The 104,486-nt window shown below is 41.9% G+C and overlaps 1 protein-coding gene and 1 long non-coding RNA gene across 3 annotated transcripts; one reads left to right on the forward strand and one right to left on the reverse strand.

Moving 5' to 3' along the window:
- Positions 1–4,323: 4,323 nt before the first annotated feature.
- On the reverse strand, positions 4,324–5,731 carry LOC115366784 (uncharacterized). The gene is made up of 3 exons (XR_003928863.1): positions 5,544–5,731; positions 4,585–4,740; positions 4,324–4,447 (listed from the first exon to the last, which is right to left on the reverse strand). It is a non-coding gene; the product is annotated as an uncharacterized LOC115366784 (long non-coding RNA).
- A 758-nt stretch (positions 5,732–6,489) lies between these two features.
- On the forward strand, positions 6,490–78,446 carry LOC115366774 (N-acylneuraminate cytidylyltransferase-like). Of its 2 annotated transcripts, XM_030062394.1 has the most exons (9): positions 6,491–6,738; positions 6,843–7,073; positions 30,592–30,734; positions 35,906–36,061; positions 51,089–51,225; positions 58,215–58,309; positions 59,478–59,649; positions 77,394–77,559; positions 77,937–78,446. In XM_030062394.1, the coding sequence occupies exons 2-9, from the start codon at positions 6,850–6,852 to the stop codon at positions 78,149–78,151; spliced, it is 1,308 nt and encodes a 435-aa protein (XP_029918254.1). In that variant the 5' UTR covers positions 6,491–6,738; positions 6,843–6,849; the 3' UTR covers positions 78,152–78,446. The 2 variants fall into 2 exon arrangements, with proteins under 2 accessions (XP_029918255.1, XP_029918254.1); XM_030062395.1 differs by having other exon boundaries at positions 6,490–7,073.
- The last annotated feature ends 26,040 nt before the right edge of the window (positions 78,447–104,486 follow it).

Raw genomic sequence — 104,486 nt, forward strand, 5'->3', positions numbered from 1 at the left:
CCTCCAATGGGGTAAACTCCAGGTGCATGTACAAGAAATTTCAAATAAACCTTTAACCTGCTGCATCAATTTATAACCTTTTATCCTAAGAAAAACCTAACCTTTAATCTAAGAAAGACATGTAATCAGATGCCATAGGATAAAGGCATAACAGATACCACATACTGTCAACCTGGAGTCCCTCTGAAGACTAGTTACATGAAAACATAAATCTATGCACATTTGTTCAGAGACTTAACAGCTCATGTGTAACATTTATTCAAGTGCCTTATTTTTCAAATTTCTATTGCATTAAATGTCTTCAATGATACACTGTACACCTGAAGATCTTAAGAATGTTGGCGCCAATCAGATTTTCAATTATGCTTAAATATAAAATTGTCAGCATTTAGGGAGAGGGAAAGATAAAATTGCAGTCATTTTCTTGAAATGCACTAAGTCACCTGTGACCTTCATGGTATAACTTAAGTAAATAAATTAATATCTCATAACTACATATATTTATATACAAAATGAAAATATAATACAATTAAAGCAATAAGGAAAACAGGATAAAAGGACACCAAATCACTCGCTTCTATTCAGCCTTTTATTAAACATTGTTAGCCTTAAATCCAATATCTCAACCCATCTTTATTAGCCTACTCCTTCATTTCACATTCAGTGTAGGTCATGTTGTCAGCAATCTCCTCACAAAAGACCCATATCTTCAGTTTTTTTCGAATTTAAATTTGAAATGATCAAGGATTGCTTCTGTCTCCTGGTCATCGAGATGGCAACGTTCTTTTTCATCCCAAAGCCTTCTGTACTGCCTCACAGCCTCTTCCAGTTCTTCCTCTCCCACAGTGAGGACACAGGGAAACCTTGGCCAACAACAAGTGTTGGTTTGCTTCGTCCCACTCTGCGGCCTTTTTGCAGTGATGAAGTACCCTGTCCCCCACTTCGTCCTATGAAAAAGACAGAGAAAAAAGTGTTAAATAAAAACTTGGGGTGATTAATGGTTTTTGTGTTAATTTTAAGAGCAGTTTAACAGACCGGTCAAATTTGAATGGGGACACTAAAGTAAGGGGCAAGAGGTGAACATGACAGGAGGGTTAATATAAACAGCTGTGGACTAACTGTGATGTTAGATACTGCATGTGATGTTAACTTTGGAGAGCGAAAAGTGTCGTCTCAGTAACACCGCAGCACAAACACGCCTCGTAAAACGTAGGCCATTACCTCGTTTGGACAGATAACACTACACAAATACAAAAATCGTAACACTTATAGGATAATCTACCCACTATTTGATTTATCAATGGCTAGATATAATGTACGACCAGGAGTGGGGTCCGCAAAACAGCGGAGAACTGACCCGGGACTTGTAGATGCTAAATGCAATTTATTTTATTATTTAATTTAGCAATTTCAAGTCAATAAAAGTTTGATCAACGTTAGGCTATGTCTCAAATAAATTATTTCAAACAAATTGTCGCTACCGCCCAACTTCCGACCCTAAGTTAACACAGTTAACATATTTAATTGTAAACATGCAATAAAATATATGTAATGTATTCGGTAGTTTGAGTGCAGATGACCGCTAGTACAACTGCAAACATAACTCGACTATCGTCATTTTTTGGACTTTCACTTACTGTCACAACTGTCAGTCGTACACGTAAATGTCGGAGTCTCCTTCTTTTTGGTATTTGGCCAAAATGCCGGAGTCCCTCAGCAGGTGTGAAAAATGTTTCCGGTTATTTGTGGTCTCACGCATAGACATAGAAAGAGGCTAGATTGGCCACTCCCCCTTTTTTCACGGCAGACTTGGCGGCCATCTTGAAGCGGTCGACCACCCAAACACAGAGTGGGATTCGGTGACAATAATAAAGCATGTCGATGGAAAATGCCTCAACATTGTGCAGCCTACGATTGTAAAAACCGACGTACTGCACAATCCAGACAACAGGGAATCACCTTTCACATGTAAGACACATGTTTAGTTTAATTTGGTCATTATAACTTACCCATCATTACTTATCAGGGACCACCTGAGTCCCCCCAAAAGCTAGGGAAAACCCTGTACTCAGTGTGCATTTTAAACAAAGTCCCTCAAGCCATTCCCACAGCATAGACTGTTTAATGTATATTTTAGGTCTAATGTTAATGCTTGACTTTCTACTGAGCCATTGCACTCATTATTATTTAGCTCTTGTTTTTTTACGGACTAGTTATATAGATTATATTTTAATTATTTAAACTGCCCCACAATTTCATCTCTTTTGTAATCCGGAAGCCAAGCAACTACATTTTGTTGCAAAAAACTCACTGCTGTTTTTTTTTTTTTTTTTTTTTTTTTTTTGTGCAATGACAATAAAGAAAGTCTAAGTCTATTTGAATACTAATGTGTGTGTGATCCTTGGTGGTCTGGCAGAGTGCTCACAGGTACAATAACGACATGAGAATCTCAGATGAAGAACCATATTTTTTCACATTTTAGATCACATTTCACATTAATGTGTATATATTTACCTTGAATTTGATTATATCAGAAAGAAAATGATCAAATGAGGCCCTCTGACAAAGAACCATATATGCATGCTTTCACATTTTAGATAATCATCAATATTTCCACATTTTAGATAATCATCAACATTACACTATTTAGACTAATATGCCTATCACATTAATGTGCATATATTTAACTTGAAAATTGATAATGTGTCCTTATTCTACTGACAAAATATATTTCTTCCATAGGCCTAATCTTTTAATATATGGCCATGAGAAACCGAAATTGATAACAAATGGACTGACAGGCATCTTAAAATTCGCTATGTCTAATGATAAAGTATGCTTTCTGATGGGCATCTGAGGGGAAAAAAACATGCTTCTAGCGAGAATTTAACCCGAGTCTATAAATAATAAGTCTTGTGTGATAACAACTATACCATTACAACTTCAAAATATTCAAGGGGAATAGATATTTATTTCCGAAAGCTTGTATTGGTAATGCACAGTGAATCGTGGGGTTGACCGCAGCAAGATGGCGCTGCCGTCGGACGTTAGTCTACTGGGATTCCAGCGTAAAGGCTGAATTATGCTTCCGCGTTGGAAGAGCGTACGGGGGTTGTGCGAAGCACGCATTTCCTACGCAGCGCGTGTGTGTCCAACATACCCCTGCGAAACACACTGAGCAATTCTCCTCCCACCAATGTAGACCCTGTGACGTATGATCGCTGCTCTTGGCGAGAGGACGAGTCGTATAGGTGCGGGTACTTGCGCACCTCCTCGGCCAGGCGTTCTTCCGCGAGATCCAGCACTCTCCAAAGTTTTCAAACACAACCGACGAGTCGAGACACAACAGTTGTTTTAAAAACGGCGCTGTTGGCCGGCACAACAACAGGATGTGATACCGGTTGCAACGAAATGCCGGAAATGATGTACTTCGGCGGACCAATCACAGCTCTTGTGGGGCTGCGGAGGGTCCGCGTAGTTACAATTTTTGGGAGGCGCGCGGCAAGGCTCTGCGGTGGTCGCACAACCCCCGTAAGCTTCGCACAACCTCCGTACGCTCTTCCAACGCGGAAGCATAATTCAGCCTTAAGGCGTCCAGTCTACCTATATACAATATATACATATATACATCAAACACCTGATGTGAATTTTGCCATTAAACTCCTTGTTAGAGAACAGCAATTTGTGCAAAAAGAACTGAAACACTGAACAGTTGGACATGTGCATTCAAAAGTTTACAGAAGCATTAAGTTCACCTGTAAAGGTTATAATGCATTTTAGGTTCATCCTGAAATTTCACCCGAAAGCCGAATATCCCTAACTTTTTGTGAGTAGTGTATGTCTGTGGTCTCACGCTGGAGACCACAGACATACACTTTATACTTTATACTTTATACTTTATACCCCTGAGAAGGTGTGCAAGATCAACCTGGCATGCTGTGTCCTCCACAATCTTGCAATGACCCATGGCATTCCTGTAAGACCCAGCGCAGAGCCACAAAACTATGCGCAAGAGGACACACAGCCACATGTGGAACCTCCTGCCAGGGCTGCAATTCAGGCTCGTCATGAATTGATGCAGCGTCTTTAATGATGGTAAGTTACAATGCGTAATTTCAAAATGCAAACTGAATAAGTTCCGATTCTTCCTTCGGCTTTGTCTACATTTTCATGAAGTAAATTAAACACACAGCACTTCAATACACATATACATATTTATTGGCGTGGACATTCAATAATTGTTTCAGTGATTCGTTTATGTTATTTATGCCTGTCGCCATTTCCTTCACTGCATCCAGAAGAGCCAGCTGATTTTGGACAACTTCATCAGTCAGGACGTGGGCATGCCGACGAGACTCCTGAGGCGTGCTTTGAGGCGCTGACTGTGGGGCTGGGAGCTGAGAGTGAGAGGTCGAGGGCACTGGTTCATCCACTGCATCGTCTGGGCCTACGATTCATAGTAAGTTGTTAAACTCTTGCAAACGGATTTGCCATTGCCATTTTCATTTGAATAAAATGTTTTCGGACTGACTTATGCCTGTTAATTAGGAACACACATAATTGCAAATATAACAGTACAGTTACCTTGGGGTTTTCCTTGGATGTCAACACTTTCACCTTCATTTCGTGGACATATTCCATGAATGGATGTTTGTCCAATTATTGCTGCTAGTCTCTCATCCTGTGGCGTTAGATCAGGTGGACCTTGTACTCCACCAGTCTCCTTCTTTTTCTTCTGGTCTGTAATGTGTTTTTTGGCATCAACTTTTATGTCGAACCACTTTTTTTTCACCTGGGCCACAGTGCAGTTCTCCAGGGATACTACGTTGACAGCCTCAGTTATTGCAGTCCAAGCATCATTTTTTTTTTTTTTTTACCATGGTCACCCCCGAGGAAATACTCTGGAAAAGTATTCCTTTTTTGGCTTCCACCTTGGACACAATTGTTCAAATTTCTGTGGTTGTAAAGTTCTTTTGTTTTTTGCCTCTTGGCACCATCGCTTCTAACAAACTGAAATTTACTACTTCTTTTCTCACGTAACCGCTTCCTTCATTCATGAATCAACTCTAGGCAAGCGGTTTCCTTATATGGAGAAACGGGGGCGTGGTGGTATGCTAATCACAAATTGCAAGCATGTGCCTGTCAGTTTAGAATGATTGTGATTCACAAACATACGCAAGGTGGTGAGAACAAAATTGGTCGGTACGCAGGTGTCATGAATCCCACAGTCATTTTGCGTACGCACTTATTTTGTGCGCAAAGTACGAACATTTCCACGCACATATTAGTGAATGTGGCCCACGAAGTTAACAAAATCATCATTACAACTTTTTGAATGAATGAGGCCCACGAAGTTAACAAAATCATCATTACAACTTTTTGTGACAGCAAAAGTAAGTTGATCAATACTTCTCCATAATATTTTTGTATGCCCTTTCTTAACACATCTTGGAAATGGTCTGTAAGCACAAACAAGAAAATAAGATTTAATATGATGGCTGTACATATCTGTGTGTGTTTTCTGTGTGTGTAGTGATACTAACCAGAGAAGTTGGCCATATGTGTACATTCATCCATCACACCCTTCATGAAGCTTAGTGATTCTCTCTGCAATGATGGTCGACAACCCTTCACTGAATTTGCATTCTTATCGTGTAGTATATTGTTAGCCTGGAAGTGTCTAGGAGTAAACAAATTATAAGATTAGATGAAACTTAAATAATGACTGTGGGAAACTGGGTCATTATGTGTCTCATAAATACAGTCATAAACACGTACTGTATACAATGGACATTTCACAACTACAACATTCTAAGTAGGAATGTTTTACGGCTTGAAAGGCATTAAATAAATAAAACATTGCAGCATTGTGACAGTGTACAAAACCAACAGCAGTAGCAGTAAAATGTTTTAAAGGGATAGCTCGCATTTTTGGACATGGAAATTGTATAAAATCCTCTCCAGCAGTGTACTGCATGAAAAGGGATTTTTTTTTTTAACTTCAGGTTCCCCTGGGCAAAGTTCTGGTCCCCTGAAGTATTGAAATAGGTACTTTCTGGCTAGTTCGCTGGGGTCACAAAAATAAAAAACAAACAAAAAAACCTTTCACAAAGTGAAAGCTGCAGTAGCCTCCTCCTCAATGTGCTCATTAACTATAGCACAACAAAAATGAAAGAGCAGCGAAGGCTTAAAACCTTTCAAAATCACTTTTCATCAAATGTCCTTTGCCAGAGTGATTTCCTTTTACCTTATTGATAACAAATTGTAGGTGGAAATCCAAACATGAAATACCTGACCAACTTTACATTTTGGCCACTAACTGCAGACCCTTAAGGCTGAATTATGCTTCCGCGTTGGAAGAGCGTACGGGGGTTGTGCGGGGTTGAACGGGAGCCTGCACCGGAAGACGCCTCACGCTGGAGGTCTGCAGCTAGGCCCACTCCATATAGTTGTGACAGTTCTCTTTTCCCACGGACGGTGGCAGCAGTGCGCTTAGTATCGTGTAATCTGCCGAAAATGAACACAGACGAAGACGAGGAAGAGGAAGTACATCACTCACTGTATTATAGTACATATTTAACTTTAGCCACGCAGAGTCGAATCGAGGTCAGCTGGCCTGTTTTTAGATTCTTGAAGACGTTTCTCTTCTCATACAAGAAGCCTCTACTATTCTGACAGACGGGTGTGGAGATCCAGTTATTTGATTTGTGTGGGAACGTTATCCAGGACGATATCCAGGTCACTGATACCACTGGCTCGTTACAGCTCCTCGCTGTTGTATTTAATTTTAGCTTTTGAATTGACCAGCCACTTAAAATTGTAAACCTTGTGCCTTTTATCAGCACCGTTATGGCTGCACGGAAGAGAAGTCACCCTGGTCCTGACGATGTGCAGGATGGATCCCTCCACACCTGCAAGCAAGGCAGGGCTGGAACAAAGCGACACATCGCTGCCCTGGTTCTGGCGAGGGGAGGAAGCAAAGGAATTCCTCTGAAAAACATCAAAATGTTAGCTGGTGTTCCCCTCATTGGATGGGTATTGAGAGCTGCTGTGGATTCTAGCATGTTTGACAGGTAACTTGAACTTTCTTGACTCGCGAACTACGTTTCGCTTTTAACAGTATAAAAAAGGGTTTTCAAAGTGGGGTCCGGTGTTCCATGTCAGCTGGTTTTCCTGTTAACAGGCTACCTTTGTAAACTTGGACGGTTTCTCGTGGCGACAGCAGATTTTGCAATCACGAATAGGAAACGTAGTTGACTTCGTGAATACCTTATGGATTATACTTCAGTCTCCTGGGTCACTCGTGGTTCTCTAAACCATCTGGTTAAGCTTATTGATGGTTACGCAGTGGGGCTGAACGATTTTAGGAAAAGATCTAATTGCGATTTTTCTGGCAGTTATTGCGATTTCGATTTTATTCGTGATATTTCTTCAAATCAAGCTTCAGTGCAATATTCACATGTACAGTAACAAACAAAACATGACAGAAAATTACATCATGCCATCAAAACATTAAAGGCCCCATGCAGTACACTTTTCCAGGGTTTTATTTTAATTGTTGATATCCCCAGCAAGATGTATTTGTGATCTGTGGTCTGCTAAATATAAACTAGGCAAAAAAGGTTCTGCACCGCTTTTTCAGTCTATAATTTCTCCCCTTTATTTATACCCAATAGTGTTGTATCCTGTACCATTGTAAAGCCTGATTCGTCCTCTTTCCAGTGAGATACAACTTGTAAGGATCGTGCATTTCTGGAATGAGTGACACCGGTAATTGTGTGGGAAGAGACCAATTTTTTTTTTTTTTTTTTTGTTTTTTGTTTTGTTTTGTTTTGTTTTGTTTTGAGAAACTCCCCTGCAATATTTTTTCAGTTGATCATTTCTCCCTTTTAACAATACCGATTGGTGTTGTCTTTTATACCGTTTTACCGTCCTTTCAGTCAATCAAAATTCCCTTCAGTGTTTTTCTGTTGGCAATTTAAACTGCACTCACAGGTGTACCTAACTGGCACTTAATTGACAGCATATGGCAAAATGAGAAAATGAATAAAATATTGTGCTTCCCACCTGTTTAACTGTGCTGCCTCATCTTTACAGTTATACCCTATTGTAAAGGGGACTGGCATTCCAACAGTATAACTCACAAATCCAATTGGTCTTATCACAGGGGAGAAATGATCAACTAAAAACACATTGGATGGGATTTTGCTTCCCTCAAAAAGGGGGGCAGGGGACATGTTTAGCCATGTTGGTCATACCAATCAATTGACAATCCTTCCAACTTATTTCTCATTGAAAAGGGGACTAATCAGGCTTTCTAACGGTATATAAGACAACACCAATCGGTATTGTTAAATGGGAGAAATGATCAACTGAAAAAATATTGCAGGGGATTTTCTCAAAAAAAAAAAAAAAAATTGGTCGCTTCCCACACAATTACCGGTGTCACTCATTCCAGAAATGCAGGATCCTTACAAGTTGTATCTCAATGGAAAGAGGATGAATCAGGCGTTACAACAGTATAAGATACAACACTATTGGGTATAAATAAAAGAGAGAAATTATAGACTGAAAAAGCGGTGCAGAACTTTTTTTGCCTAGTTTAGTTTCACAGCTCCTCTCTCTTGGTTTCTCCCGGAGCTCTGGCAGCACAGTTCGTTTAGCCAATCAGAAGAGAGAATCAGCATCTCTCCACTGATTGGCTGACTGTTTTCTGACTGACATAGCGGAGGTGGGCTGGCTAGCTTCTTCCGCCTCTTTATGACATGCATTTTTCATGCCATGGGGCCTTTAAATGCTATTTACTCTAATGCAAGGATGAATACTAAAAGGTAAGACTTGCTTCCAACGTGTATTTATTGCCAAGAAACATGTACATTCTTTTAAGTCCTTGACCAACGGCAGTTATTACAACTGAAGAACTAAAAGAGCCATCTTTGACTGTCTTAATTATAAAAAGTAGTGCAAAGAATCCTTAATCGTGTTAAGTTAAAAAAGCTAAATAAAATACAAAACAATTTAAAAAACAATGTTAAATAAGAAAAACAAAATACAACAATTCCAATAAAGGAAAAAAGGATCTTGTCCTTATAACAGTTACAACTGTTACAACTTTTTCCTCACACTCCGCGTACAGCTGTGGGATGGCAGCCTGGTTGAAGTAGGTGTGGTAGGGAATCATATATCTTCTGTCCAGCGCGCAGAGGAAGTTTTGAAATCCGTTTCTGGTGACTGTGTTAACAGACATGCCTTTAGCAATGTAGTGTAGAGCTTAAAGTACTCCGGCGTGGTGCTGGATTTCCGGCTTGACGGACATTCAGGTATTTTTTTTTTTTTTTTCCTGTGGCAACAATTTGGCCTAAGTTAGCATTTAACAAATCATCTTCTGAATTTTAGCGAAGCACATGGGTAGCCTAGATCCACCAATAGTATAGTGTTATCAAACTCAGCTGGCCAATAAGAGCTGAGTGAGGAGGGTCTAAAAACAGCATGCCGTGTGCGTTTTGTGAAACAGGTGGATGCGGCAGTCTACTGTCCGGTAGAGTAGATAGAGAGAGCTAAGCAGCGTTGAAGTAGAGTAGAGCAGGGCAGAGAGATGGAAGCAAAATACATTGCACAGCAGCCATCTTTGACAAAATTATGAACGGACCTCTTCCGAGGATGATTGGCAAAGATTGCTACTGTGCAAAAGATGTCCGCTTCTGGTTCAGCTGAAGCCATTTCAAACCACATTTAGGGACACCAGCTTGTTGGTACTGAGTGTGTATGCTGTTGTCTGGACAATGGTGTTTCAAAGAATGGGCGGTGTGGTGAGCGTGGCTTGCACAAGGATCAGGCTATTACTGATTGGTTAGCGAGACCTGTCCATGCGTAGCATGCTGCTTCTGATTGGTGAGCTTGACAGGGCATGATGGCAGGATGGTAGGGAGATGGCATGAATGTGTAAAATAGTTGACACAACAGATCCTGGGTCAGTCAGGAGTGCTGCAAAAAAACGCAGCTTTTGCGATCACATGATCGCATTGTCTGAAATCGCAATTTCGATCAGAAAATGATACATTTTTCAGCCCTGTTACACAGTTTAGTGAAACTGTGGAATCGGAAATCGTTTTATCTTCTTTAAAATAAAAACTTCACCCGGGGTTCGATACCAGGTGAAAAACATAAAGGAAAAAATCAAGAAGTATTCAGTACCCCTGAACCTGTACAAGTACCGACGCGATTAACTGCTAACACACAGCCTACTGCCAAAGAGAGGCAAAAACATGTTATTGTGCTGGTTTAAAATAACTGCTAGATTAACTTGTCACCGTTGTTATAGGAATGATAGCAGCCACACAAGCCCACTTTGCTGGCCCTCTTAAATTCAACATGTTTTGACTGTCAGAGGTTGCAGTGTTTGCTTAAGTTTATGCAGAAAAATTACATCGTGGGATTGGGCGACAAAATTGTTACACAGTGGATGCACTGGAATTAAGCACAGAGGGCAAAGTGCTTGACAGCATCTATGTGGCAGTGGTTCATTCATTACACCTTGCACCGTTTCCTTTATATTTTGCTGATTTGGTGAATGCATCGATTAGTGCTGGGCGGTATGACCAAAAATATATATCACGGTATTTTTCAAAATTATATCGGTTTCACAGTATATGACGGTATTTTCTTTTTTCATGCACGACTGGGTGTTAACCACATTTTCTAATAATTTAGAGAAGAATTACTGCAGTAAATTAACTTAGAATGACCTATTTTACTATCATGAGGAATGAATACTGGACATTAATGTCCAAGTTGTCCACCCTAGTATTAATACAGGTTTACATGGCAACACAAAATGATGCAAAGAGGTGGCACTCATGATTTTAATGAAGTGAAGGAATCAGAATGCATGACAGTTGCAGTCAAAATACAGAACCTTTTTATTATGCAAATTTAAGGCCACTTGCATTAATATGCAGTCTGATTTGACTAATTTAACAATATCTTAAAATATTATTATTTTAAAAATGTGAATTACTTATCAAATAGACCTAACAATTCAGCTACCAGTGAATGAGCAGCAGTATGCATGTGATAACATAGATTGAAAAATAAGCCGAAGTGATACTGCTTCTCTGAATATACAAGCTAAGCCAGTGTGCTGCTGTTAGCCAGTGCAAATAGACTGGAGTGGCAACTCTTCGCTTTGTTACACAATCTGTCAGTGCGCTGCTGTAGCTTGAAAAGTTTCTTTGCCTTTGCCAGACGGATTTTTTGAAGCCGAAGAACTTCCAAACAGCCGACACAGCTCCTCTTTTTGGTAAAAGTTTTCAGCTTCATTTTCTGAGTCCCCACTGCTTAGTGAGTGCAACTGCAAAAACAGTACCCCCCTCCAACAATGTCCTGCGGCGCTACGTTCTGAGTGCTGTTCCCAACGTTATACACCGGTATTGGGGTATCTGAAAAATTCATGTCATAAAAAAAAAAAAACACTGGTATTTGGTATGAACTGGTATACCGCCCAGCACTAGCATCGATAATTGTTGGCTTTTGGTGGCTGGTGTCGGTGCTGGTGGCCGCTTCCTTACCAGCTGATACAAAGTCAAGTTCAGTAAACTGTGTTGGGTGATGTACTTGGAGGTGAGACAGCAAATTTGTAGTGCTGCCGTGCTCAGTCATTACTTGCTTCTAGCAAAGACGACATATGGCTTCATTTAAATTCTTGGGCTCGCCATTTCCTCCAAATTTAAAAACAAAATACTGCCAAATTGGCGAGCTAGCATTCTTCTTTGAAAGTAAGTCCTCCATGAGAGGGAGTCAATTCAGGCCAATTCAGTAGTCTGTACATTAACGAGCCACTGACTTAGCTACAACTGCTGCTCTCCTCAGTGTCTGTATATTAAAGTGGTGCATTCATGCCTACATCATGCTGCCACCACAACAGTTCCGTATTCAGTTTCTTTCATAATAAAAGTCTTAAGATTCCATAACAGCTGTTTATTTATTGTTTATTTGGGAGGGACAGCATACATTAATGAACAAAGCATTCCAATTAAGTACAAGCAAGTACAGGTTGGACAAAATGTAAATGTACAGGAGTTAGCAAGAATGCTAATTTACATCCTTTGTCCCTGACATACAACAGAGACGGAACACTGCAGAGATGTAGTGTGAAATTCAGAATGGGTATTTTACTGTGGAAATTTGGAAGCGAAAAACCCAAACTGTATGAATGTGGAGCTTAAGAGATAATGTAAAAAGTTCATGAAAATGTTGATGTTTTAACAAATAAATGCATTTCTGGTGCAATGGTCAATGTATTTTAGGTTAATAATGAACAAATAACAAACACTATATGAATATAAGACAAAAACGCAAGCTACAATGGTCTAATATTGAGGAATTTCAATATTCGCAAGTGGTGAAATAGCCTCATGTTTGGGATAACAAAAACAAAAAATTAAGAACTTGCATAAAGAAAAAAGTTTTAAATCCCAAGAAAGAGCAAGCTTTGAACTTTAAATTAAAACAAAAATCAGATTTTTTTAAGACATTCCCACATGCAGTTATGGGCCAATGAAAATGTGACATGAAAACTTTTTTTTTGGATTTGGAGAAGCTAGACAGTGAGAAAAAGCCACCGCTCATCCGTAAGCTATACACTTAGAAAAGGTGTTGGAGCTGAACTTAAGGACTAAGGAAAACAACAAAACAGCAACCGCACACTAAAACACTGTGCATATCTAAATTTATTGCAAGCTTTCGGTCATAGACCTTCTTCAGGCATACACAGGCATACAAAAGGTGCTTCATATTTTGCTATCCACTTTTCTGCTGTAATGCTTGAAATATCCCCTACTAATAAAGGACTAATAAAGGAATATCTTATCTTAGAACAAGTGAATACAGCATGATGGTTCAAGTAGTCACATCACTTGATTGCAAAATACCAGACACCTGTGTCAAGCATGGCAATGGCTAGAAAGGCATCATGGGAATTGTAGTCCCAAAGATAGTAGACTACAGAGGCCATATTTAGACCTAATAACTCAAAATGTCTACCAAGACAGAAAACACCATTGAAATAATTTACAAATCAAATACAAAGAACAGGACGCAATAGAGCAAAGCTATACAGTCTATGCATACATCAGGTAGTGGCCATCATAAAGCATAGTAGAGCCTAGCATCTTTATGTTTAAAGTACAACACTCATGTCAAACTCCTCATTTAGACCTAGTGGTTGTAGACTATGTAGGGTGTAGATCCAATAAAGCTCTCTCTGGCATAGTCGCCTGTTAACATCACCTCCTCTCTGAAGAGTAATCTGTTCTATTCCCTGGTACCTAAGGGAGGGGATAAGATGAGAGTGATTATTAAAATGACAGGCTACAGGGTAATTAACATCATTTCATCTTATTGAACTTGTGTTCACTGATTCTTTGTTTGAGAGGGCGAATGGTTTTACCAATATAGATTTTATCACATGGACATGGATTTGGAGAAGCTGCCATCCAGAAACCAATGCATATATCTGACTAACCATTACTGCTTTGAACAGTCCATGTATGTATCTCAAAGCTCTGAAAAAATCAAGAAGCTGGGGCAAAAACTAAGTTGTTTTCTGAAGGCCCAAACATGGTCGACCACAAAACCTGTGTAATTTTTTTTCCATTTTTGACGGGCTGGCATGCCTACCAGTTATGATGTATGACAGATATATTTTGAGAGAGTAGGTGGAGGTGTATTATCGTACCAAATTTCAGTTTCCTATGTGGTGTAGTTCCTGAGATATTGACACCTGAAAATGGAGGAAAAATAAGGACTCGTGAAAATCGCACCAAAATCGACACATACTCCCCTCACTAAATTGGCCGTATTTCAAAAAGTATCCATCTGAGCAAACTAAAATTTTACAGTGTGCATATTGGATACGCAAGGAACAACTGGTGAAATTTTCAGAATTTTTTTGAGACGCAAGTGTGTGGGCCATTTGGTGAAATGACGTGGAATGGCCCCTCTAGTAACTGACCTTGTGCCAATCCCTCTCTCCGGCTTCCTCTTTATGAAGTCCCTTAGGGAAGGGGGACCAATTTCATGTAATGTTTTATAAATTACACCAGCCTGTGTAAAAGTCTTAAAATGTTCAAGACTCAAGAAACTTTATTTTTGGAGAATACTGCAGTGGTGGTATCAATGGGGTTTCCTGTTAAATATCTTAAGAGCTCTCTTATATAGTTGATCAATAGGCTTAAGGATTGTCAAACCTGTACAGGACCATGTGGTGAAGCAGTAGTCAATGTGTGAGAGAATCATACAGTGGAGGTAGGCTCATCTGGCACTAACTGTCAAGAATGGCCTTATCTGTTTGAAGTTCTGTAGATTAAAATTTACTGTGTTTCTTACCTTCTTGACATGTTTTTTAACAGTAACGTTTTTTTTAACTTAATTTTTTTCACAGCTGCACATAATCTTAACATTTATCAAGAATCGTGTAAGAGAGCAGTATAAATACATACTATAGATTTTAAGATATACATATATATATATACACACACACACACACACATATATATATATATATATATATATACATACATACAAATATACACATACATACATGACAAGATAAAATAATAAATAGAACATAGAATCAGTTAAATTACACAAATTTAGAATGAGAGAAAGACAAGAAAATAAAGAATATACAATTAAGTAAAATAATAACAGTAGTAACAATAATAATAAAAAGAGAAAAGAAAAATAAATCCACTCTAGGTATCAAAAGACATGGTGTGCAAATGTACTCAGTACTAGGCCAGGAGTCTTAAGCCACAGACTTATTGTATTAGCAGAGCTATGACAGGTTTCCATCGCTTAATAAAGATAGGTTTTTGGAGTCTTAATGAGTATGTGATTTGCTCCATCTGGTAAATGTCCCATATTTTCTGAATCCATTCATTATCAGAAGGAGTATCTGGCTTTAACCATCTGATAGTTATGCATTTTAATGCCGCTGTGAGCAATATGTTTAAAAGGTATTTCACATCTCTTCCGTCCATACCCTCAGGAATTGCTCCCAATAATGATATTACAGGGGTTTGAGGAATATCCCATTTAAAAACCACTCTGAGAGCATCAAAAACATCTTTCCAGAATAGGTTCAGTTTAGGACACAGACAGAATATATGGGTGTGATGGGCAATCTCAATACCACAATTTCTCCAGCATGAGCTACCATGTGTTGATCCCATCTTGGCTGTTATTACTGGTGTTCTGAAAAACCTGGTAACTACTTTCCACTTAAACTCCTTCCATGTGTTAGAGTTTGTGGCAAGGTGTGCATCGGTGCATATCTCCCTCCAAGTGTCTATTAATATATTCTTGTTCGTCTCCGCCTCCCATCTCTGTCTTATCTGTTCGGAGTTATGTACATTTGTTGATAAAAGTATATAACATAGTTTACCAATTATTTTCTTATCTCTGTTACTCATTTGTGTTTGAGAAACTTTTCTATTGGGGTAGGTCTTATAAGTTTTCCCCACTCTTTGTGTGTTGTCAAAAAGGATCTCAGCTGTAAATATCTAAAAAAAAAGTCTGTCCTGGGGAGGTCAAATTCATTTTTCAACTGTTCGAATGTTTTCAAATTGTCATCCTTGATCAGCTGGTGTAAGTAGCTTAGACTATGGTCTGACCACTTCCTAAAACCAGTATCTAAATTGTTAGGGGTGAAGGACCTCATAAGTCCAACGTTTGCTAATGATGAAAGTATCTTTGGTAGCCTGAAAGCTGGCTGTATTTTATTCCAAATTTTTAAAGTGTTTTTTGTCCAGACTGCCATTTCTTTTACAGGAGTGTCTAGAAAAGCCAAGTTGTCTGAAGGCTCTGGGCACATACTTTTCTCGATATTAAGCCATCGTGTGGAAGTATCATTCTGAATCCATACTATCAGTGGCTTCATCTGTGCAGCCCAAAAATAATATCTTAGGTTTGGAAGTTTAAGACCTCCATCTAATTTAAGTGACTGTTGAGTTTTAAGTCTAATTCTTGGGCGCTTTTTTTTGCCATGGATACTTTCCACATGACCCAGTAGAGAGCGTGGGAGCGAGGACCATCGTTCTAAATCATTACTAATGTGCCGGATTATTTTATTGTAATTTGTATCATACAAATTATGTAGAGATTGGGGTATATAAATGCCAAGGTATTTGATGCCTTCTTTAGGCCACTTGAAACCACTTTGCAGCTTAACACTTTCTGACACAAGACCGTTCACATCCATAGCCTCTGTTTTATCTACATTAACCTTATATCCAGAGTAATACCCATATCTGGAGATGAGCTCCTTTAAACATGGTATGGTGGATGTTGGTTCTCTTAAATACAGTAAAACATCATCTGCATACATTGATATTTTGTGTTATTCTCTATTTATTATAATCCCTTTTATGTTATTATCATCTCTAATAAGCTGGGCTAGTGGCTCAAAGCTAATAACAAACAAAGCAAAGGTGACAGAGAGCAGCCTTGTCTGCATCCTCGTTCTAGTGTGAATCTCTCTGATCTGTACCTATTAACCCTGACAGCCGCTTGTGGGGATGAGCAGAGTGTTTGTATCCAATCTACGAAATTAGGACCAAATCTAAAACATTTTAATGTTTGGAGTAGGTATTGCCAGGACACGCGATCAAACGACTTTTGTGCATCTAAGGATATGATGGTTGACTCTAATTTCTTGTCTTTTTGATGGGATATTATGTTTAGTAAACGTCTTTTGTTATCTCCATAATACCTTCCTGTGATAAACCCTGTTTGGTCAGGATGTATGATTTGGGTAATTATCTTATTAACATGTCTAGCTAAAATTGCTGTAAGTATACGCAAGTCCCCATTCAGCAAAGATATTGGCCTATAAGATTGACATTCAGTGGGATCTTTGCCCTCTTTATGAATTACTACTATGGTTGCCTCAGTCCAAGATGGTTCCATAGTTTTGGACTCTAGGGCATGTCTATATGCCTTTAGTAATAGTGGTGCTAGCAGGTCTTTAAAGGTTTTATAAAATTCATTGACAAATCCGTCTAGTCCTGGACTTTTGCTAGTCTTGAGTGATGAGATCACCTGTTTAATCTCCAATTCTTCAATCGGCTTATCCAATTCCTCAGCTGTTGAGCTTGTTAATTCAGTTAATTTTATATGTTTTAAGCACTCTGAGAGTTCAGCATCATCACAACATGTATCTGTATTCTTATATAATGAGTTGTAGAACTTTGCAAAGACCCCTGCTATTTCATCCGGTTTTATGGCCATATTTGCTTGTGATTTTATTTTCTGTACAACATTTGAAGATCGCTGCTTTCTCAGTCTAAAAGCTAATAGTTTGCTTGCCCTGTTTCCATATTCATAGTATTTTTGATTTGTGAATCTTAAGCTTCCCTCAATCTTGTCTGACAAAAGGCTATTAAGTTGTCTGCGAATTGCATTTAAGTCATTTGTGACTCTAGTTGTTGCAGATTGTTTATGTTTATGCTCTAAATTTTTTATTTTATCTTCAAATTCTCGCTGTCTGACCTCCCTCTCTCTTTTCCTTGCAGACGTGAACGAGATAATACAGCCCCTGATATATGCTTTAGCGCAATCCCACAAAATTAGGGGGTTCGTTTCTGGTGAGGTATTGGTATCTAAATATGTCTTAAACTCTTCTGAAATGAAGGAGATAAATCCTTTATCATTAAGGAGAGATGTGTTAAGCCTCCATTGTTTAGTTGTTGGTCTATGTCCTATATCCCATTTCAATAAAACAGGTGCATGGTTAGAAATAGTGATAGGCAATATCTCAATGTCTGTTATTTTATGCAAATCTGCCCTTAGGGTGAACAAATAATCTATCCTAGAATAGGATGCATGCCTGCTTGAATAAAAGGTGAAGTCCTTACCTCTTGGGAACTTACTTCTCCATATATCCACCAGGCCTACTTCTTTAGTTTGATATTTAAGCATTTTACTCATTCTGGGTAGAGGGGCTTTAGAAGGCGGTCGTCGCACACACAGTTACACAGTTAAAATCCTCTCCCATCAGCAGTAGACCGGTGCTAAAAAGTAAGGTTTGAGTCAAAAACAGCTCCAAGGTACTTGAAATCAGGCACAAGGTCTAGTTCTTCACCTCCCAGAAACACATTAGATGATTGTTATGCAAACTGGTCTTTTTGAGAAGGCCATACACACAGTTTTCTTTGTGTTCAGGAGTAGGCATGAATCTATAAGCCATTCCTGAATACTAGTCAAAACCGACGTTAAGGTCCTTGACACCTACAAGGATACAAGGAACTTTATTGGTCATTATACAACAGGTTGTATAATGAAATTAAAATGTGGTTCCCTCTTGATTGATTAATTGATGGTATAAAAAATAAAATTATTAAAAACATGGAGGAGTGCAGATGGTGCATTTAGTAGTCTCACAGCCTGAGGGTCACTCGTTGCAGAGTCTTCCTGTCCTGGGCCGTGCACATCCTATCCTGTTATGCTGATTCCCAGGAACTTAAAACTGCTCACTTTCTCCACCTCAGCTCCATTGATGTAAACAGGGTTGTGTGTCTTTGATTTCCAGACGATGATGATGGTGTCATCTGCAAACTTCACAATAGAATTCTTTCCATGTCGGGGGTTGCAGTAGTGGGTGTACAGTGTGAACAGGAGGGGGCTGAGCACACAGCCCTGGGGGGGCTCTGGTGTTGAGCACTAGAGTGGAGGAGGAGAGACTGCCAATCCGAACTGACTGGGATCTGTTTGTGAGGAAGTCCAGTATCCAGTTGCAGAGAGTGGTACTGATTAGCTGATTACCTAATCAGGGCGGTTTGCCTCAATGGTAAGTTTATAACTAGTTTGTGAATTAAACAATAACTCAGTAAGTTTCCTATTCCCCATGGCGTGCCTCGTTGTGTTTGTCACACTTGACTGATACGTTAGCAAGCTAAAGTTAGGATAACCTAGCTTAAATATTACCTTGCTAAGCACTTTGCATGCTAGCACACTAGATAAGACCGGAGCACATTAGGATAACGCGTCGTCGCCGTGCAAAACCCTCGTGGGCTGCATTTATTTACAGCAGCGCACCAACTGTGTTTTTTAACTTATGGCGTTGAGGAAGAAAAAAGCGTTTCTGGTCCAAGTTATAACTTCATGGAGGAAAGAAAATGTGAACGCACGTTTAGAGGACATCAGAGAGGGGCATTTCAAATCATGTTTTACCAGAGACTTTTATGACGCTGTTTATCCACCTACCTATTACCTACAGATAATAATTTATTAATAATTTGTAATTTATTACACTCACTGACCACTTCATTAGACACTGTGCAATGTAATGCACACCAATAACAGCCCTACAATGAATTCTACTTTAATAAATGTATTACTTTGTAAATGTTGACACTGTCAGAGAGATTTCTTTATGTTTTCTGAGATGATAGTGGGTGTTGCTGTTGGTGTGGAGAGCAGTATATTGAGAGGGGTTCAGAGTATTTTGACCCTCTGGTGCATGTAAGTGGGGTTGACAAAATATCAGACACCTCAATATGATGCTCCTCACACCAACACCCACTACCATCTCAATAATAACCATAAAGAAGAATTATCAGCTTTCTTACAGTCAACAACATTTTAAAAGTAATAGGTTTGGTCTAGTGAAGTGGCCAGGAGTGTACACGCCATATTCATGTGAACACAAGTAAGACAAATGCTTAATGTCTGAGTTTCAAAATGGCCCACGTAACTAGACAGATTTGTAACGTTATTTTTTAACTAATGCTTATTATGTCTTGCTTTTTTTTTTACAGATGGCAAAAGAAGGTGGACGTAGTACTTCACCAAGGATGTCACTGGTGAAACTGTCTGTAATATTTGTGCAGCTTCTGTAAGCCAGGGATCAAGCAAGCAAAAAGCAAAAAACACAACCAACCTATGGCAGCACCTTAAAGCTAAACATGATGACATGATGATACTGCCTTTTTGCACATCATATTTTTGATTTGTTTTATGTTCAAATTGTTCATATGCTGCTTGTTCCACACAATTTCTGCTAATAAAAGTATTTGAAAATAGTAAAATGTTCTCCCTTCAATTAATATCTTTGTAACAAGTGTTTAGAACTATATTTAAGCGATCCAATGCAGGTATTTTGTCTTTTTTTTTTTAAATTGAAAAATTGAAAAATTTAATCGGCCGATATATCGGTTATTGGATTTTTTTAATTCCCTAATATCGGAATCGGCATCGGCCCCAAAAAATCCATATCGGTCGGGCCCTAGTGCTGATGCCCAGAGTGTCCAGTTTTCCAATCAGCTTCATGGGGGAGATTGTGTTGAAAGCAGCGCTGAAATCAACAAACAGCATTCTGATGTAGGTGTTGCTTTTCTCAAGGTGAGTGAAGACTGAGTGGAGAGCAGTGGAGATGGCATCCTCTGTGGATCTGTTGGTTCTGAATGCAAACTGCTGTGGGTCAAGACTGGTAGGAATGTTGTTCTTTATGTGCTGGAGAACCAGTTTCTCAAAGCACTTCATCAGGATGGGGGTGAGTGCCACAGGGTGGTAGTCATTTAGATCAGACACTGCAGATCTTTTAGGCACAGGGATGATGGTGGCTGTCTTGAAGGAGGTGGGAACACTCTCCTGTGACAGCGATATGTTGAAAATGTCAATAATGACATCTACTAGCTGGTTGGCACATGTTTTTAGTACACAGCCAGGTATGTTATCAGGCCCAGCAGCTTTACTCATATTCACTTTCATATTCACTTTCAGCAGGACTTTCCTCACATCCACTGTGGATACTGACAGTGGCCGGTCCTCTGGAGGCGGGGTAGACTTTACAGCTGACTCTCTGTTGAGGAGATCAAAGTGAGCATAAAATGTGTTTAGCTCGTCTGGTAACGTGGCCTCACACATGATGGGAGCGCTCCTGCTTTTGTAGCCTGTCACACTTTTGTCCGCCTGCCACAAGTCTTTGCTGTTGTTGGTGTTGAGGTCTCTCTCCAGTCTCTGCTGATGCCTTCGCTTTAGATTCACCCAGGCTTTCTCATTAGGGAATGATTTAACTGTCCTTATTTTTACCACATCATCAGCACATTTGCTGATGTATGATGTCACTGATGATGTGTATTCTTCAAGGTCAATATGGTTCTCCTGTGTAGCAGCAGCTTTGAACATCTGCCAGTCTGTGTATTCAAAATAGTCCTGTAGAGCTGCTGCAGCCTCATCTGTCCACACCCTAACTGTTGTTAAAGTTGGTTTGACCCTTTTTGTCAGCTGGAGCTGAAGCAAGGAGATGTGGTCTTACTGGCCAAAATGAGGACGAGGGAGGGCTCTGTAGCTGCCAGGAACATTGGTGTAGACATGGTCCAGTGTGTTGTTTCCTCTGGTGGAGATGTTGACATGCTGATGGAATCTAGGCAAAACAGTTCTGAGGTCCGTTTGATTAAAATCCCCAGCAACAATACTAAATTGATCAGTATACAATACACCGATTCAAGAAGGTGGAAGGCTGGAGCCTGGAGCAGATCCTTGCCGAGTTGGCAAAGCAAGATCTTCAATTTTCCACATAATCCTCGGTTAATAACACTGCACAGCTGATCCATTAACATCCCGGTGTGTGCTGCTTTACCGTGCCTTACATGCCTACGTCTCCGCTGTGCGTCGTGCCTTAGAACGCCCCTCAGCTGTTGTAAAATCACTGTATCCCACGGCTTCTCGGTAGGGTTGGGAACGAAAAACCGATACGACCGGATAACCGATTTTACAGGCGAGAGATACGGCTGTATCGGTAGCAGACTCCTCAATCGATACGAATCAGCCATGAATCCTTAGATGAATAGATTGTAGAGTTGTGGATCGGATATCGCGAGACTATGAATCGGTTGCCTGAGGCTTGACAGTTTTAATCTCTAAACAACGCGAGAGCTCACGAAAGGGACTCTCCCGCATGGTCCGTAACATTAAGGGGCTTTCACATAGCGCATGCTCGGCGCAGACCTCGGCCACCACAGCCATGCATTGTGTATGTGATCGCAGGACGCGAGGGCGCACCGGTCTGCGCCGAGAAGGGCGCAGCGCGAAGCTGGTTGGCGCCCTGTGAGGTCAAATCTGGGTGGCACAACCCCTCCAGTCGTTTCACCTGCACCTGCACCACCAAGAAAAAAATTACAACTGCACCGGCACCGTACGAGTCCAAAAGGCAGAGAAACTTTCCAGCTACAGCAGTGCACTGACATAGATTGTGTAACAAAGCGAAGAGTTGCCACTCCGATCTATTTTCCCTGGCTAACAGGAGCACACTGTCTTAGCTTGTCTATTCAGAGAAGAGGTATCACTTTGGCTTGTTTTTCATATTCAATCTATGTTATCACAGGCATACTCCTGCTCATTCATTGGTAGTTGAATTGTCAGGTCTGTTTGATAATAATAATTTAACATATTGTTAAATTATTGGAGTCAAACTTACTGGTAAACATCTACTCCTTCAAGATAATTTATTATGTTCTACAACTCATAAACATACACTATCACTAAATACCGAGTGTTTGAGAAGCATATCCACCATTTGATGATGCCCGGTCTACATCAACAAATGTTGACTATCGTATTGTTTTTACACTGTATCGAATCGTATTGTTCTTAAACCGCATCGAATCGTATCGTTCTTAAACCGTATCGAATCGTATCGAATCGTATCGTTCTTAAACTGTATCGAATCGCATCGAATCGTTCTGTATTAAAAATATATCGTTTTTTAATCGAATCGTAACACGTGTATCTAGATATGTATCGAATCGGCCTCATGCCAGAGATTCCCAACCCTCTCGGGGCTTATCGCTTAATTAATTTTATCAGTATGAATCGGTTGTTTAAGTGTGTACTTCTGTTATCATACACATTGTTATCAGGCGCGGGGGTGGGGTGGGGTGGGGGATCTTTCCTCAAAATCGGATCTTTTTTGATCTTTATTTTTTTCTTTTTATCATTATTTTATTATGCTATACGAACAATGTGCATCTTGTGGAGAAGAAGCGGTGTGTCAATTTTCAAACCGATTGGACTTTGCATTTTTTCATAACTTATCAACATGAATGGACCATGAGCCCAAATTAATAAAAAGTAAACAAGCCCTGATAGCTAAGCGGTTAGAGTTTCTGCCTGCCGTGCATAATACCGAGGGTTCGATTCCCGACCCGTCAAAGAGGATATCCGTACCTTATTACATAGTTTTGTTGTTGACTATGACAATAACGTGATTCTTATTATTCTGCCTGTCATTGGCTAGATGAAACACACAGTAGCATTTAAGGTTTCTGTAATGTTCATTTCTTTGCTGTTTTTGTGAATTTGTATTGTAGCCCAGGACTTGGGCCCCAGGTGCAAACGGCAGCCTGTTGCCTGGTTTCAGGAAGTAGCTTTGCGGCTGCCGAGCTGTGGTTGTGACATACACACACACACACACACACACACACACACAAACATATATACAGTACAGGCCAAAAGTTTGGACACACCTTCTCATTCAATGCGTTTTCTTTATTTTCATGACTATTTACATTGTAGATTCTAACTGAAGGAATCAAAACTATGAATGAACACATGTGGAGTTATGTACTTAACAAAAAAAGGCGAAATAACTGAAAACATGTTTTATATTCTAGTTTCTTCAAAATAGCCACCCTTTGCTCTGATTACTGCTTTGCACACTCTTGGCATTCTTTCGATGAGCTTCAAGAGGTAGTCACCTGAAATGGTTTTCCAACAGTCTTGAAGGAGTTCCCAGAGGTGTTTAGCACTTGTTGGCCCCTTTGCCTTCACTCTGCGGTCCAGCTCACCCCAAACCATCTGGATTGGGTTCAGGTCCGGTGACTGTGGAGGCCAGGTCATCTGCCGCAGCACTCCATCACTCTCCTTCTTGGTCAAATAGCCCTTACACAGCCTGGAGGTGTGTTTGGGGTCATTGTCCTGTTGAAAAATAAATGATAGTTCAACTAAACACAGGATGCTGTGGTAGCCATGCTGGTTCAGTGTGCCTTCAATTTTGAATAAATCCCCAACAGTGTCACCAGCAAAACACCATCACACCTCCTCTTCCATGCTTCACAGTGGGAACCAGGTATGTGGAATCCATCCATTCACCTTTTCTGCGTCTCACAAAGACACGGCGGTTGGAACCAAAGATCTCAAATTTGGACTCATCAGACCAAACACAGATTTCCACTGGTCTAATGTCCTTTCCTTGTGTTTCTTGGCCCAAACAAATCTCTTCTGCTTGTTGCCTCTCCTTAGCAGTGGTTTCCTAGCAGCTATTTGACCATGAAGGCCTGATTGGCGCAGTCACCTCTTAACAGTTGTTCTAGAGATGGGTCTGCTGCTAGAACTCTGTGTGGCATTTATCTGGTCTCTTATCTGAGCTGCTGTTAACTTGCGATTTCTGAGGCTGGTGACTCGGATGAACTTGTCCTCAGAAGCAGAGGTGACTCTTGGTCTTCCTTTCCTGGGTCTGTCCTCATGTGAGCCAGTTTCGTTGTAGCACTTGATGGTTTTTGCGACTCCACTTGGGGACAAGTTTTTGCAATTTTCTGGACTGACTGACCTTCATTTCTTAAAGTAATGATGGCCACTCGTTTTTCTTTAGTTAGCTGATAGGTTCTTGCCATAATACGAATTTTAACAGTTGTCCAATAGGGCTGTCGGCTGTGTAGTAACCTGACTTCTGCACAACACAACTGATGGTCCCAACCCCATTGATAAAGCAATAAATTCCACTAATTAACCCTGATAAGGCACACCTGTGAAGTGAAAACCATTTCAGGTGACTACCTCTTGAAGCTCATCGAGAGAATTGTGTATATTGTATTTATCGTGTATATTGTATACTGTGTCCATTGTTTTTGAATCATCTTTCCTTATGCTGCTGCCTGTAACACCTAAATTTGGGGGATAAATAAAGTTTTATCTTATCTTAATTTGCTGACTCAGTGGAGTGGAATGCTCAAAAACTGAACTGCATGGGATGCAGTGGGGTGTGGCCTTTGTCTAGGAGTTTAGTGATGAGTTCAACCATCCATTTTTCAACAATTTTGGATATTGCTGGTAGGATACTTATAGGCCTTTAATTAGACATGCCTGTTTTGGAGCCAGATTTAAATATTGGTGTATACCATGGCGACCTTCCACTGAGACGGTACAATGCGTTGTCTGATGGACAAGTTAACCAGGTGTGTGATTGGAGCCAGAAGAGAGTCTACATTTGATTTAATGAAGTTTGTGTCAAGTCCATAAGCATCCTTGGCTTTAGAGCCTTTCAGGGAACCGATGAGTTTTAGGAGCTTGTCTTCAGTAACTTCCTCCAGGTTAAATATGAGGAGGTTACTCTGAGCTGGGCTTGGCACAGACTTGGGTGGTTTGAACAACTGTGTGATGGCAGTAACAGAGTCTAGAAAAAAAGGTGTTCAAATGACAAGCAATATGGCTCTTTCACCAAGACATTGTTTATTTTGGAGTTCTAAGTTGTTATTCTGTTTGTAGAACTTCCCTGTCAGTTTGTTAATGCACTCCCATACTTATTTGCTGTTTCCTTTGGCACTCTCAATGATGTTAGTATAGAACCTTACCTTGGCCTCTCTAAGTGTGTGTGTGACTAGATTTCGGTCGTGGGCAAATTTCTGCCTGTCTGTTGTTGATCCAGATTTCAGAGCTTGTTTAAGTAGATGGTCTCTTTGTTTCATTAGTCCTCTGCAGTGTTTATCTGTCCAAGGCAGGTTAGCTCTTTGCCCTTTGTTATGGCTCCCTCTTCTGGTGAAAGATTCCATTACTTTATTGAGTTTTGACTGAAAGACATGGCACCCTGAGTCAATATCAGCACATGCAAAGATGTCATTCCACTCAACCCCTTTTAAGGCGGCCGCAAGGGTATGCTGTAGACTCTTTGGGATGTTGTTGACTAGTGATTGGGGCCAAGGTTCTTTACAGAAGTGTTGTTTTGAGAGTTTTCTAGTAAAAAAGTATCATATTATGGTCAGAGAGACCAGTTATGAAATTGTAAGTTTTGGTGATTCTATCTACTTTAGTTGTGAACAGGACACCTATTCTGGTTTCCAAGTGGCTAGTAATTCTCGTGGGCTGTTCTATTATCTGAGAGAGATTAAATTGATCTGTTATTTGTTTCAGATTTTTTCTTGCCTTTTTGTTATTCCAGTCTACATTTTCATCTCCCATTAAAATTACTTCTTCACTGAAATCGCATACACTGAGGATGGTTTTTAGCTGATCGTAAAAGCCTACTTTGGCTGACGGTTGACAGTACAGACAGATCAGAGTGAAAGACATCTGGGTGGATAATGAAATTTCAACACCTACACACTCAGCCTAGATCTCATTTGGCCATACAATCGGCTTGCAGTCCCAAGGTGTTCTTGGCATATAGCAAAGCCTCCCCACCCTTTCCCACAGCTCTGTCCCTTCTGAAGACATTGTATCCCAGCATGTTTACTAGAGCATCAGGAGAAGACTTTGATAGATATATCGAATTTATTGTCTGACCCAGAAGGTGCCAGAAATTTTCCTTTGACAAGGCTCAAAAAAAGGCTTACATGTATACACCCACACACACACACACACACACAGTAGGCATTAAAAACGACAGAAACAGCAACTACAGTACTCATAATAAAACACACACACACACACACACACACACACACACACACACACACAAAAACCACTATTCCTTAAGAAAGGGGAGAAGGGAAAGGACCGGCTCTATGTTAAGCTTTTGAGCTGTTGAGGGCTGTGACTGCAGATGGAATGAATGATTTTTTGTAGATTGTTTTCCTGGCCCGTGGAACTTTGTATCTTCTGCCTAATGGGAGGAGGGTGAATGAGTGATGGAGAGGATGGGAGGGTTCCTCTGTGATCAGGATGGCTTTCCTGATCACAGAGCGCTCATACAGTGGGGTTTGTGGTGAACCAATTATTTTGCTGGCTTGGTCAGTGATGCGTGAGAGTTTCATTTTCTGTTTGCTGGTGAGGAAGTTGTACCAAGATATGATATTGAAGGTGAGAATGGATTCTATGAGTGACCGGTAAACCATATAGAGTCTTTTTGCTGATGTTGAAGTGCCTCAGCTTCCGGAGAAGACGGAGACGCTGGAGGGCTTTGCTGTAGATGATGTCGGAGTGTGTTTGGAATGACAGGCGGGTATCCATCTGTGTACCCAGATACTTAAAACAGTCCACTTGTTCAACCTCTTCTCCCTAGACAGTCAGAGGTTTAAAAAGCTGAGGGGTAATTGCTGGCCTGTCCTTGCCCACACAGCAGCACAGTTCCTTGGTCTTTTGTATGTTTAGTTCCAGTGATTTCTCACTCAAAGTTGCGACCAGATCGTTTCTGCCAGTTGGTACTGGATGGGAGCCACCATACTGTCCATGTGGGCCACCAGGGCCGTGTCATCAGCATATTTAAAAAGACTCATTCCCTCCCTGCTGCAGGTGATGTCATTCGTGTATGCAGAGAACAGAATGGAGGATAAAACACAACCTTGTGGGAGCCCTGTGTTTAAAACCAGTTTACTGGATTTAAAACCGTTTAAAAGCACCTGCTGTGGACTTGCCATTAAAAAGTCTTTTATCCATAAAATCAAAGTTGGGTGGATCTGTAGGTTCAGGAGGCAGTGCAGCAGTGTGTCAGTGTTTACGGTGTTAAAAACAGAGGAAAAGTCCGGCTTGCATCCTCTACACCGCGTTTTGCTCTGTAAGCAAATTGGAGAGGATCCAGTTTGTCAGACAGCATGTGTGACATTAAGTCACACACCACTCTCTCCATGCATTTACAAAGGACTGATGTTAGGGCCACAGGCCTGAAGTCTATTGTATCCTTAGCCCGTGCCTTTTTTGGGATGGGGATGATTACAGACTCCTTCCACAGGTTGGGAGCACAGCCGAGGTCCAGAAGATGCTGGAACAGTCTGGTAATGACTGGCCCCAACTGTACAGCACAGCACATTTTGAGTTATTAAGAGATTTGGTTTTGGTTATAGATGTATTTCATAGATTCAGTTATTATATAGTGCCGCTACTGCTAGTGTCACTGCCAACTTTACTTGACCTAAATTTTTCCCTTAAACACATAGCTGTCACCAAGGCTGTCCCTTGTCGTCAATGCTATTCGTTGTAGTAATTGAACTGTTTTCCATTTCTCTATAGAGTTCACCGCTTTTTACTGGTATTTATAGAAGTGGGATTGAGCACAGAGTCTCACTCTATGCTGATGACTTGTTGCTCTACCCCAGGGGTCCCCAAACTTTTTCCTGTGAGGGCCACATAACTTTTCCCTTCTCTGATGGGGGGCCGGGGTCAGTTTATAACAGAAAAAGTGTGACGATCGCAGGGGTGCCTAAATGTAAACATTTATTGTTTTCCAGAAAGCCACACATACCCTTTCCGGGATCTTCACAGAAAAAAAACTCAGGAAATAAATAATAACACTATTAATGAAATAAATAATAACCAAATAACCCTCTCTGGGTTCTTCACAGAAAAAATAAAGTCAGGAAATATATAATAACACTATTTATGAAATAAATAATAACCAAATAACCCTCTCTGGGTTCTTCACAGAAAAAAAAAGTCCATGGAACATTAACTTTCTGTTGTGCCGTGCACAGGTCGGCCAGGTAAAAGTTCAGCTTAGTTGTCAGAGCAGAATCTCTTACATAAATGCGGGGACGGTTTTTGCTATGGGCAGTGTGGGCAACCGCCCAGGGCGCAATCTACTTGGGGGCGCACGAGAAAAAAAAAATCGCCAGTTTTCTAGACTACCGTATTGACCTGCACATGTCATCAGTACCATCAGTCAGCATCAGGTGGGTTGGCAGGCCGGCCGCGGCACCGGCCGGTACTGCGCCCACCCGGTCTGGTCTGCCGGATCTGACAGGTGAGTGGCTTAAAGCCGGCCAGTGCCGGTTCGCCTGATGCCGACTGATGCTGCCCCGGTTGGAGTAGTAACATGAAAGGGCGCAAGCCAGTAATTTCGCCTAGAGCGGCAACAGGCAGAACCACCACTGCTTAAATGACTCATATGAGCAGTCTCTCAAAGTTTTTGTGTTCCTTCCTTATAATTCTTTTGTAGGTTCCAGTAGGCTTGTCACGTTCTATGTGTGTATTAGTCTCGATCGCGTGGCCAGACTGAAAAAAAAAAAATCATAATGCGTCTCTGGTATTGTTCAGGGGGCCGGGCCTAATGTGGAGGCGGGCCATATCCGGCCCGCGGGCCGTAGTTTGGGGACCACTGCTCTACCCTTTCAAAAGTCCTCAATAGACATACACTACTCACAAAAAGTTAAGGGTATTTGGCTTTTGGGTGAAATTTATGGAAAACGTAAAAAGTTCACGCTACAGTGATATTATATCATGAAAGTAGGGCATTTAAGTAGAAGCATGCACTGGTGATTTCCTCATCTCAAACAATTTCTTGAAACAAAAGCCAACAACAGTGGTGGATATACCACAACAAAAAATGTCAGTGTCTCAATAACTTGTCATGTGCCCTTGAGCATCAATTACAACGATGTCTCATGCTGTTCACAAGTCGAGTTATTGTCTGCTGAGGCATGGCATCCCACTCTTCTTGAAGGGTGGCCTTCAGGACATTGAGGTCTTGGGGTACAGAGCTCTGAGCCTCTACACGGCTACTCAGCTGATCCCATAGGTTTTCTATGGGATGCAGGTCTGAAGCAAGTGCAGGCCACTCCATTTGAGGTACCGCAGTCTACAGCAGCCGTTCCCTAATGATACGACCTCGATGAGCTGGCGCATTGTCGTCCATGAAGATGAAATTAGGCCTGTGTTGTTCATGCAGGGGCACAATGACTGGATTCATGATGTTATTCAGGTAGCATGGGCTACCTGTCACTGTACCATTCACAAAGTGTAGGGCAGTTCTGTACTGACGTGTCGTCTTGGTCTCATGATGTCAAGATGTGAACAGCATGATGAGGAGGACTGTTTAAATGCCAATTCTAATTGAACCAGGAAATTTATTGGTTGATTCATGGATCCAACACCTGATGTGAGAGAACAGCAACTTGTGCAAAAAGTACTGAAACATTGAACAGTTGGACATGTGCGTTCAAAAGTTTACAGAAGGTCACATTAAGTTCACCTGTAAAGGTTATAATGCATTTTAGGTTCATCCTGAAATTTCACCTGAAAGCCGAATATCCCTAACTTTTTGTGAGTAGTTTATGTCTCCTAGCCCTTTGATTTCTGTTTTTGGTGTCCATGGGGAATTTGCCTGTCTCACTGTCAAGGAGAAAAATATTATTGCATTTGCCTCTCTTGTAGCCCGTAGACGTACTAAGTACTGGGTATGAAGAATGACAGCCTAGGAGGAGTTCGAAAATGTTGGTAGCACAAATTTCGTGATTTTTGCGGGGAAAAAATTGTGCGCTGTGTCCCAGGCTGTTCTTTTGTTTTCCCGTCTTACATTTACTGAAGAATACTGTTGGCCTCAACAATATTTGGTACACGCTAAAAGACACACTCTAAAATAAATATAATTTTTCTTTATAATACTAGTGTGTGGGTGTCAACCGACCATGATGAGATAGAGAAGGTAGCAAAGGCTTGGGGGGCCAAGGTGCACCGCAGGAGCCCTGAAGTCTCCAGAGACTCTTCTTCTTCAGTGGAGACTATTCAAGAATTTGTCAGGCTCAACACAGGTATGCAAACACACACACACACACACTACGCACACCACACACACACACAGACAAATATGCACAAATACTGTGCTACATAGTACTACATTGTAATACTGTGCTACAAAGGCTTTGTATCATTTTAGTTTCGTGATGCTTTATCAAAACATAGGATGTCATAAAACTGTCCCAGACAATTCAGTTTCGGTGCATCACTTTTAGTAGCTCATTGGGATAATAGGCTGCCAAGTAGGGATGGGAATCACCAGTGATTTCACAGTTAGATTTAATCATGATTCTTGAATCATAATTTGATTTAATCATGATTCTACGATTAATCTGTTCTCAAAAGGCACAGTGTTAATCATATACTGTTTGTCTGATGAAATGTTTTTTTGGTAGTTGGCATTTTATCTGTGTATTATCCTGCATTAAAGACAACCCAAGAATAATTCCCATCAGTGCCGTTAGTTTCACATCACCTCTGCCCCAACTTTGTGGTTGCTGTTGCCATGTCACCAGTGCTTTTGTTTGCCCAGACACAGTCTTAAACATTTTATTAGTTGACCTTGTTACTCTACACTCCCTTCCAAAAGTATTGGAACAATGAGGCCAATTCCTTTATTTTTGCTATAGACTGAAACACATTTGCATTTGGCATCAAAAGGTGAATATGAGATAAGAGACCAACATTTCAGCTATTATTTCCAGGTATTTACATCTGGATCTGATACACAACTTAGAAGATAGCGTTATTTGTAACGGAACACCGAATTTTTAGGTTAGCAAAAGTATTGGAACAGATAGACTTAAAATGGATTAAAGTGAGTAAGACTTAATATTTAGTTGCAAATCCTTTGCTTGCAATATCTGCATCGAGCCTGTGACCAACTTTTGCATTCATCTTTTGTGATGCTTTTCCAGGCTTTCACCACAGCCTCTTTCAGTTGTTGTTTGTTTTGGGGGGTTACTCCCTTCAGTCTCTTCTTTATCAGGTAAAATGCATGCTCCATTGGGTTTAAGTCTGGAGATTGACTTGGCCAGTCTAAAACTTTCTACTTCTTGTCCTTGATGAACTCCTTTGTCGTTTTGGCAGTGTGTTTTGAGTCATTATCTTGCTGCATGATGAAGGATCTCCCAATCAGTTTGGTTGCATCTTTCTTTAAATTGGTAGACAAACTTTTTCTGTAGACTTGAGTTCATTTTGCTGCTGCCATCATGGTTACATCATTAATGAAGAAGAAGCCATGCAAGCCCAAGCCATGACATTACCTCCACTATGTTTTATAGATGAGCTTATATGTTTGGGATCATGAGCAGATCCTTTCTTTCTCCAAACCTTAGCCTTTCCATCACTTTGGTAAAGGTTAGTCTTTGTCTCATCAGTCCATAAAACTTTGTCCCAGAATTTTTCAGGCTCATCTCTGTACTTTTTGGCAAATTCCAGCATGGCCTTCCTATTCTTCTTGCTAATGAGTGGCTTGCATCTTTTGGTGTACCCTCTGTATTTTTGTTCATGAAGTCTTCTGTGAACAGTAGATTGTGATACCTTCACTCCTGCCATCTTAAGATTGTTGCTGATTTCACTAACAGTTGTTTTAGGGTCTTTCTTTACAGCTCTCACAGTGTTTCTGTCATCAACTGCTGCCGTTTTCCTTGGTCTACCTGTTCAACATCTGTTACTTAGTACACCAGTGGTTTCTTTCTTCTTCAGGACATTTTAAATGGTTATACTGGCTATGGCCAATGTTTGTGCAATGGCTCTGATTGATTTTCCATCTTCTCTCAGCTTCATAATTGCTTGTTTTTCACCCATAGACAGCTCTCTGGTTTTCATGTTGGTTACACCTCTAACTATAAATGCAGTCTGCACAGGCAAAACCCAAATCTGAAACTGAGAGTAGACATTCAGTGCTATTTATTGTTTGAATAATCAATGTAATGGGACACCCCTGGGCAACAAAACACACCTGTCAGTCACATGTTCCAGTACTTTTGCTCACATGAAAAATGGGTGGGTTCAAACAAAAGGTGCTATCTTCTAAGTTGTGTCTCAGATCCAGATGTAAATACCTGGAAATAAAAGCTGAAATGTTGATCTCTTGTCTCATATTCATCGTTTGATGTCAAACCCAAATGTTTTCAGTTTATAGCAAAAATAAAGGAATTGGCCAATACTTTTGGAGGGGAGTGTAGATTATTGGACAAGGGAGGTGTTATTCAACACCATGTTACTTTAGATTATTTTAATATGTCATTAACACCAAATGCAGCTCACCTGCCTGTTGTGAAAATGGAGTCATGCATGAAAAAATCCAAAACGCAAGCAAGCTGAGCAGGGTAAAATTGAGTAAATACACCGAACACTAGGATTAACTAGAATTAATATTATTTGAGAGTTTCTGTGCCACTACAGGAAGCAGAGAGCAAACTACAGAGTATGAAGAACTAAAGGAAGATGATATCCCAGTATGGAGCCAGGGTGGGCAGGAGTCTGGAGAGTCACAGTTGGCCCAGTAAAGGAGTTTATTAATGTTACAGGCCCAAAAGTAGTGGTGGAAATTTGGTGGCGCTAAGCATCCTTCTGACTTAGGGAGCTGGAGAACTGATTGATGCATTTATCTAATAATGGCTGAAAATTTTTTAGAAACAAATCTTTAAAGGAGCTAGTAATAAACAACCCTAAATATTTGAATCCCTCTAAGGCCACATTAAAGGGGAATGTGGATGGGGGAAGTGTTTTCTCCAATTGGTTTACAAAATATAACTCGTTTTTTTTTTTTGAAGATTTAATTTGTAATCTGATAAATGACCAAATTCACCCAAAACTGGGGGAAGGGAGGATAAAGGGATGGAAGCACATAATAGAAAGTTACTCGCGTAAAGACAGTGTATGGGCCAGTTAGCTAGGGCTCGATTGCTATATTGAACAGCCTGTGCTGAACTGAGAACGCCGGTGACTAAATACCATTGGTGTACACAGATGCAAATGGAGAAGCTATAAATTTAATAGATTTAGACTAAAAGCCAATTTTTCCTTAAATAAAAACCAGACAGCCCCACTGCGACCTGTCAAAGGCTTTTTCCGCATCATGTGTTTTCTGCAAAATTGCAAGTTGTCCCAATTTTTTTCTGCAATCTGGAAAAACTTTCTGCAAATATCCAAGCTGTTATTCCTGCCCTACTATAACCTGCCTAGCCTGACAAAGCTAACAACAGCATCATACATGGCTTTGTACATCTTAAGAATGTAGTTTACATTGTGTGAATTAAAGACTGATTATTTCAAATCTCAAAGCATATTCTGATCATTCTGTGTTCTAAATAAACATTGATGCTATGAAAACAATATTGGTCTGCTACTGACTAAATCAACATATGTTAACTGAAACAAAAACAGAATTAGGCTGTATGCACAGGGCTTTATTGCTCACCCTTTGAAACAAAGATTTGAGATTTGGGAGTTTCATTATCTTGTAGACAGAAAGGCTGTTTGCATTTGGCCATGTTGTTGTTTGCTGGAAAGTTTTCCAGGCCGCACTGGCTTCTGGGAATTCAGAACTTTTTTTTCTTGCCGCGAGTTTCCGCAGGGCTCTGATGTTCGCCGACTTCAATGCATTTACATTGAGTTTAGCGGCTTCTTCCATATTTGGTGTGCTGACTACGCAAGTGTAACATGACTCATCAGCATACTGGGATAATAATATACACTATATTACCAAAAGTATTCGCTCACCCATTCAAATGATCAGAATCAGGTGTCCTAATCACTTGGCCTGGCCACAGGTGTATAAAATCAAGCACTCAGGCATGCAGACTGTGAAACAAGACATTTGTGAAAGAATGGGCCGCTCTCAGGAGCTCAGTGAATTCCAGCGTGGAACTGTCATAGGATGCCACCTGTGCAACAAATCCAGTCGTGAAATTTCCTCGCTCCTAAATATTCCACAGTCAACTGTCAGCTCTATTATAACAAAATGGAAGCGTTTGGGAACAACAGCAACTCAGCCACGAAGTGGTAGGCCACGTAAGTGACGGAGAGGGGTCAGCGGATGCTGAAGCGCATAGTGCAAAGAGGTCGCCGACTTTCTGCACAGTCAATTGCTACAGAGCTACAAACTTCATGTGACCTTCAGATTAGCCCAAGTACAGTATGCAGAGAGCTTCATGGAATGGGTTTCCATGGCCGAGCAGCTGCAGCCAAGCCACACATCACCAAGTGCAATGCAAAGCGTCGGATGCAATGGTGTAAAGCACGCCGCCACTGGCCTCTAGAGCAGTGGAGATGCGTTCTCTGGAGTGATGAATCACGCTTTTCCATCTGGCAATCTGATGGACGAGTCTGGGTTTGGAGGTTGCCAGGAGAACGGTACATTTCAGACTGCATTGTGCCGACTGTGAAATTTGGTGGAGGAGGAATTATGGTGTGGGGTTGTTTTTCAGGAGCTGGGCTTGGCCCCTTAGTTCCAGTGAAAGGAACTTTGAATGCTTCAGGATACCAAAACATTTTGGACAATTCCATGCTCCCAACCTTGTGGGAACAGTTTGGAGCGGGCCCCTTCCTCTTCCAACATGACTGTGCACCAGTGCACAAAGCAAGGTCCATAAAGACATGGATGACAGAGTCTGGTGTGGATGAACTTGACTGGCCTGCACAGAGTCCTGACCTGAACCCGATAGAACACCTTTGGGATGAATTAGAGCGGAGACTGAGAGCCAGGCCTTCTCGACCAACATCAGTGTGTGACCTCACCAATGCGCTTTTGGAAGAATGGTCAAAAATTCCTATAAACACTCTCCTCAACCTTGTGGACAGTCTTCCCAGAAGAGTTGAAGCTGTAATAGCTGCAAAAGGTGGACCGACATCATATTGAACTCTATGGGTTAGGAATGGGATGGCACTTCAGTTCATAGTATGAGTAAAGGCAGGTGAGCGAATACTTTTGGTAATATAGTGTAATAACATAAGTCATTTTGTGTAATGTGATTCATTTTGGGTATAATTTTGTGCTCATAGAAATAGGTGATGGAACTGGTGTTACTAGTGTCAACTTGAAAATGGCAATATTTTGATGGGATGATATTGTGATACTACATTTTGGTTTTCTGTTTGTTTCTTCACAGCAACAAAACACCACCTTGCCATAGAATACAGTCACTGTTTAAATCATTCCTTTTCTTTGTTTTGGCAGATGTCGATGTGATCTGTAACATCCAGGCTACGTCCCCATGCCTCCATCCATTTCATTTGAAGGAAGCCCTAGAGATGATCACTCTGCATGACTTTGATTCTGTCTTTGCGGTGGTCAGAAGGCACCAGTTCCGCTGGCAGGAAGTCAAGAAAGAATGTAAGTTGGCACTGATTGATTGTCAGTAGTTTGAATATTCCAGTGGATGCTGCTGTTGATTTATTTTGAACATATAACCAAAATAAACAAAACAAAAATGTTTGAAAAGGAAGAAGTAAAGCTTTTTTAATCTTACTTTTTATACCACACAATTACCTAAGCAGACTTTACTGCTATATGCTTTTAATGTTTCTAATGAGCACGTACAACTAAGCAATAAACAAAAAGCATTTCATTATGAAATACAAGGATACAAGGATACAAGGAAGTTTATTTGTCATTATACAACAGGTTGAATAATGAAATTAAAGTGTGGTTCCCTCTTGACTGATTAATTGATTGTATAGAAAATAAAATTATTAAACATGGACATGTTCATAAAAATGAACTAACTCCTGACATAATCTTAATGTACAAACATAATGCATAAAATTACTTATCTGAAGTTACAGCTCCCATGCTAGTTGTTTTTATTCTGCTGATGACAGGGGCATAAAATAATAGTTCCACATCTTTTATGGACAAGACTTTTACTCTGGTATAAACCAGTAGTTCTTCCCATTGCACAGAATCAGATGTTGTTTGTTTTGCAGCCATAAGGCACAAGGTTAATATAAAACCCAAGTTCATTCCAAGTGATTTTTTGTAATTTTAGCTTTTGTGCTTCCCAAAGGCTCTTTTTTTTTTTTTTTTTTTTTTTTTTTTTTTTTACTGCAGTATGTAGGTGCTTTATACCTATGGAATCAGCACAATTATAGCTACAAGTACAATAAGAGCAGTCACTAAAAAAACACTACACTAACACACACACAAAAAAAAAACACTTCCATATTGCTGCCAAACACTGGGTAAATTGCACAAACCCCATTATCCCCGCACTTGAATTCTTTTAACATGCATCAAACCTGTGGGACACAAGTGGAGGAGGGTCGTGCTTGTTTTTGTCTGTGCCTCCATATGGAAGTTTCCATGTTATTATATTTTAAGAGGTGGAGGTAAAAATAGATTCATGTAAGAATCCTTGTTTCTCTAAGATTTTGAATTGATTCACTAATTTAAAAAATGAGTTCATTCATTTTCAGTCACATCATGAGTTTCAGTTTTCCCATAGCTAAATACACAGTGTACAACTCTGCCCACAGTGCAGTCAGAGTGTGACTTGCCAATTTTGAACAGGCGAAGAAAATAACTTGGTCTGTATCCTACTTCATTTCAAAACACCTCCATCCCTGTAGAATTGTAGATAACAAAGGCTTTCCATCAGAGATCCAAAGTAAAATTGGCTTGGCCTTTGATATTTGCTGGATATTCACAGATTAACCTTAAAGCTCTGCTGCGGGAGGAGTACTGCACCGAGTGTCCATAGTAAGTGTCCATAATAATACAAGGAATACAAGGAAGTTTATTCGTCATTATGCAACAGGTTGTATAACGAAATTAAAATGTGGTTCCCTCTTAATTGATTCATTAAACATGGCATTTCTCACATCATTAGCACATTTGTGTAGTCTACAAGGTCGATGTGGTTCTCCTGGGTAGCAGCATCTTTGAACATCTGCCAGTCTGTGCATTCAAAAACAGTCCTGTAGAGCTGCTGCAACTTCATCTGTCCACACCCTAACTGTTTTTACAGTTGGTTTGACCCTTTTTGTCAACTGGATGTAAGTAGGCAGGAGAAGCAAGGAGATGTGGTCTGACTGGCAAAAATGAGGACGAGGGAGGGCTCTGTAGCTGCCAGGAACATTGGTGTAGACATGGTCCAGTGTGTTGTTTCCTCTGGTGGGGATGTGGACGTGCTGGTGGAATCTAGGTAGAACAGTTCTGAGATCCGTTTGATTAAAATCCCCAGCAACAATAATAACAGCATCTGGCTGTTTTGCCATTTGACTGCTGATGACCTCATACAATTCCTGGAGTGCATTTTTTGAATTTGCATCCGGTGGAATGTAAACAGCAGTAACAAACACACTGGTGAATTCTCAAGGCAGGTAATATGGCCAACATCTCAGCAGTAAAAACACTCAACGTCAGGTGAACATCCTCCATCCACTCTGGCTGCACCTGTGCACCAAGCACCATTGATGTACATACAGAGTCCGCCCCCTCTTGTCTCACTGGAGTCCTGTGCTCTGCCAGCCTGGAACAGGCTCTGCCCGTCCAGTGCCAAAGCCTCATCCGGCATGCCATGAAGCCACGTCTCCCGGCTCACTTCCCTCTCCTCCCGGGTCAACCACACCGCTTGCGGTGACGTCTGGTCTGAATGTTTTTAAATGTCGGAACCTGAGATGCCGAGGTGCCAAGATGCCGAGAGCAGAGATCATCTCAAGGTCCGCTGCACTCAATCCATTCACTGCACCTCTCCCTCTGATTCCGACGAGCGTGTCACCATCGCAAGCAGCACGGTTCCCAGCAATAAAAGCACAAGAATCGCTCCATTTTCGCCTTGCCATTTTATAAGTGGAGGGAGCCACCAGCTGCTGCATCCATATGCGCTGCCGTGCATATGGATGCATTATTATATCATAATAATGATAATAATGATGATAATAATAATAATAATAATAATAATAATAATAATAACTAGAATTGGCTTTTTAGAATTGGCCACATTTCTGAAGAAACCTTAATAAATGTGGTTGCCCTCTTTGGCAACCATGTGGCCATGTGGTAAACTGCCATCCCTATGCCGTTTGTAGGTTGTGTTTGTTTTGTAGGTTTTTTTTTTTTTTTTTTTTTTTTTTTTTTTTTTTTTTTTTGCTAAATTGTTGCTGTTGCAAGAGGATTTTCAGGCAGTTATGGTCTGGATGGTTGCTAGGCATTTACTGTGGTCTTTAGAGTGGTCACTGTGGTGCTTTTAGGTGGTTTCTGAGAAATGGTAAAGTCGGATTGCTCAGAAAAGTCATAGCATACTTATCCTTATCACGCTGCGAGTTTTGTGTTCGATGTATAGTGGTAACGCAAAACCTGTGGGAGGAGTAGCGAACCAAAATTTGTACAGAAGAATTAAGTTAAATAATAATAACTAGAAAAATTCAGAAGAAATTTTTAATGTGCCTGCTGCCCTATGTATACAGTGGTTTGTGTAGTTTCCAGAGTCTTGCTCACAAAAACCACTTACACACCGTGTAGGAGACAGGGATCAAACCAGGAACCTTTGATTACAAGGCCACTGAGCCAAACCAGCCCCCTGCTCCTGATGGCTGAAACTTCCCAAGTGGTATTGAGGGGGTGATGTCACAGATATTCATTCTGTTGGCTGAAATGATCTTCAGATTAAACTGTGGTTTCTTCCAAAGTACAACAGATATTAAGATGATATTTTCCACACGTGGGTAAGAATGATGGCGGCGTGGTTGCATGCAGCGACCCTGAGCTCCTCAAGTCTCAGTTATATTGCCCTTTTCTTTCTGTGTCTGTATGGATGTAATTGTGTGGAAGTGGTAAACACATATGGCCCTTTTCCATTAGTATCTACTCGGCTCGACTCTACTCGTCTCGACACGGTTTAGGTGGTTTTCCATTACAGTTGAGTAGCACCTCGCCGTGGGTGGAGTCGTCATAGCAAGGCGGCGCACCGTCCAGCTCCCTCTGGATTCTTTGGGCCGCCACCAAGCTCAGAAAAGTCTCCACGTCTTTATTTGACCGCGGTAGCGGTGTGCTTGCCATTTTCCGACTTTGACAACTTCACTGACAATCAATGTGCACGGCCGCTGTTGCCGTTTTTTTTTTTTTTTTAAATGTCGGGTTTTGTTTTCGTGTGGGAGTCGCTCTCGTCACTCCCTGTCCAATCAGTTGCCTGCACGGCGTTAACGTCACATTTTCAGCTCGACTCAGCTCGCTTGGAACCCCGGCTGAGTAGGTGCTAAAATGGGACCTGCTAGCAGGTACTACGACCTAATGGAAAAGCTCTTAAACCGAGTAGAGTCGAGCCGAGTCGAGCTGAGTCGAGCTGAGTAGGTACTAGTGGAAAAGGGGCAATATGTGCAATACAGCAACTCAACTCAACTCAACTTTATTTATAAAGCCCTTTAAAACAACCACAGCTGCAACAAAGTGCTGTACAAAAATAGGCAATAACAGGAAAATAAATATTAGAATAATTGTTTATTGTTTTGATTGTTTTTAAAACAATATAAAACAATAAAACAATTTAATAAAGAGAATAAAACAATTAAAAGTAAATTAAAACAAACACAAACAAATAAAAACAATAAATAAAACAAACCATAAAACACTAAAACAGAAGCGGAGTCTCATGCGGGGTTGAAAGCCAAGGAATAGAAATGGGTTTTAAGACGAGTTTTAAAAATGGACAGAGAGAATCTTAAAATGAATCCTAAAGTGCACAGGCAGCCAGTGGAGGGAGGCCAGGATGGGAGTTATGTGCTCCCTCTTACGTACTCCAGTTAGAAGGCATGCGGCTGCATTTTGCACCAACTGGAGACGTGCGAGGGAGGACTGGCTGACTCCAAAATAAAGTGCATTGCAGTAATCTAGCCAAGATGTAATGAAGGCATGGATCACTGTTTCAAAGTGCTGACGTGCTAAGAAAGGTTTGACTTTTGCCAGCTGTCGAATATGGAAAAAGCTGGACTTTACTACTGAGCTGATTTGCCGATCCAATTTAAAATCACTGTCCATTTTAAAAAAAGTTTGAGACTGTTTGCTTTAAAAAATCTGCCAAAGGGCCCAAGTCAACGGGGTGTGTGTGTGTGGGGGGGGGGGGGGGGGGTTCACAAAGGCCACTGGGACCAAACACCATCACTTCTGTTTTTTTTTTTTCTCATTAAAATTTAAGAAGTTTAGGGCCATCCAGGCTTTGATGTCTTCAAGACATGCCAGAAGTGGTGTGCGTGAGAAGGCATTTTTCTTTTTTAGTGGCACATATATCTGACTGTCGTCAGCATAAAAGTGGAAAGAGATGCCATGCCTTCTCAGGATGGATCCTAGGGGTAGTAAATACAGGGAGAAAAGCACAGGCCCTAAAATCGACCCCTGTGGCATCCCATATGGCAGAGGCGCAGAGCTGGATTCTGAGTCACCAAGTCTCACACTCATACTCCTGTCGGCCAGATAGGACTTGAACCACTCCAGTGCAGTACCGCAGATGCCCACTAGGTGGCGTAACCGAGCCACTAGAGTGTTGTGGTCCACGGTGTCAAAAGCTGCTGTCAAGTCCAATAAAACAAGAACTACATGGTCACCGGAGTCATTTGCTAAGAGGATGTCATTAAACACTTTTAGCAAGGCTGACTCGGTGCTATGCAGATTTTTAAAGCCAGATTTAAAGACCTCCAGGACATCATGTTCATCTAAATATGACTTGAGTTGAGCATGGACAACTTTTTCTAAGATTTTAGAAATAAAAGGTAGCTTGGAGATAGCCCTGAAATTGACCAGCACGCTGCCATCAAGGCCAGGTTTTTTAAGTAGGAGCTGGACCACTGCATGTTTAAAACTCAGGGGAACAACACCAGAGGCCAGACTACTGTTCATAATGGCCAGAACCGACTGCCCTATACTGGGAAAAACTTTTTTCAGGAAACCAGGAGGGACCACGTCACACAACATTAAGCCTGAAGGCTTAATATTGCCAATCAGATCTTCTAAAAATAATAAAGACACCGGCTCAAACTCCTCAAAAGCTGCAGAACAAGGAACAGGGACAGAGGGGTCAGATGCAGGAGCTGGGATGAGAGCCCTTACAGTCGCAACTTTATCAATAAAAAAGTGCAGGAAGCTATTGCAAGTTTCAGGAGATGCCTCCAAGCTGACAGGCTGTGGGGCATTTAGAACAGTGTCAATGGTTTTGAATAATACACGTGGGTTATGGCGATTTCACTCAATGAGGTTTGCCAGGTATTTTCTTTTAGATTCCTTAACTGTGTCCTAGTAGCAGCGCCAACAGTCCTTGAGGATTTGGAAGGAAACCTGCAGCTTGTCCTTCTTCCACCTCTGCTCAACTTTGCGGCACTCCCGTCTAGCTGCATGAGTTATCTCATCAAACCAGGGCTCAGATTTAGACTTGGGCTGCACAGTTTTTATTGGAGCCACAGAGTCCAGTATGGTTCGGCAGGAAGAGTTAAACCAGGAACTGAGCTCCTCTGTGTTAGCAGAGGCAGGACGGACACAGAGCTGATTAAAAGTCACAGATAACTGACCAGCAGTTAGAGTTAAAAATCCGAACAGAGGCACCAGATTTAACATCAGCACAGGAGAAAGCAGCTTCAAACACAACAGGCATATGATCAAAAATCACATCGTCACAGATCTCCAAGTTAGACACAGATAAACCATAAGAGAGGACAAGGTCTAATGTGTGCCCATGTTCATGTGTGGGACCAGACACACACTGCACCAAATTAAAAGAGTCAGTAAGGCTTAAAAAGTCCTTCACCAACGGCTTATCAGGACAACACACGTATATTAAAATCCCCAAGGAAAATGGCACGATCATACTTTGGCATGATTTCAGCCAGGAGACCAGAAAAGTCCATCAGAAAGTCCTTATTGTATTTGAGGGGTCGGTATATGACTGCGCACAGCACCGGGTCGGAGCGACCCACCTCAAATAAAGTCACTTCAAAGCTGGAAAGTGGGGATAAAACGGTGCGCTGCTTACATTTAAAAACGTTTTTATAAACCACCGCCGTCCCTCCTCCATGACCCGACGTTCGCGGGGAGTTAAAATACACTATATTACCAAAAGTATTCGCTCACCCATTCAAATGATCAGAATCAGGTGTCCTAATCACTTGGCCTGGCCACAGGTGTATAAAATCAAGCACTCAGGCATGCAGACTGTGAAACAAGACATTTGGAAAGAATGGGCCGCTCTCAGGAGCTCAGTGAATTCCAGCGTGGGAACTGTCATAGGATGCCACCTGTGCAACAAATCCAGTTCGTGAAATTTCCTCGCGCCTAATATTCCACAGTCAACTGTCAGCTCTATTATAACAAAATGGAAGCGTTTGGGAACAACAGCAACTCAGCACGAAGTGGTAGGCCACGTTAAAGTGACGGAGAGGGGTCAGCGGAATGCTGAAGCGCATAGTGCAAAGAGGTCGCCGACTTTCTGCACAGTCATTGCTTACGAGCTACAAACTTCATGTGACCTTCAGATTAGCCCAAGTACAGTACGCAGAGAGCTTCATGGAATGGGTTTCCATGGCTGAGCAGCTGCAGCCAAGCCACACATCACCAAGTGCAATGCAAAGCGTCGGATGCAATGTTGTAAAGCACGCTGCCACTGGCCTCTAGAGCAGTGGAGACGCGTTCTCTGGAGTGATGAATCACGCTTTTCCATCTGGCAATCTGATGGACGAGTCTGGGTTTGGAGGTTGCCAGGAGAACGGTACATTTCAGACTGCATTGTGCCGACTGTGAAATTTGGTGGAGGAGGAATATGGTGTGGGGTTGTTTTTCAGGAGCTGGGCTTGGCCCCTTAGTTCCAGTGAAAGGAACTTTGAATGCTTCAGGATACCAAAACATTTTGGACAATTCCATGCTCCCAACCTTGTGGGAACAGTTTGGAGCGGGCCCCTTCCTCTTCCAACATGACTGTGCACCAGTGCACAAAGCAAGGTCCATAAAGACATGGATGACAGAGTCTGGTGTGGATGAACTTGACTGGCCTGCACAGAGTCCTGACCTGAACCGATAGAACACCTTTGGGATGAATTAGAGCGGAGACTGAGAGCCAGGCCTTCTCGACCAACATCAGTGTGTGACCTCACCAATGCGCTTTTGGAAGAATGGTCAAAAATTCCTATAAACACTCTCCTCAACCTTGTGGACAGTCTTCCCAGAAGAGTTGAAGCTGTAATAGCTGCAAAAGGTGGACCGACATCATATTGAACTCTATGGGTTAGGAATGGGATGGCACTTCAGTTCATAGTATGAGTAAAGGCAGGTGAGCGAATACTTTTGGTAATATAGTGTATAAACATCCAGCAGGTAAAAGTTCGACCAGAACGCTGGACTCACCGGCACCGATCCAAGTCTCTGTCACACAGAGAAAATCCAGGGCACGGAAGCTAAAGAAATCCCTCAGGAAGAAAGTTTTGTTCACCAGGGATCTGGCGTTCACCAAGCCAATCCTGCAGGGGGCTGGGGCCCATAGTCCAGTGGATCGGGAAGCCCGGGGTAACGTCCTCAGGAGCCGATGGTCGACCCTGCGCTGAGAGACCCGGGGAGGGCAGAGGCGGCAGGGCCGGAGTCCCTCAAATAAGCCGGCGACGGGCACCAGGCAGGCGTCGATTGGGTCGAGGAAGCGTCGGGGCACAGTGTGAGGATATAATAATCCATATCCTATTCGGGGAAATGGACGAAGAGCGTGTCAGCCAGAGCTTCAGCTTCACCAGCCGACTACCGCGGCTGCCGCTGGCGACGGGGACGCTTCCGCCGAGAAGGTAGGGCCGAGGCCCCGCACAGGTGAGGCGGAATCCCTGCCAAGAACGGGGGCAACGTATTTCCACCATCATGATTAAAATCAGTGAAATTCCCGATTCCCTGCCGGAGAAGTAAAAGAGACTGGCAATCATACACCAGCAGAGACTGGATTTGTTTAGTGCCAATGGTTAAAAATAATAAAAACACAAAGCATTGCAGGAGCAGCAGACGGCCAGCCATACACACTGGCGCCATCTTGCCACTGGTGAGAACTGATCGTGCTTTTGGACAATAATAACTGTTCGAAGGACATGAGTGACTGTAGCTTCATCCTGTGCCTGTCTACCTGTGTACACAGGTACCAGTGCTGACCTGTGGAGGCTACGCGAGCGGCAGAGACGAAAGAGGAGGCGGCGGGGGAAGAGATCGGGGCTATGCGTGAGGCTGAAAGCTAACCTCTACAAACTTCGCACCAATTGGATTACTACTACTAGCTCGACACAAACGCTCCAGACGCTGTTGTGGAATTAGCAGGCTACACCATCTACAGGGCGTACCGTAACATGCACTCCGGTAAGAGCGGGGGGGAGGACTTTGTGTCTACATAAATAGCAGCTGGTGTACCCAAGCCAGCATTATTGACACACACTTCTCACCGGGAGTAGAGTATGTGATGTTAGATCAGGTCTACACTAGCATACCAGATGCCTACAAAGCTTGCCCCCTTCCACACCTGGGGCTATCAGATCAGAGTGTGGTCTGAGGAGTTACCTCAGCACTACAGGGCTGTTTTGATGTCACAGTCTGGGATGTGTTCGCTGAAGGGGCAGGCCTGGAAGAACACACAGAGGCTGTGCTTAGTTACATCAATTTCCGTGCTGAGACTGTGACTGAAAATAAGACCATTAAGGTGTTTCCTAACCAGAAGCCATGGTTTCATGGCAAGGTCGGGGCCCTGCTCATAGGAAAGGGACTCTGCTTTTAAATCAGGAGACACGCAGGCCTACAGAGAGGCACGGAGCAGACTGAGGAGGGGCATTACGGAGGCCAACGGACGGTACAAACATTGCATTGAGGAACACTTCCAGATCAATGACTCAAGGCGAAATGGGCAGGGAATAAGGACCATCACAGGCTACAAGGATAGCCATACAGCCTCATCTCCCAAGGAAAACAACCTTCCAGACACCCTGAACAAGTTTTTTGCTCATTTTGATCAGAGGAGCAGAGAGGCTGACATCCACCCCACACTCCCGGAGAGGGACCATCACATAACACTGCAGCAAAAACAGGTCAGCTCCATCCTACACAAAATTGACACCAAGAGGGCGGCTGGACCAGATGGGGTTCAAGGACAGATACTGAAAGCCTGCGCAGACCAGCTAGCAGTGGTATTCACCACCATATTCAACCTCTCGCTTAAACTGTGTGAGGTCCCCACCTGCCTTAAGACTGCCACAATCGTTCCTATTCCCAAAAAATCCATAAGTGAACTGCCTCAATGACTATCATCCAGTCGCTCCGACTCCAATCATTATGAAATGCTTTGAGAGACTGATTCTGACCAACATCAAAGCTGCCATACCTGTCGAACTAGATCAACATCAGTTTGCATACCGCACAGGTCGACAGAGGTTGCAGTAATAACAACTCTACACACTGCCCTGGCACATTTAGACCATGAAGACACATATCTAAGGATGCTGTTTGTAGATTTCAGTTCTGCATTCAATACAATTATACCTCACAAGCTGGTGCAGAAATTGAGCAATCTGGGCCTGGGCAGTTCACTGTCTACCTGGATATGGGACTTTCTGAGCAACAGACCTCAGCGTGTCAGGATAGGAGACTGAACCTTGTCCACCCTGGTGCTGAACACAGGTACACCGCAGGGGTGTGTCCTCAGCCCATTCCTGTACACCCTTTTCACCCATGACTGTTCACCCATACACACCTCCAATACCATTGTGACGTTCGCAGACGACACCACAATTGTAGGACTGATAACTGCGAACAATGAGAGAGCCTACAGGGAGGAGGTGTGCAACATCTGGCAGAGTGGTGCTCTTGGAAAAACCTGGACCTGAACACATCAAAAACAAAAGAAATGATTGCGGATTTCAGGAGGACAAGATGCACTGAACACTCTGCCCTCCACATACGTGGCAAAGAGGTGGAGAGGGTGGAGAGTTTTAGGTTCCTGGGAGTGCACATTGCGGCCGACCTCACCTGGTCAATGAACATCCAGCATCATGTGGGAAAGGCCCAACAGAGACTATATTTGCTAAGGAAGCTAAAACAGGCTCACTTGCCACAGCAGCTGCTCATAAACTTCTACAGAGCCACCACTGAAAGCATCCTAACATACTGCTGCACGGCATGGTACAACAGCTGCACAAAGGAGGATAGGAAGGACCTGCAGAGGGTGGTGAGGGCGGTGGAGCAGGTGATTGGTAGCACACATTTACACTGGCTGTCTTCACAAGAAGGCCAGTTGTATAATAGATCCCACACACCCTGGTCACTGCCTATTCTCTCCACTTCCATCAGGAAAGAGACACCGGACAATTAAAACAAAAACAAACAGGCTAAAAAAACAGCTTTTATCCACAGACTGTGAGGCACCAGCACTTTGCACTTACATGTTTTTATTTATTTATTTATACATGATTGTGCAGCATTGCACTTCTGTGGGCTTTTCTGTTGTGTGCATTGTATTGTTTGTATTATATTCTGTTGTGTGTGAATGATATTTTATTCTGACTTAACTGAGACTTCGGTTGCTTTTAAACTACTTTCACTGTTTTTTCAAACGATGACAATAAATCTATCTATCTATCTATCTATCTATCTAAAATGCCACTGGTGCTGGGGGTTGGGGGGTGACCTCACAGACATACACAGACACACATTTATGTAGCACAGTGTGGTGCTGCAATCTAGTGGTTCTCTTTTTTTAACTGCATCATATCATCAGCTGAAACATTCTTCAAACTTAAACTGTGTTTTCTCCCAAAGTACAACAGATATTAAGATGATGTTTTATACACAAAAAAAATTCCACTGGTGCTGACCTGTTTAAACTTGAAATAGAAAGATATTAATAATTTTGATAGTTAATAAAATTTTCTCTTTTCTATAGAGACGCAATATGTGGTTACCATGTTTATGATAACATGGACAATAACGCCTTTTTTCTTATTAATTTAATTTGACTTTTTACTAAGTTTCATATCCATTAATGTAAATTTGCCGGCAAGAAGCCACAATTCTCTGTAGCATTATGGAGCATTATTTTTTTGCTATTTCTTTATCACAAAACAAAAAGGCAATCAGAACTGTTAGTGTGTAACAGTTTTAATGTCTTTGTCACTTTGTTCACTGTGATACGCCTGTTTTTTTTTTTTTTTTTATTTTATTTTGTTGTTCTTTTTTGGTGCCTTATGTTTTTTGTTGCATATCACAGACAAGTGTTGTTTTGAGGCTGTTATCACTGGATTAAGCATAAGATTATGAAAAAGATTGATGTGTCATATGTGCATGTTTGTTAGAAATTACGTCCGCTCGGAGCCCAAAACAAGCGGCTGTTTGGACCAGGGAGTCCTAGTAAACCTGTTTTGAAAATGACGCCACTGGCTTCTAACAGCTGTAACATTCGAAGTAGGCATCAGTTTCCCCCACACTTTAGATTGGTGGATTGATGAGAAGACAATGAACATTTAATAATGATGATAAAATGATGATGATGTAGTATGCAGAATAGTAATATGTGTCTGCTTAGCAGCAGGCACATCATAATAATAGGTATGCAGTATGAGTACGACAGATTTATGACAGATTTTATATGCCAGATTTTATATGCCAGATTTTATATAGATAGATAGATAGATAGATAGATTTTATTGTCATATGCCTTCTTTGCTTTACAAGGTAGGCACATAATAAATAGTGACAATAACATAAGTTATTATGTTATAAGTTATATGTTATAAGTTATGTTATAAGCTTATGTTATAAGTTATAACATAAGCTTGTACATAAGTGTACAAGCTTACAGCTTGCCCAATAATAACAAAAGAAGAGAGCTTAAGTGTCATGCTGAAGCAAGCACACTAATAACGAGCACAGTGATGTTTCACCTTGACCAAGATTAGGCTACACCATAACTAACCTGCTGTGGGGAACAGTATCACCTCAGGTTGCGCTATTGAGGTATGTAAAAATCTGGACCTCATCCTGACACATTAAATGTCGCTTTGACTTCACTAAGTCTATAAATATTGTCATGTGAGCTTTTGCATCTAAAACATGTCTATCCTCCAACATTTTCAAAAATTTTAATGGCCACTGCACAATTTGTTTCAGTTTCACATTTGATAAAACTGCATTATTTTCTTTGTGAATGAATGAGCAGCAACAACTATTTATATGGAAGTAAGACTAATTGGGGGTATGCCAATCTCCATTTATGGATGATTGTGGGAGTGGGCATTATGTGTGTGCATATGCGAACAATCAAACAATAACTGAGATGTATAAAACTGTGCATAATTGGTTTTAGAACTCTGAGTAAAGAATGCCTATGTATATTTCTGCTTTTGTGTTTATACAGATGTTTAGTCTTGAATCTAAATCTACTCCTGCATCTGGCCCTAGATCAAAAACTACTCCGGATGTAGCTCTCAAATCTGGACAACATTAATGTTGAGCCCTAAAGATTTATAAACAAGTTTCAGAATTGTAAATATTTATTCAAGGTTTATATTTACTTGTGTATGTGATTTATTTGTCTGTAGTAGTCCAATGGGAAAAGTAACTCAAAACTGTAATTTAGGGCACTATTTTCTGGCTCTAACTTGTGTGTGCACAAAAATAGGCTGTGTAGTAAAAATGTGGCTTTAAATATGAAATGAATGAATGCTCTGAGTCTACACATACACTAGACCGGACCCTGTTTTAGTGCAAAGTGAAGAATAAGATGCTAATAATACAGGGTGTCCATAAAGTCTCTTTACAATTTAACAAATACAGTAGTGGAAAAAAGTTTTCGGACACCCCATGCATTTGTGAAATATTGCATTAAGAATCACTCTTAGGTCTTCAAGTGCAATTTCTTTTAGTACAGTCACAGCCAAAATACTAAACAAATCCTAAAAAAAAGCCATTAAAAACTTAAAATTGATTGGTTCCATAAAAATACGTAAGAAGTTTTGAGTATTGGGTCATTTTGGTACCAGTGATGAAGGTCGTTCTTTTTATTAAAAGACACAATTTTTGTTGCCAAGCTTCGTGTCTATATAAAGCCAGCACATTTGAAAGTTTTTCAGACACAAAAATGGCTAAAACAAGGAACCTAACGCAGGAAACACGCCTGAAGATAAAGATTCTCAGCCAGGAAGGGTACAGCTGCCGCCAGATAGCCAGGAAGTGCAGATGCAGTCCTTCAGCAGTTGGATACACTCTGCAGAAATACAGACAAACCAACAGCTTGGAAGACAAACCAAGATCTGGGCGTCCAAGGGTTTCTTCAGCAAGAAATGACTGCATCCTGATCCGCATGTGCAGGCAAAACCGCCGAATGACATCACAGGAGCTTCAGCAGCAGTGGTCAAACCAAACTGGTGTCCAGTGTTCCACCCGCACTGTACGTGGCCGACTTTTAGATCATGGCTTAAGGTCCTACAAGGCTATCAAGGAGCCCCTGATCAATGAGACACAGAGGCTAGCCCAGTGTCACTGGGCCCAGGCACACAAGAACTGGACAGCCAGGAATTGGAAGAAGATTCTGTGGTCAGAAGAATTTGTCAAGAATTTAGTTTTGTTAGTTTTTCTTGTAAACAATAACCAAAAAAATATAATTTGTATTTGTTTGTATCTGTCTAATGCAGCCACACCTTTTGAAACACAAAAAAGATTTTTCCATAAATATTTCATGATAATATTTGAGATTGTGCAAAATTTTAAGGGTGTCCGAAAACTTTTTTCCACCACTGTATATTACAAAAGAAAATGAATAGACAAATCTGTGTAAATTATTACAAAATGATTTGAAAGTAGATATTGAAGTTTTTGCCTCATTGTGGGCACCATTAGTTGCACGAAGCACATCAAGACGGTACTCGATTTCTTGCCATGTTCGCTGTAGCATAGCCTCATCAATGGTGGCAATGGCATCAGTGATCTTTTGTTTCAGGTCGTTGATGTCCCGTATCTTTGTTCGATACAAGATATCTTTAACATAACCCTGTAGTTTTGCTGAGTCTGCGTATCTGACTTTGTTTCAATAAACCACAATACACACTGTGCCTTTTCTTGCGGGGTAGCCATTTTTTAGGGGTTTATTTAACAGAACCTTTTTCATCAACAGGGCACCTGAAATACACAAATTCAGTGTGGTTAAAAACTTGATAACCACAGAGTACATAGAACAAATCTGATTAACACATCTCATCAGTTGCTTTTGTAATAGATTTTTTTAAATTGTAAAGAGACTTTGTGGACACCCTGTAGAGCCTCTGATCTATCTTTTGAATCCACCCTGATAAAGTGTGTGCATATAATAGTATCAGTTAAAGCAATGCATTGTAGAAATGCCCTTGCTCTCCATAACCCTGCTCTCCTCTTTTCCGTTCCTAGCTGGTGACATGACCAAGCCACTAAATCTAGATCCTGCCAAAAGACCGCGACGTCAGGACTGGGATGGAGAACTCTGTGAGAATGGATCCTTCTACTTTGCCACTAGAGACCTCCTAGAGACTAAGGGAGCTCTGCAGGTGATGGCTGCACAGTAAACTGCAGATTTATATTGCATGAATCTTTTCTTCATAGGTACATGTTTGTTCTTCAAAGTCGTAGATAACCATGGCACCGTGACATGTTTTGTTCTGAGTGGGGGCTGTGGGTCTGGAGGTGACTGGTGGGACCAACCCAGTGTATGCTGGAATTGAGGTAGAGGTGTCACAGGCTAATGGTGTCTATTTCTTTATGTGGCCCTCTTTATCTGTGTCTTTGTGTGGCATTTTCCTCTCTCTCCTACCCGATTTTGTGGTGTGTTTTGCTTCAGCTGAAAAGACACACGTGGAGATTTTGTTACACCACGTTGTTCGGTCCGGGGCAGATGTCTGCCAGGAGTTGATGATGTTTAGCTGTTTGAGGGACACTTTGAGGTGATCTTTCAAGCATTTCTTCTGCCCGCTGACTAAACAGTTTTCCTCACTATACATAGTTCACCACACAGGAGATGCGTTGGCAGACGGATGTCAAACATGCAGAGAACATAGCATGCCCCACTGCAGGAAGGTGTAATTGCTGGGGGTGTGGGCCCGCTTCAGGACTTGTATTTAGGATTTTATCCTGCCGCCTGATGTTTAGGAGCTGGTGAGGACAGCTTAGATGACAGTGGTTGAGCTGCTTGGTATGTCTAACATGAAGTCAGGACTTCTGCATGACTTGGATAAAAGTGAAAAAGAGCACCGTCACCTTCAATCCTGTGCAGGCCCATGTGCAAGAGCATCCAATAACAAGACAGTCAACATAGCTAGAGATGAGGCTGGATGCAGTGCATGGCCTGTTTTGATGATATTTCCCCCCACCAAGGACTATACTGGCTCACCAGGGATTTTGAGCCAAGTCTGCGCCTATGGTAGCAGCTAGAAGGCCAGCTCAGCTAGAACTAGCTGCAGCCACGTCTAACCAGTCAGACATTAAATTACACGTATGGGCAGACAATAAGAGGTCAAATAACATTCTAGACTAGGGATGTCATGAGAACTGACACTTTGGCACCAAGTCAATGCCAGTAGTCCAAAAATATGACGGTACCTGTTTTTCTGTGGTACCGTAGGTACTGTAGGTACCAGATGTATTTATTTAGATTTAGCCTTCAGCGGCCAGCAACGTATTTTTCCAGAACTGACAGGGGCGGTATACATATGATTTATGCCTCTCAAGTATGCACCAAAGAAGAGAAAAACACGTGAAAGATGGCTCCTCTGGACTTCTGGTTCGACAAGCTAGGTCATGGCAGCATAGGAAACTCGCTTTCGACACTTTGAATGAAAGTTTACCCACAGCAACCTGAATACTTAAAAAAAAACTCGAGTATAGTTGCAGGGCTTGATATTAACTTTTTGAGGCACTTGTCCAAAGGACAAGTGAATTTACCTTTCACTTGTCCGAGTAGAGAAGTCACTTGTCCGGGTATAATTGACAAAAATTTACATTTTTCATTTTTTTTTTTTACGATTGCAGAATACAGATGAGCAAACAATTGAAAGCATCCAAATAGTGACAACATGTAAATAATTCAGTTAATTTTATTAATGTTGCTAACAACAACAAATTTCATTTTCATATTCATTTACATGTACTGTATACAGGCAATTCAGTGTCTTGCCAATGAATGTTCACAATGTAGAGTTAAGCCTACCTGTTGCATTTTTAACAGGGTCAACATAAAGTCAAGGTCAATGAAAAGGTACCCTCAGAACACAAACTTGGGTCAAACTGAGATATATTTGGACTACTATTCATCACTATTCATCACTTTACATAGAGCTAAGATTAGTAGTGAATTATATTAAATATTTGCCAAATGAGTTAGTGTATGTTTATGAGTTGACAAGCTGACAAGTCAAATCAGAAGGTCACACACACATACAAGCACAAGCTCGCACACACACACACACACACACACACACACACACACACACACACACACACACACACACACACACACAGGATGTTGAAAATGGATGTTGAACATTTACCTAAAGAGAATTTTGTCTTAAAAGAATTAAAGATTATATACTTCATTGCTTGACATGTTGTCTTCTTCTAATTGAATGAAGGTCATTTAAAAATCTTAAGTTAGAATTTGTGGGTGGCCTTTACAGGGGTTCTGCAAGTCCATAACTGTCATAATATGTCTTAAATTCATTTCTATAAGTAGTAGACATAAAAAGTCATTAAAGAGTCTTAAAATTAATTTCTATAAGGCATTAAAGGCTGTGGCTTTGTTAACAGAAAAGAGCTGCCTCCAAACAGTTTTGTTCATGAGCTATGATTGCGTTAAGCAAAATAGAGAAGGGCCTCATTTTGGACTTTGACTGGGCCCTCCAAATCACTAACACCGGCCCTGTGTACAGTGCCAGTGCAGTTGTTGTAGTTTTTTTTCTTGGTGCTTTTCCCGGACCTTGGCCAGGTTGCAGAGCCTTGAGAAACACCGTAGCTCTTTCTCTGCTCTCTGTGCATGCACATGTGCGCGCGAGTTGGACGTGTCACGGGAAAAAACAACGTATTTGTTTCAAATCAGTGTTCTGAAATTTCTGAGTGTCTTCATTTAGCTACAATAGCCTAAATCAGGGGCACGTAATGTTTAGACACTGTATTTTATTTTATTTTATTTTATTTCATCTATGATTTTGAACTTGTCCAGTTCCAGTGGGGCAAGTAAATTTCTCTTCCACTTGTCCTACAAAAAAATCTACTTGTCCTTGACAAGCGGACAAGTGTTAATGTCGAGCCCTGCAGTTGGAGGTGCGATTGTGGGTCTCGAGAATGCCTAGAAGTAAGTCGAAAAAGTCAATGCAGTCGGAGTCACAACATCAAAAACATAGACATAAACGACAAGAAAATTAACTGACTGGCTGCCATTGACGTCTATAGACGTCAATTCAAATCCAAACGTTAACTTCCAAAAAAGGCATGCAACGTTAATTAGACTTTTCAATGGGGTGGGCTAGGAGGGGACCGGCGAAGTTTGTGCTCGAATCTGCATCAGAAAGGATCAAAACGATAGAGAGAAGGTAGAGAGGAGAGAGAGAAAAATGTTGCAATGTCGCAAGTTTAGGCAGCTTATGCTAGAACAGAGTGTGTGTCGCTGTGATTCTAGTAAGAAGACGGGAGCAAACGTGAGAAAGGATTCTTCGAATTCCAGTGACTCCGATGGTTACCATGGAGACGAGCGACCTAGGCAAGTTGCGCTAGCCGTGGAGGCTAATGTTGCGTTCAGGCGCCGTCTAAAAAAAAAAAAAAAGAAAACTGACCACCAACCCCGGCTTTGTCATAGCTCACGGCAATCTAGTCGCGTTTCACCGCAGCCCAGCCCTGTTTACATAATTATTCTGTGAATAGTTGAGTTGTCTGAAAATGGCTGGCACCCAATGAGTTAAAGAAGCACTTAGAAAGAAAAAGAATGAAATAGATCTATACAAGAGATATACAAAAAAAGTTAATATTTACAGAAATATTATGAAGGGGGAGGGAAAGCCAGTAAATTGTTATCTTATACCCCTTTTCCACCAAAGCAGTTCCAGAGCTAGTTCGGAGCCTGTGCCTGACTTGGCACTGGTTCTTTGTTTTTCCACCACCCAAGCACCGGCCAAACTGGTTCCAAATCGGTTCCAGGCTAAACAGGGGCCAGAGAAAGAACCGATGACGCGACCCACCACGTCATTGGTGGGCGGGGTTACAGACCCAAACGGGAACAGCGAACGCTATAAACATATAGCTAAACGTAGTCGTCGTTCGTTCCGACCACGAATACGACGGCTAGCCAGCGATGATTGCGTTTTTCGCCTCTGGACCGCAATGTAGGCTTGTAAACACACGAGCAGTACTTGCATCGCTACGATGGGTCGTCCATGTTTGTTATTGTGATTCCGAGTGAGTGTCTTGCACACCCACGTGATCACATTTTACGCTGACGTAATGACGTGGCTCTGACTTGGCTCCGCTTGGCTCTTGGCTGGTGGAAAAGCAAACCGGTTCTTTGTTGGAACCAGTTAAGCACTGGCTCTAGCACCAGCACTGAACTAGCACGAGGTTCTTTTTGGTGGAAAAGGGGCATTATAGGCTGAAAGAGCAATAGGCAGAGAATTCAGAGAATTCAAGCATCTTCCATAAAATTCGCCAAAACAAAAATCTCCACATTAAAAAACCAACTCATCATATCAGCTTCAGACAGCCAAAAGAGATCAGGATTTTTCATCTGGGTCCTTTCAAACAAAACATTTCTCAAATCACAGTATAAGGGGCAATGAAATACAAAATGAAATTCATCCTCAACAACATTGAGGTCACATAAAATATACAAACATGGACCTATGAACATCTTATACAGTGATATCAGCTGATTCTCTGCCTCTGTAGAGCAAGAGTGGGATAAGGTGGTTTGGAATGGGCAATACCCAACTAAGATATGCGTCATGCTCAACATAACTAACTTAAATCCATACCAATAGGCCTGCAGCCTTTTTCTTTTCATTTCTTTTTTCTTTTATCATGTCTTAAGACATTGCCATCTTTTTAATCATATGTTTAACAATTTCTAACTATTGAAAAGGGTAATAAACTTAGTATAGTCTATTAGTTATGGACTCATATATAATAGGCTGCTAGGCTGTCATCAAATTTAACCAAGGATTGTGAAATGAGGCAACCAATTTCAAATATTCAGGAGTAATTTACAGAATTTTCCATTTGGACAAAGTCTGGTAGCCCTTACAGCAAAGGCCACATCATTTTTTCTTGGACACTAGAATAACTAGAAAATGTTCACCTGATGTTGAGTTTTTACTGCCTAGAGAATTCACCAGTGTGTTTGTTACTGCTGTTTACATACCACCAGATGCAAATTCAAAAAGTGCACTCCAGGAATTGTATGAGGTCATCAGCAGTCACATGGCAAAACAGCCAGATGCTGTTATTATTGTTGCTGGGGATTTTAATCAAACAGACCTCAGAACTGTTTTGCCTAGATTCCACCAGCACGTCCACATCTGCACCAGAGGAAACAGCACACTGGACCATGTCTACACCAATGTTCCTGGCAGCTACAGAGCCCTCCCTCGTCCTCATTTTGGCCAGTCAGACCACATCTCCTTGCTTCTCTTGCCTACTTACATCCAGTTGACAAAAAGGGTCAAACCAACTGTAAAAAAATCTCCCCCGTGAAGCTGATTGGAAACTGAACACTCTGGGCATCAGTGCCACTCTCTGCAACTGGATACTGGACTTCCTCACAAGCAGACCCCAGTCAGTTTGGATTGGCAGTCTCTCCTCTCCACTCTAATGCTCAACACCGGAGCCCCCCAGGGCTGTGTGCTCAGCCCCCTCCTGTTCATGCTGTACACCTACGACTGCAACCCCCAACATGGAGAGAACTCTATTGTGAAGTTTGCGGATGACACCACTATCATCGGCCAGACTTCCAACAATGATGAGTTTTCATATCGGGAGGAAATCAACCATCTTGCAGAATGGTGCACAGAAAGTAACTTACTGCTCAATGTCAGCAAAACCAAAGAGCTGATAGTTGATTTTTATAAAAAAGGAGGCGAAGACACACAACCCTGTCTACATTAGTGGAGCTGAGGTGGAGCAAGTGAGCAGTTTTAAGTTCCTGGGAATCAACATAACAGAGAACCTGTCATGGACTTCACATATCTCTGCCCTGGTTAAAAAAGCTCAGAAACGGCTGTATTTCTTAAGGAAACTTAAGAAAGCAAAATTCCCATGCCAAGTTCTTGTCAACTTCTACAAACGAGCGATTGAAAGCATCCTGACTGGAAACATCACAAACTGGCATGGGATGTGAATGGCCCAGGACAGGAAGACTTGGCAACGAGTGATTAAAACTGCCCAAAACATCATTGGTACCCATCTACCAAGCATCAGTGATATCGGGGAGGTGAGGTGCCTGCACAGAGCCAAAAGGATACTAAAAGACAACACCCACACCAGCCACAGCCTGCTCACCCTGCTGCCGTCAGGCAAAAGATACAGAAGTATCCGCTGCCGTACCACCAGACTACAGAGCAGCTTCTTCTGTCAGGCTGTGAGACTACTGAATGCACCATCTGCACTCCTCCATGTTTAATAATTTTATTTCTTTATACAATCAATTAATCAATCAAGAGGGAATGACATTTTAATTTCATTATACAGTCTGTTGTATAATGACCAATAAACTTCCTTGTATCCTTGTAACTATCAGAGTTTTATTCTGAGGCTGCAGGGCTTTTAGTTATGTTAGCTTGCCTAGAACATTACAGTAAAACTAAAATGAAAATTGAAGCCCTTCTCTCCTTAAGGCAAGCATTTTTGATGGAGAGGCAGCATCTAAGCGGTTTTTGTATCAGCCATCATGTAAATCAAAATTCTGATATCAAGTATTGAACATTTTGAATATCAGCTGTGATAATCAGCCGGGGCCAAGAATTGGACAATACCAAATTTTTGGTGTACCGAGATGGAGAATAACTCCAGTTGTTGCAGATATCACTGTACTTAGTGTTACAAGGCAGTGACCTGCAGACTGACAAGTGAACAAAACAGACTTCATTGCAGCTGGTACAAATCAGACAGACAATATCTTTGTCAAATAACAGGCAGTCAAGTCATGACGTTTTTTCAACTCATCTAACACAGAAAGACCGGTCATAAAGATGCCAGAATTCTGACTTTGTGCTAGGCTTAGCGATAGCGCAGTTGTTTTGATTGACTTGCAAGATGGCAGAACAACACCGTGATATGGAACCTAAACCACGTGACTGAAAAACCTCTACAGTATTTATGTTTATCTATTGTATCTCCTTGGCTGTACAAAGTGGGATTTTAAGTGCAGCCACTTTGCCAAACTAAAATAAATTAGTTTCATCTCTAGTGTGGGAAACATGATAACTAGTGTGTTGCTGTCATTTTTTGAAATGTTCCTCTTTTTTCTTCTCCACCTTCTGTCTCACCATTCCTCTTTCTTCAGGGTGGTAAGATAGGCTACTATGAGATGCTGCCAGAGTATAGTGTGGACATTGATGTGGACATCGACTGGCCTGTAGCAGAACAGAGGGTTCTCAGGTGACACACACTCACAAACACATGCACTAGGAGGTACAGAAGGAGGCACACTATTCTGACGCTGCTGTTGCATTTTCTGAGCTTCTTGGCTTATTCTTCTGGACAGTCCCCTTGCTTGATTTAATGTATAGTGCCTTCTCTTTACAGTATTTTATAAAAGTGAGCATCATTCTTAACATTGTATTAACCTTACACATGAAACAATACAACTATTAAAGTATGCCTCAAGTATGTCAACTTTAAACCCCATAAACACTACGACTCCTCTTAACTAATGTGACTCTTAGAACTTTACACCAAAGATTCACAATGAGAGGAGTTGAAACTTGCAACTACAGTGGTCCCTCCCTATAACGCGGTTCACCTTTCGCGGCCTCGCAGTTTCGCGGATTTTTTTAGTGCAATTTTGCATGCTTTTTTTTTTTTTTTAACAGCCCATTGTGTTCTGCGTCCTGATTGGCTAAGGGAGAGCCTGCACATTGTGTTCTGCGTCCTGATTGGCTAAGGGACTGTAGACCATTGTCAATCAATCTCCTCTGTGCCGTGTCTCCTGTACAGTACAGAATGCGTTCATTCTTTAATACTGGACTTATTTTTCTACAAAGGTTTGAACTTTGAGAGTGTTTAAACAAGAGAGAAAAGTGAGAAAATGTTAATGCCTGTCTGAGAAAAGTGTATAAAGTGTGTAGTGAGGGGTTTTACAGCCTTAAAACATCTATAATAATTGTAAAAAATAAAGCTGACTACTTCACGGATTTCGTCTATTGCGGGCTATTTTTAGAACGTAACCCCCGCGATAAACGAGGGACCACTGTATTTGCAAAAGAAAGTTAGCACATATGGTCCTCCACATTACAACACCGGTTGGTTTCAAAACATTTTGTTTTAATTTTTGTTTTCACAGAGCAGTTTGTCAATGTCATTGTGTCACTAACATCATGAGAAAAAAAAGGTCACCAGCAACAATGTTTCATCAAAAAATTTGTTGACAAAATTAACAGTTCTCATGAGGAGTTTGCTCTCTCCCTTGCTCCAACCCCCCCACCCCATATGAACTATGTACAGGGCACTATATTGTCTAATAGATTGCATTCAGATTTTTTAACTAAAATGTTTAAAGAATGTCACTAGTCTTACTCTTTTTTCACCTTGTTTGTTCTTGCCTTAGGTATGGCTACTTTGGGCGGGACAAGCCTGAGGTGGTTCGGCTGATGTTGTGTAATGTGTCTGGATGTTTAACGGATGGAAAGCTCTATTTTTCTGTGTCTGGAGAGGAAATGTTGTCTGTCAATACCAGAGACACCATGGGAATCCGCATGCTGAAGAAAGAAGGAGTGGAGGTAATTTAGCCTGGCGCACTTTGTACAGCAGCATCGTCCAATCAACCAGTCATAGCATCGGCGATTGATGATTCCTTCCGGCAATTGACGATTAATTGCTTCCATTAATGGTGTTTAGGCAATTAAACATCCTTTGCTAGCGAGCTCTACTTGGGGCACACCTTTCATAGAATATAACAAGGCAACATGAATTCTGCTTGTACAGAAATCATAGCTGTTGCCATTGCTGTGGGCATTATGAAAATATAAGAGAAAAACATATTTTTGCCTTCATCATGGGGCATCCTGTCTTAACAAAATTTTCATAATATTAGTGGTAGGTGTAGAGTTAGGAGTGGAGCTAGAAGACAGGCATTTAACAAAAGGAGACATCCCTACTCTGCAGCCCCATGTTCACATGGGCTAATTCCCAATTGGCACAGCAAGTTCCTACTAGGGATGAGCCGGATACTCAGCTGAAACAAGTATCCGGTATCCGGATATAGCACTTTTGCCGAGTATGAGTATGATCCGAGTAATATGAGTCAATATCTGTGCTCGTGATGAATGAAAATCTTCATTAGGTAGCTGTCTGTGTCCACGTTGTGTGATAGGCCAGTCACACACAGTGCCCCTCCCCTACATACACACACACAGCTGTGCACCGCTCTCACACACACACACACACACACACACACACACACACAGCGACCCTCCCCTACGCCGTGTGCCCCACTCACACACACACACAGGGACAACCTCAGCTGTCACTCACTCAGGTGTGACAGCTCACGTCGCGTCTCTCTTCAGTAGCGGTCAGGTGTTTTCAGCTCGCTCTTCCCTCGGTCTGTAATCACTGATAGTCAGTAGAGTTTCTGCTAAACTTGATCGGTAACAGACGCGCTGCTTTTGAGCAGAGTTAGGGGTTGGGGCTGAATGCGACTGGCATCGTGTCTCTCACTGCCAACACAGTGGTCTTTTTTTTTTTTTTTTTTTTACCGTCTGCTCGCTCTTACCGGCTGGTTTCTGATATAAAGTCAGTTGGAAAACTTTGCTCGTAGCGGACGCGGTACAGAGTCACAGTCTTAACACACACACACACACACACACACACACACACACACACACCACTTACACACACATATTAGCTGAACACACAAAGTAGCCTATATTATTCTTTTGATTTTATTTTGGCTGCATGGACTGAGAGTCTGACACTTTCTCACTGTAGTTCATAAAAAATAAATATATTAGTAGTATAAATATTACAAATTAAGCTACATATCTATATAAATATATCTCTATCTATCTATGTATCTATGTATCTATCTATCTATCTATCTATATACACTGTCTCTAGTACTTCATAATTGCCTTCTGCATGTGTTGTATTCATTGATGCACTTAAGAATATTCATGTTCTGTGTTTATAAAAATCTTGTTTTGTAAATAGTTTGTTTACTATTGTGATCAAAAACATTGATCTGAAGCTTCTGAGGCTGTTCTTTAAATAGTTTCCCAATAAACAATAAATATAGCAACTTCTGATCAACCAGTATCAATTTCAGGCTTAAAATAACCTACCGGTTAAGCCTCACCCATTTCCGGCCAAACTCCACCAACTTCCGGCGTAAACTCCACCCACTTCCGGTTTAGGGCCCGCCCACTCCGAGTACGGATACGGATAATGTAGATGGTTAAACAGATACAGATACAGATAGTGGTGTACTCGCTCATCCCTAGTTCCTATGTATTTCACATTTCAGCTGGTGTATCAACTTCCACTGCTGTCTGCTATGTATAGCAAGCCAGTTAGCTGACTGTTGTGACTCAGTCTAAGCTGTATCTCAGTCATCTGTGAAGTTGATTTTTCAATGTTTTTTTTTAATTGCCCTTTTTGTTAATAATGAGCTCAAAGCTTGTGAAACAGTTGCATTTCAAAGATGTAAGGACAGCAGGACATCCTATCATTGCTATGTCACACAGAATATAAGCTTTAGCCAGGCTCAACTCCGTGCTCAGCTACCATACATTTCCCAAACAAGGAGAACTGTAGAAAAAGTAGGTAATTAATATTTGCAAGACAATTTTACCATCACAAATAGTGTATGCAGCTGACATTTTCAAAGTGCGGACCTAATTGAGCCTTCAACTGCATGGGAGTTGAATGGGGCTGCTATGGTGCCCAACACCTCCGACACTGGCCGGAGAGGCACTTTTTTTAATATAAAAAATCTCCTGCCTGATTCTTCCCGGCAGCTGAACTGTCAGCTGATGGATCAAATACAAGCTGAAGTGCATGTCTGCTACAAAGTAGCTGTATAATGAATAAAAACACAGACTGTGTACTCATTCATTTCACCATCCTCTGTTTTTTGTTGACCCGGTCTGTAATTTATGACACACATCAGGGCCATGACAGTGGAAGACTCCCCACCCACCTGCACATGCAAATATTCAAGTCAAATGTCAGGTTCAGGTTGATTAAATAATCTGAGCCTGAACCAACGTGATCGGGTCAAGCCTATAATAATTTGTGAAACATCAAAAAACATGTCAAGATGTGAAACATGTCAAAAGTCGGATGAGGCTGCAGAGTAGGGATGTCTCCTTTTGGTAAATGCCTGTTACAAGCCATTTTATTTTAATTTTTTATGTGGAAGGACTATCAAAGTAGGAATTTCATTGTAAGGTGTTACTATAAAATAGGTGTGGTTTGCTGAATTCAGGATTGAATGGTGACTATCATCATTGTGCATCGGTTAGGATGCGAGGAAAGAAATGCCCAAAATATGCAGGATTCAGTGAATGTTGATTTAGTATGCATAATAAAAAAAAAAGGAAAAGAACAAATAAAACAGACACACATGGGCTGGTGAAATTTCAGGTGGATCTGAGGAAACACAGGGATCTGGGGAAACAAAGAAAGACTAAGCAACACGAGATTAAAATATGGATTCTTAAAAAATGCACATGAACACAATAAATTACTCTTGGTGTTAACACTTAAAGGAAAAGGATTTGGACATCAGAAAATAACAAACAATAACTAACAGCAGCAGCTTAAATAGGAGTGGACAGTTGCATCAAATCAGGTAAACGAGTGGAGGTGGGATCAAGGTGCTATTGGTGATCAACTAATAGCGACCTATGAAGTGCACAAGGGTAAAAGAGGGTGAAAGGAATGGGGGAATCCAACAATCAGGAAATGGTGGTTTATTCAATACAGTAACTAATACAGTTTACTGTGCATACGACGATAAAACTCTCATTCTTTCAGTCTCTAATTCAGTTTTCCTCTTGATAAGCATGTATAACTTCAGAGACAGAGAGATTAAGAGAGATTGTGATTGTTATATGCACAGTAAAACAGGCGGTTACACCGTACAATGAAATTCTTACTTTGCTAGTCCTCCTTCCACACAAAAAATAAAAATAAAATGGTGTTAACAGGCAGCAGGTATTTAAAAAAAGAAAACATTCTTGGTCACTCCAGCCCCATTTTAATGTGCTGTCAATTACTGAAAATGCATTTCACATCTTTTACAGGCCCCGCCCAATCACACTCCGGCTCAAATTATTTAATTATTCCAGCAGGTTTAAGAGAGTTGTCTGCTTAAGTGGATAAATCAACCTGTAATATTTCTGTGGTATTCATCTAGTAACTGCAATACGCACATACACAGAGTTGCCTGTGATCTTTCTGTAGTATTCCTATTGTCACTCTATGACATCTAAGTTAGAAAGAGTGTGTTTAATCCTTCTGGGGTATGATATTTCAGAAAGGCTGTCACTGCCAAATTTTGTATGGAAGAAAAAAGTGCACATTGTCAATACATATTTTAGAGACCCCCCCAATTTGGGGGTTTGTAGAAGTGTAATACATGCACGATTACTTAAGTTACATAAAGCAAAACTTTAGATGTTGATGGAATAACTGGATTTGGAAGCCCCTCAGGAGGCTAGACAGCAAGATCTCTTGCAGGATATTGGTTATGTGGAATGAGGAAGAGAAAGAAAAGGAGCATGAGTTACAGCCTCATGGCATGGGTTTCCATAGCCGAGCAGCTGCATGCAAGCCTCATATCACCCAGTACAATGCCAAGCTTGCTGGGTGATGAAAGCCAGTGAGCAGTGGAAATGTGTTCTGTGGAACGACGAATCACTGTCCCTCTCTCTCGCTCTCTCTCCATGTGCATATATATATTTATATTAGGGCTGGGCAAGTTAACGTGTTATTATCACATTATTTCATTAGACTATTGACGCAGATATTTACTTTATCGCGCATTAACGCATGTTGCTCACATGCTTTTATTTTGTAAAAGTCTGTTGCTGGCTGCTGCGGTGTAGGGGTTAGACTCACACTCTGGAACAGTAGGTGGCGGTAATGCACCAATGAGCTGGCTGCCAGCCCAGCCGCCGTTCAAACAGAAGAAGAAGAAAGAGAAGAACGCTGGCTGCTGCGGAAACGTAATACATCTATGTGCGGAACCGGGAAAGAAAAACACGCGGGAAAACCAAAGCAGACATGGAGACAGGTAAAGCCACGGAGCTTTTAAATGGCCATTTTCATTTTAAAGTTCTTCCAGATGGCGGATATGACAGAAACAAGGTTATTTGTAACCACTGCCAAGCTGAACTTTCTTATCACCGGAGTACCTCAAGCTTAAAATATCACTTAAATACCAAACACACTAGACATCACCAAACAATTCAATGAATCTGAGATTGGAGCGAGGCTTCGGCAGACCACACTTAATGCAGTGTTTGGGAGAAGTACCGATAAACAAAAGCAAGAGAAGCTAACAAATGCCATGGCGAAGTGGATGGCTACAGACTGCAGACCAATTAGTGTTGTGGAAGATGTCGGTCTGAAAATGTTTTTCAGACCGATACTGGGATTCGGCGACTGTCCGACTTGATTTCGCTCCATGGAATCACCACTTCTAATAAATAAACAGTTAAGGTGCTGAGTGATGGATAATAAAATAAAATAAAATAAACAAGCAAGTAAGGTGCTGAGTAGTGGATAATAAATAAGCAAACAATTTAAGGTGCTGGGTAGTGGAGTGTTAAAAATAGAGCTATACTGCAGAGAGTTGTGAGTCTCTGTCAGACCGGTGTGAGTTATTGTACAGTGTGATGGCTTTTGGCAGGAATGATTTCCTGTATCTGTCCCTTCGACAGCGGAGCTGTAACAGTCTGTTGGAGAATGAGCTCCGCTGTCTGTCCAGTGTGTAGTGGAGAGGGTGATCAGGGTTATCCATGATAGATAACAGTTTGTTCAGTGTCCTCCTCTCCACCACAGCCTCCACAGTGTCCTATTTGCAGCCAATCACGGAGCCAGCCCTCCTGATCAGTTTATGGAGTCTGTTGGTGTCACTGGCTCCGATGCTGCTCCCCCAACAAACCACGGCAAAAAAGAGTACGCTGGCCACAACAGACTGGTAGAAGATCTCCAACATCTTGTTGCACACGTTGAAGGATCTCAGCTTCCTCAGGAAGTAGAGTCTTCTTGTAGACAGCTTCGGTGTTGGATTTCCAGTCCAGTCTGTTGTTGATGTTGATGCCCAGCTACTTGTAGACAGCTTCGGTGTTGGATTTCCAGTCCAGTCTGTTGTTGATGTTGACGCCCAGGTACTTGTAGTCCTCCACCTCCTCCACATCCTCTCCCAGAATACACACTGACTGTGAAGCCGTCCTCCTCTTCCTGAAGTCAATCACCATCTCTCTGGTCTTGCTTATATTCAGCCTCAGGTGATTGCGTCCAGCCCACTCCACAGAGTTATCCACCACTGCTCTGTACTCCCCTTCCCTTCCCTCACTTATACACCCAACATCAGCTGAGTCATCAGAAAACTTCTGCAAATGGCATGACTCGGAGTTGTACTGAAAGTCTGTGGTGTATAAGGTGAAAAGGAAAGGGGACAGCATAGTCCCCTGTGGAGCTCCTGTATCACTGACCACCGCGTCAGACAGAACACTGCCCAGACGGACAAACTGTGGCCTGCCTGTCAGGTAGTCAGTAATCCAGGAGACAATGGAGGTGTCGACACCCATCACCCGCAGCCTCTCACCCAGCAGCAGTGGCTGGATGGTGTTGAAAGCACTGGAGAAATCAAAGAATGTGATTCTCACAATGCTGCCACCACCATCCAGATGCATATGAGCTCGTTGCAGCAGGTAGATGACGGCATCATCAACTCCCAAATGGGGCTGGTAGGCAAACTGTAGAGGGTCTGGCAACTCCTTCACCTGCGGCCTCAGGTGGGCCAAGACCAGCCTCTCCAGCACCTTCATCAGATGAGATGTGAGGGCAACTGGTCGGTAGTCATTGAGGTCCGATGGAGTCGACTTTTTCGGGACAGGAACCAGGCAGGACGTCTTCTACAGCACCGGGACTCTCTCCTGACTCAGGCTCAGGTTGTAGAGGTGTTGGATGACAGAAGACAGCTGGCTGGCACAGGTCCTCAGGATCCTGGGGCTGATACCATCAGGTCCTGCAGCCTTCCTCTGGTGGAGTCTCTCCAGCTGTCTCCTAACCTGGCATGTCATGCGGGGGAGGGTGCTGGTGTCTTCAGTGGAGGAGGAGGTAGAGGGGGAGGGGGAGGAGAGGTGCTGCACAGGAGTACTTACCACTCCTGTGCAGCACCAAGGAAGACCAAGGGGTCTACTTTCGCAGACCTGGCGAGGCGGGGGCATAGCGCAGATGCACTTCACCAACTGGGTGTGGCCAGGCGGATTTTCCAAGTTTGGCACGCCGTTCTCAGTGGTGCAAGTACTCCGCCATCCCTCCTACCGGTGGAGGGGAGGAGAGAAGGCGTGGAGTGGGTTTGACACAGCCGATTCACATTTAACCAATCAAATGAGCCCCTGTCCTTGCCTTTAAAATGTGCTGCGTGAAGGCGTAATGAAAGTTTACACAACTGACATGGAGGTCTGTTGCCGCAGGTGGAGCAGAGCTCAGGAGACAGGCACGGAGCAGAGACCGGCGAGCAGTGCGAACACGTCACCAAAACCTCACAGGCAGGCTTCCGGAATGTCAGACACATGAACAATGCAATAAATACCGAAAAAAACACTATTCAATGCTACGATCACAATCAGCACATACATATATCTCCATATCAACTGTCCCGTCACAACTGATGTCAGATCAAAGGAGATTGGCACCGTTTGTGCTGATTGTGAGGTTTTGGTAATGTGCGGCAGTCAGCCAAACTTCCACTGCGCCGGCTCCGCTCCGCCTTGCGCAGAAAGTAGACGTGGTTTCAGATGGCGAGCTTTTGGCGCACCTCGGCGACGCCCTTTGGCACGAAACTGTCACTGCGCCAAGCTGAATCTGTCAGCACCTCCCCCCGCTGCGCCGCCACTCCCATCTCGGTGCACCTCGGTCTGCAAAACTTGGACACTGTCCGCCTCTCAAGTTTCGCCGGTCGAAACTAGCTCTGCGCGGGGTTCACCTCACTGCGCCACCCCGCGCTGCACCGGGAAACTAGAGCCCAAAGAGTCACTTCTGCTGCTGAGGATAAGTTCATCCAAGTCACCAGCCTTAGAAATCGCAAGTTAACAGCACCTCACATTAGAGCCCAGATAAATGCCACACAGAGTTCAAGTGGCAGACAAATTGCTACATCAACTGTTAAGAGGAGACTGTGCGAATCAGGCCTTTATGGTTAAATAGCTGCTAAGAAACCACTACTAAAGAAAACCAACAAGCAGAACAGATTTGTTTGGGCCAAGAAAAACAAGGAATGGACATTAGACTGGTGGAAATCTGTGCTTCAGTCTGATGAGTCCAAATTTGAGATCTTTGGTTTCACCCAGAAAAGGTGAATGGATGGTCTCTACATGCATGGTTCCCACCGTGAAGTATGATTCTGATTCTCTCGATGAGCTTCAAGACGTAGTCACCTGAAATGGTTTTCACTTCACAGGTGTGCCTTATCAGGGTTAATTAGTGGAATTTCTTGCTTTATCAATGGGGTTGGGACCATCAGTTGTGTTGTACAGAAGTCAGGTTACTACACAGCTGACAGCCCTATTGGACAACTGTTAAAATTCATATTATGGCAAGAACCAATCAGCTAACTAAAGAAAAACGACAGTCCATCATTACTTTAAGAAATGAAGGTCAGTCAGGCCGGAAAATTGCAAAAACTTTAAATGTGTCCCCAAGTGGAGTCGCAAAAACCATCAAGCGCTACAATGAAACTGGCACACATGAGGACCGACCCAGGAGAGGAAGACCAAGAGTCACCTCTGCTTCTGAGGACAAGTTCATCTGAGTCACCAGCCTCAGAAATCGCAAGTTAACAGCAGCTCAGATCAGAGAGCAGATAAATGCCACACAGAGTTCTAGCAGCAGACCCATCTCTAGAACAACTGTTAAGAGGAGACTGCGCCAATCAGGCCTTCATGGTCAAATAGCTGCTAGGAAACCACTGCTAAGGAGAGGCAACAAGCAGAAGAGATTTGTTTGGGCCAAGAAACACAAGGAATGGACATTAGACCCGTGGAAATCTGTGCTTTGGTCTGATGAGTCCAAATTTGAGATCTTTGGTTCCAACTGCCGTGTCTTTGTGAGACGCAGAAAAGGTGAACAGATGGATTCCACATGCCTGGTTCCCACTGTGAAGCATGGAGGAGGAGGTGTGATGGTGTGGGGGTGTTTTGCTGGTGACACTGTTGGGGATTTATTTAAAATTGGAGGCACACTGAACCAGCATGGCTACCACAGCATCCTGCAGCGACATGCCATCCCATCCGGTTTGCGTTTAGTTGGACCATCATTTATTTTTCAACAGGACAATGACCCCAAACACACCTCCAGGCTGTGTAAGGGCTATTTGACCAAGAAGGAGAGTGATGGAGTGCTGCGGCAGATGACCTGGCCTCAGGGCCGGGTCTAGCCAGGCATGTATGAGGGGGCAGCCACAAACGTTGAGGGGGCATTGTGCTCCAGCACCTTTTACCATGTCTAACTGAATATATTTTGGGGGATTTAGTTTGAGGGGGCACAACATTTATTTGAGGGCGCCAGGCCCCCTCTTGCCCCTGCGTAGACCCGGCCCTGCCTGGCCTCCACAGTCACCGGACCTGAACCCAATCGAGATGGTTTGGGGTGAGCTGGACCGCAGAGTGAAGGCAAAAGGGCCAACAAGTGCTAAACACCTCTGGGAACTCCTTCAAGACTGTTGGAAAACCATTTCAGGTGACTACCTCTTGAAGCTCATCGAGAGAATGCCAAGAGTGTGCAAAGCAGTAATCAGAGCAAAGGGTGGCTATTTTGAAGAAACTAGAATATAAAACATGTTTTCAGTTATTTCACATAAGTACATAACTCCACGTGTTCATTCATAGTTTTGACTCCTTCAGTGAGAATCTACAATGTAAATAGTCATGAAAATAAAGAAAACGCATTGAATGAGAAGGTGTGTCCAAACTTTTGGGCTGTACTGTATATCAGTATCAATATATCTATATCTATATCTATCTATCTATCTATCTATGTGTATATACATATATTTATACACTATATTGCCAAAAGTATTCGCTCGGCTGCCTTCACACACATATGAACATGAGTGACATCCCATTCTTAAACCATAGGATTTAATATGATGTGGGCCCATCCTTTGCAGCTATAACAGCTTCAACTCTTCTAGGAAGGCTTTCCACAAGGTTTAGGAGTGTGTTTATGGGAATTTTTGACCATTCTTCCAGAAGTGCATTTGTGAGGTCAAACACTGATGTTGGACAAGAAGGCCTGGCTCGCAGTCTCCACTCTAATTCATCCCAAAGGTGTTCTCTCGGGTTGAGGTCAGGACTCTGTGCAGGCCAGTCAAGTTCTTCCACACCAAACTCGCTTATCCATGTCTTTATGGACCTTGCTTTGTTCACTGGTGCGCAGTCGTGTTGGAACAGGAAGGGCCATCTCCAAACTGTTCCCACAAAGTTGGGAGCATGAAATTGTCCAAAATGTCTTTGTATGCTGAAGCATTAAGAGTTCCTTTCACTGGAACTAAGGGGCCGAGCCCAACGTCCGAAAAACAACCCCACACCATAATCCCCCCTCCACCAAACTTTACACTTGGCACAATGCAGTCAGACAAGTACCGTTCTCTTGGCAACCACCAAACCCAGACTCGTCCATCAGATTGCCAGACGGAGAAGCGTGACTCGTCACTGCAGAGAACACGTGTCCACTGCTCTAGAGTCCAGTGGCGGTGTGCTTTACACCGCTGCATCCGATGCTTTGCATTGTGCTTGGTGATGTAAGGCTTGGATGCAGCTGCTCGGCCATGGAAACCCATTCCATGAAGCTCTCTACGCACTGCTCTTGAGCTAATCTGAAGATCACATGAAGTTTAAAGGTCTCAAGCTATTGACTCTGCAGAAAGTTGGCGTCCTCTGCGCACTATACGTCTCAGCATCCGCTGACCCCGCTCTGTGATTTTACGTGGCCTACCACTCCGTGGCTGAGTTGCTGTCGTTCCCAATCGCTTCTACTTTGTTATAGTACCACTAACAGTTGATTGTGGAATATTTAGTAGCGAGGAAGTTTCACAACTGGACTTACTGCACAGGTGGCATCCTATTACATTACTATTACAGCACCATGCTGGAATTCACTGAGCTCCTGAGAGCGACCCATTCTTTCGCAAATGTTTGTAGAAGTAGTCTGCATGCCTAGGTGCTTGATTTTATACACCTGTGGTCATGGAAGTGATTGGAACACCTGAATTCAATGATTTGGATAGATGAGCGAATACTTTTGGCAATATAGTGTATATAGATAGATAGATAGATAGATAGATATGACTAGGGCTGCAACTAACAACTATTTTGATAGTCCGGTAGTCATCAGTTATTGAAACGATTAGTCTACTAATTGTATATTTGATTGCAAAATTACTAAATTATTAAATTAAATTACTAAATTATTTAGTTATTAAGCTTTTAAATTCACTTGGAGGTTCTTTTAAGTTTGTGCTAACTAACAATAAAGGCAATATACACTCACCTGTATAACCTAATACAATCCAATAAGACTGCTCTGCCATAGTTTACTTTTATGACACCTATTATGCTCAGTTTTTATTTTTGTCACAGTAATAGAGGTGTTAATTCAGTTATATGGTTGGCATTGAGCTCATGGGTAGTGGTGCTGTTGTACTGGACTGCATTTTATTGAGAGGTGTTTCTATTATTTTTTCCTCAGGAAAAATTTTAGAAACATCTCTCAATATAATGTAGTCCAGTACAAGACCTGTGCAAACTACAACCTCAATAATAAACATAAAATTAAATTTACACAATCTTTACAATGTCAAAATGACATTATGATCATTGTAAACTTTGTTAAAAGGTAGAATTTAAGGTAGAGCTGTTGCATTGAACTGCATTAGATTTTACAGGTCAACCTAATAAAGAGGCCTCAGAGTGTATATGGCTTCTTCATTCAAAAAATCTTTTGTCTTTTATCTGTTGCTGATTTAGCTACTACTAATATAAAAGATTTAAAAAAAAAAAAAAAAGAAAAAAGAAAAATCAGTATCAAGTGTTCATCCATTTAAAATTAATAGGTATTTGTTCAGTAAATTGATTCAATTAATTGTCCGATTTTTAATTGGAGAGTTAACCTGCATTATGATAATGTCTTTAGTTGTACACAGTTTTTTTTACATGAGCAAAATTAACACGTGGACCTGAATCAGCACAACATTTTTTATACCAAGATACCAAGGTTTCTCCACTGTAAAAAACAACAGTATCAAGCCTGGATGGAGTGCATGAAGGATTCCCAGCTATAGACAGCAGGAATGAGAGTGAACAGATCCCAAAATGTGTCTTAATTTGTTTCCATATTCTGACCATACTATTAATGATGTTATCATTATAAATAGATTTATCTAGAGCAACTGGGGCTAGGATCACTGCACCCAGACTATATAGACGGCATAGATCTTGTTCCAGCTGTAATCAATGATGGGGTTAAGCTAGGTTGTCTAACCGCATTGAAATTGTTTACATATTGGAAGCCCAATAATAAAGACAGAGGTCAGGGAGGGCCAGGCCACCATTTCGTTTTGGTGAGGTGAGGTGAGCTTTTTTAATTCTATGACTTTTATAATCCCAGATGAAGGGAAGGATGATAGAATCTAAATGTTTGAAAAATGTTTTGGGCAAGAACATGGGGAGGCATTGGAAGAGGTACAGCAGCTGAGGAAGGAATATCATTTTAATTGTATTAGTTCTACCAGTCAGGGAGATAGGAAATGATCTCCAAAATTGAATATTAGCTTGTAATTTGGCCAGAAGAGGTGGATAATTGGCCTTAAAGAGACAAGAGAATTCTTTGGTAATCTGAATTCCAAGATAGGTAAATGTCTCAGAGGAAATTCTGAATGGGAAATTTTGTATGAAAGATAAATCTTGTAACCCAACAGGCATTAGTTCGCTTTCGGTCCAATTAATCCTTTAGCCTGAAAAGCTTCCAAACAAGTTTATTTTATCCAGTATAACAGGGATTCTACATTGAGGTTTGGTAATGAATAACAGAACGTCGTCTGCATATAGTGATAAAGCCATGAATCTGTACGAATTGATTCTGCAAGGGGCTCGATAGCCAGCGTGAACAGTAGCGGCGAAAGGGGGCCACCCTGTCTTGTGCCACTAAACAGACTGAAGTGTGGGGATAACATTCTGTTAGTTAATATTTGAGCTTTGGGATTTTTCTACAGAAGTTTAATCCATGAAATAAATTTATCTCCTAAATTGAATTTGTTCAGCACGGCAAATAAGTAAGACCATTCTACCTGGCCTTTTCAGCGTCAAGAGAGATGACCACAAGATCACTTATACTAAACTTAGAATGATACATTATGTTAAAAAGGTGTCTAAGATTGGAAAAAGAATTTCTACCAGGGATAAATCCAGATTGATCTGGGTCCATCAGCGTGCTCATAAACCTGCTTAGTCTGTTAGTTAATATTTTAGCCAATATTTTCTCATCCACATTAAGGAGAGAGATAGGCCTGTATCCTCCAACCTCTTCCAGGTCCTTGCCTTTCTTTGTAATCATTACTATAACTGCTTCATTAAATGTTGGTGGAAGAGATTCATTTTCAAGACTAAACACAGAGTACGCTGTCTATACCTCACCTTAAGTCTTCTTGAGTCCTTTTGGTATAGAAACAAAAACAAATAATAGTCCGATCTACACCTCTAAGTCCTGTCAACCATTTCAGTAACTGCCGATTCTCCTGAAGGCTTGCAGTTTGTCTTTGTACCAAGTTTTGCTGCCACTGATCCTTGCCCAGTCTTGACTTGACTCCAGGTTAGGCACTTGATCTTCTCCATCCAGTCCTCCACTGGTTTGACGACTGTCACTTGAAAACCCCTCGCCACCATGTCTTTAGTCACCTCCTCTGCTGTGTTATATTTGCCCATTTCTCCCTCATAAAACACACGAAGTCTGGCTGGAAACGGTGTTGGAAGTGTTTTTTCTTCTCCCTCAGTACTTTCTTGGCTTCCATGTGACAGATACAGGAAATCATTGCTGCCACAAGCCATCACACTGTACAATAACTCACACCTGTCTGACAGAGACTCACTACTCTCTGCTGTATAGTTCTGTTTTTAACACTCCATTACTCAGCACCTTAATTGTTTTATTTATTAACCCACTACTCAGCACCTGACTTGTTTATTTTATTATCCAGTACTCAGCACCTTAACTGTTTATTTATTATCCATCTCCCAGCACCTTAACTGTTTATTCATTGGGAGTGGTGATTCCATGGGGCCGAATCAAGTCTGACAGTTCCTGAATCCCAGTACCGGGCATCGGGTTCTGCCACTTGGTTTCTTGGCTTCATGGTTTCAAGCTTACTCTGTGCCATACTATCTACTATCTGTATATTTCATATTTCATATTTATTATTACCATCGGTATATCTCACATTTCAACATCTCATATTCTTAGGTTAGTTTATTGTATATACTTAGTCTTTATTGTCTTTATTGTATATATTTAGTATATTTAGTCTCTATTGTATATCACTGATTCTTGAGAATTTGGATAAATCATGTCCCACTAAGAAAAATGCTATTTCTGCTGGATTTTACAACATTTTAATGAATAAAAAGAATCAAGGGCATAATCAGGGGGTCCTTTGCACATTTGTAAGTTTTTTTCATAGGTTTATTTTTAATTTGTATTAATTTAATGATTATATGTTGGCCCATGGCCTACAAAACCAGTTGTCCTCGGATAGGAGATAATCATTTCAACTTGATTAAAACAACAAAAAGTAATAATTTCATTGAATGATATCTTTACCACATGAAAGAGTACATCATAATATGTATTAAAAACTACAAACAATGGGTTTTGAACAATATTTACTATTATTTTGTGGTTGCTCAAAATGTGTCCCAGATATTCATCACCACCGTCAGATATATATTTTTTAAAAAATTATAAAAAAAACTACAAGGTCAGTTACATTCCTGAGGACCCCTTTTCAAACCTTCAGCTCTACTGCACGCTTCAAGACCGCCCAGGCTCCTGGAAGTTTTCTATTTTCTCTTAAATCTCTTCATATTTTTGGACACTGCTACTGTCACAACCATAAATTGTCAACACTGTCACTTCTGTATAAAAATATTAAATTAGATTATGGAATAAATGTATAAGAGGTCTGATGTAGGTAGCAACAGGGCGAAAACAAGCTGGCTAATGTGAACAACTCATGCTTACTATGTGAAAGAGTACGTTTTTGTCACCACCGTCTGACGTCAGGTTTTCTGTCTGACGGTGATGACTGAAGTCTGAAAAATGCTTATAACAGTGCTCAGGATTCTTATTTTTTGTACCAAATAGTTAAATAAAGTTGTTAAGCAAGAAGCCATTGACTTGAGTGGTATAAATTTTGGAAATGTATGTTGTAATGAGGCCACTGTCACCACCGTCAGATTAGTGTCACCACCGTCAGAGGCAGTTATATTGGTTTTAAATGAATATGCTTACAATATGTTTCTTTGGTGCTGTTGAGTTATTAAAGTAATAGTCTCTTTAATACAAAAATATGTTTTTCAAATTAAAAAAAAAAAAAAAACATTACGGTGACGGTGTTGACAAAAACAAAGTAGCCTAATAACTGGAAAAACCTATTTTATGAAAAAAATGCAAAATGAGGAGGTTGCACCGGTACATTGCTAAACAGCCAAGACCTTGGCCTATAATGATATACCTTCAGATTTTGTAATTTAACGCACTTTTTTTTTTTCAAAATTAAAACCTGTTTTATCCAAATTCCCAAGAATCTGTGATATACTTTGTAATTTTATTTTATGTTTTTTATTGATGCTGCTGTAACGTGGGAATTTCCCAGTTTGGGATCAATAAAGTAAATCTATCTATCTATCTAGCTATCTATGTATTCCTTCCGTCTCCTCGATATCTACAGCGCATAATCATGATACAGAAAGACTCTCCTTCCCTCAAACATAAAGCCTTTTTTCTGCCATGCTACCTTGACTAGCTCTTCATTATCTCTGTAGCTTAGTAGTTTCACCACGATAGATCTTGGTGGGGAGTTGGTTGGTGGTCGTGAAGCCGATGCACGATCATCTCTCTCAATTTTCAGTTCCAATGACTGAGGAAGCTCTAGTTTGTCTATTAAGAGGGTCTTGACCAGGGCACCCCGGTGGCTCACTGGTAAGGCGCGCGCACCATGTACCAGGGCCTAGTCCTGAACGCAGCAACCGGGGTTCAAATCCGACTTCAGGACTCTCTCCTGCCTTTCCTGTCTATCTCTACTGTGACTGTCAAATAAAGCAGAAATGCCAAAAAATAATCTTAAAAAAAGAGGGTCTCGGCGAATGTGATCATGGATTGAGCGTTCTTCTCTGCTCCCTCCTTGACTTCATGAATCCTGACATTTTCTCGTCTTGAACACTCCTCTTGGTGACTGATACTATCCTTAATTTCTTTTCGAGTCTAAGTTTTGGCGAAAGTTCCTGCGTTCTTGTAGAATTGTCTCTAAGTTTGCCATATTTTGCGTAACTTGTACTTATTTGCTTTGGCAGGTCAAGTTTGGTTAATCCATCCGTCTATTCAGCTCAGCTTGATCACCTTTTGAATCGGCCAGTTCTCTTGTTCGTTTGGCCGACTTTTCCTCTCTCTCTCTCTCTCTCTCTCTCTCTCTTTCTCTCTCTCGCTCTCTCTCACTCTCTCTGTCCATCTCTCAACCTTTTTGGTCAAGAGCCGGGCTTTGCTTTAGGTTTCTGGCCCCGGTAAAAGGGCCAGGGGGAGATCATTTGGGAGGGGTGATGTGTGCCTGGTCACGTAGGCTAGAGAGATTAGCACTATATAAACTGATACATATAATAATAACCAGGACTCTGGCTGCGGTTTCCATGTATGCTGTGTGTACTGCAAGGCTGTTACTGGCGTCTGACTCCGATTTCTCCCTCAACACTGGGTGCTTGTCCAGCGATTTGTTTGTTCTTTCTCAGAGTTGCAGTGCTTCTAGCTGGCAGTTGGATAAGGTGCTGTGCTAGCTTCTGTGGCTGTTAGTGTAGGCCCTAGTTCCATCCTTGGTACAATGTTCCTACCAAGCAGCAGGTAAAGACAATGTCCCAGCTTCTATGGTTATTAGTGTCTCATCTCTGACACTGCTTTTCTCCCCTGCATAGACAATGCCCCTGGACATTGGCGCTAAATATAGCCTATTTTCTCTGCCATATCATGTCGTTGTTGCCTCATTTGTTTCTTATATCATTATCACTGTCCATGTTTCCATGTAACTGTCCATTTGATTGTTTGTCCTGACATGTATTCCATGCTCAGCTGTCCTAGTGAGGGAAACCCTCTGTCTGTCAAGACCAAGTTTAAAAAAAAAAAAAAAAACTTCAAAAGTGCATGGGTAAACCTGGCTATGTGACTTGTTTTTGTAGTAAAGCCCCTTGAGATATGCTTGTGATGAAGGGCTATATACATAACAAAATAAAGTTTGCACTCATCTAAGCTACAGGCAGCCATTGTTTTGTACCAGGAGAGACATCATCAACATGTTTTTCTTGGAAGTAACACCCCTTATAAATTCTGGCTAGCAACGGATTATGATTGTCCCACACACATTTCTATTCTCTGTTCTAAATTGCTATTTATGGAAGCTATACTGGGCAAAAAAAGTTCTGCACCGCTTTTTCAGTTTATAATTTCTCCCCTTTATTTATACCCAATAGTGTTGTATCCCCCCCCCCCCCCCCCCCCCCCCCCTCAAAAAGGGGGGGAGGGGACATGTTTAGCCATGTTGGCCATACCAATCGATTGACAACCCTTACAACTTATTTCTCATCGAAAAGGGGACTAATCAGGCTTTCTAACGGTATAAAAGACAACACCAGTCGGTATTGTTAAATGGGAGAAATGATAAACTGAAAAAATATTGCAGGGGATTTTGTCAAAAAAAAATTGGTCGCTTCCCACACAATTACCGGTGTCACTCATTCCAGAAATGCAGGATCTTTACAAGTTGTATCTCATTTGAAAGACGATGAATCAGGCTTTACAACGGTATAAGATACAACACTATTGGGTATAAATAAAGGGGAGAAATGAACTGAAAAAGCGGTGCAGAACTTTTTTGCCTAGTTTGTTACACCCTGAATTCCAAAATAAATCATGAGTAGAAGTTTCAAATTATCCAGGAGCACAATACTACTGCTGTCCTTGCATTCTCCCCCAGGTGGTGTTGTTGATCACTACTGAGGACCTAATGACCAAGGTATTGTCTGACAAACTGGCCCACAAAACAGGTTGCAAGGTGCGGCAGACAGGAGTGGAGATTCTGGGAGAGGTGAAGGGGATGTTGGAGGAGAGGAAGCTGGAATGGAAGGAGGTGGCTTACATGGGTAAAGCATGGGTTGTACCCGTGATTGTTATACATCAATATGGGAAAAAAGAAAGCAGCATGGTTTTACTTGAATCCAGTCCATCTTAAAAGGATTGTAGCTTATTGTCATAGTGCTCACACCAATGAATATATGGATAGAACAGTTAATTATTACATTTGTCATGACCATTTGTAGGATTAGAATAATACATTAATTTATGTAATATTTATTTGGTTATTTTAAGCTTTATTTTGGGCTAAATCAACCACATTAGTGCATCATTAGTTTAAAGTGAAGGATCTTTATGGAAATGGAGTAATAGATTGAGTAATGTGAGTCATATTTCTTTTTCTCTATTCAACTTTCCTCTTCTCTCCCCATTTCTCTCCTGTCAGGTAATGATGAACCAGATGTCGTGTGTCTAAACCTTGCAGGTTTGAGTGCAGTACCTCGAGATGCCCCAGTGGTGGCAGTCAATGCTGCTAAATATATTTGCCACAGTCCTGGAGGAATGGGAGCTGTCAGGGAGTTTGCTGAACACATCTTGCTTCTGAAAAAGAAGGCAAAGTCTCAGATGGAACAGGACCGCATCCACCGACAGAACTTCTAACTTTAAATTCAATTTACAATGTGCATGGAAAAGATTCAAAAAGTGCACGTTTGTACATATTTGAAGTACAGGGAAATAAATATCCTAATTATAGGATATTAATGTTAACATTAAAAATTATGCAGCTGATGCACACTGTATCCAAGTAATGCAGTATTCCACCTTAGACTGGATAAAAAGAGACACATTGGACTTATTCAAGTTGAATAGTGGGCAGTGGTAACACAAACTATGTTCAAACACAAAGTACTTGTGTTAATAAAAAGTTAATGTATGTGAAAGTATTGGTGTGAATTATACTCACTGATTACATTACTCCAACACAATTTAGCTATTTTATTTTAATTATATTGCAGTTATTTTAGTTACATGGGTCTGTCACTTTCGAATAAAGCAAAAATGTAAAAAAAATAAAAAATAAAAAATAAAATATATATATGTGTGTGTGTGTGTGTGTGTGTGTGTGTGTGTGTGTGTGTGTGTATATGTATGTATGTATGTGTGTGTGTATGATATACAGTACACACACATATATATCTATATATCTATATCTATATATAGATATAGAAATAGATATATAGATAGATAGATGTATATATAGATATATAGATATATGTATGTATGTATGTATGTGTAATAGACAAATCTTTATGTGTGTGTCTGTGACTCAGTTATCTTTGTGACAGTATGTCCCATCATCTTCAGACTTGGCAGATGTGTTGCAGAGGACCCTCCGCAGTGCTGTGGCGAGTATGAGTATTTATTGCTCAATAGCTGCAAAAACTGGTTTTATTTTGTTATTCTTAATGTGAGGGCCCAGACAGTTTACAGTGCACACATGCTGCAGTGTCACAAGACACTGCGCTATTTCTGTGCTATCACACACATACTACTATCAGAGCAGAGCAGCACACCGTTACCCACAGCCTAACATTATCAGAACAGAGAGGTGAATTCCGCCACGTACACTGTATATTTGTAAGTGGTGCTGCTTTGAAAGAGAGCTAAATAGATAGATAGATAGAATTTTATTGTCTGACCCAGAAGGTGCCAGAAATTTTTCTTTGACAAGGCTCAAAAAGTCTTACATGTATACACACACACACACACACAGTAGGCATCAAAGACAACAGAAACAACAACTACAGTACTCATAAATAAATAAAAGACACATACAAACACACAAGCACACTATTTCTTAAAAGCAGGGAGAAGGGAAAGGACTGTCTCCAAGTTAACCTTTTGAGCTGTTGAGGGCTGTGACTGCAGATGGAATGAGTGATTTTTTGTAGATCGTTTTCCTGGCCCGTGGAACTATGTATCTTCTGCCTGATGGGAGGAGGGTGAATGAGTGATGGAGCGGATGGGAGGGTTCCTCTGTGATCAGGATGGCTTTCCTCAACACAGAGCGCTCATACAGATGGGACAGTGGGGTTTGTAGTGATCCAATTATTTTGCTGGCTTGGTCAGTGATGCGTGAGAGTTTTATTTTCTGTTTGCTGGTGAGGAAGCTGTACCAAGATGTGATATTGAAGGTGAGAATGGATTCTATGAGTGACCGGTAAACCATTGTTAGAGTCTTTTTGCTGATGTTGAAGTGCCTCAGCTTCCGGAGAAGATGGAGACGCTGGAGGGCTTTGCTGTAGATGGTGTCGGAGTGTGTTTGGAATGAAAGGCGGGTATCCATCTGTGTACCCAGATATTTAAAGCAGTCCACTTGTTCAACCTCTTCTCCCTGGACAGTCAGAGGTTTAAAAAGCTGAGGGGTAATTGCTGGCCTGTCCTTGCTCACACAGCAGCACAGTTCCTTGGTCTTTTGCATGTTAAGTTCCAGTGATTTCTCATTAAAAGTTGCGACCAGGTCGTTGACTGCCAGTTGGTACTAGATGGGAGCCACCATACTGTCCATGTGGGCTACCAGGGCCATGTCCTCAGCATATTTAAAAAGACTCATTCCCTCCCTGCTGCAGGTGATGTCATTCGTGTATGCAGAGAACAGAATGGGAGATAGAACACAACCTTGTGGGAGCCCTGTGTTTAAAACCAGTTTACTGGATTTAGCACCGTTTAAAAGCACTTGCTGTGGTCTTTCCGTTAAAAAGTCTTTTATCCATAAGATCAAAGTTGGGTGGATCTGTAGGTTCAGGAGGCAGTGCAGCAGTGTGTCAGTGTTTATGGTGTTAAAAGCAGAGGAGAAGTCCATAAATAAAATCCGAGTGTGTGGTTGTGCCGAGTCCATGTTTTCCACAACTGTATTTAAAAGAGTCAGGCTTGCATCCTCTACACCAGGGTCACACAACTTTCAAATTCATACTGCTGACTTGTTTGGCCATAACATTTAAGTCCTGTGATTTTCAGCTTGATATCATTAAGATTGACAATTACAGCAGGGGGAACGCATCCTGACAGCTTGGAGTATTACTGTCAGATACTGTTCCCCCTCCGTTCAATATGAAACCACGGTCACACAACTTTAAAATTCATACTGCTGACTTGTTTGGCCATAACAGGTAAGACATGTGATTTTCAGCTTGATATCATTAAAATTGACCATTACAGCAGGGGGAACGCATCCTGAAAGCTTGCAGTACTACTGTCAGATACTGTTCCCCCTCTGTTCAGTATGAAACCAGACTCACACAGCTGTAAAATTCATATGACTAACTTGGTTGCCCACAACAGGTAAGTCGTGTGATTTTCAATTTGATATCATTAAAATTGACCATTTCAGCAGGGGGAACGCATCCTGACAGCTTGAGTATTACTGTCAGATATTGTTCCCCCTCCGTTCAATATGAAACCAGTGTCACACAACACACATACTTTCTACTGTATCTCCATGTGTGCTTGACCTTTGGTGACCTCTCTCACCACACATGACCAACAGCCCAATAGGCCCCTGTTGACACCCTCTGGTACAGTAACAGTGCGCTTTTGACAGTGTAGGCAAAGAAACAGCCATCATCTTGACATCATTAATATTGACAATTACAGCAGGGGGAACACATCCTGACAGCTTGGAGTGTTACTGTCAGATATTGTTCCCCCTCCGTTCAATATGAAATCAGGGTCACACAACACACATACTTTCTACTGTATCTCCATGTGTGCTTGACCTTTGGTGACCTCTCTCGCCACACATGACCAACAGCCCAAAAGGCCCCTATTGACACCCTTTGGTACAGTAACAGTGCACTTTTGAATGCGTAGGCAAAGACACAACCATCAGCTTGACATCATTAATATTGACAATTACAGCACGGGGAACATATCCTGACAGCTTGGAGTATTACTGTCAGATACTGTTCCCCCTCTGTTCAATATGACACCAGGGTCACACAACTTTCAAATTCATACTGCTGACTTGTTTGGCCATAACATTTAAGTCCTGTGATTTTCAGCTTGATATCATTAAAACTGACCATTTCAGCAGGGGGAACGCATCCTGACAGCTTGGAGTATTACTGTCAGATATTGTTCCCCCTCTGTTCAATATGAAACCAGTGTCACACAACACACATACTTTATACTGTAAGGACATGTGTGCTTGACCTTTGGTGACCTCTCTCACCACACATGACCAACAGCCCAATAGGCCCCTGTTGACACCCTCTGGTATAGTAACAGTGCGCTTTTGACAGTGTAGGCAAAGAAACAGCCATCATCTTGACATCATTAATATTGACAATTATAGCAGGGGGAACACATCCTGACAACTTGGAATATTACTGTCAGATACTGTTCCCCTTCTGTTCAATATGACACCAGGGTCACACAACTTTCAAATTCATACTGCTGACTTGTTTGGCCATAACAGGTAAGACATGTGATTTTCAGCTTGATATCATTAAAATTGACCATTACAGCAGGGGGAACGCATCCTGAAAGCTTGCAGTACTACTGTCAGATACTGTTCCCCCTCTGTTCAGTATGAAACCAGACTCACACAGCTGTAAAATTCATACTGCTGACTTGTTTGGCCATAACATTTAAGTCCTGTGATTTTCAGCTTGATATCATTAAAACTGACCATTTCAGCAGGGGGAACGCATCCTGACAGCTTGGAGTATTACTGTCAGATATTGTTCCCCCTCTGTTCAATATGAAACCAGTGTCACACAACACACATACTTTCTACTGTAAGGACATGTGTGCTTGACCTTTGGTGACCTCTCTCACCACACATGACCAACAGCCCAATAGGCCCCTGTTGACACCCTTTGGTATAGTAACAGTGCGCTTTTGACAGTGTAGGCAAAGAAACAGCCATCATCTTGACATCATTAATATTGACAATTATAGCAGGGGGAACACATCCTGACAGCTTGGAATATTACTGTCAGATACTGTTCCCCTTCTGTTCAATATGACACCAGGGTCACACAACTTTCAAATTCATACTGCTGACTTGTTTGGCCATAACATTTAAGTCCTGTGATTTTCAGCTTGATATCATTAAGATTGACAATTACAGCAGGGGGAACGCATCCTGACAGCTTGGAGTATTACTGTCAGATACTGTTCCCCCTCCGTTCAATATGAAACCACGGTCACACAACTTTAAAATTCATACTGCTGACTTGTTTGGCCATAACAGGTAAGACATGTGATTTTCAGCTTGATATCATTAAAATTGACCATTACAGCAGGGGGAACGCATCCTGAAAGCTTGCAGTACTACTGTCAGATACTGTTCCCCCTCTGTTCAGTATGAAACCAGACTCACACAGCTGTAAAATTCATATGACTAACTTGGTTGCCCACAACAGGTAAGTCGTGTGATTTTCAATTTGATATCGTTAAAAATGACCATTTCAGCAGGGGGAACGCATCCTGACAGCTTGAGTATTACTGTCAGATATTGTTCCCCCTCCGTTCAATATGAAACCAGTGTCACACAACACACATACTTTCTACTGTATCTCCATGTGTGCTTGACCTTTGGTGACCTCTCTCACCACACATGACCAACAGCCCAATAGGCCCCTGTTGACACCCTCTGGTACAGTAACAGTGCGCTTTTGACAGTGTAGGCAAAGAAACAGCCATCATCTTGACATCATTAATATTGACAATTATAGCAGGGGGAACACATCCTGACAGCTTGGAGTGTTACTGTCAGATATTGTTCCCCCTCCGTTCAATATGAAATCAGGGTCACACAACACACATACTTTCTACTGTATCTCCATGTGTGCTTGACCTTTGGTGACCTCTCTCGCCACACATGACCAACAGCCCAAAAGGCCCCTATTGACACCCTTTGGTACAGTAACAGTGCACTTTTGAATGCGTAGGCAAAGACACAACCATCAGCTTGACATCATTAATATTGACAATTACAGCACGGGGAACATATCCTGACAGCTTGGAGTATTACTGTCAGATACTGTTCCCCCTCTGTTCAATATGACACCAGGGTCACACAACTTTCAAATTCATACTGCTGACTTGTTTGGCCATAACATTTAAGTCCTGTGATTTTCAGCTTGATATCATTAAAACTGACCATTTCAGCAGGGGGAACGCATCCTGACAGCTTGGAGTATTACTGTCAGATATTGTTCCCCCTCTGTTCAATATGAAACCAGTGTCACACAACACACATACTTTATACTGTAAGGACATGTGTGCTTGACCTTTGGTGACCTCTCTCACCACACATGACCAACAGCCCAATAGGCCCCTGTTGACACCCTCTGGTATAGTAACAGTGCGCTTTTGACAGTGTAGGCAAAGAAACAGCCATCATCTTGACATCATTAATATTGACAATTATAGCAGGGGGAACACATCCTGACAACTTGGAATATTACTGTCAGATACTGTTCCCCTTCTGTTCAATATGACACCAGGGTCACACAACTTTAAAATTCATACTGCTGACTTGTTTGGCCATAACAGGTAAGACATGTGATTTTCAGCTTGATATCATTAAAATTGACCATTACAGCAGGGGGAACGCATCCTGAAAGCTTGCAGTACTACTGTCAGATACTGTTCCCCCTCTGTTCAGTATGAAACCAGACTCACACAGCTGTAAAATTCATACTGCTGACTTGTTTGGCCATAACATTTAAGTCCTGTGATTTTCAGCTTGATATCATTAAAACTGACCATTTCAGCAGGGGGAACGCATCCTGACAGCTTGGAGTATTACTGTCAGATATTGTTCCCCCTCTGTTCAATATGAAACCAGTGTCACACAACACACATACTTTCTACTGTAAGGACATGTGTGCTTGACCTTTGGTGACCTCTCTCACCACACATGACCAACAGCCCAATAGGCCCCTGTTGACACCCTTTGGTATAGTAACAGTGCGCTTTTGACAGTGTAGGCAAAGAAACAGCCATCATCTTGACATCATTAATATTGACAATTATAGCAGGGGGAACACATCCTGACAGCTTGGAATATTACTGTCAGATACTGTTCCCCTTCTGTTCAATATGACACCAGGGTCACACAACTTTCAAATTCATACTGCTGACTTGTTTGGCCATAACATTTAAGTCCTGTGATTTTCAGCTTGATATCATTAAGATTGACAATTACAGCAGGGGGAACGCATCCTGACAGCTTGGAGTATTACTGTCAGATACTGTTCCCCCTCCGTTCAATATGAAACCACGGTCACACAACTTTCAAATTCATACTGCTGACTTGTTTGGCCATAACAGGTAAGACATGTGATTTTCAGCTTGATATCATTAAAATTGACCATTACAGCAGGGGGAACGCATCCTGAAAGCTTGCAGTACTACTGTCAGATACTGTTCCCCCTCTGTTCAGTATGAAACCAGACTCACACAGCTGTAAAATTCATATGACTAACTTGGTTGCCCACAACAGGTAAGTCGTGTGATTTTCAATTTGATATCATTAAAATTGACCATTTCAGCAGGGGGAACGCATCCTGACAGCTTGAGTATTACTGTCAGATATTGTTCCCCCTCCGTTCAATATGAAACCAGTGTCACACAACACACATACTTTCTACTGTATCTCCATGTGTGCTTGACCTTTGGTGACCTCTCTCACCACACATGACCAACAGCCCAATAGGCCCCTGTTGACACCCTCTGGTACAGTAACAGTGCGCTTTTGACAGTGTAGGCAAAGAAACAGCCATCATCTTGACATCATTAATATTGACAATTATAGCAGGGGGAACACATCCTGACAGCTTGGAGTGTTACTGTCAGATATTGTTCCCCCTCCGTTCAATATGAAATCAGGGTCACACAACACACATACTTTCTACTGTATCTCCATGTGTGCTTGACCTTTGGTGACCTCTCTCGCCACACATGACCAACAGCCCAAAAGGCCCCTATTGACACCCTTTGGTACAGTAACAGTGCACTTTTGAATGCGTAGGCAAAGACACAACCATCAGCTTGACATCATTAATATTGACAATTACAGCACGGGGAACACATCCTGACAGCTTGGAGTATTACTGTCAGATACTGTTCCCCCTCTGTTCAATGTGACACCAGGGTCACACAACTTTCAAATTCATACTGCTGACTTGTTTGGCCATAACATTTAAGTCCTGTGATTTTCAGCTTGATATCATTAAAACTGACCATTTCAGCAGGGGGAACGCATCCTGACAGCTTGGAGTATTACTGTCAGATATTGTTCCCCCTCTGTTCAATATGAAACCAGTGTCACACAACACACATACTTTCTACTGTAAGGACATGTGTGCTTGACCTTTGGTGACCTCTCTCACCACACATGACCAACAGCCCAATAGGCCCCTGTTGACACCCTCTGGTATAGTAACAGTGCGCTTTTGACAGTGTAGGCAAAGAAACAGCCATCATCTTGACATCATTAATATTGACAATTATAGCAGGGGGAACACATCCTGACAACTTGGAATATTACTGTCAGATACTGTTCCCCTTCTGTTCAATATGACACCAGGGTCACACAACTTTAAAATTCATACTGCTGACTTGTTTGGCCATAACAGGTAAGACATGTGATTTTCAGCTTGATATCATTAAAATTGACCATTACAGCAGGGGGAACGCATCCTGAAAGCTTGCAGTACTACTGTCAGATACTGTTCCCCCTCTGTTCAGTATGAAACCAGACTCACACAGCTGTAAAATTCATACTGCTGACTTGTTTGGCCATAACATTTAAGTCCTGTGATTTTCAGCTTGATATCATTAAAACTGACCATTTCAGCAGGGGGAACGCATCCTGACAGCTTGGAGTATTACTGTCAGATATTGTTCCCCCTCTGTTCAATATGAAACCAGTGTCACACAACACACATACTTTATACTGTAAGGACATGTGTGCTTGACCTTTGGTGACCTCTCTCACCACACATGACCAACAGCCCAATAGGCCCCTGTTGACACCCTCTGGTATAGTAACAGTGCGCTTTTGACAGTGTAGGCAAAGAAACAGCCATCATCTTGACATCATTAATATTGACAATTATAGCAGGGGGAACACATCCTGACAGCTTGGAATATTACTGTCAGATACTGTTCCCCTTCTGTTCAATATGACACCAGGGTCACACAACTTTCAAATTCATACTGCTGACTTGTTTGGCCATAACATTTAAGTCCTGTGATTTTCAGCTTGATATCATTAAGATTGACAATTACAGCAGGGGGAACGCATCCTGACAGCTTGGAGTATTACTGTCAGATACTGTTCCCCCTCCGTTCAATATGAAACCACGGTCACACAACTTTCAAATTCATACTGCTGACTTGTTTGGCCATAACAGGTAAGACATGTGATTTTCAGCTTGATATCATTAAAATTGACCATTACAGCAGGGGGAACGCATCCTGAAAGCTTGCAGTACTACTGTCAGATACTGTTCCCCCTCTGTTCAGTATGAAACCAGACTCACACAGCTGTAAAATTCATATGACTAACTTGGTTGCCCACAACAGGTAAGTCGTGTGATTTTCAATTTGATATCATTAAAATTGACCATTTCAGCAGGGGGAACGCATCCTGACAGCTTGAGTATTACTGTCAGATATTGTTCCCCCTCCGTTCAATATGAAACCAGTGTCACACAACACACATACTTTCTACTGTATCTCCATGTGTGCTTGACCTTTGGTGACCTCTCTCACCACACATGACCAACAGCCCAATAGGCCCCTGTTGACACCCTCTGGTACAGTAACAGTGCGCTTTTGACAGTGTAGGCAAAGAAACAGCCATCATCTTGACATCATTAATATTGACAATTATAGCAGGGGGAACACATCCTGACAGCTTGGAGTGTTACTGTCAGATATTGTTCCCCCTCCGTTCAATATGAAATCAGGGTCACACAACACACATACTTTCTACTGTATCTCCATGTGTGCTTGACCTTTGGTGACCTCTCTCGCCACACATGACCAACAGCCCAAAAGGCCCCTATTGACACCCTTTGGTACAGTAACAGTGCACTTTTGAATGCGTAGGCAAAGACACAACCATCAGCTTGACATCATTAATATTGACAATTACAGCACGGGGAACATATCCTGACAGCTTGGAGTATTACTGTCAGATACTGTTCCCCCTCTGTTCAATGTGACACCAGGGTCACACAACTTTCAAATTCATACTGCTGACTTGTTTGGCCATAACATTTAAGTCCTGTGATTTTCAGCTTGATATCATTAAAACTGACCATTTCAGCAGGGGGAACGCATCCTGACAGCTTGGAGTATTACTGTCAGATATTGTTCCCCCTCTGTTCAATATGAAACCAGTGTCACACAACACACATACTTTCTACTGTAAGGACATGTGTGCTTGACCTTTGGTGACCTCTCTCACCACACATGACCAACAGCCCAATAGGCCCCTGTTGACACCCTCTGGTATAGTAACAGTGCGCTTTTGACAGTGTAGGCAAAGAAACAGCCATCATTTTGACATCATTAATATTGACAATTATAGCAGGGGGAACACATCCTGACAGCTTGGAATATTACTGTCAGATACTGTTCCCCTTCTGTTCAATATGACACCAGGGTCACACAACTTTCAAATTCATACTGCTGACTTGTTTGGCCATAACATTTAAGTCCTGTGATTTTCAGCTTGATATCATTAAGATTGACAATTACAGCAGGGGGAACGCATCCTGACAGCTTGGAGTATTACTGTCAGATACTGTTCCCCCTCCGTTCAATATGAAACCACGGTCACACAACTTTAAAATTCATACTGCTGACTTGTTTGGCCATAACAGGTAAGACATGTGATTTTCAGCTTGATATCATTAAAATTGACCATTACAGCAGGGGGAACGCATCCTGAAAGCTTGCAGTACTACTGTCAGATACTGTTCCCCCTCTGTTCAGTATGAAACCAGACTCACACACCTGTAAAATTCATATGACTAACTTGGTTGCCCACAACAGGTAAGTCGTGTGATTTTCAATTTGATATCGTTAAAAATGACCATTTCAGCAGGGGGAATGCATCCTGACAGCTTGAGTATTACTGTCAGATATTGTTCCCCCTCCGTTCAATATGAAACCAGTGTCACACAACACACATACTTTCTACTGTATCTCCATGTGTGCTTGACCTTTGGTGACCTCTCTCACCACACATGACCAACAGCCCAATAGGCCCCTGTTGACACCCTCTGGTACAGTAACAGTGCGCTTTTGACAGTGTAGGCAAAGAAACAGCCATCATCTTGACATCATTAATATTGACAATTATAGCAGGGGGAACACATCCTGACAGCTTGGAGTGTTACTGTCAGATATTGTTCCCCCTCCGTTCAATATGAAATCAGGGTCACACAACACACATACTTTCTACTGTATCTCCATGTGTGCTTGACCTTTGGTGACCTCTCTCGCCACACATGACCAACAGCCCAATAGGCCCCTATTGACACCCTTTGGTACAGTAACAGTGCACTTTTGAATGCGTAGGCAAAGACACAACCATCAGCTTGACATCATTAATATTGACAATTACAGCACGGGGAACATATCCTGACAGCTTGGAGTATTACTGTCAGATACTGTTCCCCCTCTGTTCAATATGACACCAGGGTCACACAACTTTCAAATTCATACTGCTGACTTGTTTGGCCATAACATTTAAGTCCTGTGATTTTCAGCTTGATATCATTAAAACTGACCATTTCAGCAGGGGGAACGCATCCTGACAGCTTGGAGTATTACTGTCAGATATTGTTCCCCCTCTGTTCAATATGAAACCAGTGTCACACAACACACATACTTTCTACTGTAAGGACATGTGTGCTTGACCTTTGGTGACCTCTCTCACCACACATGACCAACAGCCCAATAGGCCCCTGTTGACACCCTCTGGTATAGTAACAGTGCGCTTTTGACAGTGTAGGCAAAGAAACAGCCATCATCTTGACATCATTAATATTGACAATTATAGCAGGGGGAACACATCCTGACAGCTTGGAATATTACTGTCAGATACTGTTCCCCTTCTGTTCAATATGACACCAGGGTCACACAACTTTAAAATTCATACTGCTGACTTGTTTGGCCATAACAGGTAAGACATGTGATTTTCAGCTTGATATCATTAAAATTGACCATTACAGCAGGGGGAACGCATCCTGAAAGCTTGCAGTACTACTGTCAGATACTGTTCCCCCTCTGTTCAGTATGAAACCAGACTCACACAGCTGTAAAATTCATACTGCTGACTTGTTTGGCCATAACATTTAAGTCCTGTGATTTTCAGCTTGATATCATTAAAACTGACCATTTCAGCAGGGGGAACGCATCCTGACAGCTTGGAGTATTACTGTCAGATATTGTTCCCCCTCTGTTCAATATGAAACCAGTGTCACACAACACACATACTTTCTACTGTAAGGACATGTGTGCTTGACCTTTGGTGACCTCTCTCACCACACATGACCAACAGCCCAATAGGCCCCTGTTGACACCCTTGGTATAGTAACAGTGCGCTTTTGACAGTGTAGGCAAAGAAACAGCCATCATCTTGACATCATTAATATTGACAATTATAGCAGGGGGAACACATCCTGACAGCTTGGAATATTACTGTCAGATACTGTTCCCCTTCTGTTCAATATGACACCAGGGTCACACAACTTTCAAATTCATACTGCTGACTTGTTTGGCCATAACATTTAAGTCCTGTGATTTTCAGCTTGATATCATTAAGATTGACAATTACAGCAGGGGGAACGCATCCTGACAGCTTGGAGTATTACTGTCAGATACTGTTCCCCCTCCGTTCAATATGAAACCACGGTCACACAACTTTAAAATTCATACTGCTGACTTGTTTGGCCATAACAGGTAAGACATGTGATTTTCAGCTTGATATCATTAAAATTGACCATTACAGCAGGGGGAACGCATCCTGAAAGCTTGCAGTACTACTGTCAGATACTGTTCCCCCTCTGTTCAGTATGAAACCAGACTCACACAGCTGTAAAATTCATATGACTAACTTGGTTGCCCACAACAGGTAAGTCGTGTGATTTTCAATTTGATATCGTTAAAAATGACCATTTCAGCAGGGGGAACGCATCCTGACAGCTTGAGTATTACTGTCAGATATTGTTCCCCCTCCGTTCAATATGAAACCAGTGTCACACAACACACATACTTTCTACTGTATCTCCATGTGTGCTTGACCTTTGGTGACCTCTCTCACCACACATGACCAACAGCCCAATAGGCCCCTGTTGACACCCTCTGGTACAGTAACAGTGCGCTTTTGACAGTGTAGGCAAAGAAACAGCCATCATCTTGACATCATTAATATTGACAATTATAGCAGGGGGAACACATCCTGACAGCTTGGAGTGTTACTGTCAGATATTGTTCCCCCTCCGTTCAATATGAAATCAGGGTCACACAACACACATACTTTCTACTGTATCTCCATGTGTGCTTGACCTTTGGTGACCTCTCTCGCCACACATGACCAACAGCCCAAAAGGCCCCTATTGACACCCTTTGGTACAGTAACAGTGCACTTTTGAATGCGTAGGCAAAGACACAACCATCAGCTTGACATCATTAATATTGACAATTACAGCACGGGGAACATATCCTGACAGCTTGGAGTATTACTGTCAGATACTGTTCCCCCTCTGTTCAATATGACACCAGGGTCACACAACTTTCAAATTCATACTGCTGACTTGTTTGGCCATAACATTTAAGTCCTGTGATTTTCAGCTTGATATCATTAAAACTGACCATTTCAGCAGGGGGAACGCATCCTGACAGCTTGGAGTATTACTGTCAGATATTGTTCCCCCTCTGTTCAATATGAAACCAGTGTCACACAACACACATACTTTATACTGTAAGGACATGTGTGCTTGACCTTTGGTGACCTCTCTCACCACACATGACCAACAGCCCAATAGGCCCCTGTTGACACCCTCTGGTATAGTAACAGTGCGCTTTTGACAGTGTAGGCAAAGAAACAGCCATCATCTTGACATCATTAATATTGACAATTATAGCAGGGGGAACACATCCTGACAACTTGGAATATTACTGTCAGATACTGTTCCCCTTCTGTTCAATATGACACCAGGGTCACACAACTTTAAAATTCATACTGCTGACTTGTTTGGCCATAACAGGTAAGACATGTGATTTTCAGCTTGATATCATTAAAATTGACCATTACAGCAGGGGGAACGCATCCTGAAAGCTTGCAGTACTACTGTCAGATACTGTTCCCCCTCTGTTCAGTATGAAACCAGACTCACACAGCTGTAAAATTCATACTGCTGACTTGTTTGGCCATAACATTTAAGTCGTGTGATTTTCAGCTTGATATCATTAAAATTGACCATTTCGGCAGGGGGAACGCATCCTGACAGCTTGGAGTATTACTGTCAGATATTGTTCCCCCTCCGTTCAATATGAAACCAGTGTCACACAACACACATACTTTCTACTGTAAGGACATGTGTGCTTGACCTTTGGTGACCTCTCTCACCACACATGACCAACAGCCCAATAGGCCCCTGTTGACACCCTCTGGTATAGTAACAGTGCGCTTTTGACAGTGTAGGCAAAGAAACAGCCATCATCTTGACATCATTAATATTGACAATTATAGCAGGGGGAACACATCCTGACAGCTTGGAATATTACTGTCAGATACTGTTCCCCTTCTGTTCAATATGACACCAGGGTCACACAACTTTCAAATTCATACTGCTGACTTGTTTGGCCATAACATTTAAGTCCTGTGATTTTCAGCTTGATATCATTAAGATTGACAATTACAGCAGGGGGAACGCATCCTGACAGCTTGGAGTATTACTGTCAGATACTGTTCCCCCTCCGTTCAATATGAAACCACGGTCACACAACTTTAAAATTCATACTGCTGACTTGTTTGGCCATAACAGGTAAGACATGTGATTTTCAGCTTGATATCATTAAAATTGACCATTACAGCAGGGGGAACGCATCCTGAAAGCTTGCAGTACTACTGTCAGATACTGTTCCCCCTCTGTTCAGTATGAAACCAGACTCACACAGCTGTAAATTCATATGACTAACTTGGTTGCCCACAACAGGTAAGTCGTGTGATTTTCAATTTGATATCATTAAAATTGACCATTTCAGCAGGGGGAACGCATCCTGACAGCTTGAGTATTACTGTCAGATATTGTTCCCCCTCCGTTCAATATGAAACCAGTGTCACACAACACACATACTTTCTACTGTATCTCCATGTGTGCTTGACCTTTGGTGACCTCTCTCACCACACATGACCAACAGCCCAATAGGCCCCTGTTGACACCCTCTGGTACAGTAACAGTGCGCTTTTGACAGTGTAGGCAAAGAAACAGCCATCATCTTGACATCATTAATATTGACAATTATAGCAGGGGGAACACATCCTGACAACTTGGAATATTACTGTCAGATACTGTTCCCCTTCTGTTCAATATGACACCAGGGTCACACAACTTTAAAATTCATACTGCTGACTTGTTTGGCCATAACAGGTAAGACATGTGATTTGCTGACTTGTTTGGCCATAACATTTAAGTCCTGTGATTTTCAGCTTGATATCATTAAGATTGACAATTACAGCAGGGGGAACGCATCCTGACAGCTTGGAGTATTACTGTCAGATACTGTTCCCCCTCCGTTCAATATGAAACCACGGTCACACAACTTTCAAATTCATACTGCTGACTTGTTTGGCCATAACAGGTAAGACATGTGATTTTCAGCTTGATATCATTAAAATTGACCATTACAGCAGGGGGAACGCATCCTGAAAGCTTGCAGTACTACTGTCAGATACTGTTCCCCCTCTGTTCAGTATGAAACCAGACTCACACAGCTGTAAAATTCATATGACTAACTTGGTTGCCCACAACAGGTAAGTCGTGTGATTTTCAATTTGATATCGTTAAAAATGACCATTTCAGCAGGGGGAACGCATCCTGACAGCTTGAGTATTACTGTCAGATATTGTTCCCCCTCCGTTCAATATGAAACCAGTGTCACACAACACACATACTTTCTACTGTATCTCCATGTGTGCTTGACCTTTGGTGACCTCTCTCACCACACATGACCAACAGCCCAATAGGCCCCTGTTGACACCCTCTGGTACAGTAACAGTGCGCTTTTGACAGTGTAGGCAAAGAAACAGCCATCATCTTGACATCATTAATATTGACAATTATAGCAGGGGGAACACATCCTGACAGCTTGGAGTGTTACTGTCAGATATTGTTCCCCCTCCGTTCAATATGAAATCAGGGTCACACAACACACATACTTTCTACTGTATCTCCATGTGTGCTTGACCTTTGGTGACCTCTCTCGCCACACATGACCAACAGCCCAATAGGCCCCTATTGACACCCTTTGGTACAGTAACAGTGCACTTTTGAATGCGTAGGCAAAGACACAACCATCAGCTTGACATCATTAATATTGACAATTACAGCACGGGGAACATATCCTGACAGCTTGGAGTATTACTGTCAGATACTGTTCCCCCTCTGTTCAATATGACACCAGGGTCACACAACTTTCAAATTCATACTGCTGACTTGTTTGGCCATAACATTTAAGTCCTGTGATTTTCAGCTTGATATCATTAAAACTGACCATTTCAGCAGGGGGAACGCATCCTGACAGCTTGGAGTATTACTGTCAGATATTGTTCCCCCTCTGTTCAATATGAAACCAGTGTCACACAACACACATACTTTCTACTGTAAGGACATGTGTGCTTGACCTTTGGTGACCTCTCTCACCACACATGACCAACAGCCCAATAGGCCCCTGTTGACACCCTCTGGTATAGTAACAGTGCGCTTTTGACAGTGTAGGCAAAGAAACAGCCATCATCTTGACATCATTAATATTGACAATTATAGCAGGGGGAACACATCCTGACAGCTTGGAATATTACTGTCAGATACTGTTCCCCTTCTGTTCAATATGACACCAGGGTCACACAACTTTAAAATTCATACTGCTGACTTGTTTGGCCATAACAGGTAAGACATGTGATTTTCAGCTTGATATCATTAAAATTGACCATTACAGCAGGGGGAACGCATCCTGAAAGCTTGCAGTACTACTGTCAGATACTGTTCCCCCTCTGTTCAGTATGAAACCAGACTCACACAGCTGTAAAATTCATACTGCTGACTTGTTTGGCCATAACATTTAAGTCCTGTGATTTTCAGCTTGATATCATTAAAACTGACCATTTCAGCAGGGGGAACGCATCCTGACAGCTTGGAGTATTACTGTCAGATATTGTTCCCCCTCTGTTCAATATGAAACCAGTGTCACACAACACACATACTTTCTACTGTAAGGACATGTGTGCTTGACCTTTGGTGACCTCTCTCACCACACATGACCAACAGCCCAATAGGCCCCTGTTGACACCCTCTGGTATAGTAACAGTGCGCTTTTGACAGTGTAGGCAAAGAAACAGCCATCATCTTGACATCATTAATATTGACAATTATAGCAGGGGGAACACATCCTGACAGCTTGGAATATTACTGTCAGATACTGTTCCCCTTCTGTTCAATATGACACCAGGGTCACACAACTTTCAAATTCATACTGCTGACTTGTTTGGCCATAACATTTAAGTCCTGTGATTTTCAGCTTGATATCATTAAGATTGACAATTACAGCAGGGGGAACGCATCCTGACAGCTTGGAGTATTACTGTCAGATACTGTTCCCCCTCCGTTCAATATGAAACCACGGTCACACAACTTTCAAATTCATACTGCTGACTTGTTTGGCCATAACAGGTAAGACATGTGATTTTCAGCTTGATATCATTAAAATTGACCATTACAGCAGGGGGAACGCATCCTGAAAGCTTGCAGTACTACTGTCAGATACTGTTCCCCCTCTGTTCAGTATGAAACCAGACTCACACAGCTGTAAAATTCATATGACTAACTTGGTTGCCCACAACAGGTAAGTCGTGTGATTTTCAATTTGATATCGTTAAAAATGACCATTTCAGCAGGGGGAACGCATCCTGACAGCTTGAGTATTACTGTCAGATATTGTTCCCCCTCCGTTCAATATGAAACCAGTGTCACACAACACACATACTTTCTACTGTATCTCCATGTGTGCTTGACCTTTGGTGACCTCTCTCACCACACATGACCAACAGCCCAATAGGCCCCTGTTGACACCCTCTGGTACAGTAACAGTGCGCTTTTGACAGTGTAGGCAAAGAAACAGCCATCATCTTGACATCATTAATATTGACAATTATAGCAGGGGGAACACATCCTGACAGCTTGGAGTGTTACTGTCAGATATTGTTCCCCCTCCGTTCAATATGAAATCAGGGTCACACAACACACATACTTTCTACTGTATCTCCATGTGTGCTTGACCTTTGGTGACCTCTCTCGCCACACATGACCAACAGCCCAAAAGGCCCCTATTGACACCCTTTGGTACAGTAACAGTGCACTTTTGAATGCGTAGGCAAAGACACAACCATCAGCTTGACATCATTAATATTGACAATTACAGCACGGGGAACATATCCTGACAGCTTGGAGTATTACTGTCAGATACTGTTCCCCCTCTGTTCAATATGACACCAGGGTCACACAACTTTCAAATTCATACTGCTGACTTGTTTGGCTATAACATTTAAGTCCTGTGATTTTCAGCTTGATATCATTAAAACTGACCATTTCAGCAGGGGGAACGCATCCTGACAGCTTGGAGTATTACTGTCAGATATTGTTCCCCCTCTGTTCAATATGAAACCAGTGTCACACAACACACATACTTTCTACTGTAAGGACATGTGTGCTTGACCTTTGGTGACCTCTCTCACCACACATGACCAACAGCCCAATAGGCCCCTGTTGACACCCTCTGGTATAGTAACAGTGCGCTTTTGACAGTGTAGGCAAAGAAACAGCCATCATCTTGACATCATTAATATTGACAATTATAGCAGGGGGAACACATCCTGACAACTTGGAATATTACTGTCAGATACTGTTCCCCTTCTGTTCAATATGACACCAGGGTCACACAACTTTAAAATTCATACTGCTGACTTGTTTGGCCATAACAGGTAAGACATGTGATTTTCAGCTTGATATCATTAAAATTGACCATTACAGCAGGGGGAACGCATCCTGAAAGCTTGCAGTACTACTGTCAGATACTGTTCCCCCTCTGTTCAGTATGAAACCAGACTCACACAGCTGTAAAATTCATACTGCTGACTTGTTTGGCCATAACATTTAAGTCCTGTGATTTTCAGCTTGATATCATTAAAACTGACCATTTCAGCAGGGGGAACGCATCCTGACAGCTTGGAGTATTACTGTCAGATATTGTTCCCCCTCTGTTCAATATGAAACCAGTGTCACACAACACACATACTTTCTACTGTAAGGACATGTGTGCTTGACCTTTGGTGACCTCTCTCACCACACATGACCAACAGCCCAATAGGCCCCTGTTGACACCCTCTGGTATAGTAACAGTGCGCTTTTGACAGTGTAGGCAAAGAAACAGCCATCATCTTGACATCATTAATATTGACAATTATAGCAGGGGGAACACATCCTGACAGCTTGGAATATTACTGTCAGATACTGTTCCCCTTCTGTTCAATATGACACCAGGGTCACACAACTTTCAAATTCATACTGCTGACTTGTTTGGCCATAACATTTAAGTCCTGTGATTTTCAGCTTGATATCATTAAGATTGACAATTACAGCAGGGGGAACGCATCCTGACAGCTTGGAGTATTACTGTCAGATACTGTTCCCCCTCCGTTCAATATGAAACCACGGTCACACAACTTTCAAATTCATACTGCTGACTTGTTTGGCCATAACAGGTAAGACATGTGATTTTCAGCTTGATATCATTAAAATTGACCATTACAGCAGGGGGAACGCATCCTGAAAGCTTGCAGTACTACTGTCAGATACTGTTCCCCCTCTGTTCAGTATGAAACCAGACTCACACAGCTGTAAAATTCATATGACTAACTTGGTTGCCCACAACAGGTAAGTCGTGTGATTTTCAATTTGATATCATTAAAATTGACCATTTCAGCAGGGGGAACGCATCCTGACAGCTTGAGTATTACTGTCAGATATTGTTCCCCCTCCGTTCAATATGAAACCAGTGTCACACAACACACATACTTTCTACTGTATCTCCATGTGTGCTTGACCTTTGGTGACCTCTCTCACCACACATGACCAACAGCCCAATAGGCCCCTGTTGACACCCTCTGGTACAGTAACAGTGCGCTTTTGACAGTGTAGGCAAAGAAACAGCCATCATCTTGACATCATTAATATTGACAATTACAGCAGGGGGAACACATCCTGACAGCTTGGAGTGTTACTGTCAGATATTGTTCCCCCTCCGTTCAATATGAAATCAGGGTCACACAACACACATACTTTCTACTGTATCTCCATGTGTGCTTGACCTTTGGTGACCTCTCTCGCCACACATGACCAACAGCCCAAAAGGCCCCTATTGACACCCTTTGGTACAGTAACAGTGCACTTTTGAATGCGTAGGCAAAGACACAACCATCAGCTTGACATCATTAATATTGACAATTACAGCACGGGGAACATATCCTGACAGCTTGGAGTATTACTGTCAGATACTGTTCCCCCTCTGTTCAATGTGACACCAGGGTCACACAACTTTCAAATTCATACTGCTGACTTGTTTGGCCATAACATTTAAGTCCTGTGATTTTCAGCTTGATATCATTAAAACTGACCATTTCAGCAGGGGGAACGCATCCTGACAGCTTGGAGTATTACTGTCAGATATTGTTCCCCCTCTGTTCAATATGAAACCAGTGTCACACAACACACATACTTTCTACTGTAAGGACATGTGTGCTTGACCTTTGGTGACCTCTCTCACCACACATGACCAACAGCCCAATAGGCCCCTGTTGACACCCTCTGGTATAGTAACAGTGCGCTTTTGACAGTGTAGGCAAAGAAACAGCCATCATTTTGACATCATTAATATTGACAATTATAGCAGGGGGAACACATCCTGACAGCTTGGAATATTACTGTCAGATACTGTTCCCCTTCTGTTCAATATGACACCAGGGTCACACAACTTTCAAATTCATACTGCTGACTTGTTTGGCCATAACATTTAAGTCCTGTGATTTTCAGCTTGATATCATTAAGATTGACAATTACAGCAGGGGGAACGCATCCTGACAGCTTGGAGTATTACTGTCAGATACTGTTCCCCCTCCGTTCAATATGAAACCACGGTCACACAACTTTCAAATTCATACTGCTGACTTGTTTGGCCATAACAGGTAAGACATGTGATTTTCAGCTTGATATCATTAAAATTGACCATTACAGCAGGGGGAACGCATCCTGAAAGCTTGCAGTACTACTGTCAGATACTGTTCCCCCTCTGTTCAGTATGAAACCAGACTCACACAGCTGTAAAATTCATATGACTAACTTGGTTGCCCACAACAGGTAAGTCGTGTGATTTTCAATTTGATATCATTAAAATTGACCATTTCAGCAGGGGGAACGCATCCTGACAGCTTGAGTATTACTGTCAGATATTGTTCCCCCTCCGTTCAATATGAAACCAGTGTCACACACCACACATACTTTCTACTGTATCTCCATGTGTGCTTGACCTTTGGTGACCTCTCTCACCACACATGACCAACAGCCCAATAGGCCCCTGTTGACACCCTCTGGTACAGTAACAGTGCGCTTTTGACAGTGTAGGCAAAGAAACAGCCATCATCTTGACATCATTAATATTGACAATTATAGCAGGGGGAACACATCCTGACAGCTTGGAGTGTTACTGTCAGATATTGTTCCCCCTCCGTTCAATATGAAATCAGGGTCACACAACACACATACTTTCTACTGTATCTCCATGTGTGCTTGACCTTTGGTGACCTCTCTCGCCACACATGACCAACAGCCCAAAAGGCCCCTATTGACACCCTTTGGTACAGTAACAGTGCACTTTTGAATGCGTAGGCAAAGACACAACCATCAGCTTGACATCATTAATATTGACAATTACAGCACGGGGAACATATCCTGACAGCTTGGAGTATTACTGTCAGATACTGTTCCCCCTCTGTTCAATGTGACACCAGGGTCACACAACTTTCAAATTCATACTGCTGACTTGTTTGGCCATAACATTTAAGTCCTGTGATTTTCAGCTTGATATCATTAAAACTGACCATTTCAGCAGGGGGAACGCATCCTGACAGCTTGGAGTATTACTGTCAGATATTGTTCCCCCTCTGTTCAATATGAAACCAGTGTCACACAACACACATACTTTCTACTGTAAGGACATGTGTGCTTGACCTTTGGTGACCTCTCTCACCACACATGACCAACAGCCCAATAGGCCCCTGTTGACACCCTCTGGTATAGTAACAGTGCGCTTTTGACAGTGTAGGCAAAGAAACAGCCATCATCTTGACATCATTAATATTGACAATTATAGCAGGGGGAACACATCCTGACAACTTGGAATATTACTGTCAGATACTGTTCCCCTTCTGTTCAATATGACACCAGGGTCACACAACTTTAAAATTCATACTGCTGACTTGTTTGGCCATAACAGGTAAGACATGTGATTTTCAGCTTGATATCATTAAAATTGACCATTACAGCAGGGGGAACGCATCCTGAAAGCTTGCAGTACTACTGTCAGATACTGTTCCCCCTCTGTTCAGTATGAAACCAGACTCACACAGCTGTAAAATTCATACTGCTGACTTGTTTGGCCATAACATTTAAGTCCTGTGATTTTCAGCTTGATATCATTAAAACTGACCATTTCAGCAGGGGGAACGCATCCTGACAGCTTGGAGTATTACTGTCAGATATTGTTCCCCCTCTGTTCAATATGAAACCAGTGTCACACAACACACATACTTTCTACTGTAAGGACATGTGTGCTTGACCTTTGGTGACCTCTCTCACCACACATGACCAACAGCCCAATAGGCCCCTGTTGACACCCTCTGGTATAGTAACAGTGCGCTTTTGACAGTGTAGGCAAAGAAACAGCCATCATCTTGACATCATTAATATTGACAATTATAGCAGGGGGAACACATCCTGACAACTTGGAATATTACTGTCAGATACTGTTCCCCTTCTGTTCAATATGACACCAGGGTCACACAACTTTAAAATTCATACTGCTGACTTGTTTGGCCATAACAGGTAAGACATGTGATTTTCAGCTTGATATCATTAAAATTGACCATTACAGCAGGGGGAACGCATCCTGAAAGCTTGCAGTACTACTGTCAGATACTGTTCCCCCTCTGTTCAGTATGAAACCAGACTCACACAGCTGTAAAATTCATACTGCTGACTTGTTTGGCCATAACATTTAAGTCCTGTGATTTTCAGCTTGATATCATTAAAACTGACCATTTCAGCAGGGGGAACGCATCCTGACAGCTTGGAGTATTACTGTCAGATATTGTTCCCCCTCTGTTCAATATGAAACCAGTGTCACACAACACACATACTTTCTACTGTAAGGACATGTGTGCTTGACCTTTGGTGACCTCTCTCACCACACATGACCAACAGCCCAATAGGCCCCTGTTGACACCCTCTGGTATAGTAACAGTGCGCTTTTGACAGTGTAGGCAAAGAAACAGCCATCATCTTGACATCATTAATATTGACAATTATAGCAGGGGGAACACATCCTGACAGCTTGGAATATTACTGTCAGATACTGTTCCCCTTCTGTTCAATATGACACCAGGGTCACACAACTTTCAAATTCATACTGCTGACTTGTTTGGCCATAACATTTAAGTCCTGTGATTTTCAGCTTGATATCATTAAGATTGACAATTACAGCAGGGGGAACGCATCCTGACAGCTTGGAGTATTACTGTCAGATACTGTTCCCCCTCCGTTCAATATGAAACCACGGTCACACAACTTTCAAATTCATACTGCTGACTTGTTTGGCCATAACAGGTAAGACATGTGATTTTCAGCTTGATATCATTAAAATTGACCATTACAGCAGGGGGAACGCATCCTGAAAGCTTGCAGTACTACTGTCAGATACTGTTCCCCCTCTGTTCAGTATGAAACCAGACTCACACAGCTGTAAAATTCATACTGCTGATTTGTTTGGCCATAACATTTAAGTCCTGTGATTTTCAGCTTGATATCATTAAAACTGACCATTTCAGCAGGGGGAACGCATCCTGACAGCTTGGAGTATTACTGTCAGATATTGTTCCCCCTCTGTTCAATATGAAACCAGTGTCACACAACACACATACTTTATACTGTAAGGACACGTGTGCTTGACCTTTGGTGACCTCTCTCGCCACACATGACCAACAGCCCAAAAGGCCCCTGTTGACACCCTTTGGTACAGTAACAGTGCACTTTTGAATGCGTAGGCAAAGACACAACCATCAGCTTGACATCATTAATATTGACAATTACAGCAGGGGGAACACATCCTGACAGCTTGGAGTATTACTGTCAGATACTGTTCCCCCTCTGTTCAATATTACACCGGGGTCACACAACTTTCAAATTCATACTGCTGACTTGTTTGGCCATAACATTTAAGTCCTGTGATTTTCAGCTTGTTATCATTAAAAATGACCTTTGCGGCAGGGGGAACGCATCCTGACAGCTTGGAATATTACTGTCAGATATTGTTCCCCCTCTGTTCAATATGAAACCAGGGTCACAAAACTTTAAAATTTATACTGCTGACTTGTTTGGCTATAACAGGTAAGACATGTGATTTTCAGCTTGATATCATTAAAATTGACCATTACAGCAGGGGGAACGCATCCTGACAGCTTGAAGTACTACTGTCAGACACTGCTCCCCCTCTGTTCAATTTGAAACCAGACTCACACATCTGAACAATTCATACAACTAACTTGGTTGACCACAACAGGTAAGTTATTTTATTTTCAGATTGATATCATTAAAACTTCCCCCTCCGTTCAATGTGAAACCAGTGTCACACAACACACATACTTTCTACTGTAAGGACATGTGTGCTTGACCTTTGGTGACCTCTCTCGCCACACATGACCAACAGTCCAAAAGGCTCCTGTTTACATGCTCTGGTACAGTATGGGAGCCATTTTGGGCGCGCAGGCAAAGAAACCTCCATAACTCCTTCAGGAAGGCTCCCAGAGCTTGTTTTTGGCCTTCTGCCGCCGCGCAGAGCACACTCACATACACACTACTGTAACTCCATGTGTGCTTGACCTTTGGTGACCTCTCTCACCACACGTGATCAAAAGCCCAAAATGCCCCTTATTAAACCATTTGGTACAGTAACAAAGCCATTTTCTGAGCGCATGGAATTATTATTAGGGCCCGAGCGCTGAGATAGCACGAAGCCCTATTGTTTCCATAAGTTTTATTTTTATTATTCTTTCGCCTCTTTGAACGTGAATAACTCGAATGCCTGTGGACGAAAAGTCACCAAAATCTGCGTGCACGTCAGTTCTGGCGATAAATTTGATATTTTATGGGTCTCGCAAAAAGGCGGGGCAAAATGGCTTGACAGCGCCACCTAGAAAATTAGGAATCGCGAGCCCCACGATACAGTTTGTCGTAGAATAATGAAATTTGGTACACTTATTGATCATGACCAGACGCACCAAAAAGTCTCTTGGGGCCACGTCCTAAGTCCAACAGGAAGTTGGCCATCTTGGGTCAAAGTGATTTTGGCGCCGTTTTTGCCGTTTTCAGCCCTCATACTTTCGCGAATTCCTCCTAAAATTTTGACGTCAGCAACTTGAAATTCGGTCAGTATTAAGTACAGGCCTTGGTGATGAAAAGTTATCAAAATCGTGAGTTTTCGACATTGCTGAGGGGGCGTGGCCGGGAGGCGAATTTCGATCCTTCGCCGTGAAAATTGAAACGGCCATAACTCCGGCATACGTGATCCTAAGAGACTCAAAGCTTTTGTGCTTGATAAGAGTCCCGCCCTGAGCACATCCATGTGTCCATATTGGATCGGCGTCATAGCGCCACCTACTGGCGACAGGAAGTTACATGTTTTGCACGTTGACGCCCTGTGAGTGGCACGGTGATGGCATCCGCCTCAAATTCACTCAGCATAACCTCAAGGCCTTGGAGATTGTTTATCCTGACGTTGGTGACCTTTCGTCGAAAGGCGTGGCCATGGTGACGCGGTGAATTTCGATGTGCCGCCATGACATTTCAACGCCTTATAACTTGACCCCACGTGGTCTGATCTCTTTCAAATTTCATACGATTGTTAAGAGTCCCGCCCTGAACACACGTCGGGGTCCGTATTTAGCGCAAGGCATAGCGTCACCTATTGGCCACAGGAAGTATACTTTCGCAAACTCCTCCTACAGATTTGACGTCAGCAACTTGAAATTCGGTCAGTATCAAGTACAGGCCTTGGAGATGAACAGTTATCAAAATCGTGAGTTTTCGCCATTGCTGAGGGGGCGTGGCCAGGCTGCGAATTTCGATCCTTCGCCGTGAAAATCAACACGGCCATAACTTCGGCATCCGTGATCCTAAGAGCCCCAAACCTTTTGTGCTTGATAAGAGTCCCGCGCTGAACACATCCATATGTCAATATTGGATCTGAGGCATAGCGCCACCTACTGGCGACAGGAAGTTAAATGTTTTACACGTCGACGCCATGTGAGTAGCACGGTGATGGCATCCGCTTCAAATTCACTCAGAATAACGTCAAG

Source organism: Myripristis murdjan, chromosome 10, assembly GCF_902150065.1.
Source record: "Myripristis murdjan chromosome 10, fMyrMur1.1, whole genome shotgun sequence".
Lineage (NCBI taxonomy): Eukaryota > Metazoa > Chordata > Actinopteri > Holocentriformes > Holocentridae > Myripristis > Myripristis murdjan.

Bases quoted from the DNA above. Each gene is read 5' to 3' on its own strand.
- LOC115366774 (XM_030062395.1), top strand. From the start codon at position 6,850: ATGGCTGCACGGAAGAGAAGTCACCCTGGTCCTGACGATGTGCAGGAT. The intron at 36,062-51,088 runs GTAAGTTGGCAC...TTCCGTTCCTAG, and splicing joins GCAGGAAGTCAAGAAAGAAT to CTGGTGACATGACCAAGCCA. The intron at 59,650-77,393 runs GTAATTTAGCCT...ATTCTCCCCCAG, and splicing joins TGAAGAAAGAAGGAGTGGAG to GTGGTGTTGTTGATCACTAC.